The sequence below is a fragment of the Barbus barbus genome, assembly GCF_936440315.1.
Source record: "Barbus barbus genome assembly, chromosome: 7".
Lineage (NCBI taxonomy): Eukaryota > Metazoa > Chordata > Actinopteri > Cypriniformes > Cyprinidae > Barbus > Barbus barbus.
This window is the reverse complement of record NC_136735.1, coordinates 13,392,413-13,529,396: the sequence shown is the minus strand read 5'-3', so window position 1 is coordinate 13,529,396 and position 136,984 is coordinate 13,392,413. Positions and strand designations below refer to the sequence as shown.

Below are 136,984 nucleotides of genomic sequence, written 5' to 3'. Positions count from 1 at the left end.
GGTTTTTTGGAAAACAAAATTAAGAAAAATCCAGATTACTGAATTGAAAACAAAAATTGAACTATTATTTGCAGTACATCAGATACAGACGTGTATGCGTGAGAAAAGGGGATGGACATTGAATCAGAAAAAGAAACGAGTCCACGTTTTCTGTGATGTTGGGATGTTGTGAAGCATTGTAAATATTTAATGTGGTCACCCATCCATTAGAGTGCTGATAAACAGAAGATTGACTATCCATGAAGAGACAGAGAGAGAGAGAACACACAAGAGAGGAAGTATTTATACAGCTTTGCTCTCTTGCTTTTAATAATCCACAAGAATAATAGTACAATTGAGGGGCTAGAAGTTTATTTGCACACTGACTCTTTTGAATATGTTTACATGTTGGTGAGGAAAAGACAGGGATTAAAGCAAAAGAGTGTGACAAGACATGGGTATGTATATATGAATACATGACTCCACTGAGTAGGTGGTGTGTGTGTGTGTGCTTTTTGCAGGCAGCTCTGTGCTGGATACGTGACTTCCTGTGTGTAGTAACTGACATGTGTGTCAGTGTGTGTGTGTTAGGAGTGAGGGGGATCTCTGACTCATTCCCTTGGTATTCAAAAAAAGGATCCGATCTCTCAAGAAGAAGAATTAATGAGTGTTTTTAGGACAAGAGGTTGGAGGACAAAAGGAAAAGGCATGTACGCAGGGGAGAAAACTGCAGAGACGAATTACAAGAAGAAAGAGAGAAGAGAAGCCCTGGCAGGTGAGCTGGCAGTATGCAGTGTGCCGTGGATCAGTGGAAATGCTCCCAGTCACGCATCCAACATGCAGCCACTTAATGTACAGAGGGAGGTGTGTGGGTGTCCTAATTTCTGCACAGTCATGACTCCACACTGTCTGCTCCGCCTTGTGACGGCCTTAAATCATGACACTCCCCACAGGCCTTAAAATACTCAGAGACAATTGAGTGCATATTACATTTGCAAAGGCATTTGTTTCTATATATTGGCAGTTTTTTCTATATGTCTCTCAGCTTGGATTGTGACGCCCAGTGGTGTGGATGCAGCATCGTGCAAAAGCAAACAATTCATCTGTGGAAATGTGCTATCAGCAGTCAGCAATAATTAATGATTCTATGTGCAAAAGTATTTGGCTGGTCATGTGATCTGTTGGCTCTCATGGGGCAACCAATTTCATGTGAAAGAAAACTCAAATAAATAAAACTATTTATTTATTTGTTTGTTTGTACATAAACATGTCTTGTAACACCAATATTATATGCCAACCTGTTATTGTAAATCTGACATAAAATGCAAATAAACAAACAAATAAATAAATGCTGTTGCTTTTTTTTTTGTTTGTTTTTTTGTTTATCGATTTAAAGAAATATACAGTGCCTTGCAAAAGTATTCATACCCCTTAATTTTTTTCACGTTTTGTTTTGTTGCTGCCTTATATTAAACTGCTTTAAATTACCCTCCCCCCTCCCCACATCAATCTACACTGCATACACCATGATTGTAAAGCAAAAAAAAAAAAAAAAGTTTTTTAGCATCTTTGCAAATTTATTAAAAATAAAAAAAACTAAAATGATTTTATTGGGACAGTATTGGGACAGTTGAAATTTAGGCTATCTGGAGCATTCATATTGCTTGTATACGTTACTACACTTCAAGTGAAGTTAACCTGTGGCAAATTCAATTGAATGGGTATGATTTGGAAAGGCACACACATCTTAATAAAAGGTCTAACAGCTGATAATGCATATCAGAGCAAAAAACCAAGCCCCGAGGTCAAAAGAACTGCCTGTAGAGCTCAGAAACAGGTTTGTGTCAAGCCACACATCTGGGGAAGAGTTCAGAAAAATTCTGCTTCATTGAAGGTTTACAGAATCATGTAGTCTCTGTTACCCTTAATGGAAGAAGTTTGAAGTAACCAAGACTCTTCCTAGAGCTGGTCTCTTGGCCAAACTGAGCAACTGATGGAGAAGGGCTTTGGTTAGAGTGGTGACCAATAACCTGATGGTCACTCTAGTTGAGCTCCATGATCATATGTGGAGATAGGAGAAATCTACAAAAGGACAAACATCACTGCAACACTCCTCCGATTTGGGCTTTATGGCGATGTGGCCAAACTCAATCCTCTCTTCATTTAAGACACATGAAAACACACTTGGAAAAAGCACCTAAATGACCCTCAGACTCTGAGAAACAAGATTCTCTGGTCTGATGAACATCAATTCTAAACTTCATGTTTGAAGGAAACCAGCTCTGCTCATCATCTGCAGAGTGCTATCACAAAAGTATAGTATGGTGGTAGCAGCTTCATGCTGTGGGGCTGTTTTGCAGCAGCAGGGACTGAGGGACTCATCAGAGTAGAAGAAAAGCTCAATGACCAAACTTTTGAGATAGCCTTAATGAAAACCCAGTCCAGAGCATTCAGAACCTCTGAATGCCAGACTGGGCAGAAGGTTCACCTTCCAACAGCACAATGACCCTAAGCACACAGCAAGAGTGGCTTATACATAATTCTGTGAATATCCTTGAGTGGCCCAGCCACAGCCTAGGATTAAACCCAGTCAAATATTTCTGGAGAAACCTGAAAATGTGCATCTGGCCCCATCCAACCTGACAGAGCTTGAGACATGAAGAGGTGAGGTGAAGGATAATTGCCAAATGCTGATGAGCAAAGCTTGTCGTAGCATACCTAAAAAGAATTGAGGCTGTAAAGGTGCTTCAGCTAAGTAGTGAGTTAAGGGTATGAATACTTATGCAATGTACTTATTCCAGTTTTTTATTTTTAATAAATTTATGAAGTTGTGAAAATTCTGTTTTTGCTTTGTCAGTTTGGTGTATGGAGTGTAGATTGATGTGGGAAAAAAAGTAATTTAAAGCAGTTTAACATAAGGCAACAACATAATAAAATGTGGAAAAAAATGAAGGGGTATGAATACTTTCGCAAGGCACTGTACATCTAGTAACACTACTGTAATTATTTTCATATTTGTGAAAACAAACAAACTGTGCTGTGGCATTTATTCATTAATTCATATATACATACATGCATCTTGTACCCACTATAATTGTACCCCAAGCTGTAATTATAAATCTGCCATAAAGTGTAAGCAAATAAATAAGTAAATGCTGTGTATTTATTTATTTTTAGTACATAAATAGACATATTGTAACACCATGCCAAACTGTTATTGTAAATCTGCAAATAAACAAACAAATAAATAAATGATTTTGCTTTTTTATTTATTTGTTTGTATTAATTTAAATAAATATAAATTAGTGACACAACTGTTATTATTTCCAAAATTGTGAAAACAAACTGTGCAGTGTGCAGTTGCACTCAATCACTCACTCACGCATCTTGTAACCCCACTGTATTTGTACCCCAAACTGTAATTGTAAATCTGCCATAAAGTGCAAGCAAGTAAATTAATTAATTAATAAACAAACAAACAAAATAAATAAATAAATGCTGTGGCTTTATTCATTTATTCACACATCTTGTAACACCACTATAATTACATTAATAATTATTATTATATTGATCATATGTTATTGTAAATCTGCCTGTACTGCAAACAAACAAACAACAAGCTAAAGTTTTAAATCTATAAAGGGGCATTCAGGACTTTTAAGAAATAAATGGTTTAAATGCATTTTATGGTACACATCTGAATCCAAAATATGACAATTGTAAGTCTAAAATTAGAAAATCTTTTTTATGCATGCATGTCAACAATGAAAAGAAGTGCTATCAAAAAATCAGTTGTATTAAATGTATGTATTTTCCAGCAGCTGGTGCTCTAAATCGGTTGCTTTTGCTTCAGCCAAAGCATGTTTACAGTGAAGTAAAGACAACATGTGTTGCGCATACACTCTCTGACCTGTGTGGAAATGCACATCGCTCCAGGATCTTGGCTGAAGAATCAATGGCAGAACAGCAGACTGCAGCAGACAGCCGAGGCGAGCAAACGATTGGCCTGTGCTTTTAACCACACTCTTGTTTGCTGCCCTTTCCCTCTTTTTTTATTTTATAGGAAACCAAAAATACAAAAAGACATTTATTCCTCCAAAAAATGTGAAAAACCTTCTCAAATCCATTTCAAATGCTTAGGAAAAGTTGCATGGATATTGATTAAAAAGATCTTGAATATGAGGCCGCATACTAAATAAAGAGAATTTATCACATGACATTAAGCATCAAACAAAAAGGATTTGTATATTGTAAGTATATTGCATTTACTCTTATCACAACACCAAAGCACTACGCAAATGCAGTGCCTTCCAATCTGAAGCAGATATGGAACTGAAACTATATATATTGCTAACATCAGATTGACTTAGTTTGCAGTTCTCCTACAGTTGTCATCTTCTACAGCAGGAAAAAGGAGGTACAGCGTAAATGGCAACAACATAACAGACAGCTCACATGAGACTGAGCTCTGAGATCTGTCTAGGGTCTTTAACATGGTTTGATTACACTGGAAAGACAACCTTTTCCCCGGAACACTCAAACAAAGACATTCCTTTTCCCAAAAGAACAGATTTATGCATCTTTTGTCATCTTGACAAAAGAACTCAGGCGTGGTTGTGCTAATCATACTAATTAAAGAAAATGAGATGCATGGAACAGTTCCCAAGATTCAACTGTCCACATGCAAATTTAATTGGCATACAGTATGGTGCGAACTCCAGCATGCTTTAAATGTATGTTTAAAATTCTGTGATAGAATAGTCATAACAAGTTTCCTAGATTACCAAAAAACCAAATGCAGATCTGTGTCGAGTTGGCTACTTACTGTATACCAAGTAACTGTATAATTCATGATTTTCTTTCTTCCTTTGACTGTTTAGCATGCTTTAATGATACTTTTGTGTAATTTTTTCATGCTTGAAAGTTTTAGCCCTATTTAGAGTAATAGCGTGAAAAAGTATGACACATTATTTTCTGCAATATGTCTTCTCTATGTTTCGATGGATGACAAAATTTTCATTTTTTGGTGAACTGTTCATTTAATGGGGGTTAAAGAAACCCTCGTTTTGAAAACTAAATTTTGTTTTGACAACTTTGTTTTCACGTATATACCAAAATCATGGTTGCAGTTACAGTAATGACTGTCCAAACCACTAATAGCAGTTTGGTTTGCCAATTAGCATTGTTATGTTGCAACCAGGTGTTTTCTCACTGACATGTAACCGCTCTGTCTCTCTGTGTCGATGGCATTAGATGCAGACCTATGTGGGCAACATGTACCAAAGAGTGTAAATTAAGAACATTACCTCATTGTTTGTTTACTTGCTCAATCTTAGATTAGTGTTTTTCACATTTGTCTAGTCATGCTGAGACTTGGACTCTTGGACTGCCTTTGGGTGATTCAATGACTAAGCATATTTTAGTACATACAAGATAACGCCTGAATTTTTCATAAATGAATAAATGAGCACTGAAAGAAAGTGATTAACTTTCAGAAAATGTTGACTGTCAACCTCAAGAGATCAAGCTAATATGAGCTTTGTATACTTCTAGCAAAATATGTAAATTAAAGGAAGAGTTCGCCCCCAAAAAATAAAAATTGCTAAAAATGTTTGCCTCTCCCCTCATGACTTCCAATATGTAAAACAGTTTGTTTCCTTATCAGAACAGATTTGGAGAAATTTAGAATTACTTTCTCACCAATGGATACTTTTGCACTGAATGGGTGCCGTCAGAATGAGTCCAAACAGCTGATTAAAGCATTATAAATAATCCACACCACTTCAGTCCATCAGTAAATGTCTCATGAAACAAGCTGTGTGTTTGTAATAAATAAATTCAACATTAAGAAGGCCTCACTTGCCTCAGTTAAGGTTAATGTTCATGACTCCACCATAAGAAAGAGACTGGGCAAAAATGGCCTGCATGGCAGAGTTCCAAGACAAAAACCACTGCTGAGCAAAAAGAACATAAAGGCTCGTCTCAGTTTGGCCAGAAAACATCTTGATGATCCCCAAGACTTTTGGGAAAATACTCTGTGGACTGACAAGACAAAAGCTCTGTGCTCAAAAACCCTCCAATGTGGCTGAATTACAACAATTCGGCCAAGATGAGTGGGCCAAAATTCCTCCACAGCGCTGTAACAGACTCATTGCAAGTTATTTCAATGCTAAGGGTGGCCCAACCAGTTATTAGGTTTAGGGCAGTGGCGATTTCTTTAAGACTGCAAGGGAAGCTCAGCTTCCCCTATAATGTCAAAAAATAATGGTCAAACATGTACTATTGTGTTAACATTTTATTGATTAAAAATGCGTTAGAACACGTTCATCTCGAAGACGAGTTCGTTCAGAATCAGCTACATATAGCAGGTAACTCGATTTCCTTCTCATATATTCCCGTAGCATCAGTGTATTTGCCTGTTGAAGCCCAGCGTCCATTGACTTCTATGGAGCTGCTTTGAACAGTTTTTTTCAGTGCTTCAAAACTAGACGGTCATTGGATAAATGCTGCGATTATGTCCCGCCCCCAGACGCTCAGCGTCTCTGGGGGTGAATGGAGGAGTGGGCGGGGCTGGACTCCGGGCTTCTGCGTGATGATTGGAGGGTTTGTCGAAAGACTGCATCTCCTTTTGATTGACAGCGATTGTGTCCTATAAGAAGTCACTGATGCTGAAGCTATTCGAGCCAGTGTTGCCAATTTAGCGACTTTTCAGACCACCCTAGTGACTTTTCAGACCACCCTAGCGACCTTTTACCCCAAAAGTGACTAGCGACAAATCTAGCGACTTCTTTGACAAACCTTATAGCGAGTCTCAGTGATCGCTGGTACTGCCGCAACGGCGCGAGGTCAGTGCGCACGCACCTCTTTCTCTGTTCAGTGAGCGGCTGAGAGGAGCAGCGCGTTCAGTTCAAATAGATATTATGTTGCTTCTCTAATTTTACATGCAAATGTAGCCGAAATCACAGCACAGGAATTGTCTTGTCTTATCTTGTGTGTATTATTTGATTTCATCAGACGACGGCTCGATTATAAATTAGGATTTTTGTGCAGACTAACTTCTTGGGAGGGAGAGCTGGTTATGTATTCTTAATTTGGCTGCATTAAAATACAGTATGAGCACAGAGAGACAAACAAATGTAAAAGGCAATATGACGCGATGACGTAATTAATATGCTAATTAGCGCATGACGTCATCTGGCGACATTTAGCGACTTTTCAAACTGGCTTTAGCTACTTTCCATCGAAAGAAGTTGGCAACACTGTTTCGAGCTCAGTCCCATAGTGGACTTTGCAAGTGTAGTCAAAAGACAAACTGCTGCAACCTATTTCTTGATATTTGCTTGGCGAAATTGCTGGCCAATTTTCATTATACCTTTCACACAATTATACACCACATTCCTTGTTTCAGTTTAACCTAATTCCCACATTTCCTCCGTCGAGTTTAATGTTTTTTTTAGATCGTTTGTTCATTCATTCATTCATACATACAGTAGGCCAGGCGGTGAACTAGCCAGCTAGCAAACTGCACACGATGGCAGAATTTACGTATAAATAAATGGACAATTTTTATGATGTAGGCCGAAAATGAGCTTCCCCTCTTTGAAAGACCAGCAGCCGCCACTGGTTTAGGGGGCAAGCACTTTTTCACACAGGGCCATGTGGGTTTGGATTTTGTTTTCCCTTCATAATAAAAAACTTCATTCAAAAACAGCATGTTGTGTTATCTTTGATTAATATTTAAATTTGTTTGATCTGTTAACCTTTGCCAGAGCGATGGCGCACTGAACGCTCTTTGTTTGCACGTGTCATTGATTTCTAATCGAATAAATGAAACGGGACAAAGTTAATCTTGACAAACTATATATCATTCTGAAAGTCTAAGCCTCAAGCATCGACGACAGATCGCTGTTTTTCGATGGAAAGCTTATAAGGAATGTATTTGCTACATTTGTGTAAGCAGTACACATCAAAACATGCAGAATAAAAAAGCAGTACGTACCTTTATCATTGTAATAAGGAGTCACAAACGCGTCCACTGCTGAAATCCCAGATTAGTTAGAGAGGTAAGGGTCCACAGAACAACATCCCAGCGAGCACTTTTAGTCCAGCGAAACAATAACGTTGTAATAAGGATGAATATTCCTTTGTTTACGTTTCATTTCTTCAGAGAGTTATTGTTCGCGTCCATAATGGAAAAAATTACGCTCAAAAACAGCGTCTTGGTGGTAAAAAAAACAACAACACTGTGCTGTAGCATACAGTTTTACAAACCGAATGAGACCGTCCACGAAAAAAAAGTCTCAGAAAAGCGGAATATAGATTATTTGAATTTGGCGCTCTCTCCTGCCAGCGCGTGACGCACGCTGTGACGCAGCTGTCACCTGAGCGGGGCGTAACTTAGCGATTTTTTTTTTTCTTCAACATTTTTTATATGTGTGTGTGGGGAATGTGGCTGTATCTGCATGATTATCATATGTATGGACGCACATCAGCGTGTTTATTACCGACTCTATGACGGCTATCATTGTGATTCAATGATCAGCTATTATTGATTAGATGGCCCATCTGTATGATTATCATCTGAATGGAAGCACATCAGCGTGTGATTACTGGCTGTATGACCATGTCTGCCAATATCACTTCATGTCTGGCAATCAGAATACTTCAGTATACATACTATATACAAAGCATTTTTTATTTTTATTTTTTTTTTTCCTTTTTTATTACTCAAATAATTATTTTTGTATTTTCTAGTGCTCAAATAAATCACTTATATGATGTCTAAAATTCTGTCTATTATTTCATAATTGAAAAACTATGCAGGAATATGTATAATGACTAAAATAGTTTGTATAATTCTGCAATACATTTTTTGGTTATTTTTCCTCAAACAGGGGGGCTGGGGGGACTATAAATAGTTTCAGAAAAAATATTGCAGGAATCTCATTTTTCATGGTATCTTCTTCAAATTTGAAATATAAACTCATGAGACATGTAGCTTTCAATCCATTACTTTTCTGGATTGCTCCAGGACTTATTTCATGTATTTTTTTATATGAAATAAAAAAGATTCAGCGTAGAAAAATATTTTTCAAGGCACGTCAGTGTCTATAACTTTTTATCTTTTTGAGCATTATCAACTCTGGATGATGGATAGTAATAATTTCTAAAAGTAACCCATGTATTCTGTGATCACTCAAACTCAAGGAAGTCCACAGATCTAATCCATGATCAAAAAATGTAACTAAACCCACATGCATTATCACGCACATAATTAGACCAACTGAGATCTGTTAAATATTTTAAAGCCAATTCCATTAGTAAAATGAATTACACAGTAAGATAGACAGGTAAGAAAGACACACAAACACACCTATTCATGCACTCACAATATGTTCATGCATAATCTATGTGCACATCTATTTTTGTCCTGTTTAGAGACACAAAAGACTGATATTTATATGTAATTTTTATTATTATTATTTAAACTCACAGACACAAAAGAAAGCCTGTGTGGCAGTACTAAACAGTGGTAGACAGTGAAAACTCTGGTGATTAACTGATCATTTCAGGACATGTAAAGTTGCAGTCAGGACACTGACACACACACACACACACACACACAGAGAGAGTGTGTGTGTAATGTGGGTAATTTGTGTATTATGTCTGACCACAGTGTGTTCCCCGTCTACCACAGTTACCCTCAGCCTGTGTGTGTTTATATGTTAAACACTGTGGTATGAAATGTTCACAGAAGTTCTTATTTGTTACACTGTTTATTTAAGTTTATATTGTTATAATGGTTTTATTCTATTATTTTGATATTTTCATTGTTATTATATTTCTCTATCTATATTTCAAGCTTTGGCAATATTGTATTTTTTACAGTCATCCCAATAAAGCAATATTGAATTGAATTGAATTGAGAGAGAGAGAGAGAGAGAGAGAGCTCAGATTAAATTCTCCCACTTAAAGTAGACATGTTCTCATTTACTAAGAATCACTTACACTTATCTATTTTATACAGTGAATACAATTTTCACATCAAGTGTTGAATCGTCTTTGAACTCTGAATAATGTGCTCAGATGATTCAGTATACAAGGACAAATCAATTGAAGATAAAATAAAGGCCACTCATGACATAACATCATAAGAATAGTCTAGACCAACTTGGTTTGAAGCATATATCTGAGTATGTATACATGTTTTGTGTTCATTATGAAATTATTATGTAATGAAATCCACTCTTGAGTTAGGTTCTGTGAATGTTTTGGGAGATTTACAGCATCATTATGCTCTGTTTTTAGTACTTTGGTCAAAGTACTTTGGTCTGTGCTTGTATCCATGTTTTGGAGCAGGAGCACTATAATGTTCTACTGTAATTTAATTTAATTTATATTATGTCTTCTTTTAGTGGCTGCCAAAGAAGCTTTTGACTAACTGAGTCATGCTATCTATCTATCTATCTATCTACAAGAACGAAATGTGTACTACAATTTTAAATTAAAGGATGGAATGAGAGACCAAGTCAACTGGAGAAATCAGGACCTTAGACAGAAAGATGGAAGAACTTGAGTGAAGAGGTGAGAAGAATGAATTGGACTACAGTTATGAGTCGGCAGTGCGGAATAGCGAAACATGAAGAGAAATGAGTCAAGCTGAACTATAGAATGTGAAACTACAGGTTGCAGATTAAGGAAAGGTAAACTTCCAAGAAGGTCATTCAAAATGTTAAGTGACTTTGATTAAAGGGAGGGTTGATAAGATTGTGCTAAACTGTTCTCATATGTTGGTCCTCTTCGAAATTTAGTGAGAGAACATATAAGAGAGAATGGCAGTACTGGAATATCAGTCAGAATATTAAGAGCAGGAGGTTTTCAACCATCAACCTTATTAAACATTAGTAAGTAATTTTATTGTTAATTATTATAAAACGAATACATTTTGAAGTATATAGAATATTTATAAGCTAATCCTTCACAGACCACCAGGGGTCCGCAGAAAAAATTAAATAAAAATCAGAGTGAAAGCCAGGCTATAGAGCTGTGATGCTCAACCTTTTTGACTACAAGGCCCCCTATTGTCCATAGCAATATTCAAAGGCCCAATATTAACTTTATTTACTGGATAAGGATTAAAAATATATATTTTTACTCAATTTTTACCTGTTAAAAAATATTTTATATTTTAGAGCTAGAAAAAGGTATATTTTTTTTATGAAAAATGTAAAGATTTTATAAATGTACTTTAATTTTCCAGGTCTAGATGTCACATTTTAAAATTTAGTCATATTCATGTCCAGGCTTTTTGAGACAGTGGGAAGCCAATGTCTTTATTTTTTTAATGCCTGTTTCGTCTAATTTTAAGCCATCTTGAGGACCCCTATGAAGTTTGCTGAGGCCCCCTAGTGGGCCTGGCTCCCTGGCTGAGAACCACTGCTTTAGAGTGTTTTTGTTCATAAGTGCAGCCCAATATGTACCATAACAGAATAACCAAAACCAACATGGTGTCATGAATACATGCAATATAAATCAGATCAGATTCAGATTAAGACAAGGTTATTTAAATTTCATTACTACAACAAATGCATATCATCTACTATATCCAGCTAAACCAGATGGATGTCCAAGGGGTTTCGTGTTAGTGCTGATTATTGTTTTTCTATTATTAGCAAAATTTGCATTATAGTCTGTGATGGCTGATAATTTGAAATGAGTATTTGGAGGTGCAAACTACAGATAATTAGAAAGACCACGACTCCAATGGATCTTACAAAAGAGTTTGTTTTTTTGTTTCTGTCAGGCGAGGAAGATGACGTGATAATATCATGGAGACCATCTGCAGAGATGGCCCTGGCACTCCACCACGATGACAGCTTCTTCCCGTAGTGTCGCCGCAACAACGCCTCGCACTTCCCTTCCTGAAGCCTCTCCAGGGCCCGTCCTCCCAAATTCTCTCTGACACACTCATATACATATCATTACTCTCAGCATGAGCATCTAAACATGTTTAGACAACAAATCAATATACTGGAAATTAAGTGATGTGCTTTGTAATTAGCATTACAAACTATCTTCATTTTCAGTGTCACAAAAATACATATACAGGTGCTGGTCATAAAATTAGAATATCATGAAAAAGTTGATTTATTTCAGTAATACCATTCAAAAAGTGAAACTTGTATATTAGATTCATTCATTACACACAGACTGATATATTTCAAATGTTTATTTCCTTTAATTTTGATGATTATAACTGACAACTAATGAAAGTCCCAAATTCAGTATCTCAGAAAATTTCCGATTTACTACTTATCACCCGAAAAAAACATGAAAAACTGCATTATTGCCGTTTTACTGCAATACAACTGAAGCACTACTGAAATACAACTGCGGTAGAGCTGTAGTATTACAAACAAACAACTGCAATAGAACTGCAGTATTACTGCAATACAGTTGAAGTAGTACTACAGTTATACTGCAATAAAACTGCTGTAGTACTGCAATATATAATACAACTGAAGTACAATTCAATACTACCGAAGTGCAATACTAATAAAATGCTGTACAGTAACACTGAAATGCAACCAGAATATTCAGAATAACAAATTTTATTTGCACACATCTGCAATATAATGAATTAAGGTAAAAAAACAAGTGAATGTCTCAAACAGAAATGCAGCAATAAATGATTTTACTTGTCTTTTAACTTAAATTAACAGGCTGAGAGTTACACTAAATGTATTTAATGTTTATTTACACATCATGCAAATTTCTTCCCTCGTTATTGCAGGTTTAATTTTTTGAAGAGCTTGTCCTCATCGTTCCGCTTGGTTCTTATGCCTGCCTTTATCTCAGATGTGGAAACACTATTTTGGATGTAGTCTGGAAAAACAAACAAACAAAAACATCAGAAATTCTCAAGTTTCAGTTACACTTTTCACTACAGGCATATTTAGTATGCTTAAAATAAATCTTGAATTGTGATGTCACCACGTGTTTGTGAAAAGTATTCATACTACTCCCATTTTCCAATTTCTTATGACATATTGGTCAGCATTAACAATGTCTTTGAACACTCCAGATAAAAGAAGTTAAAAGGTTGGTTCACCCAGAAATGAACATTATGTCATCAATTACTCACCCTCGTGTCGTTCCAAACCCGCAAGTCTTTTGATCATCTTCAGAACACAAATTAAGATCTTTATAACGAAATCTCAGAGCTTTCTGTTCCTCCACTGATAGTCCATGCAACTACCCCTTGCACAATAACATGCATTTCTGGAAAAAGGCATAGACACAATCATGTTTAAATACTGTACCTACACAAGTCCTACACAATTATTTGCCCTCTTTATCATTTTGTTTTTTTGTTCAAAATTCTAACCTTAAATTGAAATAATTAAAAAAATATATATAATTTACAAATGTAAATATACTATTAGAATACAGTATATAGAATATATGTTTTCCACAGTTATTGTGCCCCCTTCATTTAATACTTTGTGTAACCTATAACCTTCTTCACACATAAGGGCTAATGCATGGCTACATGATTTTAATGCATGAGGTGGAGGCAAAGAACCACCCGACATGAAACGGGTTGCCTCCTTCATTGAAGTCAATTTAAATAGTGTAATACACACCTGTTAAAGCTAGGTTAAAAAGTTAAGTTAAAGCTGCCCTCAAAGAGACAGCTAACCCACAAATGAAAAAATCTATCATTAATTAGTCACCCTTGTGTGGTTTCACACCCATAAGACCTTCATTCCTTTTTGGAACACAAACAAGGATATTTTTAAAGAAATCAGAGAGCTTTCTGACCCTGCATAGACAGCAATGCAACTTACACATTCAACTTCCAGAATGGTAGGAAAGACATTGTTAAAGTAATTCATGTGACTCCAGTAACTCAATTTGATGAAGCGACACGAGTGTTTGTGTTAAAAAAACAAACAAACAAAAAAACGAATTTACTACTTATTTACAAAAATATTGATCTATAATGTGCATTCACGAGAGCATCACAACGCATGGGTGTTGTGTTCATGCCACAGAAGACAAAATTAAGGTTAAACCACTGGAGTCACATGGATTACTTTCACAATGTCTTACTGTTCTGGAACTTAAATGAGTAAGTTGCGTTGCTGCCTATAGAGGAGTCAGAAACTTCTCAGATTTCATCAAAAATATCTTAATTTGTGTTTTGAAGATGAACATAGGTCTTAAGGGTTTGGACCGACATGAGGGTGAGTAATTAATGACAGAATTTTCATTTTTGGGAGAACTATCCCTTTAATGGTTGTGAAGTACAGTTTGACTAGAAGGGTAAACCTAAGTTAATTTTCATTAGTTTGTTTGGTCATTAGATCTAGCGTTCTGACGGTATGTTTCAGATACAGTAAAAGCAGCGCATCGATTTAAAATGGTGATTGAACTGATTGTAATTATCTGCATTCATTGTTTTAATGCACACCTTCCAGTCAATCAGAGATAATCAAAATCCAGAAAAAAAACTGTTGAGAGCTGATGTTAAGCATTGAGAATAATTGCTGATATAACTAGAAATTCATTACCTTTCCACTCCCTCAGCTCTCTCTCTGTTTCCATACTGAATCGGCACTAATATTGTAAATCTTCTTTTCACTCCTTGATTTCATTTAACTCCTCAATCTCTTCATGTCTGAAGAGCTCTTCCATGGCTGAGGAGACAGAGGACTTGGTACACTTGATTTCTCCAGCACTCCCACAGGTCTTAGTTCATGAAATACAATAGCAGTTATTATGCATTCTAAACTATAAAGATAATACTTTATTAAAGATAAAATAAATAAAGTAGATTACCACTCACCATTATTTGAGTGCTTGTTTCACCACAGCCATCATCTTCTGTTGAATTATATTTTTGGTCTTCTCTTTTTAGTTGTTACCAGTGCATTTTCCTGAAAATAGCAATCACACACTAAAAAATGCCCATTTCCACACTTTAATGTCACACTACTGAATATACAGTAAATGCTGGTGTACAGTGCTGTGAAAAAAATAAATAAATCCTGATTTATTCTATTTTTGAGTATCCAGTACTAAATATTGTCCGATATTCCTAAGAAAATTAACATAAAACAAAGGCAATACAGATATCATTAATAAACTTTATTTTGTGTTCATTCAGGTTGCCTGTTTCATGCACTTTTTTTGAAGATCTGAACCAATTTAAGTCAAGTCACCATTATTTATATAGTGCTTTATACAAAACAGATTGTTTCAAAGCTGCTTTACACTGATAAAAAGTCAAACAATGATGCAAACAGAATTCACTTCTGCTGTGAAGCAGCTCTAAACAGTAAAAAGTGTCATTGTTCAGTTGAAATCAGTGTAGACTCAGTTAATTTCAATAACTGTATAAAAATCATCAAATATAATAATTTCAATGCAGCTGTGCAGAAAACAGTGGTGTCATCATCTAGCTCAGTTCAGTCCTCATCCAGTAGTGTCAGTGGAGTCAGATCAATAATATTGCTGAATATTGTGTGTCCCCACCAGCTCACTGGTTTGTTCACTTCCATCTTTAATGCTCCGTGGTTCCCACCTCATTCAAAAAATCCGTCATTATCCCTGTGCCAAAGAACAATAAACCCTCTTGCCTAAATGACTATCGCCCAGTTGCCCTCACATCAATAGTCATGAAGGTTTTTGAGAGACTTGTAGATCTACTGATGATGCCATCTCTCACGTCCTCCACTCTTCCCTCACACACTTGGACAGCAACTATGGGAATTATGTAAGGCTGCTATTCATTGACTATAGCTCAGCTTTCAACACTATAGTCCCCATCAAGCTGGCTTCTAAACTCACAGACCTCGGCCTAAACTCCTCACTCTGTGACTGGATTCAAGACTTCCTCACCGGCAGACCTAGAGTGGTGAAAGTTGGCCAGTTCACCTCAAACTCCATCACCCTGAACGTAGGAGCCCCACAGGGCTGTGTCCTGAGTCCCCTGCTGTACTCTCTCTACACGCATGACTGCGTGTCCTCTCACAGCTCCACATCTATTATCAAATTCGCTGATGATACTGTGGTTCTGGGCCTCATCTCCAACAACGATGAGACCGCATACTTGGATGAGGTAGAGAGACTCACATCATGGTGCCAGGACAACTGTCTCTCTCTGAATGTGAGCAAAACTAAAGAGCTGATCATGGACTTTAGGAAGAGACAGCAGCAGCCCTACACTCCTCTTATGATCAGTGGGACCCCTGTGGAGAGGGTGAGTAGCTTCAAGTACCTCGGTGTAAACATCTCTGAGAACCTGACTTGGACTACACACATCCAAACACTGGTTAAGAAAGCCAGGCAAAGACTGCACCATCTGCGACAGCTGAGGAAATTCAGGGTCTCACCAGCAATCCTGAAAACGTTCTATTCAGGGACCATAGAAAGTGCGTTGACTCAGTGCATCTCAGTGTGGTATGGAAACAGCTCCAATCAGGACTGCAAAGCTCTACAGAGAGTTGTGCGCTTAGCTGAGCGCATCCCAGGGTCTGCTCTCCCCTCTCTATGCAGGACATCTACCTCAAACGCTGCAAAAGTAGAGCTGTCAAAATCATCAAGGACTCTAATCACTCTGGTAACCATCTATTCACTTTGCTTCCATCTGGTAAGCGCTTCCGTAGCCTGATGGCAAAAACTGAGAGACTTAGGAGGAGCTTCTTCCCCCAGGCCATCAGGCTCCTAAACTCTAACTCTGTGTCATAACTTCACTTGACTCCATGTAAATATCACCATATCAATAAGCTATTCATAATTTTTTCTACCTCATATTGCTGCTATTTAAATACCCTGTACAACTTTTTTGCACATTCTTTTGTACATTCCTCTTTATTACTATTTAAGTCAACAACATACTGACCTGCACATTTATATTTATATTTTTTATCTTTTATTTTATTCTTTTATTTTTTCTACTTTTCTTTTTCTTAATATTTGTATTCTATATAATTGCACTGTCCTTGGAGCGGACCTGACTTACATTTCACTGCTGTTATACTCTGTATAATTGTGTATGTGACAAATATAAATCTTGAATCCCAAATAAGCAAGCCAAAAGTCGACAGTGGCAAGGAACCCAAACTCCACCAGATGACCGAATGGAGAAAAAACCCTTGGGAGAAATTATGTTTAGTTTAGGGATCAGTTCTCCTCTGGCCAACAAATGAACATGGTGTGATTATGATTCAGGCTGCATCACAATTTAGTGTGAAATATACAGAAGGCCTACAAGTAGCTGGAGTTCTTAATCTCATTTAAATACTATCTAAAATCAGGTTTACATTTGTGGCAGAATGTGAGTGACCTTTAATGCATTTCCAGAAATAAAGTCTCACCAACATCTGCCTTTTAACTTTCTCTCTTCTCCTCTTTCCTGATGCTTCCTCTGTTGCAAAGAGGGGTGCACTGTACGCTGAACACTTTTCAATTATTTCTTCCTCATGTCAATTAGGGGTTGACACTCTCCTAGAAACAAACACACAGTATTCAGTACAATTTTGTTAATTCCATTATTATAAATGATGTACTGATGCTATTGAGAACGAAACTGAGCTGGACAATGATTAATTTTGCTGCGGACCTTTTGCTGTGTACATCTTTCCACCAGTAGGTGGCAACAAGTAACATGCTTTTAAGAGTAAGTCATTGAATTAGTCACTCAACCTATTTTTATTGAACAACACTAACTGTTTAGAAATAAAACAAGTGGCTGGCTGCATCAGAAATGGCATGTTCTCTGAATATGTTTCTTTTGAATATGTACTTACATTGGAACCTTTAAAAAAGTATGTTCTATAGTTTGAATGTGTGTAGCATGAATGTAAGTTACTCGATATTACCTTCTTGTTTTTGGAACAGCTATATAAAAGCTCTTCTTTGTTCACAGCATTACATTTACATTATAGCTGTTCTGGCTGTACGGGGAGAGATCCTGTCGCAGCACATGTTTGGTAACACGCTTAATTACTGCTCTTGCACCAGTCAAAAAATAACATTAATTCTCATTGCTCTGCTGGTGTTCTTAAACCCAAAGCTGATTTTGGTCTGTACAGGATTGATTGTTGCTTGTGCTTATGCACAGTACAGATGGGTCAAGCCTTCTTTACAAGCATCAAGAGAGCCACTGCCAAGCGCGGGCATCTGTTAACTTTGCAGTCAGAAAGCAATGAGAGAGAGAACGAGAGACTGCCTATACATCTCCATTAGTGTTTATGCTTCAATCTGCCCCTCTGTCACTTACTGTGCCATTTTCTATCTGTCAAATTCTTATCTCCTGTCAATATATCATTTTGTTCCTTCCTTCCTTCCTTCCTTCCTTCCTTCCTTCCTTCCTTCCTTCCTTCCTTCCTTCCTTCCTTCCTTCCTTCCTTCCTTCCTTCCTTCCTTCCTTCCTTCCTTCCTTCTTTTCCTGACTTCATCATCCTCTCTTTATAATTTCCTTATTCCTTCCTTTTCATTCATTTACTTTTCTCAAATTAAATTTGTCGACTTGAGCTTAAACTATTTTGTTATTTTTATTATTATTATTATTTATTTATTTTTTACAAATTTTAAAGGAATAGTTCATCCAACAATGAAAATGTGCTGCAAATTTAATGAAGTTATCAAAGATTTAGATGAGTTTGTTTCTTCATGGGAACATATTTGGAGAAATTTTGAATTGCATCACTTGCTTAGCAATGGATCCTCTGCAGTGAATGGGTGCCGTCAGAATGAGTTCAAACAGCTGATCAAAACATCACAATAATCCACAAGATTTCCACAGGACTCCAGTCCATCAATTAACGTCTAGTGAAGTGAGAAGTTGATGTGTTTGTAAAAAACAAATCATTACATCATTTTAACTTTACATTGTTCTTTCTAATATGAATCCATAATAACATTTCGTTCAGTGAAAAAGTCCATTCCCTATTGTCTTTTTATTAGGCTTCTAAATCGTGCATTAACTGTTTCTCTGCCGTGCAATCACTGTCTTGTAAACGCTCAGGCTTCCACAGAAGTGTATAGCTGTCATATTAAACCCATAACCTCTATAAAAAGAACCGATTCATAGATCTTGGCAATAAAAAAAAAAGATTATTATATGAAATAGCAACATTTTAAGCTTGAATAAGCTTGGAACATTTGCAGGAAATGATGTGTTGTTCAATTATCTTGAATATAATCAAAGGTAGGCCTACAATTTAAATTAATCACATCAATTAGTCTTGTATTAATAAAAATTAAGGTGCTGTCACTATAAAGATGAATCTATGGGAGCCATATTGTTGCATAATTGGTGTTGCTAAGATTAACAACATAGCTTCACCAATTATGTAGTATTTTTGTAAAGCAAAGACGGTTTTTCCCTGACTATAGCTGTCATATTATTTATTACCAGGGCATTACACATTATGTTTATGCTTTAAAATTTTACATTTATTAATGGTAGGCCTACATTACATACATATTAAAATTAAAATATTAATATTTAATAAACAGAATTAAAATGCGCAAACAAACATTTAACCTAATTAACAGGCAGCTATGATGCATAAGTATGTTTATTTATTTTGACAAGAATTACATCTGTGTTTCATGAGCACAGCTAGAGAGCAACAGAGAAGATGAAAACACTGTCAATTCCTCATGTAATTTATGACAGGCTTTAGTTTAACCACTAGGAGGCACTTCACACATACTTGTCAGACAATTATCAAAGCTTTGTTGGCAACAGACAGACTTCACCAACTCGGAAGACAATGTGATTCAGTACAGATGACCCTTACCAAAAAATGTTAATATTATAGCATATAATATTTTTTTCCACACAAACTTTATTCCATGCAAGGCCATGCCCTATACATTTTATATAGATACACTCCCCTCCAAAAGTATTGGGACAGTGAGGCCAATTCCTTTATTTTTGCTGTAGACTGAAAACATTTGGGTTTGACATCAAAAGATGAATATCAGACAAGAGATTTACATGCCAGCTTTCATTTCCAGGTATTTACATCTGGATCTGACACACAACTTAGGAGATATCACCTTTTGTTTGAACCCACCCATTTTTCATGTGAGCAAAAGTATTGGAACAGATAGAATTAACATACTTGAAAAAGACTTTAAATATTTAGTTGCAAATCCTTTGCTTTCAATAAGTGCATCAAGCCTGTGACCCATTGACATCACCAAACTTTTGCATTCTTCTTTTGTGATATTTTTACAGGCTTTCAGCGCAGCCTCTTTCAGTTGTTGTTTGTTTTGGGGTGGTTATCCCCTTCAGTCTCCTCTTTAGCAGGTAAAAGGCATGCTCTATAGGGTTTAAGTGTGGAGATTCACTTGGCCAGTCTAAAACCTTCCACTTCTTGCCCCTGATGAACTCCTTTGTTGTTTTGGCAGTATGTTTTGGGTCATTATTTTGCTGCATGATGAAGGATCTCCCAATAAGTTTGGTTGCATCTTTCTTTAAATTGGCAGACAAAATGTTTCTGTAGACTTCCGAGTTCATTTTGCTGCTGCCATCATGTTACATCAATGAAGATTAATGAGCCCGTCCCAGAAGAAGCCATGCAAGCCCAAGCCATGACATTACCTCCACTGTGTTTCACAGATGAGCTTGTATGTTTGGGATCATGAGCAGATCCTTCTTTACCCTTTCCGTCACTTTGGTAAAGGTTCATCTTTGTCTCATCAGTCCATAAAACTTTTTCCCAGAATTTTTGAGGCTCATCTCTGTACTTTTTGGGAAATTCCAGCCTGGCCTTCATATTCTTCTTGCTAATGAATGGTTTGCATCTTCTGGTGTAGCCTCTGTACTTGTGATCATGAAGTCTTCTGCGAACAGTAGATTGTGATACCTTCACTCCTGCCCTCTGGAGGTTGTTGCTGATCTCACTTACAGTTGTTTTAGGGTCTTTCCTGACAGCTCTCACAATGTTTCTGTCATCAACTGAAGTTGTTTTCCTTGGTCTACCTGTTCGCTGTCTGTTACTTAGTACACCAGTGGCTTCTTTCTTTTTCAGGACATTCCAAATGGTTGAAATGGCTATGGCCAATGTGTGTGCAAAGGCTCTGATTGATTTTCCTTCTTCTCTTAGCTTCACAATTGCTTGTTTTTCACCCATAGACAGCTCTCTGGTTTTCATGTTGGTTACACCTCTTAACTATAAATGCATTTTGAACAGGCAAAACCCAAATCTGAAACTGAGTGTAGACATTCAGTGCTAGTTATTGTTTGAATAATCATTGTGATAGGACACACCTGGGCAACAAAATACACCTGTCAGTCACATGTTCCAATACTTTTGCTCACATGAAAAATGGGTGGGTTCAAACAAAAGGTGATATCTTCTAAAAACTCATAAATCCAAGGCACTCTCTCTGTAAACTTTTTATCCTATCTCCTCTTCTTATTGACTTCATTTGTGTATAGGTTGGAGTGTCCATGTGGTTGTTTTTATATAGGGATGACTAAAAGGAAATTAAAACTGAGATTAGCAGAACATAAGAATGCTATACGAATCTGTAATCCTCAATATCCCATGGCCTTACATTATAGAGATCAAATTCATGGTAACCCCAGTACATTGAATATAGTGGGTATAGAACATATTCCGAGGTCAATAAGAAGAGGAGATAGGATTGTTGCTTTGAAAGCAACACAATTTCCAGGTTTAAATGGAGAATTTGATTTTTCTCATTTTTTGTAACTGATTTCCTTGTTTCCTTTAAATAAGATTACTTTGAAATTTATATATAATGTTTTTTTTTCCCCCACTTCAATATTTGTTACAGTGTTTTGAATTGATTTGAATTTATTGATTATGATTACGATAAGTAATTCTCTTATTGTTGCTTCGATACCTTTTCCGATGACTACATCATGTGATGAACTGATTGCTTAAATGAACTCTGTGTGTGTTTATAAATTGACACCCTGATGAAGGCGAGTTAGCCGCAACGCGTCGGTGCACAAATGTGTTGTTTTTAAATTCTAAAGCCATGTGAATAAAGGCTTTTTCATTTTTTGACACTACACGAGTGCCTTGGATTTATGAGTTTTTTGATGATACGAAAGAATCCCGCATCCAAAGAGCACCCATTAATGGATTTTTTACACCCCAGCAGCACTTTTTTGCATAACTGTGATATCTTCTAAGTTGTGTGTCAGATCCAGATGTAAATACCTGGAAATGAAAGCTGACATGTAAATCTGATGTCAAACCCAAATATTTTCAGTCTACAGCAAAAATAAAGGAATTCGCCTCACTGTCCCAATACTTTTGGAGGAGAGTGTATATATTTAGATATAGATAGATGATAGATGTGAGTTTGGTTTTTAAGGCTTTAATCTCAATTATTCTCTGGTACATTTACAGAGTGCTGTCTTGGATGTGTGTTTAATCTTATCTGCTTTGTCTGTATAAGCACTATTAAAATTATTTACATTCTCACTAGAGCTTGTCAATTTCTCTCATTAAATGAACATTCTACCAAAAAATGAAAATTTGCTGAAAATCTACTCACCCTCAAGCCATCCAAGATATAGATGAGTTTGTTTCAGATCACATCAGATTACATCACTTGCTCACCAGTGGATCCTCTGCAGTGAATGGATGCCGTCAGAACGAGTCCAAAACAGATGATAAAAACATCACAATAATACACAAGTAATCACAATAATACACAAGGAGTACGAGTTTATAATCCAAAATTGATTCCTCCAGTGAAAAAGTATATCCCCTGTTGTCCTCTCATATCAAAATCAATTGACATATTTGTTTAGAAATATTCTGGTCTGTTTTCGCTTGTAAACGGTGCTTGATTTGAGCATATTTCTTTCCTGATTCAGACAAAATAACTTTATTGATAAAGGACCAGTATTTTAGTCAAAAGCAACCAATATTTTATTCACAATAGAGCATATATAGCATAACAAATGTTTGAGAAATGTTATAACTTTACGCACAAAATGAGCTCATTTCAAATTGTATGCCTGCTACAGGTCTCAAAATAGTTGGGACGGGGCATGTTTACCATGGTGTAGCATCTCCTCTTCTTTTCAAAACAGTTTGAAGTTGTCTGGGCATCGAGATTATGAGTTTCTGGAGTTTTAGTGTTGGAATGTGATCCCATTCTTGCTTGATATAGGTTTCCAGCTGCTGAAGAGTTCTTGGTCGTCTTTGACGTATTTTTCATTTAATAATGCGCCAAATATTCTCTATATGTGAAAGATCTGGACGGCAGGCAGACCAATTCAGCACACAGACTCTTCTACTACAAAGCCATGCTGTTGTAATAGCTGCAGTATGCGGTTTTGCATTGTCCTGCTGAAATACACAAGGCCTTCCCTGAAATAGACGTCGATGAGAGCATATGTTACTCTAAAACCTTTATATACCTTTCAGCATTCATAGTGCCTTCCAAAACATGCAAACTGCCCATACCTTATGCACTTATGCACCCCCATACCATCAGAAATGCTGGCTTTTGAACTGAACGCTGATAACAAGCTGGAAGGTCTCCCTCCTCTTTAGCCTGGAGGACACGGCATTCGTTATTTCCAACAAGAATGTCAAATTTGGACTCGTCTGACCATAGAACACTTTGTCACTTTGAAACAGTCCATTTTAAATTAGCCTTGGCCCACAGGACACAATGGCGCTTCTGGACCATGTTCACGTATGGCTTTTTGCATGATAGAGCTTTAGTTGGCATCTGCAGATGGCATGGTGGATTGTGTTTACCGACAGTGGTTTCTGGAAGTATGCCTGGGCCCATTTAATAATGTCAATAACAGAATCATGCCGATGAGTGATGCAGTGTCGTCTGAGGGCCTGAAGACCACGGGCATCCAACAAAGGTATTCAGCCTTGTCCCTTACACACAAAGATTTCTCCAGTTTCTCTGAATCTTTTGATGATGTTATGCACTGCAGATGATGAGATTTGCAAAGCTTTTGCAATTTGATGTTGAGGAATGTTGTTTTTAAAGGGGTCATTGGATGCAAAATTCACTTAACAAATTGGATAGGATGGATGTGTACACATCCATCCTATAATTAGCGTTGTCAAAAGACCCGGTACTTCGGTACCAAGTTGGTACTAAAAAAATTAAAACGTCACGGTACCAGGTTTTTTCAAGTACCGGTGGTACCGAGTACCCGGTCAACCCGGTTCTTGACGCATAAGGCCCTATGATTTCTGCGATGTAGAAAACGCAGATGGAATCTCAGAATCCAGTTATAAAAACGGAATTTACTGTTTAGCACGGAATGTCACGGAATTTGAAAAAGTTTGGATGAATTAATCAAAAGTAGGTCATTACACTTAAATCAAATCGTGACATGTACTAGTCTCTGTAAATATTAAGCCGCAAAAGTTGTTCTGTGTGTCTCATAATGAATGAATGGAGCAGACACGCGTTTTTTTTTACTAGGGGAGCGTGGGGCACAAAGTAACACGGGGTTAGTTGTAACACATGTTTTTTAAATATTTCCACACATGCTAGCATAACCAAATTTACAGTATTTACTAGTTACCATATCAACATTATATAGATAAAAAAAGTACGCCAAAATTAGAAAGTCTTTTGAAGATATGGCTGAACATTTATTTTACCATAGTAAAATTATATTTCTGGCTTAAGTAAATTTTTAATCTCAGTTTTTATTACTAATTTAAAACGAGACATCTGCTATTATTTTATTCTCCAATCTGTTATTTATTAGTTTAGATAGTTTTTTAATGCTTCCATAACTAGCAGAAGACACTAACCGGTTTTAAATTAAAGTTGTGCAGATGGGGTAAGTTACAGTGCGTTACAATCTGCAATGCCATGCTATTCTATAACATTAGCGATGTAATTCACACTATTTACTTTAATACATTTTAATGAGAAACAACGAGAAACAGGTGAATAAAGACTGACAATCGTTGTTTAATATTCAGAAATTATTATTTCAAGACATGGAAAGCATTTTGGCTCGTTTATATGGGCCGTCCCAGGCATGGTTGCAATATGTTCATTGTCAAACTCAAAAATCAGATTACTTTTAATTATTAAAAAACGCCATTATTTTATTTCAAATAAATAATAATTTTATTTTATTGACAAAATATTTTAGTTTATCTTGTATATTTTTTTCATAAGATCAGATAACATTTTAGGGTGTCATATGGTCATGTTACAACGTGCCCCTCAGCTGTTACAATGTACCCCACCTATGGGGTATGTTGTCACATTTCACTTCCAATTTTTGAAGGTAAATAAAGAAAAACGTATACACTGTATTTATGAAACAAAGCGACATATTTGTACTAGACAAGTGTGATATAACTGTGAATAATAAAATAATTATACTCTGAACACTAAGTGGATTTACACTATTTGAGAAAGTCAAAAAGTGTTACTTTGTGCTCCGCTCTCCCCTACATACACTGAAGCGCGCCTGACGCTCGCTGTGATTTCAGCATCTGCCATCTCATGTTGGATGTAATCAGGGATTGAAATGAACTTTTTCACTCACCAATTTCCTCACTACAGAACACAAGATCCAGGGTGTGCTCTAGATCCAACTCCTCCCACCTTACATAGACCTAAACCTACCCGTCTCCACCCCCTGATCCCAAAACCCACCCATCCCCACCTCTAAACCTACCCATCTCCACCCCTAAACCTACCATCTCCACCCCCTGGATGTGGATCCAACCCCGCCCCCTGGATCTTTGTTCTGCAGTGAGGGGCTACTGAATTTTTCTACTAATTTTTTAAGTTACCGACCATTCATAACTTCTACTAGCCAAAAAAAAAAAGGGAAATAAACTAACAGCTTGAGGCTCTCTACACTGGACGTGACAAAGCGACTGTTGCTAGGGGTGTGCGATATTGACAAATATCTTTATCGATAAAGATAATTAGACAATATTTTGCTGAGTGTGTTATTGTGCTGATATCTTATGGACTACTGTGGACAGCTGACTCCTAAAGCTTTTGATATTCTTGAGTCAAATTCTTATATTTAATTAGTCAATTATAATAATAATACATTTAGGCTGTTAGTAAACAAATGAAATCAGTATCAAGAAAATTAATCTTTACAGAAGATGCATCTGAAGTGGCATTTAGATGTACACATGCTAATGCAGCTTAGAGGGACATGGAATGTCTCATGAGTTCAGTATTTGTGCTAAACTTAATAAACCTGCGCAGACTTGGCTTGCATGAACTTCCCCAAGACGTTAATGAGTGAACATGACTTATGAAAAGTAATCGCCTAATTGGCTAGTGATTTGACAGCGTTACCTGCCACAGCTGATTTTTACCCGCATTTGGCGGGTTGGCGGGTGTTAATTTCAAACCCTGGATGTAATAATGAATATAGCAGTCATTAACTCCCGACATCTGAGCCACTGAAGACGCAGAGGATTAACTTTACTTTCCTTTTGAAGGGAATGCAGCGATGCCGATCTGCCTAAATGTGTCTATGTTCGTGCAAATCATTCGCGATCCAGCTTCATCTACACAAGAAGTGAGTATAAGGGTTTTTTATGAATTGTTGCAAATCGCCTTTCCTAATAATGTGCTAGTTAGCCAGTTTTGCATACAGTACTGCTCGTCACCCCACGGAAGAGAGGGGCGGGGTCAGCAGAGCTCATTAGCATTTAAAGCAACATGGACTAAAATGGCTTGCTAAAAACAGAGCTGATTTTAACATGGTACAAAAGGTGTTTTTTACACTACCGTTGAGAAATTTTAACCAAATTATGTTATAGACATTTCATTAAGACCCTAAAGAATCATATCAACTTGTGGAAAATGAGCATCCGATGACCCCTTTAAAGTATTCCACAATCGTTTTACGCACTCTTTGACAGATTGGAGAGCCTCTGCCCATCATTACTTCTGAGAGACTCTGCCTCTCTAAGACATCCCTTTTATAGGTAATCATGTTACAGACCTGATGTCAATTAACTTAATTAGTTGCTAGATGTTCTCCCAGCTGAATCTTTTCAAAATTTCTTGCTTTTTCAGCCCTTTGTTGCCCCCGTGACAACTTTTCTGAGACCTGTAGCAGGCATCAAATTTGAAATAAGCTCATTTAGTGGATAAAAGTGTAAAATTTCTCCTTTTAAACATTTATTATGTTTTCTATGTTCTATTGTGAATAAAATATTGGCTCATGGGATTTGAAAGTCTTTTAGTTTTCATTTTATTCAAATTTAAAAAGCGTCCCAACATTTCCGAAATTTGGGTTGTACGTTACTTGATGGATCAGAGTCATACGGATTGCTTTATGTTTTTATCAGACTCTCATTCTGAAGGCACCCATTCACTGCAGATGACCATTAGTGCAAGTGGTGTAATGCTACATTTCTCCACATCTATTCTGATGAAGTAACAAACTCATATATATCTTGAATGGTCTGCTGGTGAGTACATTTTCAGCAAATTTAAATTTTTGTCTGAACTATTCTTTAAAGACCACACAAAATTTGAAGTCCATGTCTGTTATCATTTCATGGAGATACACTGAACTGAGACAAATAAAGAATTGCCAACCTATGGTATTAAAAAATGCAGCCTTTGCATAAGAAGTATTTGTTGCAGGTGTTTGAGTTTAACTCTATTAGAATCAGAAACTATCCTGTCAACATTTCTTATGCCTGGAGCTTAAAATGAAACAAGCTAAACTAAATGAAAGCACCTAGAGTGCCAATCAATGCATCACAGGAAGTCGTTTCAGTAGCTTTTAGTAATACTTCAGGCTTTTTACAACACTGATCAAAGTGCAAACCAATCAAGTCGATGTAGTTAAGCACTGCCATGTGGTTTTGTTTGTGTGAGGCCATCAGACACTTCCTTTAGTTAATGTGTCACACTGTAGCACAGATGAAATGAGACAGATGGTGCGAGAAAGTTAAAGGTGTGCGCAGTTGGGTGAGAAGGTGGGGGGTTACTGTAATCTGAGAAAGTGAACGAGTGAACTTTGGATCTCTCAACAGGCGTCGCCTTAAAGTCTGCTTCAGCTTTGTCACCTGAGTTACCACACAGGTCTGGTTGGTAACTGTGGTGATAATGAATAATTGAGAGGGTAAGGCCGGACAAACTACACAGAGTTTCAGGAAGAGAGAGAGCTAGATAGAGAGAAAATAAACTTTTCAAAAGACATTTAGTTTAACTTATTTAACTGTTGTTTTGCTAATAAGCTACACTCACATTTGCGAACACTCTCAGTCATGGAGGGAGACGTGGATGAAGATGACGGGACTTTTACTAACATCTCCCTAGCTGATGATTCAGGTAAGACTTGCCTTGTCTTGTCTTAAAGCTGATCTGAAACGGGAAACAGTTCAGTGATAGAACTGGGAAATGTACATGAATAGAAGCACACAGGTGCACATTATGCACTCTCATTATGGTAGAGTATATTAACACCAAATCTTGCATTCAATCTTTTGGTCAACTTGTTTTCTTTCAGTTAGCACAGATTTTGTATTGCTTTTTTATAATTTTTGGTCATAGGCCTCACTGATCCGAGGTTATGCACCTCAGCTGTTGTGTGTGAAAAAAAAAAAAAACTGTATTTGTGGTCAAATTTTGGCAAGGCAATGTTCACTCAAAAACTGAGGTAAATAAGCTCAGATCAATAAAGCCTATGATCAATACATTCCAAAAAATAATATAAAACCTATGCTAATTGAAAAAAAAAACAAACAAAAAAAACAAGTTAATAAAAAGATTGAATTCAATATTTGGTAATAATATGGCATAACAAGAAGCTCATAAGAAATTTTTTTGTAGGCTGGTCATTTTTGATCAGGAACACCACAAAGGTGGGGGGGAAAAAAAGGTGGCGCAGTGGATAAGACACATGCCTTTGGTATGAGAGACCCGGGTTCGAATCCACTGTGAGACACCAATGTGTCCCTGAGCAAGACACTTAACCCCTAGTTGCTCCAGAGGCGTGCGACCTCTGACATATATAGCAATTGTAAGTCGCTTTGGATAAAAGCGTCAGCTAAATGAATAAATGTAAATGTTGTACCTTGTATGAAAGGGAAAGGAAAGAGAAGTGGTTTGTGGCCAAGTATGGTGACCCACACTCGGAATTTGTGCTCTGCATTTAACCCATCCAAGTGTACAGTAGTGAACATATACCCAGAGCAGAGCTTAACATGAGAAATGTCATTAAGTTTTATTCCAATGCAATAACATCAACAGTATTTCTGGAGAGAAAAAAAGAAAAACTGCTCTGGATACAAAAACTAAAGCAGTATCTCAGTGATACTGATGTATCACTGACCACTTCATATTGTCTTTAAAAATGATGTACTACTAACATTTATATTAATAATTTTATACAATGCCCTTACTGTGTACACACGTTTTTACACTGTAGTTATATTTAAAAATAATAAAACATGTAATAATATAGGTATACATTTCTGTAGTTGGATCAATAATTGCATGGTTGACCATAGCCAAACATTAAACCCATCCATACCACCAAACCTGCCCAAATCTTACCCTACCCCACCTCAACAGCCGCAAAAGTAACACAACATGAACTCAATAAGTACATACACCCTATTATTATTATTATTATTATTATCATGATCATCATCATCGTCGTCATCAACATTATCTTGTTTACATAAAGACAACTAATATTAAGTACCAGAATTATTTCACTTTCATTTTTTAAATGATGCATTAAGTATATTCTTTCAGCAGTAGGCAATAAGTGCAATAACATAAGGATCTAAATGCTTTAGTGCTGTGCAGCATGTGGTTTTCTTGTCCAAATACAGGAATGAATGGAGAGGCATTGTGTCAACACATGTCAGAAACCTGCAGAAGAGGCAGTAGGTGTGTGCTTGTGTACAGGGACTGTGCAGAGACGAGCTCACATACAGTATAAGCATGTGTGAATAGCTACCGCCAGAGCAGTCAGTAAGTAGAACAAAGGCTGCATATTTCAGATGACTCACATCTACTCTGAGCGGTCATTTTAAAGGGATAGTTCACCTGAAAATGAAAAAATTGGTCATCATTTACTCACCCTCATGTAGTTTGCAAACCTTTATGACCTTAGTTCTGTTGGTGAGTACAGACTGGAGCTGGTTGTCACACTTGCTACCTATTATAAACCACAAAATGTAAATATTAAAAACATATATGAAACAAAATAACATAAAAAACACAAATATTGTAAGTGATGCATTGCTAACACACATATCTTTCCTCATCCTAACATTTATGAGAAAAATATCCTTTTAAGAATACAATTCATCAAAATCTTTCATCATTATGTAGGTGGTTCCTAATATTTGAATGTTTAGCTGTTTGGTTTTATTGTGTTTTAGTTTAGGGGACAAATTTTACCAGAATTATTTATAATTAGTATTAGAATGATTCTATGAGGTTATGTGACAGCAAAGTAGCATACTATCATATGAATGTTTTAAATTCAATTGTAACAAAAATTATTCCAATAAGGAGAAATGTTTATTAAGTTGCATACTGCAATCTTTCTCATATACTATTCTTTAAAAAATAGAAGGCAGTATGCAGTAACCAGCATGATATTGCTTTGTGCATAGCTTCATATTTATAGAGAGCTTTGTCTCCCTCTGTCGGTGCTTTTGGGTAGTGAGTGCATGCGAGAGAGAAACAGAGAAGCGATGAGGATGGTCTGTATCCTTACCTTGACATCAGCTTTGGAGGCTTAATAATTTTTGAGCATCTTTAATAACGCGGATCGATTCAGTCTTGTATCAGGTAGGACAGTGTGACTGTATCAGTGCTCTGGTGTGTGTTTACTTAAGCTCTTCATTATCACATGCGATCATGTTTATTTTCTCACGGTGGTTTTTTCCCCCTAATTAATTGCCTCTTTACCAAGTTTATTAGATGCTGATTAACTAACTGAATTTTGATATCGGGGTAATTTAAAGCTGTTTCTAACAAGTCTTTTAGCACCCAGGCTGCTGTAGCGGCCTGTAACTTAATGCATTAACACCAATGGAGATGATGATTGAAACTTCATAAAACTAAGTTAAAATATCATGTTTCTAATACTAATAGCAATATAATTACGTTTTAAGCATGTATTGTAAATAACAGTGATCTTATCTTTCTGTGAACTGTATTTCTTTATGTCAGGCGATGGTTTGTTGTGTTAGCCAATAGCTAACAGTATCTTGATGAGCTGAGACCATGAAACGGCTTCGTTTACACTGTATTTGCGTGGTACTCCAACTAATACCACGAAATTACTATGGTACATGCCCAAAAACATATCTGCCTGTTTGTATTATAAGCATATTTTACATCACATTGATAATATCTCTCACAGCTGACGGAGAGCCGACAGTCCTGTGCTTCAGACCAGAGGACCAGTACAGCAGCATGAACTGTGAGATTGATGGTAAATATCACCAACAATTTGGTATAATATGTCATATCATGTTGTTAAAATGCGTGTTTCTTCAGTTTAAGTTGCTTTGGAAGAATTTCAGATGTGCATGTGTGTTTTCAGGAGATATGGAGAATCAAGTTGAGCAAGAGGAGAATACGAGACTCATAAACCAAGTGTTGGAGCTTCAGCACACACTTGAAGGTCTGAAAGTCATTGAGTGTACAATTTTATATAGAACTGTTGTGTTGGTGGTTAACTGTTGCTGTTTTGTAACTGAATATACTCCCGTCATGTTTCTGTTTTGCCTCTAACCATTCTCCTCTGATCCACTCAGGCTCTCTAAATGGCTGCCGGAAAAAGCTAAGTGATGCACTCTAATGTGTTTTGTCTGTTTCCATCAGATCTCTCTGCGCGTGTGGATGCGGTGAAAGAGGAGAACCTTAAGCTCAAATCGGAGAACCAGGTTCTCGGGCAGTACATCGAGAACCTCATGTCTGCCTCCAGCGTGTTTCAGACCACTGACACCAAAAGCAAACGGAAATAACGTGTGGATCACGTCTACTTTATCCATCATCTCTTCTTTCTGGGATTCAAACTACTAGCTCATACATATAAGCCGCTGTTTGTTTTGTATTTATTTTGTCGTACAATTTCCTGATGCATCTCTCAGCATGGTATGGGTAATACTTGAATGGACTGCGCTGCTGCCTTTCCCTGTCAGCTAACTGTGTTACAAGATATAACAGGATGCATGATGCAGTTTGTGATCAGATAAGTACAGAGCCGGTGTAATACCACTCCTGTATAATTCATTTAGCAGGTACATAATCAATCTCAGACCCTCTCATTGACTTCACAACCTTTTTAAATACTAGACAGCCAAAGTCAGGTTCTCTTAAAAATACAATTATGCTGAATTTCAGCTTTTTTGGCTTTCCACTACTAACATTTACAATTTACAGCAAGATTGAACACGGATATGTTCTCTTGAAAGTGCATGCCATCCCATAACTGCATGTGATTTTTCTGGTTTAAACCAGGGTTACTGGCAATTATCTTAATGACAGTTGCTCAGCTGGTGCAGAAAGTATGCAATTTCTGTAATTTCCTGACCCACTGGTTTAAACAATGTACTTCTCATAGGTTACATTATAAGAGGCCTTTGACTCACCAAATGACATTTAGTCACTTTCATACTATGGTCTGACTAGCGCACAAACCCGACGTCTTTTGAGCAGGATCAATTGATTGAAACCGGCTCACAGTGTAAACTGCAGCATTGTGTTGGAGAGTTTGCGCTTAGTGGTCGTGTCCTTTGGATTGAGGGACTTAAAATGGATGAAATAAGTGGATTTTAGCTTTTACTGCTTTCAAAGACTGAAGTGAGGTTGAGTCTGCTGAGTGATATTGATCTGATCGCTCCAGTGTCTGCTTGAGCGGCATTTATGAGGACAGATGCTCTGCTCTTTGTGAAATTTCACTTACTATGAATTATTGACATGACACTGAAGCATCTGCCACAATACTATACTCATCTGTTTAATATTATTTTTGTGAAAAAAAATTAATTTGTGTAATTTATGTTTGCAAGCACCCGATGTAAAGTACTGCCTGTTCTGAAAGTGTACGTTTTATTTTGTTACAATTATGCCTTTAATAAAATACTTTGCACAAACTAATGTTCCTGGTGAAGTCATGTCAAAGGTGCACATAAATTTCTAGTAAATATTTATTTCCAAGAGCAATGAACAGTTTGCAAAGATGTAAATAAAAGGCTGTCCTTGTAAGGCTGAACACAACCTAAAAACAAAGCAGAAAAACGAAACTGTTCAGCACTCGAAAAACAACCTGTCTGCTTCCAAAGCTCAGTGGTTTCATACATGGTGGTCAGTCTGTTTTCAGTGTGCTTGTGTCTGGGTCTGCTGTTAGAGAGTGTCAGTGATGACGCAGCACCGAGATCAGCTCTGACTGTGCGTAACGACTTTCTTCAATGCCAAAAAAGCAATACTGATTTGCATTCCTAGCACAAACAATAAATACGATCAGAGAGATTTGATCATGTTAAAAAGCTCATAACTTAACTCACAAGGAACTGAACCCTTTTTTAAATAACTTAAAAAGAAACGTTGAGGTGATCATAAACTAGTTCGTCTTTCTAAAATATCCATTGTACATCTCCCTTCACAGTATTCAGACTTACTAGTAGGGAAACACTGGCCCAGTACTACTTGAATTGTAATCTAAAAAGGAAAAAAATAGGAAAAACTTGGAGCTAAAACTCAGCAGGTCTGACTTTTGTATCTAAATCCCAACTGTAACCGATGAGAACTAAATGGAAGACTGAAAGAGGGAAGGCGAGGTTCAGTCGGATGAAGAATGGCCTCTTCAGGAGAGCGGCTAGGTTTGCCGTTTTTTTGCATGCTGAAGGGCATATTGCCAAAAGCATGCAGCAAAAAGAGGCAAAGGAACGAGAGAAGGGAGGAAGAAACGTGGGGAAAATTTGGATTTTCAGTCCTTCCGTACTCTTCTCTTTCTCACAGCTTTAGCTTCTTCTCCTGTGCTCTGAATTCCTTCATCGGCGTCCTTCATCTGCAAAGACCCAAAACTGTCAGTCTAGCAACAATCAGTGGATCCAGATAATCAGTGCAAACTGAAATCTCAGTCTAGCAAAACATGGCAAAATCACACAGTGTTTCTTTAAAATTAAATCAAACACTCTGTGACTTATTCATAATATTTCTAGCAGGTTATTTCTATGTTAGCACTGATTTCTATAGAAGCTGTTTCCACCACTGTATGAACATTAAAAAAAGGTAACTGCAAGTTTTTATCTCACAATTCTGCCACAAGATAAAAACTTTTCAGTATGAATACATGTACAGTTACAACCCTACTGGCTGTAGAGGACTAGTGGTGTGTTCACACCAAACGCAAAGCAAATATGCGCATCACATCACTCGCTCTAGATTACTGCTGCTTTGTACCTGTTGTGGAAGCCCATATACGCCAGAAAGCCAAACGCTGACGTGTCTGGGTTCACAGCACCATCCAGAGGCAGATGAGTATTAATCCTGCATTAATGTGCGTGTTACATTTTACTATTGTATATACACTGACATATGTTTTTTTTTATTGACAGCAGCCATGCTAATAAAATACAACTATCACTACAACTGATTTTATGCTCCAGATACCTATATCATAATTTTTGGGGTGCCTAGGTGGCTACAAAAATGCTCTCTTCCATTTTCTGATGCAACTAGATGTGTCAATAAGCTCTTCGCTGATTGGCTTGCGAGTTTTTATGCGTCATGCGAGTTTTCCGCTCAAGTTGAACTTTTTAAACTTGTGCAGAAGGCGCGATTAAGGCGAATATCACGTGTTTGTGGCAAACGCGTCGCGCATTTTGCGTCACCCGGCACAAATTCACCTCTATTTGCATCTTTGCATTGACTTTGTATGTAATCTACTCCTGCGAATAATTAAATTTGCGTTTGGTGTGAACACACCATAAGAGTCAATGCGAACTTGCTTACTTCATCCTCTGAGGGCGTGTCATTTGGCTTACTGGCCTCTTCCTCCTCCTCTGTATCTCCATGATCTTTTCCAGTGTCATTGTCCATCCCTTCCCCATTCACATTACCTGAAAAGGGAGTCAGAAAAGAATGAAATTATGTACAGTGGTGTGAAAAAGTGTTGGCCCCCTTCCTGTTTTTTTATTTTGTTGCATGTTTGTCACACTTTAATGTTTTAGATCATCAAACAAATTTAAATATTAATCAAAGATAACACAAGTAAACACAACATGCAGTTTTTAAATTAAAGGTTTTTTTTATGAAGGGAAAACAAAATCCAAACCCACATGGCCCTGTGTGAAAACATCTTGATGATCCCCAAGACTTTTGGGAAAATACTCTGTGGACTGACGAGACAAAAGTTGAACTTTTTGGAAGGTGCGTGTCCCATTACATCTGGCGTAAAAGTAACACAGCATTTAAGAAAAAGAACATCATACCAACAGTAAAATATGGTGGTGGTAGTGTGATGGTCTGGGGCTGTTTTGCTGCTTCAGGACCTGGAAGACTTGCTGTGATAAATGGAAACATGAATTCAGCTGTCTACCAAAAAATCCTGAAGGACAATGTCCGGCCATCTGTTCGTGACCTCAAGCTGAAGCGAACTTGGGTTCTGCAGCAGGACAATGATCCAAAACACACCAGCAAATCCACCTCTGAATGGCTGAAGAAAAACAAAATGAAGACTTTGGAGTGGCCTAGTCAAAGTCTTGACCTGAATCCTATTGAGTTGCTGTAGCATGACCTTAAAAAGGCGGTTCATGCTCGAAAACCCTCCAATGTGGCTGAATTACAACAATTCTGCCCATATGAGTGGGCCAAAATTCCTCCACAGCGCTGTAACAGACTCATTGCAAGTTATCGCAAACGCTTTATTGGAGTTGTTTCTGCTAAGGGTGGCCCAACCAGTTATTAGGTTTAGGGGGCAAGCACTTTTTCACACAGGGCCATGTGGGTTTGGATTTTGTTTTCCCTTCATAATTAAAAACTTCATTCAAAAACTGCATGTTGTGTTATCTTTGATTAATATTTAAATTTGTTTGATCTGAAACATTAAAGTGTGACAAACATGCAAAAAAATTAAAAAATCAGGAAGGGGACCAACACTTTTTCACACCACTGTATAACAACTATGCAAAAAATACTTAAACAGCAAACAAGGATGAATCATTTCACAAACCAGTAGCTTCAGTATCTTCCTCTGCTTTTGCTTCAACTTCATCTTTCCCTTTCTCCGCCTCGTCTTCTTCCTCCTCTTCTTCTGCTACCTCCTCTGGTTCAGCTTTGGGTTGATCGATTTTCTTGTATACATAGTCATCATCCGACTTCTGCAATACATATAAATGCGTGTGAGCTGAGAATGTTCTAGAAGCAGTTGGCCAAGAGGACAGAGATGTGCACCATCCTGTTCATATCTGGTGACAAACCGGTATAATGCTTCAGGGCAGGTCGCTGATTGCCTGTTGCTATGCTACCAATGATAAATACACATTAAGAGGATTTTGTACTTGCAAGCTAATCCTAAACACCCTAATCTTTAGCAATATATCAAATGGGGTTAGCATGGTAAACCAGATTTATCAACTGTGTTATGCTCAGAAAATAGCTGGCTAAAATGAAGTCTGTTTAAGTGGATCTCATCACACAGCAAACACACAACACAACAAATACTGCATTTGAGCCAGGATTCTCAGAGTGACCAACACTTGAGATTGAATATGACAGTCACGGCCATATGTAGGGTATTAGAAATAGAAAGGTCCAAAAACCCAGCTTGCTTGGTGAGTTCAGGGGTATATGGCCCCTTGAAAAAAAAATGTTGATTTCCCCTGGTCTACATATGTGCATTTTAAGATGTCTGGAGGACAAAAATCTGGATAACGATAGCTGTCTTTTTAATTTTTTTATCTGTGTCAGTGAAGGAAAAAATACACAAGGCCATGAAAATCAGCATTTGGGTTTGACAATATTTGAATATGTAAATAACAACAGAATTTTCATTTTTAGGTGAACTGTTTAAATTAAAAGAGCAGACCAGCCATAAACATATCAGTATACAAAGGCTGTAGACACTTTTTTCCAAATAGGCTAAATGCTAACCACATCCTATAAACACACTTTTCAAAGCCAGACGTTTTACCACATTCTAGTTTAGGTCTGAGGGCGATAAGTGAATTTACAGAAAGGCTATCAGGAAAATGTAACTAAGTTCATTAAATTCATGCACAATATGCACAAGAAGTTGTTGTTAATCTTATGCTTCATATGCTGATAGCTGTACTGGTTGTGTTGTTCCATCTCTGGATATTGCTGTTGGTCATTTAAAACTTCTAACATAACACAGGTGTCAAATATACAAATGTTTACTTATTTATATCTTAGGCAAACAGAGACTTGTTATAGCAATTGCATGTTGTTGCTTTTTTGTTGGTTTTGATTGCTTCTATTGTCCTTGGATAAAAGTGTCTGCTAAATGACTAAATGTAAAAGTAAATGTCACTTTTTGACCAAAGCATCATGTTAGAATTTACACTCGGTTTCAGTAAAAGAAACGGTAATGCCCGCCTTCAAGCACTGATATACCGCTCTGCGCTGTACAATATCTTTGCAGCACCAAAGTACAGCTATTATTAGGCAATTATTTCTGGACCTCTGGGACCTCAATAGTGGGTACAGCCATGAACACAGTACCTCTCTTCTAAAGACTTACTAAAAAATAATTATATTTCCATCTTGGATGCTGATTGGTTGATACAGCATTTCAGCCCTAAAATGCCTTGCTTTAAAAATTGGACTGAATTTCCAGCTCAGAATGTACCAGTTCTTGTCAGGCAGCAATGAAATGAAACAAAACAAAATCTAACCAAACAAATCAAAGATTTGGGAAAGCTACGGGTTTCTTTAAACATCTCGCACTAGCTTGTACTGTATGTGTTCTAGCACATTTTGGTGCAGAGTTACAGCAGTGCTCCTCAGGATGAATCATTTGTGTGGTCCTCATTTGTAAGTAACTTTGAATAAAAGAGTCTGTTAAACAAATACATGTAAAATGTAAATGCAAGGCAAATGTGTACAGTTAATTGTGCATGTGTAGGCAGAGTGTTTGTTTTATTCTGCTTCTCTTGTTATCTGCTTTGATTATGGTTATTCAGGACAGAATCTTTCTGTTGTGATGAAAACAGATTATGCAATGAATTATTACGCTGTACCCACACATCTATATGATTCACAGGAAAACACTGACAGCCTAAATATAGCTGTACACCATGCCTGCTATATCAAGTGTCTTATTCTGCATTCAGTAGGATCTCCTCTGTGGGGTCAGGACGTACCTTTGGCCAGCAGAAGAGCACAGCCAATCCAATAGGCAAACCAACGGTAAGGATGTAAACCACCCACAGCCAGGGCCTCTCTTCCGCAGCCAGTGCCAACTGACTCAACACTCCAGGCTAAGATAGAAAGAAACAGTCTGAGTATGTCAACCAAACTAAAGCCCAGTGAGCAATGACGCCCAGAGTAAAACGTGGGCGAGAGGCAGAGGCATACCTCATTGGCACTAGCCACCAGTTTTTTGAGTCCCCAGCTGTCTGCAGCCCAGCGGTCCGCCACTTCTTTTTCCGAGGTAATAATGAAATTGTCAAAGTAAATGTCAGAGGTCATAGACCACAGCTCCAGACCCACAGCACTGAATGACTCCATCCTAAACGGGTGAAGATCCTCAAAGTAGTCAGGGTTTGCAATCTTCCGTGGACTCCACACACCCTGTAAACAAAGACATTGAATATAAATATCTTTTTGTGATACTTAAAGATCTTTGGTCATTCTATCCAACTCATTAATTGAAATGTGGGCTAAAACAAGCTGGGTGTGACATTTGCTTGTACTGAATAAAATATGGGCACTTCAGCAGTATTTCCAGACTCCAGATGTTAATACCTGGTAGTTGAGGTTGTCTATGAGAGGAGCTTTCCATTTGCCCTTATACTGAGGATTGTTGATCATGGGCGGCTTCCATTCACCACAGCCAGGAGCAGCTGAACATGCTGGATTTGGCACCTGAGGAGCCTCCCATTCTCCATCCATTTCTTCATCCCTGAGAGAGAGGGGGGTGAAGAGAATATTACTGATGAGTTGCTATAAAAGGATGAAATAAAGCTGAAATGAAAGCATAGGGTATTACATAGTGTATTACAGATGATTGTCTACCAATACTATCAGATAAAAGGGGCTAGACTGAGGCGTATAATATAATTAATGGAATAACTGCATAATAATAATGTACTTGGCGTTGGACAAAATTTGCAGCACCAAAGATAACTGACTTTTTCATTTGAGCTGCCTCAGGGGATTTTTCTGTCCACAAAGGCTGAGCGTGAATTCCAGCACAATGCTTCTATTTTAACGGTAAAAATGTGTAGCTATATCATATTTGACAATTGTGTCACAATAGAAATGTTTAACGTCCAATAGTAATATCCAGGGATGAGAACTACTCAACATGTCAAATTTTGCCATTTTGAATTGCAAATATGATAAATGCAATGTAACTGAATGTGACAAGACCAAAATCATCACAGCAATTTTATGCATACAATTAGGAATGAACGTTTGCACATGGTAAATGTTCATACTGTTCATTTTGTGAAAATTCACTTCTAGAAAATTAAATTAGTAAAACTCAAAGTTTCCATCCACAGAGATACACTAGGACATGGTAAAACCTGGCTTTGACTCAAGTGTGTTTATAGGTTGTGGTTAGGACAGTTATTTAGCCTATTAGGTAGTTCAAATGCATTACTTTACAAATAATTTGACTTCTTGAATTAGACTTCTTGAACTTTCTTTATTTGTCTCTTTATTAATTCTCTCAATTTTCTCTTTTAAATAAGAAAGCCCCAAGTGTCTCAAATTTGTATTTTTTTATGTCTATGTCTGGTCTGTGTTCAAAAAGGGTTATTTCACATTAAATTTCTGATGACCATCTGTTTATTTTCTTCACTGATAAAAATACAAAAAGACTAATAAAATGCCCAGGAAATCAGTTGGAAAATGTTGCCCCTTAATGAAAAAGTTAATTTCTTTCACTGTTGTGAACTGACCACTGCACTGACTGAATATAAAAAAAGCAAAATCCCAAAGATTATATAGATAGATTATTGATAGACGATAGATTATTGATATATATATGTGACCCTGGACCACAAGACCAGTGTTAAGTCACTGGGGTATATTTGTAGCAATAGTCAAAAATACATTGTATGGGTCAAAATGATCAATTTTTCCATTAGGATGATATCCATTAGGATATTAAGGATATCCCAGGATATCCAAATGCTATCCATTAGGATATTAAGTAAAAATCATGTTCCATGAAGATATTTGGTAAATTTCCTACTGTAAATATATTAAAACTTAATTTTTGATTAGTAATATGCATTGCTAAGAACTTAATTTGGACAACTTTCTCAGTATTTTGATGTTTGTGCACCCTCAGATTCCAAATTTTCAAATAGTTGAATATCGGCCAAATATTGTCTGATCCTAACAAACCATACATCAATAAAAGCTTATTTATCCAACTTTCAGATGATGTATAAATCTCAATTTCAAAATATTGACACTTAATACTGGTTTTGTGGTCCAGGGTCACATGGATAGATAGATAGATAGATAGATAGATAGATAGATAGATAGATAGATAGATAGATAGATAGATAGATAGATAGATAGATATGCCACAAGCCTCTGGATTAAAAGAAAGACTTTCTCACCAGTCATCAGGCTTTTCTGCAGTGGGGTCAGACACAAACTCTGGCTCATCATCCAACCAACCATCAGGCTGCACTGCATCAGGATCAGGCACCTTAGCTGGGGCATCCTCATCCCTAGATAGATAAAGAAAAAATGGGTCTTGACATAGCACTGCTGCTATTTTTTAAAGATAATATGACTTCATAAATTCACATGGTTCCCTACTTATATGAATACCATGTCTGTCACTATGACTATGAAATTAAATACATAACCGTGAAAGTAAATAGTTACAACAAAGAACTGTTTTACGCAAGTAACTTTGGGGCAAGTAAACACAATTAAAAAGACACAAGCTATCAAAAAATGGCCAAGTACATTCTTTGCATTTTGACTTATTCATAGATCTCACCAGTCTTCAGGTTTGACTGCTTCTGGGTCAGGGATTTTGGCTCTCTCATCCCAGTCCTCTGGCTTAGAGTCTTTGGGATCGTCAATCTCTTTTGGAGCATTCACAGGTGGAACGACATCTGTCAACAGACTTCCCCTGCTAACACTGGACTGGTCTATAAACATCTCGTAGCTATTGTCTGGATTTAAAACTGAGAAAAGGAGAAGAGAGTACAAATATTTATTTAACAATTTACCATTGAATAATTATTATTGCAAGCAGGCAAGATTGCTTTCAGTTAAACAAAAAAATGGCTTTACATTAATGTCACATTTCTTATATAATATGGTTGGTGAAACACTTTTTAGATTTCACCACCAGTTATTGCAATTGATTAATTTGATTATTTATTATAACATTTATTATATCTATATAATAACAGTAATAATAACAATAGTGTAATGAGTTTCCACATGCTTTCCATTATATGAATATAAGTAAGTGTACACACCAAGTGTAAAGAGGTGAGTCTTTTTATCAATGTAGATCTTCTTCAGATCAATGTCTGGTCGTTTGGCATGTTTTTCTTCCACATCTCCATTAAGAGGGTTTTTATGTCTGAAGATGAAGTGCAGTTTATAGTCTTCTCCGCATTTGTCTGGCCCAAACATGATGCTGTATGGTGTCCGGTCATGAAACTGCTCCTGTGAGTCAAAAGACACACACATCTCCCCTAAAATATGCAAGATCACTTAATTCCTTTACAATAGCAATTTTATATCATATTGCTGTTCAAATCCAGTATTTTACCATTTTAATTTCTATCAAACCTATATACTTTGTATTTTATGTTATATTTTATTGTTCTGATCACATGAAGCAGTCAATGAACATACCAGGTCTAAATCTTCTGAGTCTGACAATAGCTTGATGTAAGCGCCGCCACAGTCAATTCCGTCTTGAAAGTTGACCTCATACCTGCATAGATTGGTTTTTGTTAGAATGCACAAGTTTTATTTTTCACATATCACAGAAATTGCATCTAAGAATCCCACTCACTGTACGATGAGGGGCTTGTCCTTAAATACGAAGGGTTTGTTAAGCAGAGCAGCAATGGCATGGTGCTTAGCACGAGATTTCAGAACCAAGCCCAAATCACCAGGCACCTTGTTTTCCTTCAGGGGCTCAACCTCCCATTTACCTACAGACATGAAAAACATATAGAAACATGTTTTTGATTTTTTTGTTTTTTAAAGGATAGCAGTAGTTAGAAGTGGGGTTCATGATAAAATATATTTTCAGTATTATTTAAAATCGCACAATCACAAAGCAACACTCAAAAATCACAAATGGAAATCATGCTGGAAAACTAACCGTCGTATTTTGCAATATCTTCATCAGCATCCTCTTTCATCGTTTTAGACACCTGCCAGCTGCAGAAAATAATAAAAGATGAAAAAGCTAACACATATTTAAGCAATAAGTGAGAAGAAACCATGCAGTGTGAATAGAATATACAGGCCTATTCAAAATACATAGTGATCATTAAATAATCACTGATTGGACAACAATCTGTGGAGTGCTATCAATAATCAGCATACAATGAGCTATCAATATTTTTGGTCAGTTTAACCACAGAAAGGCTGTATTTTTTAATGCGTTTATCAGCTAAATGTAACTGTTGTCAATAACAGTTTAGAAGTACAGTTCGAGAGTGATCTCAAAGCAAACATATATGGATTACAATTCCCTAATTTTTTGAATATTCAAATAATTTGTGCAATGAAAGTCTGATAAGATTCACGAACCTGCTCAAAGACTCATCATCAAATGTCGCAGTGAAGTACACTTCTCCTGTTGGAACTGGGGTCTTGTATGTTACCTATGCATGTCAAATAATGAATATTTACAATAGCTCATAACCCAAGCTATTTAGTTTGAACACTGATCACGGATAACTCTAATGATACATATTTTGCTTTTGGTTTTGAGTAAGATTTTACTCCCTCTCAAATATTTATTATTTGGAATGAGTGGTGACTTACCTCAAAAGACACATTGTCTACTTCAGTGCTTTCTCCGCTGTCTGTCTCCATGTCCACATCTCCATCTTCCACTTTTGCCTCCTCTTCATCATTATCCAGCTCTTCTTTCTGGGCCCATGTTACCATGGAGATGGAGAGCAACAAGACACACGTCCAGCCCCACCGCAACTTCATCTACAAAAAACAGAAAACATTTTAATAAAAACACGCACCATCAAAATGTCTTATCTTATGACACGGAACGTCTTATCTTATGACACGTTGACCCCAATATTGATCGATACATCTGCCATCAGAAGAGGCGCTTATTATTTACAATTTCTATATTTGACCGCAAAACTTAATGTTTTATTAAATATCGACAGTTGAACAGAACAGCAAATAGCAGACGTTATGCCAACAGAAAAACGAATAACAGGTAATCTACAAAAATATTTACGTTAATTGTAAATGCCATATTTTACAATGATCGTTCATCACAATCACCTCCAGCCCTTCGGTTTTGGGTTTCTTAAAATAGTCTTTTTTTAACAGTATTATTTACAGTATTTATAAAAATATATGACATTATAATAACGCCCTCTGGCTAGCTGCGGTACCGTTAGCTGGGTGATGACGATGATGATGAAGAAGATGATGATGATCTGCATGTTCAACGCTTATAGTATTTAGCAAAACAAAATAAATGTATTTGTTCACTCACCTCCTCCGGCTGAATGAATATTGGCAATATTTCGGTTAACTGTAGCTTAAGCGGATGGGCTTGTCTTCCGGTGTTTCGGCGCGAAGCGTCCGCTATGAATGAGAGCTATAGCCAGTGTTATCAGAAGCGCAGTATGCCTCTGACTACCGCCCCTCTGCTATAAAAACCACTTCCGCGATACCTGTCAAAATAAAAGTCGTTTATTTACACAAATATTTATTTGCCACTGCACTGCACGATAAAATCAACTTTCACATCTCACGCCAAAATAAAATTTAATTTATTACTTAATTTATTTAGTAATTTGCTGAATTCGGAACCGCATATTAGCCTGATACTGCTTGATATAGTTTAGAAATAGGAAGATCAGTGTGCCAGTACGGTGTGCCAAATCCAACAATTTTATAGATGCTGTCAACTGCTGTCAATAAAATCCACTTCCGCATCGCCTATCAAAATAAAGGTCCCATTAATTTATATAACCTTTTGTTTTTATATACCTTTTAAAAACTGACACTTGATCTTCTGACTACTGTAATTAAAAACAGTTTTATTATCTTAAATGTTATTCTGTATGTTTTCACAAAATAAACACCGCTTATGCATCTCTTGTTTAAAAAGGTCCGTCTTATTACACCCATTTTAATAAGCATTGTATTCAGCCTACTGCTTGTAATTAATATGTTAGCAAGACATTTATATATATGAATTAGTAATGATATATTAAATGATCAATATGCATTTTAAGTATTTCCAATTTGAAGTGTCTGAGTGATATTCCTAGACATTATTTTATTTAAATAACTAACACCAGAGAACACTATTTTTTTTACTTTATCAACATCAAAATAAAATGCTCTATCCTTTGATACATGTACTGGGCATGAATGTAGACTATTTCCGCGATATATATATATATATATATATATATATATATATATATATATATATGCATTACATATTATTGGGAAATTATCATACACATAACATGAAGATTTTTATATTTTATGAATAATTTTATACAAAACAGCATTGTTTTTATTAAATGTATTATTATATTATAAAACAGTGAAGGGCACATTTGTTTTATTTCATTATAATCTAGCACCTTGTTATTTTTTTCTTTTAATTATGTATTACGTACAATTTAAACAATTATACTTTGCATTTGTCATTATATAATGGAAATAGTCTTCTGTTGTTGTTTATGCTATTAGCGTTCAAAACTGTTTGACCTATAAATGGTGCGCCCCCTGCTGTCAGTGAGGAGCAGCAGAGCAGCTTGACCCGGAGGAGAAGCGCCGCATCGGCCATTTTGGGCTCAAAGGGGGCTTTTCTGTCACCACGTGAGGGCTGGGTTAGTTAGTCCGACACGGGCACTAAATCGAGCCGAGCGAGAACTCCGAGAACAAGGGGGTAAAAACCGGGGAAGACGCTGCCTCACACAGCCGCACTCATTTCACATGTGCTGATAGAGAGAGAGAGTAAAGGATGCCGACAGTCACTCTGCCTCCCAAAGAAAACGCTCTGTTCAAGAGGATCCTGGTGAGTGCTAATACTTCAGTGCAACAACATCCATCCACCAAATAAAGGCTCCGTCATGAGTTTGAATGAGGGCTGTTAATGCTCGCTTAATGCAGCACTTTTTAGCGCGTGCAAAACTGACCTATCAAGAGTCACTTTCTGTCAAATGGAGGTTAGCTTTTAGCCTGTTAGCTGTCAGTGTGTTGATGTAGCTTACTTGCAGACACAAAGCTGTTGGAAAGAGACTGTCAGTGGTTGGATGAAAGCACGCAAGACTTGTAGCCTTTGTTTATTTTATTTTTATAAGGCATTAGCACTAACAGGCATGTTTATTCGGTCAAGCTGCTATGTTTTGAGGATGAATGTTGCTTGTGAGTAGCTGAAAGTAGTCTCTGGCCTGTTCATCCAGCAAATCACTTTTAAAGATCCTCTTAATATTTCTGTAAAAATGACATTTTTAGTCGATTTTTGATTTGGTGAGCTTTCCGGAGTTGTTTGAGGAGAGGGAGAGATGAACGTGTTTCTATAGTGTTTCTGCCGAAGGAAACCAGGCAAGTTTAAGTGATGCTCAATTTAAAAACTACAAACACTCGACGAGTTTATTCATAGCTAATGCACTGTCAAGTCGTGCGCTCGTTTCACTGTATGTAATCATTTAGACTTCATAAAGGATTTTGATAGCTAGTGCTCTTAAAACAAATGACTGTGATTTGTGTTTGCTGCATTTGCCTACTTTATCCATGTTTATAAGACTAGTTTGAACGGCTTTGCATGGCTTTTCTTACTGCAGACCATTGACTATATTAGATTTGGATGTGGGCGCTGATTTGAGATGGGCATAAGTTGCTAGACTGCCTGAGAGTTGACACTGACAGCATGATGGGCCTTCAAACCACAAACTCAGCCAAAACGTTTAGCGCTTACATTTTAGCGTCTGTTTAAAAGAAGAAAAAAAGCATCACTTTTTTTTTTTTTTTTGCACAAGGATGCATATAGCTGAGTGTTTTGTTTTTGTCTTTTTTGTAGCCAAAACCAGTGACTTTCTTTTGCTAAATTGGTGGATCTGATAATTACTTATTTTAGCTGAAACAAAATCTATTAAGCGGTTTAGGGTTTGTCATGCATTAGTAAAGATTGTACTTTTTGTGTTGTGGTTTTGATATAATAAGCTTTGCATATGCAGTCTATTTCATGCATATGCAATGTTGAACTGTGCTTATAACAAGGCAAAGCTACAAAAACATTGATAACTGTCTGTTGATATGATGCACAAATGTTTTAAAGAGCATTTTATGATTATCATTCTTAGTTCATTTGTCTAAAATGCAAAATACAAAACTGCAAAATTTTCACACAAGTAGTAATTTTTTATCATGTAAAAATCTGTATGCTATATATGAGCCTTTATGCACATTTAATACATCTGATCTGTATTTGATTGATCACAGTGTCATCATGAATCCACTGAATGATTTAGCTGAACTTTAAAGTTGTGGTCAACCGTAATGGATTTTTTTTTTTTTCAAGGCCAATGCTGATATAGGCCTATATATCACACTATTTAACTCGCACTCCACATGCATTACAGTTTATGCAATTTAATTAATATTAATTTGACATTTTATGAAATTAGTCAATTTGAGAAAAAAACGAAAAAAACTTGGATCGCTACATGAGTTGTATTTTGATGACATTAGTCAACTTTAATAGATTGTTGTACATTGTTATATGTTAAACTAGGACAGGCACCTGGTTTGTTTTGTTATATACACATGACTTTACTCTTCAAACTCATGCATGTCCAGCTTTTATCCTGGCAGCTACTTGGCAGTTGTACTTGTAGTGATATGTATATCTTGAATGCACTGTAAAGGATCAGCAAAAAACAAATGCTGACCAGCAGCAACCCAATGAACATGTCTGTTGCTGTTTTCTGCATCTGTTGGTGCAATGTTAATTGGCCAGAAGTTTCTTTGGATAAAAGCCTTTGCCAAATGCATAAATGTAACTCTAAATGTAAATGTTTGGTTCTCTTACCATAGTTAGTGTATAAAGATTTCTGTTGATGGTAAAGCTGAAGCACTGACCCCCTGGAACTCATTACGTTCATGATCAATGTAAAAAAGATGCTCTTTGATGTTAAAGTGTATAGTTATGTTATTACTAGTGCTGTCAATCGATTAAAAAATGTAATCACACATTCCTGGACTGTGATTAATCTCCTGGACTGGACTGGAGACTGGACTGGACTGTGATTAATCTCCTGGACTGGACTGGAGACTGGACTGGACTGTGATTAATCTCCTGGACTGGACTGGAGACTGGACTGGACTGTGATTAATCTCCTGGACTGGAGACTGGACTGGACTGTGATTAATCTCCTGGACTGGACTGTGATTAATCTCCTGGACTGGACTGGAGACTGGACTGGACTGTGATTAATCTCCTGGACTGGACTGTGATTAATCTCCTGGACTGGACTGGAGACTGGACTGGACTGTGATTAATCTCCTGGACTGGACTGGACTGTGATTAATCACGATTAATTGCAAATTTAGAATACTAGGATTTACCTGTAAATGTGTTGAAATAAAGAAATGCGTGACAAACTAGTTTAAGGAAACAGAACCTTTCACATCTCCGTCAGGTATGAGACATTATCCTTATTATTCTTTTGTTTTAATTCAGCCATTATCAGCCTTTATACTGACAATAAAACGTTTATCAAGCCACAGCGCTTCAATCCCAGTACACATTTACCCAACTATTATCAAAAGTATTTCTAAATAAATACAACAAAACATTTTCTTGCGACCTTACATGAAGTATTATGATAAAATGCATGACCTTTTCTGCAGGTGCATTAGAGCTAACATTAGCATCATGCTACATAAGACAATTTAAGAGATTAATGGTGCACTTTTACTCAGAACTCACTTTAAACCACCATCGAGTGTTTGTAATAACTTCCTTTTGCGATCACATGTTTATACACTTTGGGCGGCTGCAGTACATTATAAAAGTAGCCCAAAAAAGCGCCTCATAATCACACAATCCCTGCGTCCCAATATGCATACTATCTGCCCTACATAGTACTGAAAATTACTAATATTACATAGAATTTAGGATGAATAGTGTGCATATTGGGACACAGGCAAAGTTGGGGTCAAACCTTATCACATGATTAATTTGCATTAAAAAAATATTAATGCGTTAATTTTTTGATTAATCAAATGCGTTAACGTTGACAGCCCTAGTTATTACTAACTGGTAGGTGCTAATGGCGCTATGCTAACCAACAAAACCTTGACCTTTTGGTCAGGATTGTCTGAGTGACTCAAGATCATCGCCCGCACGTGGACCCACAGAGCTGCTTTTTAATGCCAGAGAATTAAAAGGACAGTCACACTAGATTTTGAGTTCAGTTCTCTTACATTTTGACCTGGCTTTACAGTTCTGGCTTTATGAAATGTATCTTGAGTTTTGCCAGCCACATAAGAGTCAGTGTTGTTATTCTTAACTAAAATGGTTTAATTAAAGTTGTTAATTGAAATGAACCTAAAGCGAAACAGAAACATTAGATTAAAAAAAACAATTTCCTGAAGCTGTAAATATAAGAGATCCACAATATTGATTTTTCTCCACCAAGATTACAGTGCTTTCATTGCTGTCCGATAAATTTTAAAAGTCATTTATTTTGTGTAATGTGTATTTTGCCCTTGCGTTTACACATGACTTATTTGTCTGGTATTTGAACGGTATCGAAATCACTCACGAAGTATGTCCACAGAGCCGACATACAATTAAGGAAAAATGTAGGGCTGCCCGGCCTCGACTAAAGATTTTTCTGGTTGACTAGTAGTCATTCATTTTAAGCATTAGTCGACTAATCGCACATTTATTAATAAACCAATTAAATCGTTATAATGAGCCTTTAATTGACTACTCAGCCTATAAGTGCTCAAGCGCACGCATAAAGCTTGCCACAGCGCACAGCAGAAGTAATGATTATCCTAAGTATTTATTATCCTAAGAGTATTTGCACGTCCTGGCCGATGTACGGTATTACCATAGACCAGCCTTTAACGATCTGTCCGTCACAGACTGTGTGACTTCGCCTGTGGATTAATAAAAATTTGGTCGACTAAAGATTAGTCGACTATTAGGAAGCAGCCCTATAAAAATGCGTAAATATCTGGAAAAATATTGGTAAGACCGATTATAAGTTAGTCACAAACAAACAAACAAACAAGCAACGAAACAAAGAAATAATAAATACAATTGAAACTAAAATTAAAATGGGAACCGAAAATATACACCAAACCAATAAAAGCTAATTCAAAATATAAATGCTGTATTATTACTTCAGTATTACTAAAATAACACTGATAGGATTACAGTATATTAAAGTCATGAAGTTAGATTGAAGTTAGAAGCTAGATTGTTTCATGGGAAGCTGGAGTAGGTGGTGTACCTTTAACATTTTGAATTCATTGTTCTATTGTACTAAGCCAATAACACAAAGTTGTTAGCATCTGAAATCATACCATATTGTTAATATCTGCTCGGGCTGCTGTCCTAATACTTTCCAAAGCCTCCGTTTTTAAAGTAGTGGTATATAAGATGGCCTGAATTGATCTGAACTCACTGATTCAGTAGTGCTGTACTGAATGTGGAAGAGCAGATTCCAGATTTGCTGACAGAATGAGGTGATGTTAGCGATCTCACCACCTGCTGGCTGAGCTGAGGCCTGTGTAATAAAGAGGAAACAGCTGCTCCAAATAGAACTGCTCTGAGTAAATTACCATCATTTACAGAGTTTGAAGGGGACAGTGTGAGCTTGTGTGTGTGTGTGTGTGTGTGTGTGTAGGCAACACTCACACAAGGTTAGCCTGCCATGGATTGTCTTTAGAAAGCACTAACCATAAGAAAAGATGGTACTGCCAAGGGTCTACATGTGCAGTTTTATTTAGGAGAACCTTGTTAAAATAATACATTTAATATAAAATCATGAGTACCAGCTAAAAACAAAATAGCATTTTCTTCTGTAGAAGATTGCATCCATTGCTTTTCTTTTTATCAGGGCATTTAATTGTGAAACTGAATATGCCTAGAAAAGTGTTATCAGCTGTTTCTTTTTAGTAACACTTCTAGCCTTAGGTTGCACCTATCCAAACTTTTTTTGAGACGTGTTGAGGCCATCATGTTCAAAATGATCTTATTTTTTCCTTTAAATTGTACATGTCCTTAGTTTAAACACTTTGTTTTTCTTTTCTTTTGATATGTTCTATTGTGAATATAATATGGGTTTATGAGATTTGCAAATCATTGCATTCAGTTTTTACATTTTACACCGCGTCCCACAGTAACAACGCTGGCCGAGATCACTTTTTTCTCTCCCTCTATCTCTTTATTTTAATTTTGTTTTGTATTAATGTTTTTTTTCTCTCGTATGTCCTCAGAGATGTTATGAACACAAGCAGTACAGAAATGGACTGAAATTCTGCAAACAGATTCTCTCCAATCCCAAGTTCTCTGAACATGGAGGTAAGAACCCTGCTTTGAAGTGTTCATGACGTACAACTACACTCCTATTTCATTTGAATGTGAATAACATGGACCCACATCTAAACGAATTCACACATTCTAAGCAATATTCACTCAAACATGTTCATATTTATTTCGTGACGTATTGTCAAGTATGGTGACCCATACTCGAAATTGGTGCTCTGCGTTTAACCCATCCAAGTGCACACACACAGCAGTGAGTAGTGAACAAATGCACACACACACACACACCGTGAACACACACCCGGAGCAGTGGGCAGCCATGCTGCAGCGCCCGGGGAGCAGTTGGGGGTTCGGTGCCCTCAGTCGTGGTATTGAGGGTGGAGAGAGCGCTGGACATTCACTCCCCCCACCTACAATTCCTGCCGGCCGGGGACTCGAACCCGCAACCTTTCGATTACGAGTCCGACTCTCTAACCATTAGGCCACGACTTCCCCCGTCTTCAATATCCATTGACAAGACTGTTAGGAAAATTAGTGACTGGGCAGAATGACCAGTTAGGCAGTTATAAAAATAGCCAAATATCGGTTTGGCATGTTAACACTACATAAAGATATGCATATTCATATAGTTTTAGACTGCAGTGATATAATCAAGGTTACTAGCTGAAATAGTTTTGTCTTTAACATAAAACGTTCCTGTGCGAAATGTGCAGGTGTTTTTTTTACTTAGCGCATGACTGTTTACAAAGGGTTAATGGGTGAAAAGTTAAAGGTTATGATCTTTGCAGAGACGCTGGCGATGAAAGGCTTGACCCTGAACTGCCTGGGGAAGAAAGAAGAAGCCTATGAACTTGTCCGCAGAGGTCTCCGAAATGACCTGAAGAGCCACGTCTGTATCCTTGGATCTAGAGACTGACACACACGTTTGAAAGCTTTCAGTTTGAAATTTATACACGGTAGTATTATACTGTGTTGGAGCATTTGGAATGACTTTATTTCCTCATGTTCACAGCAGCAGAATTAACACTTGAGTATTTGTCTCGATTTGAAGCCTGTCACTGCCGGTGGGGGAGATGGACCCTGGCCAAGATTCCTGCCCTGTGTCTGACTATGATGTGCAGTGACACCATGAACTGTTTAGAGAGCCAAACACACAGTGCAGTGTTTCCTCGCTGCCAGACAAATGCTTCACATGCTAGAGGTTCGGGTTTCACAGAGAGAAATACCATGTAATAAATTGCTTCATTCTTTTATCGGTTGTTTCTTCTTGAAGAAACCATTACCACAGTTTTTGAAATGCTTAAGTTTATTTGAATTTAATTGAAAATGTTTCTTTTTGCGTTTATGGGTAGGTAGACTGAAGTCAGCTTAATACTAAATATTTTCTTGATATTTTATTAAAGTGGATAGCCTTGATGAAAATAAGCAGTATACTCCAATCATTTAACTTTGCAACACATTGTCCATATAACAACTTTACTTAGTATTTTTTGCTTACAATCACTCTTGTCTTCCTTCATAGTATAAATGAAACCATATAGGTGTTTAATATATCTATATTTATTTCATAGGGGATCTTTACATTTGGGGGGTCCTTGACTCATTGAGTCCAGTGGACCATCTATAAAAAAATAGTCTCTGGCCTTGTAAATTTTAGTGATTATTCTGGGCACAGTATTGTACTGTCATCAGCTCTATAGTGTCTCTGCGAAGTTCCCCTGCTCTCCTTAACGTGACATTTTCAGGCTGGCACGTGTACGGTTTGCTCCAGAGGTCTGACAAGAAGTATGACGAGGCTATTAAGTGCTACAGAAACGCACTGAAATGGGACAAAGACAACTTGCAGATCCTTCGAGATCTCTCGCTCCTGCAGATCCAGATGAGAGACCTGGAGGGTTACAGGGTGAGTATGTGTATGAGTATGAGTTTAATTTTATTTGCTGAATTACAATACTGTTCAGAATTGTACAAAATAGTTCTTTTTTGTGTTCAAAATTATTTTTTGAAAGACATTAATGCTGTTAATCCGCAAGGATGAAGTGACAGTAAAGCCATTTATCAGGACTTGAATTTCAGCATGGGTTTGTGGGTATTGTGCATAATTTGACTAATTCCTACAGGTTCCACGTTTATGCAGGAAATTCCTGCAAACATTTATCCACAAAAAAGCGTGTAAATTGAATAAGTAAATGAATCCCCACAGATTATCAGATCAAATCAGTATTTTGAAAAGTTTCTGCGAGACTGTAATTTCACAAACAGCATGAGTGATTCAGCACTACCGCGTCTTCCTTTTTCAAGAGATGCCAATTTCGTACTTGCATGCTGTTTTCTAAGCTCTCACTCCCAAAACGCGCACACACAGAGCCTCCTCTCAGACAGCTCACAAATACTGGATTGAGTTATTTTTTTTTTGTGGTTTGTGGTGGTTAAATGGTCAGATACACAAAAATTATGGGAGTATTCACATAAACTCAGTCTATTATGTCTTAAGTGAACATATCGGATTTGTGTGTGTTAATCAAACAAGACAAAGAGAAAATCACTCACTTCTCTTGTCTGAATAACTTTTATACATTTTAAATGTTAGGATAAATCTGTATTTGAGTCGTGTTATTTTACATTTGATTACTTTATTCAATTTCTGTAGTATTTCTGTATCTGAATACTAGACCCATCTGAAAATCTTAAATTGGTGTTATATTTATATATTTATTCTGATGTGTTTTTTGTGCTATTTCTCATCATTTCTTTGCTCTTTTATTACTGAATGCTTGTCTTTTTAGTTAAAACAAATTCAATTCAAAGTTTGAAACAAAAATTATTGCGTTGTGTAAATCAACACATTTATAGAAATTGTAAAAACGAGTGCTTTTGAGTGAGGAAATGGGTCTAAAAATGTTTCTTGAGCACTAAATCATATTACAATTATTTCTGAAGGATCATGTGGCACTGAAAACTGAAATAAAGGCTTCTAAAAATTCAGATTTGCCATTACAGGAATAAAATACATTTCAAAATAAATAAAATAGAAACCCGTTATCTTAAATTGTAATTATGTTTCACTGTTTTTCTGACCTCAAACCAGTGTTAATTTTGGCAGGAATTTTTTATTTAGTCTTTATCTTTAGACGAAACTGCTTAATAGTCTTAGTCACATTTTAGTAATTTGAGTCTTTCATAGTTTTAGTCGACGAAAAGATATTTACTGACCTCAAACAGTTGAACTGTAGTGTAAATTTTATTTATTGTAGAATATGCTCTTATATATGTAAAATATATCATTTAAAATAAGTTCATATTAATTGCATTAATGTAATTAATAGACCCATATTATTGCACAATGTTCAGGTGAAACTCTTAGGATGCATGTGTATGTTGAGCCAAATACAGCAGCCGTGACTCAGCCATGTCCATTTCCTGTCTCTTGAGCTTGCTTCTCTCTCCTCCTCTCTTGTGTATTTATTTCTTTGTCTTCTGCAGTATGATAAAGAGGGTGTTTAATGTTTCATACCCTCAGGCTACTCTGATACCTACTTTTACCACTGAAATGAAAGCCTTTCATATGTGGGCTTTGTGCAATATGGCTCCATGGTTGTTTTCTGTAGTTTTAGATGGTACTTTGTTACATTGATTTGAAAGGGAGCTTATTTCACCTCTGCATTTAGCAAGAACTTAAACCTTTTAAAAGCTTTTAAAGCTTGAATCTTTTGAAAACCCAACACCAGAGAAATCCCTCGTTCTGACTGTATTGACTCTCTTATAGGAGACCCGGTATCAGCTGCTGCAGTTGCGGCCAGCGCAGCGAGCGTCATGGATTGGCTATGCCATTGCATATCACCTCTTAGAGGACTATGAGATGGCTGCCAAAATCATTGAGGAGTTTAGAAAAACACAACAGGTAAATGCAGACATGAGAAGATACAAATTCTTAATCTTGTAGGGTTGTCACAATACACACAATGTTAGTAGTTTATGCCAGTATCAGTGAAAACAAGATTTTAAAACCCCAAGTAAAAACAAGTATCACAACATGGTTGTACCAGTCAGAATAAGTATTATTTATACACATTTATATATTTATAATAATATTTTAGATTTTTCTTTCCATTTTAATTAGTTTTATTTTGATGTGCATTTGTTTAGTAGTTTTAAATTTTTATTACATAGTAATAATTAACATTTCTATCTAGTTTTTTGTTTTAGTAATTTTAGTATTTAATTTTGTATGCATTTCATTTAGTAACCAAGGCAACATTTCTAATTAAAATTTTTCACCTAATTTCTACTATTTTATTAGATTTTTTTCAATTGTTCAGAAATTTTGAATTCTTTTAGTTAACAAGTAAAAGAATGTTTAACTGAAATGCTTATGCAAGTTAAAAAAAAAAGATTTTTTTTTTCATAATACTGTTGTTTGACTAATATTAAGGACAGACTTTTATCTTATTGTGTTTTGTGTTTATTACCTGGGAAAGTGGAGATTTGATAGGAAAGTGGAGGGGAATTGTACACTCACATCTACATTGTATTGATCCACGAGCGCTGTTCTTAGAGCATGAAAAATATCCAACTTAGCATTAAAGTACCTGTACTTTTTACATCCCTATTAGCTTGGAATAGATTTGAAAGAACAGGGGCAGGGGTAACAGAAGTGGCTAATGAGGTATTGTGAAGACGTCAACCTGCCACTCCAGGTCAACAGGCAACACAATGGCACGCGATTGTTGTGGCGTCCAAGATAAGACGCTTACTTCCTCTCATTGGTTTCTAGCACAAAGGGAAACTACAAGTTGGCAGGCTAAATAAATATTCCTAACTCTTATATAGTGGAATTAGTTCACTCAACAAATCCTTACAGCATTTGTTTTTTATGATGTTTATGAATGTTTGGTTTTTCAGACGTCCCCTGACAAGGTGGATTATGAGTACAGTGAGCTGCTGCTGTATCAGAATCAGGTCCTAAGGGAGGCGGGACTCTTCAGAGAAGCTCTCGAGCATCTCACCACCTACGAGAAACAGATCTGTGATAAACTGGCCGTGGAGGAAACCAAAGGTACATCAGTGCACCTCTTTCTTCCACGTTTTCCTTTTTTTTTTCTTTTTTTTTTTTTTTATATTATTTTGTCCATTATGCAGTTTTGCTATTCAATTTTGCTTGTCTAGCAGATGGACTTCCTTTTTGTGGTGCCCTATGGAAAATTCTCTCTCTTTATTTTCTCTCCTCGTGTTGTGGATGTGTAGGGGAGCTGCTGTTGAGTCTGGAACGGTTTGAGGAGGCAGCAGATGTGTACAGACGACTACAGGAGAGAAATCCTGAAAACTGGTCTTATTACCATGGCCTGGAAAAAGCCCTTAAGCCTGGTACACATGAAAAATTATTTGTCTGCATATTTTAATGTCTCATTTAATACACATCTTATTATAAGAGTTTAACAAAACACAGCATTTCTGGTGTTTTTTAGCAAGTACAGAAGAGAAGCTGAAGATCTATGAGGAGGCCTGGGAGAAATACCCTAAAGGCCTCGTACCTCGCAGATTACCACTCAGCTTCCTGTCTGGTAGGCTGTTCTTCCTCTGGTCTAATACATCAGCTTCTTCTGAAAGTTGTATGATTATTGAATGAAATTGTTTCTGTGTTGTTCAGGAGACAAGTTTCGGGAATGTCTGGATAGATATTTAAGGATGAACTTCAGTAAGGGCTGTCCTCCAGTCTTCACCACACTCAGATCTCTCTATCAGGACAAAGAGAAGGTGAGGATAGAATCTAATCACACAGAACATGCTAACTGGGGTTTATATCCAAATGTGTTTTTCACATCTTGTTTTAATTGCAGGTGTCAATAATTGAAGAATTAGTTGTTGGTTTTGAAACGTCATTACGGAGCTGTCGAATGTTCAGCCCAAATGGTATGTTTTTTTTTTTTTTTTTTAAACAATTTAAAGTATTGGGTCATATTATGACCAATCAAATTTGTTTTGAAAATAAAATGTCAATCTGCACTATAACTTGCAGAACATAAAACTACCATATAGAAATATTGTCGGAGCAGTTGTAACTATGTAAACACCCACATTTATGCGAAAAAGAGTTAAAGGGTTAGTTCACCCAAAAATGAAATTTCTGTCATTAATTACTCACCCTCATGTCATTCCAAACTTGTAAGACCTTCGTTCATCTTCGAACACAAATTACAATATTTGTGATGAAATCCGAGAGCTTTCTGACCCTGTATAGACAGCAACACAACTGACACATTCAAGAACCAGAATGGTAGTAAAAACATCATAAAAATAGTCCATCTGACATCGGTGCTTCAACTGTAATTTTCTGAAGCTAGGAGAATACTTCCAAAGAAAACAAAAATAACTTCATTCAGCAATTTCTTCCCTGTCATGTCAGAATTCCATGCTCATTCAAGACCGTACCATGATGCCAGAATGCAGATTTCTGCATCAGCAGCACAACATGCATGTGTCATGGTACTCTTGTGAATGCACTGTGGAGACGGAAGAGAAGAAATTGTTTATTAAACTCATTATTTTTGTTTTCTTTGCGTACAAAAATATGTAACATGTAGAAATAAATATGTAGACATTTTGCCAGACCATTTGTTGTTCCTGGCAGTGTGTAGCACCCTCTGCTCTGTATATCCTTCAGAAGGATCCCAAAATGAGAATTTAGCTGCTAACATTTGTATTATCAAGCTCCCTGATAATATCCATCTTGTTTTTACAGTTTAAATCAACATAATGCAGACTTTGCCAAGATGATATTGAAGAACTTTTCAAAACTGTTCTTATCTACAAAGTATAGTTTTTTTTAAATAATACACATATATCTATCTATTTATCTATCTCCTATTATTATTAATAATTAAAAAAATATATAATTTAATTATAATTATTAATCAAAGAAAGATGTAAGGTTTAAAGGCACAGTACTGAAAAAACAGGCTATTTAAATCTAAGAGGCAGAAGGTGGAAAATGCTTGTATAAAACTACATTAGTGCAAAGAAGTAAACATTATAAGTGAACATAATGGAGAAATTAATATGATACTTTTAATGCTGTGGTGAGCTGCCTAATGTGTATCAGTGGATTAGCATTACCTGATTGGTTCTTTTGATGTTTACATATAGATGATGGCAAAGAGGAGCCGCCCACTACGTTACTCTGGGTGCAGTATTTCCTGGCTCAGCACTATGATCAGATCGGCCAGCACACCATGGCTCTCGAAAACATCAACGCTGCCATTGAGAGCACACCTACTCTGATAGAGCTCTTCCTCATTAAAGCCAAGATATACAAGGTACAAAACCATTACCATTTTGTAGATTTATTCAAATTGCACCCAAATATGCTAATTAAAGCAACGACTGAACAGTATGGGTAATTAAAAGAAAATAATAAAAAATTAAAAGAATAATTAGCTGGGTTCAGTGATTTGATTGTCATATCCTGGCTCCATTGGGTCCCTTCTGTATTTCCTCACTCAGCATGCTGGGAATATCCAGGAAGCAGCTCGCTGGATGGATGAAGCTCAGGCCCTGGACACAGCAGACCGTTTTATTAACTCCAAATGCGCCAAGTACCTGCTTAAAGCAGGTCTGATTAAGGAGGCTGAGGAAATGTGCGCCAAATTCACAAGGGTAAGGGAAGCGTGTGCGTACATTTGAGTACATGATCTTCTCATAGGTGTTTTGTGTGTAACAGCTTTGTTCCTCTCTCTCAGGAGGGAGCATCTGCGGTTGAAAATCTGAATGAGATGCAGTGCATGTGGTTCCAGACTGAATGTGCTCTGGCCTATAAATCCATGAAGAAATATGGAGAAGCACTCAAAAAATGCCACGAGATTGAAAGGGTCAGTCGTCTTTGCTTTATCAATATATTATGGTATTTGTGTGTTGCTTTTACCTCCTTCTCATACTACTTCCTTCTCACATCTGTTCATTACAGCACTTTGTAGAGATAACAGATGACCAGTTTGACTTCCATACGTATTGCATGCGGAAGATGACGCTGCGTTCCTATGTGGACCTGCTTAAACTGGAGGACGTGTTACGTATGCACCCATTCTACTTTAAAGCCTCACAAACCGCCATCCAAATCTACCTCAACCTGCATGACAACCCGCTAACGGATGACAGCAAGGAACTACAGGCTGATACTGGTAATGTGACAAATCTTTAGAGACCAGTTTCTTTCAGAATTGTGAGAAGTAAGAATAGTGAGATAAAAAGACTCATTTAACTTTATTTTTGTTCCAAACTGAATTGGAAGATGAGATGTAGACTCCGTAAGTCAGATTTTGAGATGCAAAGAGTTTTTGCAATTGTTTTATTTTTATAAAAACAAATTTTCATGCCAGAAATGGGCTTCCATACACTGAAGCAAGCCTGTATATGTTTAAAGTGTGCTTAATGTTGCTTCTGGTTTCCAAACAGGGAACCTGACTGACAAAGAACTGAAGAAGTTAAGGAATAAGCAACGGAGAGCACAGAAGAAAGCACAGCTGGAGGAAGAAAAAAAGAATGCAGAGAAAGAAAAACAGTTAAAGAACCAGAAAAAGAAAAAAGAGGATGATGACGAAGAGATCGGTGGACCTAAAGAGGAACTTATACCAGAGAAACTCGCCAGGGTGTGTGTTTGTTTTAAGAGTAATGTTTGTGAAAGTGGGGAATTCTGTATCTAAAAGGCTTCTAAACAATTTGTCTCTTTAGTAGGAATCCAAGGGGAAATTCGAAGAAACTCAAAGACTTTTATTGTGCTCGGACAAAAATGTTTCTCTTTCTCTTTCATTTTTAAGGTTGAGAACCCATTAGATGAAGCTGTAAAGTTTTTGACACCCTTGAAAAACCTGGTGAAGAATAAGATAGACACACACCTTCTGGCCTTTGAGATCTACTTTAGGAAAGGTATACACTTTACATTTCCATTTGTAAAGTCTAATAATAGTTTTTTGATAATGTTTCTCTTGGATGTATGAAAAATTATCCGTTGCTACTTCTGTTACATCGCAACTTGAATAGATGCATAATTTGAATGTTCTTTGTCCTCACTTTCTTCACAGAAAAGTTCCTGTTAATGCTGCAGTCAGTGAAGCGGGTCTATGCAATAGACCCGGACCACCCTTGGCTTCACCAGTGTTTAGTGCGCTTCTTTAAAGGTGGTGAGTGGACCCAAGTTGCCTCTTGCTCTTAGTTTAGTTGTTTTGTTTTGTTGTTGTTTTTTTTATCAATTGGTTACGATGTCTTATTCGTTGTTTTATGAGACCATTTTCACCTTAGTGTGTTGTGATTGGTTGGTAATATGTTGCTATTGATTGGCTGACAGTGTCTGAAAGTAAAGACCTAGCAGAATCGGTCAGCATGGTTCTCAAGCAGGAAATCTCCAGGCTGTTTGGGGAAAGTAATGCTAAGAGCTTCAACCAGGCCTTCCTCACCAAGCACTCCGATTCCATCCCTCATCGAGTAGCAGGTGTGCATACTCAACACGTTATATGCACTCAGCTTTTTTTAAAACTGCTAATTTTTCATGTTTAAATTTCAATTTCACCTGTTTTCTTCCTTTACAGCTGCCAAAATGATGTTCTACTTGGACCCTTCAACACCGAAGAAAGCGGTGGAACTGGCTGTAGCACTTGATGAATCACTGAACAACAGAAACATTCAGGTACGTAATGGGCTACATGACTTTAAAGGATTAGTTCACTAAAAATTTCCTGATAATTCACTCAGCCCCACGTCATCCAAGATGTTCATGTCTGTCTGTCTTCAGTCGGAAAGAAATTAAGGATTTTGAGGAAAACATTCCAGGATTTTCCTCCATATAGTGGACTTCAGTGGCAGCCAGTGAGTTGAAGATCCAAATTGCAGTTTCAATGTAGCTTCAAATGGCTCTACACGATCCCAGCCGAGGAATAAGGGTCTTATCTAGTGAAACAATCGGTCATTTTCTTAAAAGAATAAAAATGATATACTTTCTAAGTACAAAAGCTCCTCTTGCACTAGCTCTGCAGTGCGCATGCGTGACTTCACGCATCATGTTAGAAAGGTCAAGTGTGGTTAGTTTGTCGTCTGTGTACTTCAAAAAGGTAGGGTAGGGTGAAAAAGTCCATCTCGTTTTCTACTTCAACTTCAAAATGGTCTGACATCATTGTTTTAACTTTTCTGTAAAGGGCGTTTGACTTCGACCTACGTGTGACCTTTCCAACATGATTACATAATGCGTGAATTCAAGCTAGTGCAAAATGAGCATTTGTGGTTAAAAATTACACAAGTTTTTATTATTTATTTATTTTAAATGGACAATCGTTTCGCTTAAGACCCATATTCCTCAGCTGGGATCGTGTGGGCCCCTTTGAAGCTGCATTGAATGTGCAATTAGGACCTTCAACCTGTTAGCTCCCATTGAAGTCCACTATATGGAGAACAATCTTGGAATATTTTCCCCAAAAACCTTAATTTCTTTTCGACTGAAGAAAGACAGACATGAATATCTTGGATGAAATGGGGGTGAGTGAATCACCAGGAAGCAGAGGCATTTCTTTATTTTAATTATACATTGTTTAATTAATTATTAGCTTTTCATCAACTTATGAACCCCTGCAATTATGCAACTTATTAACCTCCAATTGGGAAACCCTGGTGTATTACATGCTTATAATACAGTACTACTTTATTTTTGCAGATCTGTACGGAGGTTTTGGAAAGCCTGCGTGATGGCAGCCTTGGAGAGGCTAAGGAAACCGCTGAGTTATACCGAGCGGAGTGTCATAAGATCTACCCCTATACGCTGGCCTTCATGCCCCCAGGCTATGAGGAAAACATGAAGATTGCTGTCAATGGAGATGTCTCCACAGAAACTGAGGAGCTGGCCAATGATATGTGAACATTCGAAGAGGGTGAAGGACTGATGGAGGAGGTGGAATGGGAAACGGTGCGACACCGCCACTGTCAAACACCCGAGATGGTTGCCACTAACTATTGCGATTCTGTGAGGAGCTTCCTACGATCTTCTACTCCCCCAGAAATTGCAGTTAGGACTGACAGACAATGACTGTGTTTTGGAGTGGAGGAAGAAGAGGAGGGGTATGGGGGGGGAGAAGAGAATGAAATGCCCATTTTACTTTTTTAACCTTGCTGATGACTACTCTCTAACTGAAAACTAGTCACACATGCATCCCATTTTGAAATACAGTATGTCTGAATGCAAACTTTGTGCAATGGCGAGAGCAAATCCCGTAGTCAACAAACCAAGCAAGAGAAGCGCAGTCAAACCCATCTTTCCCCTGTTTTAAAGAGTAATTTATATGAAAAATAAAAGCTTAAAAGGATGTGTGGCTTGTTGTGCAAAAGATCTATTTTGAGTTGGTGTGAAAAGGCAGCTGAATCATTGGACTCGGTTTAGGGGAGAGACTGGATGTAGACAGGAAGTCATGTCATAATGGGGAAGCAGCATGTGTCCTAAACTTGGAGATGGAAGAGGCTGTATCCAACAAACGACAGTAAACTGTGATCAAGAGCCTGTGAAGTTGACAAAACAAAACCTTTTTCCTCCTTTCTCCTTCATTTTACCTCATTCTATCACTCTGTTTGATCCAAATGGGTTACAGTGTTCAAAGAAGAGTTTGTTGTATGATAGATTTTTTTGTAATAAAAAAATCAAACAGTGAGAGCACACATTTGCCACCAGTCAATGCACATCACTGTTTTTTTTCTCAATGGTATTTGTAGTAAAACTGTATATAAAAATATATATATATATATATATATATATATATATATATATATATATATATATATATATATATATATATATATATATATATATATTTTTTTTTTTATAAAGTCGTTAAAACTCTTCAAAGTATTTCATCAGCATTTCAAAGCATACTTTGCCTCACTTTTTCCCCAATTTTACACGAGAAACCATTTTAGCTACCGAAGAGGGATATGAAATAACTGGGCTGTTTTGGTTTCTGTCCAAGGTGGATTTCAGACTTCCCTTTTTAAACATGGTTCGGTTCTTACTTTTATTGTATGCATGAATTAATGCATTATATATATGTGTATATATATATATATATATATAATTATTATTTGCAAAAAAAAAAAAAAGCAAACGTGTACTTTACCTCCTTTGACATGTTATGACGGGTTGCTTTGAAAACGAGTCCTGGTTTCTCTGATGGAAGAGGAAGTTCTTGTAACCAGTAGCCCTCAGTCATGGGCATGTGAGGAGTGCTCTGAACTTTTAGCCTCATTTTACCATCCATTTCACACATTTGTTTCACCACTGGAACGGTAGATGGATTCGTCTTTACAGAGCTCCACTTCATCGATCGGTAACCCGGCGCGTTGCCGTCGCACCTGTAAGATCATTGTGATCGGAGATGCCGGTGTCGGTAAGACATGTCTGACTCACCGCTTCTGCACCGGACAGTTTCCCACCAGAACAGAGGCTACAATCGGGGTGGATTTTCGTGAGAAACTTCTTGATTTAGAAGGCGAGAAAATCAAAGTATGTCTACATCAAGATATTCTTGTTTATTGAGAAAGATGTTTATTTTGAGCATGTTAGAAAATGTTGCTTGGATGCATAAAACTAATTTAGTCAGTGCAAATATTTTTTGCAAAAACGCGATTTGTCATTTATCTTGAATCGGTTCTTTCGAACAGCTCATTTAAAGGGAAAAAGACGATTCAGCGTTTATATATATATATATATATATATATATATATATATATATATATAGGCTATATATATCATGCAGTAATTGCGTAATCTCAACATACTGGAAAGTTTTCTACATTATACATGTTGATTAACTTTTCACCACATACATAAACCGAATATAAGTACACAAATTCTCTCATCATCGGTTTACTCGTCGTTCAAATTAATGAATTAATCTACATGAAATGCTTCCTTGAACTGATATGTTGGATTTGCCGGATCTGTTGTCTATTCAATAACCGATGTAATTTTTTCTTTACTTCTGCTTTAATTTTTAAGTGGTAGGTAGATTCATTGCTTGTGAATTCCATTGAGGAACAAGAGCAAAACGTGGGATTTCACCGTGTTGTAAACATATATTGTTTGAGCTTCAAAATGAGGAATTAGACTTTACTAGTCCTAAGCACAAACAACAACTGCTTAACCATTCATGCTCATTTTAAGAATATGTTTAGACATGACCAGGAGTCGGACATTGTCATTTTCTGCTTCTGCAAAGTCAGTGCAGAACCGTGTTGTTGGTCTGTCTTGTGTGAACATCTTACTGTCATGTTTGTATTCATATGTTCCTCTTGTGACATGAATTAATCACATTTGTCCAGAACTGAATTTGCCTTGCAGTATATATGTGACCATGGACCACAAAACCAGTCATAAGGGTCAGTTTTTGAAATTGAATACATTTCAATTTCTGAATAAATAAGCTTTCCATAGGACAATATTTGGTTGAAATATTTGAAAATCTGGAATCTGAGGGTGCAAAAACATCAAAATATTGAGAAAATCACCTTTAAAGCTGTACAAATGAAGTTATTACCAATGCATATTACTAATCAAAAATTAAGTTTTGATATTTACATTATGAAGTTTACAAAATATCTTCATTGACATGATCTTTAGGCTACTTAATATCCTAATGATTTTTGGCATAAAACAAAAATCGATCATTTGGACCCATACAATGTATTGTTGGCTATTGCTATAAATATACATGCGCTATTTATGACTGGTTTTGTGGTCCAGGGTCAAATATATTTAAAACCCTACTAAATTTAATTTAAATACCCGCAGGTCAGGTAGATGGAGACTCAGTTTCTGTTTTCAGTGTTTCTGTAGCTCAAATGGTACATTATGGCAAGGTCATGAGTTACATTTTCAGTATTTGTGCACAAAAAAAAATATATACATTTCTTCATTTTTTTTTCTCACCTCAGGTACAACTTTGGGACACGGCTGGTCAGGAGCGTTTTCGTAAAAGCATGGTGCAACACTACTATCGCAATGTGCATGGAATAGTCTTCGTCTTCGATGTCACTAACCCCACTAGTTTCTGCAATCTTCCCATGTGGATGGACGAGTGCTGTCAGCACTCTCTTGGTCTGGATATACCTCGTGCTCTCGTTTGCAACAAGGCCGATCTGGTCACTTCGACAACTGCTTCTGTGTTAATCGATCAGGCTCGACATTTGGCTGAAGTCCATGGAATGTCTTTTTATATTACTTCAGCCAAAGGTCGCAAAGGGGACCTGGTGGACAGCATCTTTTTGGCACTGGCACTGAGGTTGAAGAGCCAGAGAAGGGAGAGTGTGAATGAAGTAGTGTTACAGTGCAGATCTGAGAGCTTCAATATCCCAGCAAAAGTCATAAGAGCACAGGAGACCAAGAAGAAATGGACCTGCATCTGCTGACAGATGAATGAACTTAAGAGTTATGTGCTTATTTCAGTATGTCCACGTAAAGACGCACAGTAAATAACAGTATGAACTTTGGATTTTTATAGTCATCTGACTCTCTTGGTTTGGTAGACAAGGTCAGACTGCATTGGATGATTCCAATTCAGACTGCATATTTTGTATGAAGTAATGCCTTATAATGAAACAAACAGCAAGAAGGTGAGATTTGATTTAATTTCCAGTTTCTTTGGGGGCTTTAAAACAGTTCCTGTTGATTTTGATCCTTAAACTTTTTTGCAGTCAACAGCCTTCTTGTCAAGAATAATGTTGGTCATTAAATGAGGTTGATAGTTATCAGTTTGCTCTAAAATAACTTGTGTAGATGTCCAATTTTCAACCACTTAGAACCCCTTTGCTTTATCCTGGAGGTATGAGACTCATTTTTTTTTTCCTGATAGCTGAATCTTCACTTGTACTTGCTGCTCTTTGTGCTGGGTTAAAGCTATAGTGACTAACCACATCCTCATCCATGTAACACAATTTAAATATACTGTATATACAGGTAGCCAAGTGTCTGTGTGATTCAATAAAATAAAAATGTTGTTCTATTTTGGCTTTTTTTTTGCTCTTCTTCTGCTTTCTACTTAAATTATTGGATGGTTGGGAATCAGTGTTTTTATAATGCTTTATTTTCTTAACCCTTGTGCTGTGTTGAAAATGCTTTACCTAATTCGGTTTTGCTGGTCAAAAAAAAAAAAAAAAAAGACTGGCCTTTTAAAAATTGCTTGTAAATCTCTCATTATGCTATATTATCACCAAATCCTGGATTCAGACTAATAGTATTGCAATAATTGTATTACATTTAGTAATATAAAATAACACAGTAATAATATATAGCACAACAGATGGTGACCTCTGATAACAAATTACTCTTAACTGTAATATATTAACATCCATTAGTCTAGCACAAGATGTAGGATTGCAAGGCGCTTTAGAGTAAAATAGGCTGATAGGGATCCAGTAGATGTTTTACATTACCTTGTAGATACCCAATCATGACGTGTTCAAATCAGTTAATCACTATTGATGTTAATGCTTCTGGTCTAAAGTTCCTGCACCAAGAGTCCTTAAAAACACAAATGCCCCCTCCCTTTATCTTTCATGTTGAGTTGTTGTTTCTGTCCATGCAAACATCAACCTTGTACATGGGTCCGGGTAATCTCCTTAAAGCCATCTCTTTGTGTACATCATGAGACATAACACGATATTCGTTGAAAACCTTTGCACTTGGGAGCAACTTGTCCATCTTGTTCCTCAGGGAGATGGCTGGAACTAGCAGGATGGAGCAGACAAGGAGCTGGAGTGAAGACGAAGAAGCCATGAAGCCAAATGGGAACTTTGGAGGGGGTGGAGCTAAGAGGCAACGCTAATTCTATCTGAGACTGGTGGAAGAGGAAGGATTTCAGAGCTGGGAGAGTGAGAATTAAGTCCTGGTCTTTAAAATCCATTAATTCCATCTCCTGGATGGACCTGGCGCTTAGTTTGGGCTCTGGGATGAACATGGAATCAGGCTCTGGATCTGTGGTGGGCACAGGGTCTGGGACCATAAGGAAGTCTTCCACAAAATCTTCCAGTGGCTAACCCCCCTGCAAAGGGACAAAAGTTGTCCTCTGGATGGAGGGATACTGCTGATAAATGATGCTTTATGAACAGATTTCAGGAGGAGCACGTTCAGATAATCAACTTAATTAGCATGATAGTTAATATATATACAGCCAACTTACCTGACGGTTTTTCTGGTATCTCTCCTCCACCCCAACTCCTCACTGCTAACTATTCTTATCTTAGCTCGAGGATATGGGGAGCTCTCTGGGTTTGGGCTATATTCTGAGCTCGGAGCCCTCCCCTCGGACAGCACGCCAAATATGCTTACTATCTGCTCATCTGATTATATGTAATTGCAAACTCGTGGAATCCATAACTATAACTGTAGTTTCTGTCACAGAATAGAGGATAGCATACCAAAACAGAAAACCAAACGCACAGAAACACTAGAGCACCACAAAGCAGCAAACCAACAGTCAATAAGCACTAATTTCTATATTTTATTTGATTGATTGATTGATTGATTGAAAACAGAAATGAGTATCTAATCATGAAATTCAATTCAGATATGGAAAAAGGAAAATCTTTAAAATATGGTCCCAATTAATAACATGGAGGAGCCAAACTTTCAGCAGCCAACCCAGTTGGTGAATATGTTAAAAGCCTTGGTCACTGTGATCATGCAAAGCTGATTCAGCATTGTATCATTATTTAGCTACACCCATATCAGTTTACTTTTCTGCATAGCTACACAACAGTTGAAGTCAGAGAGTCATAATAAATAAAAAATATAGTTTGTTTTAAAAATAAGTTGTTACATCGACGTGCCTCAAGATGGTGTTCTCTCACCATTATCTTGTATGGCAACTCATAAAATGTTGATGGTGCTGGATACAGATTAGGTGTTTTTTTTTTTTACAGCTTTTTTTCTGAGAGTGCACATACAAAGAAGATACCTGATCTACTTGGCTCTATTGCCATAAGTGATTTATCAGAATTTCTGTTTGTGTCTCTATAATTTAATGTTGCTATCTCACACCTTTTGGACAGTGCTGATCCAGATTCACCAGCCATGCAGGAAATATATACTTTTTTGTCTTTCACTTTCTGGAACAAATTCTAATCAGTTGTTCCAAACACAAATGTAAATGACTTTCAGGCAGCATGTTCATGTTTTGATAATATATATTTTGGTTGTTAATGTTTATTTATATAAAATCTATTTATGTTGATACAGATTATGCTAGCACTGAGGTATGTCAAGCATTTGAGATGAAAGACATCAGAAATTCTTTATTTAGGCACAAGCTTTGGAAACTCAAAAAAAAAAAAAAATCTGTTGAATAAAGAAAAACATCCACAGTCATCACACATTATCGGTGATGTGGAGATAAGATACTTGTGCTATTATACTCATGATATTTAGGGTATCAGTTTGTCAAACAATTTAATTACAGATTATAGCTATGTAAATTATGGCTAATGTTGAGTTTTGTTATATTTATTTAAAGGGATTAAAAAATTACAAAACATATAAATGGATTTAGGGGTATAAAAAATAAGAAAAATTAGTAAGCCACAAAGTACTAGAATTTATTGTAAAGTAAGTCATTTAAACTATTTGCAGATAGGCTAATCTATTATTTACAGGCTTAAAGGAAACCACATTCATTAACTTAATTCACAACATGAACACATTTGTTCTTAGTCTTATGCCTATATACTGAAAATGGCTCTGTTAATGTTTATTGTCCTGTCATTATGAATTAGCTTACAATATCCTTTTTCCATTTTTACTTTTAGCTGGCACTTCCACTCCACATGACTGAAACAAATCATTATGAATAATCAGTTTGAAATATTATCTGTCAGTTTGACTGAGTGAGCAACACATTTATTTGTCATGCTCTTTTTTTATCCAAATCATCCAGAATTTACAAATAGGCATGGGGAAATGTTGCCGGCAGCCAGTGACTTCCATAGTTTTTCCATTTTTTTCCCATACTATTGAAGTCAATGGCTACTGGCAATTCTTCAAAATATCTTCTTTTTATGTTTAAAAGAGGAAAGGTACAGGGGTGCGTTTCCCAAAAACATCTATGGTCGCAAGTTCCATCAATGACAACAGAGTTCAATGGAACTAACAACCATAGCTTACAATGCTTTTTGGACACCTCAGATTAGGAACAACTTGAAGGTAAATAAATGACAATTTTCATTTCTGGGTGAACTATCCCTTTAACATACCTGGAATATTGCTGCAGAAAGACTCCTTTGAGCTTTTGGGGTTATTCAGAGTCTGCTAAAAGTAATTTGTTAATTGCTGCAAAGTGTGACATATTTTGTAGAATTACAAACAGGATTGTGCCAGTGATAAGATCAATTAATTTAATAACTACACTGCAAAAAAAAAAAATAAATCTGTAAAATTTACGGTAAAAAACTGGACTGTAATGTCCAATACAGTTTTTCACCATATATAGTAGGGGAATTTACCGTTAATCATTTAACAGGTTTTTACTTTACAGTCTTTTACTGTTAAGTTCACGGCCATTTTTTACAGTGTAGAAACAAAGATATGTAGTAAATGTGAAGTATATGAAAAATGTAAACGATTTCCAGTAAGTAATGATATCTTTGGTATCATGTCTTGATAACACAGATGTTTATTGGTTAATGGTTTAATTAGTTTATATTGGATGAAATGAGTTGATGTCTATCATGCTCCATGTCTTATATGACCCTTCACATTTAGTGCAGTCATGTAGGAAAGGCAAGAGACATAGATAGGTTATAATGCAAAACAAGAACACTCTCAGGAAAAAGGTACAAAAGCTGCCACTGGGGCAGTAGTAATATTTACACTCTGGGCACTAAATGTACCTTTAAGTATTAAGTACTAATATGCAGCCTTTCAGGGTATAAGGTACAAAAGTGTATCTTTTGAAAAAGTACCATGCAGTGACAGCTTTTTTCTGAGAGTACACATATGAAGATGATACCCCATTAGGCAAGTAAATACCCAGACTTTCTGTGTCTGTGTCTTTATGCTGCAATCTCACATCTTTTGGACAGTGCTGATCCAGATTCACCAGCCAAATCAATTCAATCAAATGTGAATGAATTCCAGTCAGCATGTATGGTATCATGTATTGATAATGTATAGTTATTGGTTGTTAATCTTTAATTGAGTTTTTATTGCATATCATGGTCCATGTATAGCCCTTTAAATTTAGTATAGCCACGCAAACTGAATAAAAGGTCAGACAGGTTCTATCAATGAAGGCAAAAGACAAACTGTTAGTAGCAAAAATATGTTTATATTTTTATTATAAATGCAAAACAAATGACATGTTCAAAACAACTTGCATTGTGAATATTATTGCATAGAAGTTTTATTCTGCTCCAAATCTGTCCTATAAGGCTTTCATGACTTACTAAAATATTGCAGATAAATTCTGTAGCAGTTCTGGATTACTTGATGTCCTAAGTGACATTATCAATCAATAAATAAACAAACAAAAAAGCAAATAATTGTTGTTTAGGCTTAGACTTCAGATTTTCTTCTTGTTATGCATTTTATTATGAGGATTCTGTCCATTCAGTTAACATTACAAACATGCAACTATGATAATATAGTTCTTGAAGAGAACATCTCAAGCTTTTTAGTGTTAAAGTGTTTATACATCACCTATGCTTATTCTTGCATAAATGTTCTGTTCAAAGATGTTCACTTTTAATGGAAAATATTGCATATATTATTTATTTAATTTTTATTTATGCATAGCTAAAACACCCTTCGACTTATCAGTGACTTGTGTAAAGATTATCATCACTGACACTCCCATAGATGAAGTGTCTCCACATCCTTCCACTGAAGAAATGTGAAGTTGATCTTGAGCTTTTATTATGTTTTATTATATTGCAGTTGAAATCAGTTAAAAACATTAAGACACTCAGACTGTGTATTATATTCACAAAATCATTTAGCTATATTTTACAGTACTTGGCTTTACTCAGACACAGATTTGGGTACTACTGTAATCTAATTACTTTTCCTGGTAACGCAGTAAAGTAATGAGTTACATTTTAAATTTATGTGTTTGATTACAGTTACTTATGTCATTACTTAAGTTACAGATGCAGTGAAGTATATGAAGAATATATATGAAAAACATGAAGTAAAAATCATGTTTTGCGCGTCAGTATGCCAGTATAAATCACTGGAGAATGCGAGCTAAAAAGCATTAGAGCTACAACATTTAGACGAAAGTGACATGACATGAGGCCAAGTATGATAACCCATACTTGGAATTTGTGCTCTGCATTTATCCCATCCAAAGTGCACACACAGCAGTGAACACACACTGTGGGCAGCCATTTATGCTGCAGCGCCCGGGGAGCAGTTGGGGGTTCGGTGCCTTGCTCAAGGGCACCTCAGTCGTGGTATCGAGGGTGGAGAGAGCGCTGGACATTCACTCCCCCCACCTACAATTCCTGCCGGACCGACTCGAACCTGCGACCTTTGGGTTACAAGTCCAACGCTCTAACCAGTGCCCCGAAAGGCTGCAATGAAAGGTTGCCATATTTAAGCATTAATTCATATTAATATATATATTTCATATATATCATATTTAAAAATGTTGCACTCTACATATTTTAGTCATATGGCATTATAGTTTGGGAAAAGTTCAACAAGTGAATGTGTACAAGTTTATATCACAGTAACACAAATAAAGTAAAAAATGAAATGACTCATCAGAATGAGATCAACCGCGTCGGCATCACAATTAAAGTCTTATTCCTCACAGCGCGACTTCTTCCAAAACCGAAAAGTAGTCAAGATGAACTTGAATCTTTCTACAGAGGTGACATGAGCGTTTATGTTTATATGTGCGTGGGCATGATCACATTTTATAGGTGAGCTCAGACAGGAAAGACTGTACCTCACGTTGGTTTCATACGGATTATTTTATCAGAGAATATTTGTTTTCGACATGACTTAGGCTACTTCATTTTATAATAAACACTTCAAGCTTTCTTTAGATATACTGTATTTCTCATGTCATTTTCGTTCATTTTAGTGACTCGTTTTAGGAAGATACTCACGGAGACTGAGAATGCAGAAAGCACACACTATTTATTTGGTTTCTTTATTTTACAAAAAAAAAAAAAAGTTTTATTGATATTGGGATATTGATATATACTTTTTTTAGTAACTTTTTTAGTAACCCAACACTGCTCAGACTAAGGTTACACTGTAATAAGGTTACGCTGTAAAAATGAGTGTAATTTTAACTTTTAACTGTAAAATCTAAAAAAATGCTATGGGGGAAAAAAGTTCCCGTAATATATAAAAAGAAAAACTGTAAAAGATCTAACCACACATTTGATGTAATTTTACAGTAAAATGCTGTTAATTGTACATTTTTTAGAAGTAAAAAAGCACAAATCAACATCAAAACTGTAAGCTGATATTCCCAGAATCTCCTGTGTGACACTCCACATTTGACTCTGTGCACCTAAATATAAATGTATTAAAATTAAAATTAAAATTAAAGTTATTGAATGAACTTAAGTGTTCAAAAGCAATGGGTCTAGATGAAATTCCTGCCAGATTTTTAAAAGATGCTGCAGAATATATTTCTCCATATCTCACTCATATTTTTAATCTTTCGATTATGTCGGGTAGAGTTCCGAAAGATTTGAAGCTTGTTCCGTTATATAAAAAAGGGAGCAAATTAGAAGAGGGTAATTATAGACCAGTTTCGATTTTGGGGGTTGTATCAAAAGTTTTGGAGAGAATTGTACAAGAGCAAATAAATAATTATATTAGTAATTCTAATTTGTTTTATGAATTGCAATCTGGTTTTAGAACATCTTATTCTACGGATACGTGTTTATTATATTTGACAGATTATTTAAGAAGTGAGATCGACTTGGGTAAACTTTGTGGCATGGTTTTGTTAGACCTCCAGAAAGCATTTGATACCGTTGACCATCAGATCTTGCTGATTAAACTAAAAGCTCTAGGTTTTAACAGTATGGCATGTGAATGGATTCGATCATACTTGACTGAGAGGTATCAAAGAGTTGATATTAACAGCATTCTGTCTGAGGCTAGAGAAATAACGTGTGGGGTGCCTCACGGTAGTGTCCTGGGCCCATTGTTGTTTCTCTTGTATATAAATGATATGAAATCTGTTTGCAATTGTAATCTTTTTCTCTATGCGGATGATTCAGCCTTGGTGTACTCCCATAAGGATAAAGAAGTTATTGAGAACCATTTAAGTGAGGAGTTAAAGAACATAAGTGAATGGCTGATAGAGAACAAATTGTCTTTGCATCTGGGGAAAACCGAATCTATTCTATTTGGTTCAAAAATAAAGTTGAGTAGGACTCCTGAGCTCAAAATTTGTGTGGGTGGCACCCAGATTGAAGCTAAAAATTGTGTAAAATATTTAGGCTGTGATTTGGATAGTTCTGTGAGTGGAGAAAGTATGGGTCAAAGGGTTATTATAAAAGTGAACCAAAGAATTAAATTCCTGGCACGTAAGGCTCAGTTTCTAAATAAAGAAATTTTAAAAATGTTAGCAAATGCTTTAATTCAGCCACACTTCGATTATGCCTGTACTACATGGTACAGCAGCACCCCAAAGAGGATAAAAGTTCAACTCCAAACGGCACAGAATAAATTAGTTAGGTTGATTTTAAATCTTAACAATAGGAACCATGTTGGCTCTCCTGAACGTAAGAAATTAAAATGGTTGACAATTGAAAACAGGGTGAGACAGTTGAAACTGAGATTGACACGAAAGATTTTGTATAGGAATGAGCCAAAGTATTTTAAAGATTATTTTAAGCTTATTAGGAACTCTCATAGCTATTTAACTAGAGGTAGTGCCACAGACATAGTTCCTTGTAGATTTAAGAGCTGTTCTGGGCAAAACACCTTCTTGTACACGGCAGCAATGGAATGGAATAAACTCCCAGTTGAGATTAAGTTAAGCCAGTCAGATCATTGTTTTAATAGAGCATGTGGTGAATGGTTGCTAAATGCTAATAAATGCTAATAATCTTAAGGAATATTTATTATTGAAGTGTATGTATTTTGTATATATATGTATGTATTGGATGTGGTTGAATGTACAGGGTACCTTAGTCATCTATAGCTTGCCTGACCATCTTTATCTAGACTACAACGAGGTCCACAATGGAAATAAGTTTTTAACTTTCTTGTGTTATCCTCGACAGTTCTGATTAATGTATAATGTCATTGTGATGACTTCATGTTATGCATTTATTTATTTTTTACTGTCTAATAAATCAAATCAAATAAAAAAAAAAAACCTTCTGTATATAGTTTAACTTGTGGAAAAGCTACTTGTGATAAGCTTTTAATTTTAATGTGGCTTTATCTTTTACCTGCATTATTATGGTGATTGTTGTTGCAAAACAGATTATTAGTAGCAGTGAGCATTGTTGAATTTATTGGTTTACATAATCTTTTTGTGTTACAGTTTTATACTGTAAAATTTACAGATTTTCTGTACAGCTGCCAACAGTATTTTGTAAAAACTGTGGATTTTTTATTTTTTTTCTCACAGTGTATGTTAGGATTCTGTACATTTAAAATAGACTATGTTTTCACTTAATTTGGTTTATTCTCAGGAAATATTGGACGAAAAATGTGTTGTTTCATACACAAATTTATTGCATACAGTAAACTGTTGATTGCAGTAGTATTTATGTTCCAAGGATCAAGGTTCAAAATATTCACTGACTGCCCTAAAGAGCCCGATTAATTGCAGTAAGAGTTTAATTATTGTATTGTTTCAAATAATTCTCATAGAGTACAATGGTCACACCCATGAACTGTTTTTGTTGTTTTCATCCCTCATGTGTTCAGTGTGACCTAGTTTCTGTCTCCCGTTGATTGTGTCATTTGGTTCAGGTGTGTCTTGTTTATCATTCTCATTTGCTTTATTATTTAAGTTGTTGTCAGTTCACTGTTCTCGGTCTGGTCAACTAAGTCCCTATGAAAAACTATTATATTTAAAAAATGTATAACAGCAATTAAATGAAAAACTATAAGAGTGGAGTGCAATGTAAAAAGAGTCAAGTATAAAACATTGACATCATTTTTTTTATTTTTAGCCACACTAATAAAACATGAATGTGGTGGTGGTGGTAGTAGACTAAGGATAATAACAACAAACATACATAAAAGGACAGTGGTTGCTGCGTTAAAACTAACAATACAGCAATAAAAGAGTCAAACTTCTAACCCAATCAAATTCCTAGTGAATTAAAGTGATAAGGATTGTCTGTACATCTTTAATCAGATAATTAAATGAATAAATAAAGTGTACATATATTTAAAAAAACAAAAATCAACGATTAATAAAAACATGAACGGTTAGAATATAACATTGATTTCATGTTCCTCTTCTGACTTGTGCATTTTGTATGCCCCATTTGTACATTTTATGAGATGCGAACATCACATACTCAAGTATACTACAGTATGCTGCAAGATGACTTATTCATTCCTTCACGAAATGCTATTATTTTATTTCTTCTAGTCCGTTTCTTCTGCACTAAAGCTCTATCTGAGTTCTGAGTTCTGACTTCTGATTTTAGGTCAGCATCTTTTTTATTCATGGTTCTCTTAGCACTGTGGAGTTCATTTGCCATTGTAAACATGTGGGGGCTGTAGTAGCTGTTATGATTCTGCTTTATTATGGCTTCAATCTTCCTCATGAGCTCATCAACTTGTGTACGGTCTGACTTCTCTCTATTGTTGAATATATGGTATTTCCCTTCGCATGCATTTATCACTTGTTTTAGCTCTGGCGCCTCTGAAATGGAATCTTCAATTCTCCTTCCTTCAAGATCATCTGCCCTGGTGAACAAGACCATCATGTGTCTGAGCACTTCTCGGCCAAAGGCTGTTTGAATCAATTCAACAATGTTTCTTTCTTCTTTAGTTAAGCGCCCAATGGCAAGTACAAGAAGAAAGACATGAGGACCTGGAGCTGCAAGTTTGATGCAATTTACCGTATCATTTAAGACTTCTTCATTGGACAGTTGTGTGTTGTATAGACCAGGAGTGTCCACAACACAAATCTGCCTTCTGTTTATCATCCGGGATGCAAATGAACTCTGTTTAGTGATTGATGCAGCTCTTGCTTCTGACACAAATATCCTCTCACCAAGAATGGTATTTCCTGTAGCACTCTTGCCAACTCCTGTTTTACCAACCAAAACTATGCATATGTCCTGACCTGTTGACATTTTAAGAAGAATTTGTTAACAAATGTTTGCTAATTTGAAGTAATATGAACTAGAATTAAATACAGTTGTTAGCAGTCATAAGAAGGTGGATTGATAAAGAACTTACTCATTGTACTGCTGTTAATGATTTTCTGCTGGTTGAGCTGCTCCTTCAAGGATTTCTGAAGATCAGGTGGCAGTGGGTTTGTTCAAGGAATGAATACGACTTCTGTTTTGAATGATTACCTAAGCCCAACCTCTTTTGCACACGTGTTTTATGATTGGATAGGCTTTTACATGAAATATTCAGGATGGGAGATGAGAGGAAGTGATTCAAATGAGATCTGTTTTCAGAAAGCAAGAGTTTATGCCAATCATTTACAAAAAGAAATCAGCTAGTTGACTATTATGTATTTGAGTAATTATTGCAGTACACGTTATGTATCTATTATACAAAATATTTCATATTATAGTATTTTGAATACCATGACTGTCATTTAACATAAAATATCTAATTGAGGTCAGCACCATAGCGTGCCGACATACAGCGCACCTGCACTCATGGTGACCCGAGTGCGAATCCATCCTCGATGTCCTTTGCTGGTCCCGCTCCCCTTTCTTCACCCAGCGCTTTCCATCTGCTCTGTACTATGCTGTTTAAATAAAGGCATAAAGAAGCCCATAAATGTAACTTTAAAAAAATCAAACTAAGCCACTTTTTTTGGAATCAGAGCTATAAGGGGTATATAGACAGTCACTCTGCTTGTAAAAAGGAACAAAACATTTATAGTACAATCAGTAGAAACTTTTATTTAAGTTAGATTATGCATTAATTAAAGATGTAATTTACAGTTTACGTTTACTTTTGGATTACAGTATGGATTAGAACCTCATGAGCACATCACACATTTATTGATTGATTGATTGATTTATGCAACATATAAATCCCAATTATTTAATTGGAGATTACAGTGTAGTTCACACAAAAAATTAAAATACTATTGATGCCCATGGGGACCATTAACTGTTTGGTTACCCACAAAAAATATCTTCTTTTGTGAGAAAGAAACTCATTCAACTAGAGGGTATATGCAATTCATCAGTGACTGATGTAGGAGCTCAACATGCACTACTAGGGCAGTCGTTTGGAACAGCACGCATTTTCATAATCTGAAGATCCAAAGTTAATAGTTACACAACATTTATATCTCAGTTGATTGGCTCAGATAAGTCCAGAGTATCGATACATACACATATACATGCTGATTGAGTGAACTTTAACAGTTTTGGCTTTTTGCCAAATATTGGTCAGGCTCACAGTAAACTGTGACTTGCACAAACTATTTCATTCTTAACCCTCATTAATTGGTTGAATTAATGCTTAAAAATAATAATTCAGACTGTACTACCTAAATGTACTACACTCCATTCACAGCTGGGTAGTAGCTGTAGCAGTTGTAGTAATCTGGATTACATAATCAGATTCCAAAAATTAAATACTTGTAATCAATTAAATTGTTTAAACTCATAGTTTATACGTAGGTATTAATACGTTACATTTACAAGCACAAAACGTACATTTTTGTGCATTTTTAATGATGCTAAAATGTACAATTTAGACGTATTTTAACGTTTAAATGTACAAATCGCTATGTATTTTTAGCTAAAAAACAAAATATTTATGTATCTTTTATATCATTGTGAAGTCTTGTTTAACATTATGTAAGGCTATTCTTGGAAACGAGCTGGCAGCAGAAATCACACAGAACAGAACGAAATGTTATCATTTCATATTAAGTAAACCAGTAAATAATTAAATAAGGCAATTGAAAACAAGATCATTGATAGGACAACTAAAAACAACAATAATAATAAAATGAATGCCGCGATTTCAATATTCATAAGAATTTATTTTTAGGTGTCGTCAATACGTCAGTTTTGTACGTTTTAGTGCCTGTAAAAATGTAAGTAAATTTACGTTTTATAGAACCACATTTTACGTAAAATACCTATGAATTATCATGAGATCATGTTGCACTAACCCCACTAGTTTCTGCAATCTTCCCATGTGGATGGACGAGTGCCGTCAGCACTCTCTTGGTCTGGATGTATCCCGTGCTCTCGTTTGCAACAAGGCCGATCTGGTCACTTTGACTGCTTCTGCTTCTGAGGGTGAAGAGAAGGGAGAGTATGAAAGAATTAGTGTTACAGTACAGATCTGAGAGCTTCAATATTCCAGCAAGAGTCATAAAACCACAGGACAGTAAGAAGAAATGGGTCTGCATCTGCTGACAGATGAATGAACATAAGAGTTACAGGTGCATCTAAAATTATAAAAAAAAAATAGAATATGGTGAAAAAACTTTTTTAACTTATTTCAAAAAGTGAATCTTTCATATATTCTAGTTCTAGATTCATTACATGTAAAGTAACATTTGTTTTAAGTTTGATGATTACAGGTTACAGCTCATGAAAGTCAAAAATCCAGTATTTCCAAATATTAGAATATTTACATTTGAGTTTCATTAAATAACCATCCCTACAGTATAAATTCCGGGTATCTCTTGTTCTGTGAAGCCACAGTAGTGGGGAAGACTTCTGACTTGGCAATGGTCCAGAAGACAATCATTGACACGGAAGGTCATGAAGGTCAATACTGAAATGGGTGGCTGTTCACAGAGTGCTGTATCAAAGCATATTATATGCAAAGTTGACTGGAAGGAAGAAATTTGGTAGGAAAAGGTGTAAAAGCAACAGGGATGACTGCAAGCTTGAGAATACTGTCAAGCATTCAGACACTTGGGAGAGCTTCACAAGGAGTGGACTCCCTATACACAGAATACGCAAGCTGCATAGGGCCCCCTTGCTCTCAAAGATGTTTTAATTTTAATTTCTTTTTTGATTTCGGCCAGTGGTTATGAAAACATGAATGATCATTCATAAGTGGTTTGCTGCATATGATATTACGGTGCTTGATTGGCCATCCTGCATGCCTGACCTGAACCCAATATGGAATCTATGGGATATTTTCAAGAGAAAGATGAGAAACAGCCAATCCAAAAATCCAGACGAGCTGAAGGCTCAATAGTGCTTCAGCAGAGCCACAGGCTGATCACTTCCATGCCATTCCTCACTGATGCAGGAATTTGTGCTAAAGGAGCCCCGACCAAGTATTGAGTGCATAAATGAACATCCTTTAAAGAACTTGAACTTTTCTGTTTTGCAAATACTTTTTTTTTTTTAAATTTATTGATTGATCTTGGGAAATATTCTAATATTTTGAGATACTGGATTTTTGAATTTCATGAGCTGTAAGCTCTAGTAATCGAAATTAAAACAACAACAACTTTTGAAATGTACTTATTGAAATGTGCTTATTTCAGTTTGTACACTAAAAGAGGCACATAGAGTACATACTGTTATCTATGTACACTAAAAGAGGCACATAGATAACAGTATGTACTTTGAGAATAACAGGTCAATGGTCAGTGTGTGATGGTATGAAGGCCATCCAATTGCCGTTTGGATTTTTATAGTCATCTGACTCTCTTGGTTTGGTGGACAAGGTCAAGGTTACTTCAGACTACATAATCTGTATGAAGTAATGTCTTATTATGAAACAAACAGCAAGACAGTGAGATTTGATTCACTTTCTAGTTTCTTTAGAGTTTTATAATGGCTGCTGTTGATCTAGTTGAAATCGGCAAGTCTAAAAGATGTCAAATTTTAAACCACTTTCATACTGTTTGCTTTATCCTGTAGCAATGAGACTAACATAAACATTTTTTTTTTTAATGTTACTTTTTTCCTGATGTAACGGCCACTAGAGCATTTATGGTCATTTGGTGGCAGATTGACAACTGCGCCTGTGCATAGCTTGTGTCTGTACAAGATGGAAAGGTGAAGAGATAACTCGCTCTGTTTATCTTTATTTTATTTTATTCCTTTTTGTTTGTGACCTGAGTTGGATGCTTACTTAAATTTTTTCCCTCCCTCGTTCCTCATGTATGTGGACGAGTGTGTCGATGCGTGAGGTGTTTTATTAAACTTGGGGAAAATACGCCATCTTCGTCTCCCATGTATTATTAGCACCACACTGTTTTCCTATCTGGGCTGTTGAACATTTCAACACGGTGTTACACTGACAGATGAATTTCAATTTCCAACTGTAGCCTACTTGCTGCCCTTTGTGTTACAATATACTGACTTATAGTAACTATAACCACATCAACATTCATAGCACAATTTAAATATAGGCTACTGTATACAGGTAGCAAAGTGTTTGTATGATTCAATAAACAAAATAAAATGGTATTTTTGTTCTGTTTTGGCTCTTTGTTCTTTTTCAGTTTCTACCCAAATTACTGGATGATTGGGAATCAGTGTTTTTATAATACTTTACTTTCTTAACCCTAGTGCTGTGTTGAAAATTCTCTAATTTGGTGTTCCTGGTCAAAAAATGACTGCAATTTTAAAAATATATTTTAAATCTCATGCTATATTATCACCAAATCATGCAAAAATCATGCAAAAATATTATTATATTTAGTATTATAATATAATACTAATATAATATAGTTTCTCAGGCTCCTATGTTTATGTTCAGTTATTTCTCTGTAATGGCAATGAAAATAACCTATTCAATGCCATTAAAGTGAAATTACTAAACCTACACATTTTCTTCTCATTTTAAAATAAAATTTAAAATGTAACTTATAGGTTTTTGGATCTGAACTGCGCATATATATATATATATATATATATATATATATATATATATATATATATATATATATATATGCATATATAAATATTGACAGAGTAAGGCCATGTCAAAATATTGAAATTATAGTGAAATTAATGATTGAAATCAAACTTTGATACTTGTTATCTCATAATTAGATTTTGACTTTAGCCTGGATTTCACAGAAGGGGTCACATATATAAGATACCTGTAAAAAATGTAAATGATTTACAGTAAGTTATGATGGTATCATATTTTTATAACAGATGTTTATTGGTTAATGGCTTTATTAGTTTTTATTGGACAATGTATTTGATATATATATCATGCTCCATAACTTATATGACTCCGCACATTTCGTATAGTCACGTAGGATTAACCAGATTACAGGTAAAATATACAAATATACAATATAAAATATGCACCCTTTAAGGGTAAATAAGGTACAAATATGTACAAAAAAATGTGACATCTTTTTATCATATGAAGACATCATATGAAGATGATACCCAAATCTTAGCTGTATTGCCAAATGACTACCAGATTTTCTATTTCTGTGTCTCTACAATTTAATGCTGCAATCTCACACCTTTTGAACAAAGCAGATGCAGATTCACCAGCCATGCATGAAATATATCCTTATTTATTAATAACTATAGTTATTAGTTATGTTGTATTATATTGCAATTGATTAGCCCTGAAAAGCATTAGGCCACTCAAGACTGCATTATATAAAAAAAAAAAAAAAATAGTTTAGCTATATTTCACAGTGTGTGTCATTCTGGCTATGACAGTACTAATACTGATAAAACTAATAAATAAAAAAAAATAAAAAAAGAGAAACTAAAAGTGGTACTTGAGGCCCACTCAGTGAAAACATTCACTCTTCATTGCACACAAATTTTTATACGTTAAAAAATAAATTCGAGCTCACATTGTATCACGGACGTTTACACATTGCCTCCGAAACTTTCATCCATCATAAAAAGAAATTTGGATCAGGTTTGATATTCTGCGTTTTCACATCCGTAGGAAGCATTTTTATAGCAAAGGATGACGAATACAAACAAACAAATAAAACGCATACAAAAAGTGTGCAAGGACCTTAAGTCTGCAAAACTACAAGCACATCGCATGCTTTAAACTCATTTTGCTATGAACTTTTTCAAAGCAAAACTCTAAACACAGTTCTCTACATTATATACATCATTCAAAACCAACAGCTCTTTTGTTTAATTTGGGAAACACTTCAACAATTTAAATGCCACACTCACTTACTGATGGCCTACAGCCAGTGATCATGTGTGAAAACACTTTTACATAATTTGTTCACTTACAAATCAAAAGTGTTTTGAGAAAGAAATTATTTTTACCCCCTTGTATTTCTTGGACATTCCATAGGCGCAATGTTTTTTTTTTTTTACTGTACAACATTTATTTTCGATTGCCCTTCACCAACCCATAGGCAACTTTGTGCATTTTTAGATTTTCAAAAAACTTAATTTTGTACACTTTCATGAGATTGGGTAGGATTTATAAACTTGTGTCCTCATGGTGACCATAAATACAAATTTTTGAATACTGCCATCTTTGTGCGGACACTTAGGGGTGGGGGTTACCAGGGCTTACATAGGGTTTACCAGGACACACACACACACACATATACAAGCAAAGTCAGAAAGTCTTTATTTCTAAAGTGCTTTATAGATTGTTTCACAGTAGCTTTACAATAGCATCAAATTCAAATTATGCTGTAAAGCAGCTTTAACAAGTCAATAGTGTCATTATAAATCAATTCAATGTTGATTCAGTTCAGTTGCATAACTGTGTAAAATTCATTGGTTGTACATACATACATTCTGTGTGTACTGTATATATGGTGTATATGTGCATATGCATGTATGTGCAGGTGCAGTTAAAGGAAAAACCTAAGGTGGAGTGTAATGAAAAGCTGCAAAAAGAGTCACAAAATAGTCAACTATAAAACATTAACTTTAATGTTTTTTTTTTATGCATAAATTTCTATACATAAAAATACATGAATGTAGTAGTGGTGGTGGTGGTAGTAGTAGACTAGCAATAAAAATAATAATAATAACGAATAGAAATCTAAAATAAAAATCTAAAATCTAATAAAATATAGTTGAAGATAATAGAATTAAAAACGGCAAAACAAACTTATATAAAATGTGGTTAATGTGTTAAATACTAACAATACAGCAAGAACACAGAGCCTGAAAATCTCTAACCCCAATCAAATTCCCAGGAAATTAAGCAGATTATCTGTTCATTTTCGATCAGGTAATTAAAAGATTAAATAAAGTGTACATATATGTTTAAAACATGAATTGTTAGAAATTTAACATTTAAGAATTATCTTTTTACTTGTGCATTTTGTAGTGCCCCAATTATACATTTTGTGAGATGCTAACTTCACATACTTAAGTATGCTATAGTATGCTGCAAGATGGCTTATTTATATCTTTTTGTAATGCTGTTATTTCCTTTTTTAGCTCAGCGATAATTTGATCCTTTTCATTTATGTTTTTCTTAGCACTGTTGAGTTCATTTGCCATTGTAAACATGTGGTGGCTGTAGAAGGTGTTTTGATTCTGTCTCATCATGGTTAAAATCTTACTCATGAACTCATCAACTTGTGCACGGTTTGAGATCTGTCTATTGTTGAATATATGGTATTTCCCATTGCATGCATTTATCACTTGTTTTATCTCTGGTGCCTCCTTAATGTAATCTTCAATTGTCCTTTCTTCAAGATCATCTGCCCTGGTGAACAAGACCATCATGTGTCTGAGCACGCCTTGGCCAAAGGCTGAGTGAATCAATTCAACGGTGTTTCTCTCTTCTTCAGTGAAGCGCCCAATGGCAAGTACAAGAAGAAAGACATGAGGACCTGGAGCTGCAAGTTTGAAGCAATGCACAGCCTCATTTAAGACTTCTTCATTGGACAGTTGTGTGTCATATAGACCAGGAGTGTCCACAACACAAATCTGCCTTCTGTTTATCATCCGGGATGCAAATGCACACTGTTTAGTGATTGATGTAGCTCTTGCTTCTGACACAAATATCCTCTCACCAAGAATGGTATTTCCTGTAGCACTCTTGCCAACTCCTGTTTTACCAACCAAAACTATACGTATATCATTACCTGTTGACAATTTAAGAAGTATTTGTTAACAAATATTTGATAAGTTGAACTAATATGAACTAGAATTAAATACTGTTGTTAGTAGACATGACGGTGGATCGATAAAGAACTTACTCATTGTAGTCCTGTTAACGATTCTCTCCTTGCGTTGCTCCTTCAAGGATTTCAGAAGATCAGGTGGCAGTGGGTTCGTTGGAACCATCAATAAACAGTTCAGTTTTTTGTTTTCTGTTTTAAATGTTTATCTAAGCCCAACCTCTTTTGCTGGTTCTTAAGTTTTATGATTGGATAGGCTTTTACTTGAACTATTTAGGAAGGGAGATGAGAGGAAGTTATTCAAAAGGAGATCAGTTTTCTGAAGGTAAGTCTTTATGGCAATCACTTACAAGAAAAAATCAGCTAATATGACTAATATGGATTTTAGTAGATATCGCAATGCATGATTTTAAGATTTTAGATCTAAGATTTTAGACATTAGAATGTTTTTAATATAGCATTAGACACAATGTTATAGTATTTTAAACATCATGACAGTCATTTACCATAGTATATGTAATTACATTTTTATATATATAGATAGTTAGAAGATACATCAATTAAACCTGTAGATTGCAGTTAACATTTACAGTTGGATTACGATTCCAACCTCATAACACATTAATTTAATTAATGCATTGTATAAATCCATAAAAAAGTGTTTAATTGCAGATTACAGTAAATGCTTTACTAGTAGAAAGGTTGGGTGGTATTTAAAGTGTTAAAGGCATAATTCACAAAAATTAAAATACTATTGAATGTCCATGGGGACCATTGATTGTTTGGTTACCCACATTCTTCAAAATATCTTTGTTTGTGTGTGTGTGTGTGTGTGTTCATCAGAAGAAAGAAACTTATACATGTTTGGAACAACTACAACTAGAGGGTTTATGTATAACTGCATGCACATCCTTAATCTTCAGGTCCAGAGTTTTTGATTACACAACATTTATATCTCAGGTGATTGGCTCAAACAAATGTCGATAAGAGTATCGGTAAGCCATATACATGATGAATGAGTGAACTTTAACAGACATTTATCAGCCTTACTGATAAATGGTGAACTGTGACATGTACACCCTGTGACCCTCCTTTATTGGTTGGTTTGATGAGTAAAAATAGTAATCCAAACGTACTTCACTAGGCGTCCTATTATTTGTGTAGCTTTAATGCCATTCAATACAATTTAAAGTACTTCATTGGTATGTTGTGCTTACATTGCAAAAGCGTTATACATCAAACAAGACTGACATAAAAAATATAAATAAATATACATAAAAAATACACACAAAAAACTGCTGCGATAAATGTATGGTTCTGACATTCTGACTTCAGAATTGTGACTTTATTTCTCAGGATTTAGTTTATACAGTATTTCACAATTCTGACTTCTTTCCTCAAATGTTGGAGTTTAATTCCCGCAATACTGACTTTATTTCTTTGTGCCTTGCGCCTTATAGAAAAATGAAAGGGTAGTGTCAATTAGGGGTTGAACGAAGTCGACTAGTCGCTGATGACGTCATTAATGAACAAATAGCTCCTATAACAGATAATTTTTTAATCAGTTCTTTCGTCTTTGGTTCGTTAGATTTCTCACAGATTTCTGCTCGTTCTAAATCAGATACAGATAAGTAGCACAGTAAAGATTACACTCATATGAATGAAGTCGGAACGATTGCGTTTGTGAATTAATTCTACCTGGCAGCGTCTTTCTACTAGTAGTGAAGCTGTGGGATATATTTATTAAGAAATATATGCTTGAACTTTTCAGTTTCTAAGCAATTTTATTGAGAAATCACAGAACAGTGTTGACAATACATTTCCGCGCTGAATGATTCTGTGCGCGCGATCTGTCTGTAGCCTATGTGTGTGTTTTACAGTGCACTAGATTAAAACTGCAATTAACAATAAACTGTTTAAAATGTGCATTCTCCCATTCAATTTCGAGCATCCAGTAATATGATCACACTTCTTGGAGCGCTTTCAGAAAATGGTAATTTTAAAATGTTTGGAAATGGAGTGTAAATGTGGATTTCTTATCCTGTTGAAGCCCTCTATAGGACATCAAGCTAAAAGCGTCATGGCAGAGCACTGAAGTCGAGTAGTCGATTAGTCGGTGCAACCCTTAATGTCAGTTGGATTCGCACTTCAGAATTTAACCGGAAGTATGGTAATCCAGGTAACCTTTGGCCTACTTTTTATGAATACTGTTATTTATACACTATTCTTTTCACATAGTTTTTTTTGCCTGATATAGAGTAAACACATGAATGGATGCGGTCAGTCATTTGTTTAGTTTCTGAATGAACCTGCCTTTATGAAATAAATGTTAAAGCTTATTTTTGAGACTTTGGAGCCCACTATGGTTAAGTGAGTGGCATTCACCATTGTACTAAATCTAGAATAACTTGATGTAATTTCTAGCAAGAAATTTTTGTAGTACAGGTATTTGCTTAGTTATCACCAAAGTTCTCTCTATTTTGTTGTAGAACATTAAATTATTAATTATTCGGACGCATTTATTGCTTCATAAACCAATCCACCCTTTCGAATATCAAACCTGCTCACCAAATGTACATTGGATTGCTCCTAGAACAAACGTTTGTAGAGGAGTGTGGGAAAGAAGCCTTCTTAGAAGTCATTGGTGTTGAAAGTCATATTTCATACATTAGTTTTAAATCAATGGCTCATATAGTCACTTATTGTCACCTCCTTTATGATGTAAAGCAGATAAAAATAGGTGAAAATGCTGAAAATCTGAGTCTGACTGGAACATGTAAATAACAACAAGCGGAGTGACAGTACGTCTACAATCATGTTCACCGGAACAAACAATTATATAGATTCTAATTGCAAATAAATATACTGTTGCAAATACTTTTTATTCCACATAATTAATAGGACACTAATCTGTATTACTCTTTCTTTCTATAGGACATATATTTGCTTACTGGGCATTGTGACAGACTACCTTGATTATGGAAGCCCAAGATAAATTGCAGGTTGTCCTGCTTGGTACGACAGGGTCTGGTAAAAGTGCTTCAGGAAACACCATACTTGGTAAAAAGGTTTTTAAATCTTATGCATCCACTCAGTCAGTCACAGTATCAAACCAAACTGAAACAGCGAGAATTAATGGAATGGAAGTCACAATTGTGGACACTCCTGGATGGCACTGTACTAAAATCTCTGAGGATGAGGTCGCGTCACAAATAAAGGCAGCCACTGCATCGCTTAATGGGCATTACGCTTTTCTCCTGGTCATCCCCATTGGTTCCTATACAGCAAAAGAGATGCATATGATTTCACAATTGCGTAAAGTTCTAGGAGAAGGATTTTTTAATCATACTACAATTCTGTTCTCATACAATGATAACCTTGAGTCAAAATCCTTTGATCGGTTTATTATGGAAGAAGAGGGAGCATTGAAGAGCATTATTAAGTGCTGTGGAAATCGAGTGCACACCTGGAACAACAAAGAGAGCTTATCTGTGAAGAAACTGAACAAGTTGTTAAAGGATCTAAAAGAAACACAGAGAATGAATGAAAATTCTATGGAGAGCTCCCAGAGTGAAAAGCAAGACGAAAAAATGAAGGGAAAACCAGAACAAGATCAAATCACATCTGATGAAACGAAAGCACATTCAGGTGCACATAAGAAGAGGCACGAGAAAGACACTACAGAACCACTGGACAAGCCAAATGAAGTCAGAGTTGTTGTCCTGGGAATGGCTGGGGCAGGAAGGACCTCAACCATTAAGACACTTTTAGGAAATGATAACGAAACTGAAAGCAGCAACGTTTATACAACCAAAAGGTCTGGGATTCATTTAAAGTTGATTGATTCTCCTGGAATTAAGGAAGATACAGAAGTGAAGGATTCAATCGCTCAGTCTTTGTCATGTGCTGCTCCAAGGCCACATGTCATTATGATTGTAATCAAAGTGGGACAAGTTACCACAGAAACCTTCAAAATGATAGATGGCATAGACGCATATCTTAACAAATCAAGACAACGCACAATGATTATTTTCTCTGGAAAGGATCGTCTAGAAAACAAAGGTATTGAAGAATACATTAAGGAGAGTCCAGAACTTGAACGTATTGTAAATCTATATGGAAACAGATTTCATGCACTGAATAACAAAGACATCAATGATCAGACTCAAGCAAACCAACTGCTGGAGAAGATTACTGAAATATACCGTGAAAACAAAGAAAAGAGGAAATGTCCAGATCACATAGGAGAAAAACGTATGTAACCTACTTTATAGGGGTGTGATGAGATTTCTCATTGAGGTGAAAAGTTGTATCGTCATGATGGTGTGCGAGGGTGAAATTAGCACATAATGTGTGGCACAATACCTTTATATTACATTATGTTGCCCATCACCTCCACTGAAATAAAAAGTTCTGAATTCAGTTGGATAACGGTCACTTCAATTTTAAACTGAAAGCATCAGCTCTGCTCATCCAGCACTAGCTGCAGTGCAGCAGGAATCAGAAGGCTCCTTTGAGATGCGCCTAGCCTCACCTAAAATTTATTCATGGGTATCTAAGACATCACTTCCGCTATGCTTGTCGACATATTTGTGTCCGGTATGACAACAGACACAGCACTTTTAAATGAGATTAAAATATATTGAAATAATAAATTACCTTTACTACCATTTCCAAAACTGAGCCTTGGACTTGATTGTATTTTTAGGACAGAAAGTGTAACAGTTAGGCCATGCAAAGTCCTACATGTCAATTTAAAGTACCCCTATTATGGGTAATGAAAGGTTCATATTTTGGTTTTGGGAGTCCCCAACAACAGGTTGACATGCACGCAAGGTCAAAAAAACACATTCAGTGTCTTATAATATGCATTTATTTTTGCCTTTTTTTTAATATATATTTATTTTTATTTTTACCAAAGAAAGAATTAGCATTTTCATTCAGACCAACGAGAAGACCAACAAGTGGGTGGGAAATATGCTAATATTCGAAGAAAGAGTCGACTCTTTCTTTTGAGAGACAATAACTTTACACATGGTGCGCTTTCAGATTTTTAATTTTGCAGGATGGTTTCATTCACTTAGAGCTGTGTTACACACTGCATGAAAGGTAATTTTCAAACATCCATAATAGGGGCACTTTAAAACTGACATCAGCTCAAAGCACTTTTGAGTCAATGATAGTGTAACAAGATAACATTAGCTATAGCTTACTACACAATCTGAGTTTAATGTTAATTTAGCTAACTTTAGCATGCTTGATAATTAATCAATCGTTTTGGAAAATTTATTGTTTGAATTGCAAACACAGTTGCTCGATGAAGGCTTTAAAGTGGTCATCGGATGCCCATTTTCCACAATTTGATATGATTCTTTAGGGTCTTAATGAAAAATCTGTAACATACTTTGGTTAAAATTTCTGAATGGTGGTGTACAACACCCAGTTTTACCCTGACAAAAACCAGCTCAGTTCACAGTGAGCCGTTTCAGTGCATGTCACTTTAAATGCTGACCCAGCCCCTCTCTCCCATGGGGTGACACTAGACTGTAAACTTTAGCCGCTAGGAATTTGCTAGCATATTATTAGGGAAGGCAATATGAAAAAATAAAAAAAACCTTTTACTCACTTCTTCTGAAGATGAATCGTGGGAGCGGCCTGGGTCTGTGTGATGTCACACAGCCAAGAATCTGAGTACGGCTTGATTTGAGAAAGGAGTAATGATTTATGGGGATTTAAAAAAAACAAACAAAAAAACACCCTATAATGATTTTTATCATTAAAGGGTGGCTGTGTACACACACTGCCAACACACATTTCAGTCCAACAAAATATACTGTAATAGTGAATTTTGACCTTGAAGAATCCTCTGCCGGCTGCCTAGCTAACAATTTTTGGTTCCCAGAACATTCCCAGAATGTTTGGCTCCCAGAATATAATTTTTTTATGGTTTGTTTTGGGTTAGCCAGGAAAGTTTTCTTAACGCTTCCAGAACGTTGGAACGTTTGGTTTTGTAGAACATTCCCATCATGTTATACTAACGTTCCCAGAAGGTTTTGGTTCACAGAACATTATGGACACAAAAATGGTGGCGATAAAGCACTGTGACATCACATGGCCCGTTCGAGTCCCCGGCCGGCAGGGATTGTAGGTGGGGGGAGTGAATGTACAGCGCTCTCTCCACCCTCAATACCACGACTGAGGTGCCCTTGAGCAAGGCACCGAACCCCCAATTGCTCCCCGGGCGCCGCAGCATGGCTGCCCACTGCTCCGGGTGTGTGCATTTGTTCACTACTCACTGCTGTGTGTGTGCACTTGGATGGGTTAAACGCAGAGCACCGATTTCGAGTATGGGTCACCATACTTGACAATACGTCACGACTTTTTTTTTTTTTTAATATGAATAGGCGAGAGTTAAGGCTACAGTGAGCGGAGGAGTGAAATAAGTGCATTCAAGACGGACAATTCTGACCTCTCGATCTCAAAGTAGAACAGATACCTATGAGATTAAAGGCAGATATCGCGTATTTCAAACTCATGCACTGTGTTGCTGATAAATATTATTTCAGTCCTGTTGCTTTTATATGAAAATAAATATGATAAATAAGACATTCAAAGTGCTTGCTATTTAATTCCATTCGACAAACTTGTCATCCATTTTTACAATGTGTTTTAGAATTTTCTAGAAATATAACAATCACATATCCCAGACATATGTCATAGTGTTTGGAATAGTCATGCATAATTTAAACACATAATTACCTGATATCTGATAAAAAAATAAATAAAAAAAAATGGTTGTTTGAAGCAATGATGGAAAGTTCACCCAAAAATGAAAATTCTGTCATTACACCCTTATATTTTTCTAAACCCGTAAGACCTTCATTGATCTTCGGAACACAAATTAAGGTCTGAAGAGACTCATGTGAAATAGGCTACAGAAGCCAGTCAGTTGAGTTTGAACCTCTACAGTGCTTGGATATCGTTGTCTTTTACTGCATATCTGAAATGACATTACAGTACATGACATTGATTAGCCTGTAAGATGATTAGTTAAAAGATTTCAAAATGCACCTGCAGACTATGTATTTGGTCACTGAGGATTTCTTAAAAATAGGCTACTGTAAAAATCTTGTCTTGTCTCGTTTTCATGAACCCAATGTCATGCCTCGTCTCGTGAGCTATGTGTCTCATCACACCGTGCCCTAGTACCTAATATATATATATATATATATATATATATATATATATATATATATATATATATATAAAATGAGCCTACCCTAAATGAAACATTAATAATTACATATTAATTCCAAAATTGCATGAGGTTGTAACTGTGTTTCTTTTCATTTTAACAGAAAAGCCACAAAAACTGAAAGATGAAGACATTTCTGAGGACTCACGCTTATGAAACAGGTATTATGTATTTATATATTCACGCACAGACATAATTCTGAATATTTTGTTGAAAAGCGTTAAAGGGATAGTTCACCAAAAATGACATTTTCGTCATCATTTACCTATCCTCATGTTGTCTCAAACCTGCATGAATTAATATTACTATTGAACACCACACGTGGATGTCAATGGCTGTTTGGCTATGAACATTTTTAAAAATGTCCTCTTTTGTGTTAAAAGAAACCCGTCTCATTCAGGTTATAACAAATTGAGAATGAGTAAATGATGACAGAATTTTCATTTTTGGGCTGAGCCTTTAATAGCATTTTCTGATTGGCCGTCATTGCCTGCTTGATTCTGACCAAAAACCAATCTGCCATTTTCTTCTTTTTAAGGCCCTCATGCAGTACAACATCAGAAAAGAGATGTGTATGAAAATGTTTTGTTTTGGCTGTTTTTTCATCTGTAGACATCAGTCACACCAATATTTGTATAAAAACATCTCCTTTATATTTGTGATTGTTTTATATTCTCTTCATGATCAGCATTAAATGTTATTTCTGTCATGACAACTCTCGGAGAGATTGGCATGTTAATGTACATGACAATGTTAATGTATTTGGTCTTGGCGGAATAAATCTGCTACGCTGCTGCTGCTGCGGCAGAGCAAGTACCGAGACTTGCTATAGTGCCAATACATCCACAACATGCTGCTGCGAGCATGTAAGAAATACTGCTGCTGCAAATATAACATACGTGAAAAAAAAACACATAACATACATGAATCACCTCATATCAGATCTATACAGGTGGAGCTGGGGAAGGTGGAGGCTGCGAACTGCTACAACAAGCACTAGTCATATATTTGAATGTTGAGCAGAGAGCTCATTGGCTACTGATACAGGAGAGAACCAATCAGCTGTGCCATGTGATAATGATGTCATTAGGTCAGATTGAGTTAGCCCTATCGGACTGCGCCATCTAGAGTTTCATGCCAGAACACTTTTTATATCTCAGTTAAGTATATGTTGCTTGCTTGTTTGCATAAGTATAGAAAAAAAATAGTGTCATTAATGGGACACTATAAAAATACTGATTTGTGTTGCATAATTTGTCAAAAATGTCAGTTGCAATGGAAAAAACACACAAAAACTGAAGGGGTGACACCACAGAACATCCACAATGGAGGAAAAAACACACACGACCCCACCACCCATGGTCCCCAAACCCACAAAACCACTCAAAAGAAATGAAAAATTGGCATGACATAATTTGCTCTCTCTTACATAATTTGTCAAATAAAAATCAGCTACAATGCAGAACACATACAGAAATGATGGAGTGACACCAGAGCACATCCACACATATAACACCATATTCAGGTTTGACTGTAATTCTTGCATTCAATTGCAAAACAATTATACTTCATTACTAAAAATAGATAAACCTTGACAAAGAATCATTTTCTATTGTAATAATAATGATTTTATAATGTCTTAACATAAATCTAAATATAAAAATTGTGAAAAGATCCATACCTACGTGGAAATGACAAATGAGACAAATAAGTGTTTGTTTTCAAGTAGATGGAAACAATTTCCCATGAAACCATGGCACATTGGCTATGTTATCTCCATGAATGAAAATTAGAAATGTGGGTCTTCTTTAAAGTGAATTTTCCATTAAAAATAGTTTTTTATATATATATATAAATGTCTATTTATATAAATACCATAAATCTTCCCAAAACTGCACAACTGTAGAGTAAAAACATTAATATGCTCAGTAAAATTGCTTTTTTTCATTCTTTTGTTACAATCACATTTGTTCCTTTGGGGTCTGGAGACCCCAACAGCTGGAGTGTGAACATCTTAGAAGGGCTAACATAGCATTACAATTAAAGATTACAGTGAGTTAGATGTACCAGGTTTAGTGGATTAGGTTGGGAATAAACAAATATACTCATCAATAAGCTATTTATTTTGCACATTGTATAACATGTTTCTGACCAGAATCACAGTGCCATTATGAGCATCCATGCTTTCAAAATAAATTTGAGATAAACCTTTCATTCACTTATATATCATGTATAATCATTCAAATCAAATTTACTAAACAGGGTAAAAAGGTAAGGTGCGATTATAAATTAGTTAAATATAAGGCAATTTTTTTCTCTGTAAAATAATATTTCCATCTTCTTTTTGCACATAGCACTCTTAGTGCAGTTTTTGTTTTATCATGTCTATTTGTGAGACAGTGTGCTTATCCAGGTTTTCAATGTAACTTCTTTGTTTATTATTTGACCTAATGACTAAATCTTGTCTGTTTAACTTAGTATTTGTACAATTCAGTAAACAAGAGAATTAAACTGATTTATTGTTCATCTTTCTACTTTTCCTTCAGTCAACATCTGAGGTGAATTCAGATGAGTCAATTGTCTTACTGAAGCTTGTCATGATATTTTTACCTCCTAACCACACAGAAATCTTTACTCATTTTATTAAGACATTATGAAAAGAAAAAAAGTACCCTACTGCCAAACAGATGATTTGTTTCTCTAATTATGACTTTATAAAGAAGTATCACACCAGCGCCATCTTCTGGTATAAATACAGTGCAATTCTGGGTTCTCCATAACAACCCTAGTGAAAAATAAATATACTGAAATGCAAAACTTGAAATACATTTAGCTAATGCTAAGTATACTACAAATACATAGTTATGTAAAAAAACCTGCCATTGTACATTTTGTATACTAAACTCGTATAGGCTAGACTACTTAAAGTCTGCTAAATTGGAATAGCTAATTTTGTACTTAATGCACTTTAATTGTGCCAAAGTGGAGTTAAAGCCCAACTAAATATATACTGATGGGATTGTGCTAAAGTGGAACTATATACCTCTACTCTTCAAATATTTTGCATTTAAGACCGATATTTTTCAAAGATCTTACAATCCTCATCAACAGTGCCATTAAAACACATTTTAGGTTTAATATTAAGAAATGTGCATTGTGTACAAATAGTATTCCAAATAAAGTTTATTTAAAATGTTTATATGAGTAAGTCTTGAGCAATATGTCAGTAAATAGCTGGGCATTAACTAGGTCATATGACGCAAAAAAACACCCTTGTGTATTATGCAAGAATAATCATTATGTTTTGTGTAGGGCTTTTCATCTCCATACAAAATAATATACTGTAGTTTGTCCTTTATTTACCAGGTATTTATTTGAAATCTAATTATCAGTACCAAGTCATATGCAGTGCAACGTTCGCCTCTGGGTGGGGGAATTTCTCCTTTTTGTGTCCCTTTGTAAGCTATTTTACCTTTGATTTGTGCTGCCTTGTCTGATATTATAAAGGGTTGATTCAGTAGATCAGTAGCAATTTTACAACATGGGCTGCAATATAGTCCATGATATATAACATATGATTGTGTGTATTGTTACATATGGAAACAAAGCATGCAAGCCTTTTCACATACACGGGTTGGACAAAACAATATGAACATCTTTATTAAGGTACATTACCACATTTTGCCTGCCTTTAATACAGCTTCTGAATAGTCTCCAGTCGTAGGCCTATGTCATCTGTCAAAACATTGGCCAGTTGCTTCAGAGATGTTGATGAAGGGATTCTACTTCCCACTCTTCTCCCCACAGTAGTTTGATAATATTTAAGTCAGTTAATTTGTTCATCTTAGTGCTCCGACTGTCCACGTTTATAATCATAACACCATCTTTGCTGAATTTTAGCATGGGCATCTGTGGTTAAAGATTAAAGCAATTGCATCTCTTTCATGGATGTTGGCTTTATGAGGCTGAGTGGCTGGAATTTGTGGAAACAGGGTTTTAATACAGGTGAATACTTTGCTCACTGTTCTTGGTTTAGCCTATTAAGTCTTGTTATGCTTTGACTACAGTCATAATCATAAAGACTATTGCACTAAAAAACACCAAACGTTTAGAACAGACAACTGCAGAACACAGCTGAAAACAACTTATTCTACACTGACATACAACCTGGAGAGTAGCTATAGACAGTGTAAAGATGAGTAATAATAATAATTAGTTTGATTTATATAGCGCCTTTCCCAAGCTCAAGGGCACTTCACAATGACAAAACAGTATAAGAAATCAGTACAAACACAGATGGACAGTAGACATTTGCCACGTCCAGGACATGCGGTTGCAGTTGCAAACCATAGTAATAATACACATAGTCAAATACAGCAAACAATCAGATACAGCATTAAACCATAACAGTTTAAGAGGAAACAGGTAATGACCAATAATATTGGTTGAACAGATATGTTTTGAGTTTGGACTTAAATTCATGTAGTGTGGTTATTGACCGGAGACACAAGGGCAATGAGTTCCAAAATTTAGGAGCCATAACAGAGAAAGATTTCCCTCCCATAGATGAAAGGTGAGATCTAGGAGCCCAAAGAAGTTCCCCTCCAGATGATTGAAGTAAACTAGAAGGATATGGAGAAAGTAGGTCAGAGAGAGAAGTAGGTGCAAGACCGTGAAGTGACTTAAAGATAAATATAAGATAAACTTTGTCCAACCCCTGCAGTAGGAGCTCACGCCAAAATAAAAATATTCAGGCTACTTAACGTGTATTATTTAAATGACACATCCATTTCATGAAATTTACATCTGCAAATAGTGTTCTGATCTGATGTGCTTTATTTGTAATAGATTGTAGAGACTGGGTGTTGTGCTCCTCTCTCACACCTCGCACTTTGTGAGTGTAAATAGCCTTCATACGTACTAGTGGAGTGGAGGGAACGAGTGCGCGTCATCTGAGTGCGAGAATAAGGGAATGATTATCCTATGTTTAAAATAAATGATATAGCATAAAGAGCACAAGGAAGAGCATCCGAGACCGAAGTTTTAACCTCAGGAATTTTAATATCAAACGCATACACGTCATTAGCCTACAGCGCGTGATGCTCTCTATGGAACAATCTGACAGAGAATTACAGTCGTAGCTCATTGAACAAACTAGACAACTAAACTATACTCGGATACAGACGGAATGCAGGTAATTCTGTTTGCAGCTACAGTGCTCTTTACGCACGACCTTGCCGTGGCTGAGCCGAAGACGAAATGTCCATCCAAGTGTGATGTGAGGAAATGTCCGAGCCCCAGCTGTCCGAGCGGGTATGTGCCCGACCACTGCAACTGCTGTCTGGTGTGCAGCCTGGGCGAGGGCGCGCCGTGCGGGCGGAAGGATGATGCTCAGTGTGGCGACGGGCTAGAATGTAAATTTCCAGCCGGTAAGCGACTTTCCAAAGGAGTTTGTCAGTGTAAGACAACTCACAGAGTGTGTGGCAGCGACGGAAAGACCTATGGGAATGTGTGCAAGATGAGGGCAGCCGCGCGTAAAGCGCAACAGCGAGGGCTCCCCGAAATAACCCAAACGCACAAGGGTCCATGTGCACCATCAAGCTCAGGTCAGTCACTGATCACTCGAACTACTTGTTTTATGCATATGCAATAGACTTTTGACATGTATGTCATGTACATGTCCATGCTAAAACCGGTAGGCTAAGTAAAGATGGAAATATATTTAAAACATTTATTTTAAAAACCTAAATAAACATACAGTTTTTTGTATATATGTTGTTTTAATAAGGTTAAATATATAAATAAAATATAGGCATATATGGTTGTTACAAATACCATATTAAAATCATCATATAGAGGCCTACATTATTAACTTGTGTACACATTTTACTATGGAGATTTCACATGTTATCAATGGCTTTATCTGCCCAGAATGTGGGTCATTCCGCGAAATTGGAGCCTTTTGCATCCCTAAGAAATAATCAAACATAGATTTAATATAACAACAAATAAATGTGCAATTTAAAAACATAACAATACTATGTATGCTTTTTTCAATATTACATAAAAAAGTCAATTAAATATTATTTTAAATAATTTAAATAGCATCTATGCTGGTAAGGGTAAGGTTTTTGCCCTCACTGTGACTTTTCTTTTTCATCAGGACACTTAATTTGCAAAATAAAGGCAAAATTAAATAAAAAATTACATTTGCATATTGCTCTAAATATAATCTCATTGTTAAGCAAAGTTTTTGGCAAAAGTATGCATTTTTCTATAAAATATAAATAATTTTATTGGTGTTCCCTGATTTCATGTCAGCCCTGTTACCTTCAAAAAACCCTTGTAAAATAATGTTAAGTGACATCACTTCTAGGAGGTCACATCATCTCTCAACCAGGATTCCAACACTTAAAACATGAGCATGTTTCTCTCACTCCTCTATAATGTTCTATTTTTGTTGATTTATGAAGCTTAACTGAGGAGGGGCCACCATGCAATGTCAATTCTGTTACCATTTTTAAAATGTAAATTACAATTATTTCTTACAATCAATATCTACAAGTAATATCCTTCCACAGTATGTGCTTTTGTCAACTTTACTGTTAACTAGCAATTAGCAAATTGGTTTGAAATCGTCAAACCTGTTACTGTCAACCTGTTACTTATTAGCGTAACAGCTTTTGATATGTGGGTAACAGGGATGACATAGATTAGGTGTCACCCTGTTTTTAAAGATTGTTTGTGTAAAATTCAAACACTTTAAAGGTCACCCTTGGTATATTATTGAGCTAATGCCTATATCATTCATATATGAGTTCTAATTAAACTATAGTAACGCTGTGTCGGTAATAGGATTGACAAAAATACTAAAACATGAGGTAGAAAAATAGTCATAAAATAATAAATTACATAGCCTGAGATGGCACAATACAATTTCTTGTCGTTTTAAGGATTTAAGTCTTAATTTCATGGATATTTCAAAAATATTAATTAACCTAATTTCATTTTTCACTTTTTCCAAGTGTAAAAGGCACCGATTTCGTGGAATGACCCATCTATGTGAAAATCATATATCACCTATAGTAACATAAATGGCATAAGTATTTAATATATTACATTTCCTTATGGGTAGAGTTGGTGCCGCATTGTGGATTTGGACTAATAACTGAAAGTAGTAACCAATCCTATGTTCATTATTAGAAACTTTCCCAAATGACAGTATTTAACAGTATTTCCTGTCATAAAGTTGCAGTAGTTTGCTAAAGGCAAATATGTTTAAGACTCCAATCAAACTGTTGGCATGCATAAGGGTTTTTCTCTTGGTGGTTGCCATGTTGAGATTAAATTACAAAAGTCATGTCTGATTTTGTCTGATTGAGACTTCTTGGATTTTCACAGTCGCCACTAATTAACTAAGTGCTAAGATTTTCATACAAGACAGAAACATCAGTGTGATTTTGGATGTTTAGTGAGATGTAGACTCTTATTCCAGTGCCAACTGCAGTTGGAGTCAGAGTCAGAGAACATAAACACCATCTAAATGCAGCTGTTAGCCCTTTTGTTTTAAAACTTTGGAAAAGAGGAAACAACCTATCCAGAATACCATCTGTGTCCAGCCCACAGAATCTGAGGGAAGTTATAAATGTGACACACCTAGTCACAGATGAGCAGAGATCCAAATTATTACAATGGATTTCTTATATTTGTTCTTTGTTATTTGCTCAATGGGAGTGTCACTAGCTCATGAACCTAACAGAACATTTAGTTCTGCGCACTGTGGAGGCCACTGATAGTTACAGTTAAAGAAAAGTGTTCTATTTCAATATCAAACTATTATAAAAATCAAACTCTGGATAATTAATTAAGACCGCATTTATTTGACCATATCTGGCATATTATGTACTGTCATTGACGTGAATGGTTCTTTCTGCTGGTATAGGTCCTGCACATCTAAACAGCCCAAGATACAAGTTTAACTTCATTGCTGATGTGGTGGAGAAGATTGCCCCTGCTGTGGTACATGTTGAGCTCTTCCTCAAGTAAATATACCATTCTGCTCTTCATGATGTTGATTTGGTAATGTTTGTACTGGCGATAGCTAGAGGTGAATATATTTGTCATTTGAAGACTCACAAGAATAGGTGTTTTTATATAATGTAATAAATAATGTAGCAATCGACGTTATTATATTCTGGCAACAGTTGATTTTTTACATTCATGCACTACTAGAAAAAAAATGTTCCCCTAATCATGCAATAACCACTGATTTCAATGTTTGTGTCCAGCCATCCGCTGTTTGGCCGTGATGTACCTCTTTCAAGCGGTTCTGGATTTATAATCACACAGTCCGGTCTGATTGTGACCAATGCTCATGTGGTTGCTAGCAGCGCACCAGTTACAGGCCGTCAGCATCTACGAGTGCAGCTACACGATGGCCAGACATTCGAGGCCTCCATCAGAGACATTGACAAGAAGTCTGATATTGCCACTATCAAAATTAACCCAAAGGTAAGAATTATATCTCAAGCATTAATGACTTTGTGTTTAAAACTGTTCAAAACAACAGGACCATTATTTCTTTTTAACATTTTATTGTATTTCCCTGGTGTCCTTTATTTTATTGCTCTGCAAATGTGGATAAAGCCTTAAGGCTGAAAAGTTTTAATCTTTCAACCTTTCTTGGTGTCACCATATTTCACTAACCAGAGTAAACTTCCAGAGAATAAAACCTCAGCACAAATCATCTAAAAATGGCTACACCTTTGACTCCTAAATCCCATGTTTATGACTCCAGAGGCAGATGGTTTATATCACACAATCTGCCTCGTCTAGACACATTTGGACATGTTAATGGTAGCCTGCTGCACATGTTGACCTACATTTGTGTGAGGAAATTCGTTGTGTTGTAAGAGCTGTTTTGTTTCCTGATGCAGATGGATTTGATTATGGAGATGTGTAAATGGTCTAGTGCAATATTTCCATTACCCATTTTTGATTTAGAGTATCAAAGAAAAAATATTCAGAGTAGGGACTGCTGTGAAACAAAAATTGAGGAATGTTCCCACGTCAGAGTCTGGATTGCTTGCAGATATTTTGTTTCTGTTTATAGCAGCTCATGTCATTTCCTCATCTTTTGCTCTCTAGCCTTAGACTTTTCCACACTGCACCCAATTCTGATTTGTTTTTCATATCTGTTCTTTTGGACAGACTGCCCATATGTTTTTGCAAGAAATAAAATCAGTTCAGTTTGCTCTGGCCATGTCATGTTGGCCAATTCAGTGACGGAGTGGTGTAAGATCTTATGCAAGCAGTTTATTAGAATGAAACAAAGACACAAGAAAACCAGGAATCCAAGAAACAAGGGCTGCACCTGAAAAGTGCATACACAGAAGAGGACTTATGAATGGGAGTGAACAGATGTAACTGACGCTAGAAGGTCTTGTGATAATGACAACATAGTGAATGTAGTATGTCCAGATTACATTCCTACTACACACACTCGTACTATATCCTCCTGAGACCCCCCCCCCCCCCCAAAAAAAAGCTTTGTGAATTTAGTATTTTTTCACGTAATTACATTGTTTAGAGCATAAGAAAAAACAATGGAAAAATAAAATTTTTGAAAAATTATATTTTAGTCATATTTTATTCGATGTCCTCTGTAGAGGACACTAAGACTCTAAAAATTCTAAAAATAAAATGGCATAAAATGTCAAAAAGGAAAAAACAATGGGATTTTTTTTTTTTAAATCACCAATCAGGATTTTTTATACTAAAATTTGTTTAAGGATGATTCTCAACTATTTTATAAAATATATAACAAAATGATTTGATATACCATTTTGTTTTATGCAATATGTGTGTAAAAATGTCCATAAACTGGTTTTCCCTTTAAACACAGTGTATCTATACACTGTATCTAATTTGCATATTAATGTGTTGCTGTTGGGACAGCATATTAAAAAAAATATTGTCATAATGGCAGTAATAATTGTCCAGACTTTCATAATAATATCTAATATTTCATAAGCCAATTGATATATAATTTATTTTCTTATTCAATTGTTATGTCTCCCAAAATGCGTAATAAACTTGCTTTTAGTCCTGGTGTCCTCTACAGTGGATATGCATGAAATGAAGTCATATTTGAATTTGAAATCCCATAACATTTTCCTGAAATGTTGCTTTATGACAATTTTTTAAAAAATGATTCAAATGGCAATTACCAAATATAATCATATTTCCATAAGGATGTAAATGTTTTCACTAAATTAAATTTAGCCATCTTTAAAGACCTAGGAGAGGGTGTGGTCCTGGTGAAACGTCCAGTCATTTAGTATCTCTAAAAAGCCCTGAATGTGCTCTGTACAGGACATCCAGACTTAAAGCTGTGAGGTCTCAGAGAAATTCACTAAAATATAATGTCCACTACAGAGGCAAAAAGAACATACTTTTTTTTAGCGATTGCAAAACAATTACTTATGCAAAGTAAGTACCTACTCAAGAGAATATGCTATTTCAGACCTAGCCAAGGGCTAATATACTCAGAAGTAAACTAGATTAACTAGACACAGCTGGAAAACAATGAGACTAATGACAAGAGGAAAGGAACAAGGGCCAAGAAAAAAAAAACTATGGACAGGAAGAACATGACAGTGTTATTAATTAAGCAATATTCCATGAGCAAAAGTTGTTCATATCCCTATCCCAGTTTGGATTTCGATGTTTATTCTCTAGTGAATAAACGTCATGGAATCACTGTTAAATTTTGATTAGATTTTTCAAATCAAATTAACGTTGATATTTTGATGCTGTTTCAACATCTTATTTTTCAAAAGATCTTGTTGCAATTTAGTTAATGTGAAAACATTCAACATTACACATTGAGTGTCAGTCACATGCTGGCTGGGATTTTTGGTTTTTGAACAAATAATAGGTTGCTGGCTCTGCACTCCTTTACCTAAATTCAGTACTTCAGACTTATGTGCCCTCTAGAAGAATGAAAATATTAAATGTAAATGTAGTGAATGATTCAAAGTCTCACTCATTAAGACAGTGACTTAATTCAGAAAAGCACCATAAATACTCTTACTATTTCTGCTGTATAAAAGCATAAAGATATGACATATAAATATATGTTACTCCAAATATAGCCAGTTGCTTGTTTTGTTCACTGCTCAATGAATCTTTTGAATGACTTACAAAATGTATTTGGCTTATCGCCACCTATTGGTGTAAACTGCAACCTGTCGGGTGTCAAGGAAGAAAAGATCTATTAGTGGTGCACAGATCGACTGAATCATATTTCAGTTGATTTAATCTGCAGCAATTGTTTGTGTTATTTTTCTTGCAGAAAAAGCTACCAGTGTTATCACTGGGTCAGTCTGCTGACCTGAGGCCTGGTGAGTTTGTGGTTGCCATTGGCAGTCCATTTGCGCTTCAGAACACAGTCACAACAGGCATCGTCAGCACAACACAGAGAGATGGAAAAGAGCTCGGCATCCGTGACTCTGACATGGACTACATCCAAACTGACACTATCATCAATGTAAGACAAAATAGAATGCTGTTTGCAGACTACAGCAAGTGTTTAAAAGATTGTTTGACTGAATTTGACTCTCTTTCCCTTTTTATTCATCAACAATGGGAAGTATGGAAACTCAGGAGGTCCACTTGTTAATCTGGTGAGAGCGAATTAAGTTTTAAATCTGGTTAGACACTGGTTAGATATATTTAATAGAGCTAACGTTTTACATGATATTTCTGTCATTTTAGGATGGTGAGGTGATTGGTATAAACACACTAAAAGTCACTGCAGGGATCTCTTTTGCAATTCCATCAGACCGAATCAATAAATTCCTTGATGAATCTAATGATAAAGAGCAGAAAGGTAAGCATCAAGAACAGAGGTAATGCACTAATCTCAAAAGTTTACATTTTTGTTAGCAATTCCAAAATTAATGCATCAATACAAATATTATCCTGCAAAACGTGCCACCTCTTACTGCCAATTAAAACAAAATGACTACAAAACAAAAATACATTATGTGTGAAACAGCCCTGTCTATTATATCCTTGGTGTCCTTTACTTTGATTTCAGTCAAACAAAGGGTAGTCAGGACAAACTTCACACAGTCTCAAGCTATGAAGACTGCCTCAGGTGAGGTAATTGCTAGCAAATTTCACTTTGCTAGCTAGCAGACAGTAATCTTGCCAGCCTGATGACATCAAACATGCAAGCTACAACTGAATCAATATTTAACTGGTCCATCATGCAGTTAAATTACTGTGACAGGAACTAAAGAAGTTTAGGCCAGAAAGCTAAACTGGGTTGTTAACTTTTTATCAAACCTAATATAAAATTGCTTTGCATGAATTTGTCCCAGTAATCTGCTGTTAGCTAACCGCAAATCAATATAACTCTTTGCTTTAGTGTTTAACAGATAAAAAAGCACTTATTTGTTCAGTGCAAATGTTTGTGCTAAGCTATTGTTTGTGAATAACACTCAGCCCAGGGTTGTACAGTTAACTAATGGTGTGTTCAAGTCCTCCTGGGAAGTTTGTATTTATGAGTTGGGAAGTCATGATTATGCCGTCAGATGCATTCAAATCACTTGAGTTGAAGTAAGATGCTGATGTACCTACAGTATATACTACAAAAAAAAAAAAAGAGCAAGATTTTGTTTTAACTCTACTATAAAAGGTGACTAAAAATGCACATAAGGTGTGTTTTTCCTCGTCTTTATTTATTGTTTTGTAATTGTACAGTGTTATTTTATACATGCAGCTTTAAAATGATAATTTTATTAATTTCAACAAATTTACCATCAATACAGATGCTCCATCCATTACGTTCACAATGTTTTCTTACTGAGATGCCCCAAACCTGGAATCTCGAGGCTTAAACAAGTCATATTGGCTATAGTGTTTATGCATTCAACTCGTAAATACGATTTTTCTGATACAACTTGAATGCACCATGAAATTGTACATTTTTTTTTAAAACGAATCATTTCTCTTCCAGATGTAAAAGCCCCAAAGAAAAGATTTATTGGAATCAAAATGGTCACTTTAACAGAGAAGTATGTTATGTCAATCAATCATCAGTGCTTCGTCATCAATGCTTTTTTCTCATTTAATAGTGTCAAATTAAAAAAATAAAGCCACCATAAGCTAAATTCATTGCTTAAATATCAAGGTTCAATCAGTAAGCTTTCTTAAAAGGAGTCATCTGTGTCTGCTTTCTTTTCCTTTCCTTTCTTTTCTATTTTTCTTCTTTTCCTCAGCCTAGTCCAGGGGTTAAAATGGCATAATCCAGACTTTCCAGATATCGGCAGTGGAATTCTTGTCCATGAAGTTGTCCCAGACTCCCCAGCTCAGAAGTATGTCTCAGCCAAAAAATAACTTCTGTCCATCTCAGATTCTTTTTAAAATGCATTTTTAAGATTTAATTTTAATCATGCATCATGCACTGATTTACCCAAAACAAATGTCACTCTCCTTTCACTGGTTCATTTTCACAGAGGTGGGCTCGAAACAGGTGATATAATAGTGAAGCTAAACGGCCATCCTTTGGTCAACACTGGAGAATTACAGGAGGCAATTCAGGAAGACATGCCCCTCCTTCTGGAAGTGCGGCGTGGTAATGATGACCTACTATTTAACATTGAGCCTAATATCCTCATGCAGTGACAATGACCAGAGGAGTGATCAGAAGGACAAGCACAAGTGAAGCAGATTGCTAGAGACTTAAGTGTGCTTGAGTTTCTACAGATGAATGAAGTAAGAGGAGCACATGTCATTGCATCTGGGTTTCAAAGGACAAATGGAGGAAAAAAGAACAATTGCCTACCAAACTACTTCTGACCTTTTTTTTTAAATTGTCTCGTAAATTGAATATTCCTTCAATACTGTGTATAGGACTGACTGAAAGATCAGTAATCATTCAGAAAAATAAAACAGGCAATTTGTCGATACACTTTATACATAGGCTACTGAATGTTTTTGGCACATGAAGTGTATTATTTTAAATTTATATGATACTGTTGCTTACAGGAAATACACCAGTTACAGTGTTATTTGCACACAGCTTTTGACAAGGCAATGGTTGATATTGTTTATTAGTTATATTGAAAACATAATATTTGTAAAATAAATATTTTGATAAGTGACTCAGATATTATTTTTCAAAGTGTCTGACACTGTGTTACAAGGACTTTAATGATTGTAATCAAATGTTTAGGATTATCACAATTATTTTAATTATTATTTGTATCACACAGTGAATTCTGGAGCAGGAACAGGCTGAAGAAATCCAGACTTCCTGACATTAGTTCAGTCCTGTAACATCCTACACATAGTGGAATAAATAAAAACAGCAAAATTAATTATTTTTATGTTTATATTTATTTATTCATTCATATTCCAGAGTGATGACAGTTGTAACGAGGAGTCAGTGACGTTAGGATCCATGTGCAGCTTTATTAAAACAGAATGCAAATCAAACAGGCAGAATTCAATCACGAGCTTCAAACACAACCTAGACAGGGCAGAATCAAAGTCAGAGGTCGGGCTGAGGATCAGGGCACCCAGGATAATCAAATAACAATGCAGGTTGAATCAGAGCAGGCAGGCGGCAGAGAATCACAGTAAATGGTCCAGGTCATACACGGGAGCAGGGGCGCAGATTACGCGGGGGACGTGTCCCCCCACTTTTTTTAAAGAGTAAATTCGTCCCCCGCACTTTTTCATTGGACAGTTGTGTTCTCGACATGTTGAGGTTTGATCGTAAGTTGTTATGTGGGATCCGAATAGTGTTGCACAATGTTGAGTGACTCTGCCTATTGCTCATGTTGAATAATTAGCAAGTTTTGATGTTCATTATATGGAGAAAAAAACGCTGCCTGGACAAACATGCACTTATTTTCAGTGTATTTTTCCGTAACTCTTCTGTAACGTCTTTTATTTTAACACGTATGTATGTTATCAGAACCCTTCAGATAAGAATAAAGATAATGTTGAACTGAGATTTTACAGCGTTTGCAGCATTGTGACATGTTTAACTCTGCCAATTCTACATGATGTATTTCAATCAAGTATGCAAGCACTGACGATCTGATATAGGACCGATCTTAATTTAGGGGTGCTCTGTCATTATTGCACTATTTTTACGTTTTTATGTGTTGTCAAGAATGAACAAGAAACAGTGAGCCTAGGTTTGCTAGCAGAATCAGGACGACACACAAGAAAAACAAACTTCACAGGTGAGAAGAACTGATAGAGTGGCTTTTAACACCTGGCTGTTTTTACATTGTATAAAATCTATTAATACACAAGCGTTTGTAGGATTATATATACCAATCATAAAAAACACATAATTAGTCAAATATAGAAAAATAAAAAATATTAGTATGATGAACAACTTCTCAGCTATCATTTTTAACTACAGTAGGTAATTATTAGCTTGCATATTGGTTGTTTATTAGTACTTAAACACATATTAATTCTGTATTCTTCATGACCATATTCTGCATCCCATAATCATAAACTTAACAACTACAACGACTACCTTACAAGCTGTTAATAAGCAGTAAATGAAGAGTTTATTGAGGCAAAAGTCATAGTTAATATTATTGGTTATTGTCCAGCAGTGTACTTAATTAGTTATTTTCTTCTCTATGTCACTATTCCCTGTATGTACATGTTTCAAACACTACTTTATTTGCTGTAGACAGAGGCAGAAGTGAATTCACAGTTGAGAGTGAATGAGGCAGAAAGTTTCAGTGAGGCTTCAGAGGTAAAGATTATTTACAGCATTGTCTATGATAAGATATTTCTTATACCTTTTAACATAGACTAATCAGACTAATGTATAATAGAACAGAACAGAATAAAGGAGTATGTGAATGTGCAAGTATCCATTACTGTGTGCCATGTACTGTACATACAACACACACAAAATACAATCTGAAATATGTAAACAATATACCTTTATAAAGACATCTTTGTAACTTATACTCAAAAAGGTGCACATTAGTACCTTAGAGTACCAATATGTACCGTAATGTACAACTATGAAACTATTTGGGGTAAATAAGGTACAAAGATGTCCTTTTAAGGGTACTGTCCCAGTGACAAGCTGTTGTATTTCTTTCTTTCTATTCTTTCTTTTTCTTTTTTCTCTCTTTCTTTCCTTCTGTTTTATAATCATATATAATAATATAATCATGAAGCATATTAAGCAAAAAGGTATGATTAAAAATAAAATCTGTCAATTAGACAAGGGTTAACTGAAAAAAACAAAAAAACAAACAGGTATAACACTAGACATTCCGTCCCCCCACTTTTGAAATGATGGCTACGGCTCTGCACGGGAGAAACGCTAGGAAATGTTTGCATGGCAAGACTAGACTTCGCATTGAGGTGACTGGGAGAACAGCCTAAATGGACCAGAGTCAATATGAAACACTTGTGAAGTTAATCAGCCACAGGTACGGGGTATTATGGGAATTGGAGTTAATGACTGTTAATACTCAGGTGACGGTTCCTTCTGGTGACGATCAGAGGGAGCCACAGAGGCTGAATTTGTGACAACAGATAAATGGTTCATTGTATCATTTACTTAACCGTTTTGATCAAGAACACTGAATCGTTCAGGAACAGAACACCACTGTATGTTGCTTGTGTGACAACGGTGGCTTTGGTTGGAACTATTTTTGGTTTGGTAACAGACAAAGCAATATTTGGTCAATTTTTTCCAGTACTCTCAATGGCAAAGTTGAATCAGTAGCGTAAGAAAAAGAGTTGCAGCCATATGAGGTTCTGTCAACATAGAACTTGTGCATTACACCATACTTTTCCGCTTATTATTGTTGTGTAAACATGCATTAGATGGACATCTTTGTTTTGCTTGAATTTCATGAAACTTAGACCTAGGTTTTTACCCATTCCACACCTCGCCTCTTGACTTGTGAACTGTGGTGAGTTTTCAGCATTAAAACGATGCATTTAGAGTGTTTAGCATGGTTGGCCATATGAAAAGAAAAAAGAGGAATTAGTTCTCTTTGAGGTGGGACTGGTTGAGCAGGAGTTTATACTTCAATTCCTGGAACTGTTTTCTCTCTCGTCACCATCCTAAATCCTTACAGACAGATGTTATGAAATAGCTTGCTGCAATCCAGGACTTCCTCTGTTTCCAATAATTCACAGTTTATAGTTTCTTAAAATATATTTTGAAGAATGTTGCTGGATAAGATGTTCTCAACAAACGTTGTAACCTACTTTCCTTTTAAGGTGATCTCAGACATTCAAGAGCAGTTCTGCAGTGTTATTTCTCCAAGGCATAATCCACAACATCTAGCAAAGCCTGCAGTGACTCCACCGCTGTCCTGAAGACAGGTAGGTGTGATTGGCCCACTGGTGGAATGTGACACTTATCTGTGCAAACAAACACATCTCATCTACACAGACAGCACAAACAAATTATAGCACACTTGATTTTGTTTCTTCAAACATATTAGCAGTGGTTGCAATATGTGCAAAATACAATAATGTTAGGCGCGAGTTTCACATGGTCACTCTAGACACTATTTCACACACAGTTAAGTCTGAAATATTAAGTAAATATTTAAAAAATAAAAACAATTTGGCTTAACCCTCAAAAGACGAAAAATGTCAAAAACTGTGTGTTAATAAACTGTATTATTTGGAAGGATACGCAATACCTGATGCATCCTGTCTTGAGTGTATGATTCATATAATTCAAGTTCGCAGGCAACCATTTTCTGGAAGTAGGTCACTTCTGAACACATGTCCACTGTCTGACTCACACGCCAGTTCCTCTCTACTCTGTTCTGAGGTCATTTAGAAGTAAAGTGTTTGTGTATCTTCAGCAGTTTGTTATTTACTAGTAAGAGAATTAAAAACAAATATTTATACACTGAGAATCTTTAAGGTTATGTTTATAGAGTCATTTTGACATATTTGTGCTTTTTGACATGGGCTGTGAGACTGTGTGCATATAATAATTTAGTATAGCATTAAGCAAGATGATGTAACTGGCTCATCTAAGGACAAGAAGAAGACATAACTAAGTGTCTGATTTTTATTTCAAGAGTTGGCAAGGCTGAACATTCACAAACATTCTAGCTTTGCTAACATTATTGTGTTTATTCTAGAATATTTGTTGTTCTCAGCTTGTTTGTGAGCTGTTCTTCCAGCCGAGGTTTGCTTCAGTCTCACACTGCAAAAAGTAATTTTCTTATTATAATTTTTTTCCAGTTAAAATATTGAACAAGATAAAATATACTTGACAAATCACCTCACCTGAAAAATGTTGTTAGATTCATGCCAATTTCAAAAAGTCAATTCAAGATAAATTATTTGATCCCCTGCTGATTTTGTACGTTTGCCCACTGACAAAGAAGTGATCAGTATATAATTTTAATGGTAGGCTTATTTGAACAGTGAACAGGTCCCTCTCCTCAAGAAAGCACATTTACAGGCCCGTCTGAAGTTTGCCAATGATTCAGAGGAGAACTGGGTGAAAGTGTTGTGGTCAGATGAGACCAAAATCGAGCTCTTTGGCATCAACTCAACTCGCCGTGTTTGGAGGAGGAGGAATGCTGCCTATGACCCCAAGAACACCATCCCCACCATCAAACATGGAGGTGGAAACATTATGCTTTGGGAGTGTTTTTCTGCTAAGGGGACAGGACAACTGCACCGCATCAAAGGGACAATGGACTGAGCAGGTGGGTATTGCAGCATGATAATGACCCAAAACACACAGCCAAGGCAACAAAGGAGTGGCACAAGAAGAAGCACATTAAGGTCCTGGAGTGGCCTAGCCAGTCTACAACCCTTCATCCCATAGAAAATCTGTGGAGGGAGCTGAAGGTTCGAGTTGCCAAAAGTCAGCCTCGAAACCTTAATGACTCGGAGAGGATCTGCAAAGAGGAGTGGGACAAAATCGCTCCTGAGATGTGTGCAAACCTGGTGGCCAACTACAAGAAATGTCTGACCTCTGTGATTGCCAACAAGGGTTTTGCTATCAAGTACTAAGTCATGTTTTGCGAAGGGGTCAAATACTTATTTCATTCATTAAAATGCATATCAATTTATAACTTTTTTGAAATGCATTTTTTAATTTAGCTTTCACATTTTTCCTATTCCACATACTGAATGAATGAATGAATGATGCATTTATATAGCGCATTTATTGTGTATTGCCGTACACCCAAAGCGCTTTACAATCATGTGGGGGGTCTCTCCTCAACCACCACCAGTGTGCAGCATCCACTTGGAATTAACATACTATGTTAGTGAGTAAGATCCTGAATAACGTTGAGAGTTATAAGGATGATGCAGTATTCTTTTTGGCAGCCAACACACTTTCTCATGTACGTGTCCTAGTTTATTTTGGAGCAAGTAAAGCCAAAGCTGTGACAAAGCGGTCTGAAAACTCAAGACCTTTACTGTGGACTTGATCTGCACTTCAGAAACCTTTTGTCTGGTTGTTTTGGTTCATGTTGTGGTAGAGCTGTAGGATTATGCCATTATTGTGGATTTTGGGGCAGACTTCAGTTATAGTATTTTAGATTTTTTTAAACAGTGTTTAATGGTATAAATTCCTAAAATATACTGGACTGATTTTGACCTAACAGGTTAATACCAGAGCCATAGCACAGCAGAAGCACACATGCTTATGGCACATCAGGTTTTTACTGCTCCTGTGAGGAAACAAGTCTGAGGCCAAACAGCGTCATTTCACAACCCCACATACTCCTCCTCCCTCGTGCTATTTCCTGTCATCTTTCTTTAATAAAAGACCAAACCTTTTCTTGGCAAAAGTTAAAATAGGGTTCTTTGACGTCTCCATTTCCTACAATCTTGGATAAAGCTTGGATAAAGTGGTGAAGGCAGACAGATATACTTTCTGTCTAGAACAGTTTGTTAGGCTATATTACAATTAGAGATGTAGTGAGCACCCTCTGGAGGAACAAACCAATCAAGCTCATGCCACATGCACCTATAAAAAAGAATATTGCAGATTGTTTGACCCTTATTAACTATTGTTTTAAGTGCTGTTTCATTCATTTATTTACATATCTTTTGTAACAGCAATGTGTACTTGTTCGATGTTACTGCATGTTTTGACAAGAAATTCTTTGAAAGATGTTTAACTTTTTTCACTTTACTGTAAACACTGCTTGGTTCCAGCTATGACTGACTTACTCAAGCTGTCCATAACTATAAATATCTTCTCTTGTTTTTGAAGACAGTACTTTTGACCGACCACTAGGTGATGCTGTTTGTTTAGACATAAGTTAAGTCCTGCTCTGTGAGAGACGTGGCACAGTGCTGCATCTACTTTCTTGTGTTTATTCTAGTATAATAGCCTTTCTCAGGATGGTTATTAGTACCAGAATTGTTTTTCCTCCACATTTTTGCTTAATTCTCATCTTCAAATGTCAGCGAACATCAGCAAAAATGTTCTTAATTAACATTTTTCGTTTTGTAGCTGAAACATCTAGTAACAAGTAACAATCCATATTCCCAGTATTGCAAATATTAGTCCATCTGAAAAGTCCTTCTCTCCGTGTTTAGTTGTTTAATGATTTAACATCACTGTACATTCCTAAATTTCTTAGCTTTAAAATTAATTAAATATGTATAGTGTTTATTCTCTGAAAAGGAGTCTTATCATATGCAATTTACCTCCTATTTGAACTTGTTTAGAAATTTCTACTGAAAAACAACACTTAATTAATGATTAAGGGGAAAAAAGATGCACAAATATGCATGGTGATATATTTTAATACTGACAGTGCATGCCAGATCTCCTTCATATGTATAACACACTCTCTCTCTTTCACACTAATTGTGTAACAGAGCATTATAATAGGACGGCAAGCCAGAAGTCATCTATATGCTCCTTTCAAATGCTATTCCCAAAGTAAAAACAAATATATATATACAAATAATAGAAAATAGAGTAATATTACAAATATAAGAGCATGGACAGGCAGTCATGTAAACAGTGGTTTGTGTTGTTTCAGTGTCAGGAGGGTTTAGGGATGTCAAACAGTGATTTAGGTCTCTTTTTTTCTTTCTCTTCCTGTTACTTTTGCACCATTGAGCATCACTCACAGAAACATACAATTACAGAATGAGCTGATCCAGAGGAGCCCTCCCACAGAGTCTCCTTAGCTAGAGTGACCATCCAACTTCTTTTTTTCTGGTCGTGTCCTGGCCAGGATTTCTAAGTTGCCTAAAATGTCTGGGATTTGGCTATGTTTTCCTATTGTTTTCACACTGAAAAGTAGTTTGACCAATAGCATGCAGGCATTGTACATAATCAGTCATGGTGTGCGAGAAAGTGGGATCTACAGAGAACTGTCAAAGCAATGCAGATAAACACACAATATATGAGGACTGTAGAGAGCAAGTCAAACAATGGCAAATCCCGATCAGCACATGTCCAGGAAAAAATAGGATGTATGATCACCCTACCCTAGCATGGAGGTTTTTCTTCAAGCGGTAAAAAATCATTGGAGATTCATACCTCTGGAACACATAGTAGACAAAAGCGGTTAAACACCAGTCACAGACACACTGGCATCTGCTCCACTGTCACTTGGCCAGTACAGATTATCTGTTTCCTGCACACGCTGTGCTAATACTCACGTTATGACATCTGGTTTATGGATAAAAAGATAAGATGATTTTTAGATGATAATTAAAGTTGTTAAACTCATTGCATGTTAAATGCATGCACAAAACCAATCTTAAGTCGCTGGGGTATATTTGTAGAAATAGCCAAAAATACATTGTATGGGTCAAAATTATTGATTTTTCTTTTATGCCAAAAATCATTAGGATATTAAGTAAAGATCATGTTCCATGAACATATTTTGTAAATTTACTACTGTAAATATATCAAAACCTCATTTTTGTAGGCGATTTTCTCAATATTTAGATTTCTTTTGCACCCTCAGATTCCAGATTTTCAAATTGTTATATCTCAGCCAAATATTGCCTGATCCTAACAAACAATACATCAATGGAACAATACATCTTATTTATTCAGCTGATGTATAAATCTCAGTTAATCTTTAAATCTCAGACACTTATGACTGGTTTTGCAGGGTTGCATGTTGTATACACTCAAAACCCCCAACCTCAAATGCACAGATACATGCATAAATTTATGGGATGTCCTTTTAGAGAGCCAGCATGCAAATTTGATCATATCTAGCTCATCTGTGGCCATACTGCAGCATTTGGAGATTCTCTGTGTCATTTCACTTGATGACTTGCCAGAATTTGTAATGGCAGTCACTCTCTTTGAAAGCTTTTGTCTCGATGTCAAACAAAGAAGATTTGCTTTTATTGGTTTGTTTGCAAGCTATATAGTTATATTACCTTTAATGCTCTTCATAACACCAGTTAAAACCATCAGTATAAACCACTGAGTATAAACACTGAATCTTTTGGTCGATCTGCCGGGTTCATGGCTGTGATATGTAAATGACCCATCTGTCAGAGAAAGTCATCCACATGCCAACTACATCTCAATGAGTCCTGAGTCGACCCCAAAAAGCCCACAGGCTATCGATGACATTTTGTTGTCTCACAGTATATGCTTGATAGATGTGAAACTTGCTATCTGTAATGCATGTCAGTCAGACAGTGATTATGTGGTAAAGGTCACATGAGGAGACAATACAGGGTCGAACCCAGACACAAGAAACTGTGCAATCACAGAAAATCTACAAATCAGGAACAGATAATCATTCTAATCTCTGGCACTGGCAGTTGAGAGATTAGTTACAGCTGTTACTAAGCAGCATTAAAATGAGGAGACTAACTATAAAGTAATTTCATGATTTTATTAGCTAAAAGTGTATCTCGATTAAAACTATATATGGGCTGAGTTGTATGTGGATGAGTTTGTTTTTGTGTCTGTAAGCTACATCTCAGAGAAGAGCCTGATTCATGTACTGAATGTATGTTGGACTGCTGACCAATGCTTCCTTTAGGCATAGACTGTAATTTGTAGTTGTAGTAGTGATGACACTTACAAAAGACAACTAATTTATGAGTTTGAGTTAGCTCACATTAGTTTTTAGATTTAATGTAACCCATGTGGCAATGTAATATATGACATAAATTGCCCTATATAAAGTGATAATGCCATGTTACCTAGAAGGCGATATATAGTTCTTTACAGATTCTTTCTGATCTTAAAAGAGACATTTGTATGACATACAATTTAGGGCACCCACATGCAAACGGGTTTTGACTGATGAAAGCATCTTTTTTGTTGGCTTTATGTAGGCTGCAGGTTTATGTTTGTAGTTTAAGTCTGTAATAAACCATTTGGAAAATTATATATTAGGCTATGTTTAACATTAAACAACATTAAAGGCCAAGCCAAAATCCAGGAAGTGAAAACTGATTTAAGACCGGATTTAAGTATAAACTAAACACTTGAGGGATGTACAGTACAACTATCTCAGACATCAAATGTAGTTCAAGGGCCAGTAGTTTGAGACACCAGATCTGTTTTTTTTTTTCTCTCTCTCTCTTTTGTACTATTTCCAGATGTTATTTATTTTCAACAATTGAGGCCACTCTGTGGTGTTCTGATGAAATTCTAGACAATGGGCCTGGGCTGATAATTTTGTATGAAAACACAGCAGTTGTGTACACTACACACATATCTACACAAATACTGTAATTGTTATGTTCCTTGTAATGTTGATGATTCTGATTTCTTGTAAAAGAGAATGTACTGTATGTCCACACCTAGTAATTTGCATAAAACACTCCAACTGTGTCTGTAAGTGCTTTCTGCTCTCTCTCCCTCTCCCTCTCTCTCTCTCTCTCTCTCTCTCTCTCTCTCCTGTGTGCTCATGCACTCTCTCATGTATTACTCATGCTTGAGCTTCAGCTGCTACATTTTGTCATTTCATTTTTATTTATTGTTATTCAAAAAAAGCAATACTTTGCTTAGTTATTCTATTTATGATAATATACACTTACAACTCAAAAGTTGGTGGGGGGTAATGGGTCCTTAAGATTTTTTAAATGCTTTCGAAAGAATTCTCTTAAGATCACCAAGGCAGCATATTTCATCAACAGTAGAGTAAAAACAGTAATAATTTGAAATATTATTATTACAATTTAAAATAAATATTTCAATTTAATGCATCCTAGATCAACTTAATGCATCCTTGCTCAATAAAAATATTACTTTCTTTCAGACAAACAGATCTTACTTAATCTGAACTTTTGAATGGTTGCAAATTACTTTTTTTTTCACTCAAAAATAATGTTTCATCGGTATGTTCACACTAAAATTTATACTAAAAACTACATTTATGCGAAGATGTGGTTTCAGCTGGTTTTGCATTTTATTGTAATTTAGTATACATTTTAGTGTGAACGTATTGATGAAACATTATTTTTGTGTGAAAAAATTAAAAATATGCTAGTAATTGAGACCCAGCGTCTATGCATATGTTGTTGTCCACTGTTGAATTTTCCTCATAACCTCAGAGGAACAGACTTTTAATCACTCACTCCTTCAGAGTTCTATTTTGGGAGGCTGACGTAAGCACATGTGGCCATTTATGCAGCCCGCCTCGCTAGAGAGTTTGCACACAGAGTGATAGGGGAGAGGGAACTGCATGCTTTTGCACAATTGTACTCTGGCAATTACTGACTGAATCCCAGCTCCACAGAGACACACACTAACACTATTACAAATGGAGCACTATTATAATCTGGACACATATTATGTAAAACTATTATGAAAAATGAAATAGCAAAGGTGATGGAGATGATGAAACCAAGCAAATAGGCTGTGTTTTATTCTCCTGGCTGAAAACTGGCAGTGTTTGAAGATTTCAAATAGCAGACACATTTTCTAGCACTCACCAAGATGAAAGGCCTTCCAGAAAGCATGTTATGTGTTTTCTCACATACTCTCTAATGCTTTTTATGAAGATATTTCTGTCTGTCTTTCAACGTTTGTCATTCTGCATGATCTCCTTTTGTCCTTGTCCAGGAACGTCTTTCCAACTGCATTCTTCACATTTGTTCAATTAATTCTACTCTACAGATCTGCCAGCAGATGGAAAGAGGAAGAGAGCACTTGCTTTGTTTTTTATTTATGTCACAGCAGTAGCAGACCCACCGTCTCTCAGAGCAGCAGGTGCTTGTGGGTGATAAGAACTCTCTGTCAACTGGTTCACTCTCACCTGTCACACTCAGACCGCTGTAGAGTGCTAGACACAGTCAGACTGCTGCAATGTGTGTGTGTGGGTGTGCACATCGAATGAGCAATACATGAATTAAATAAAATGAAAGCAAATAATAAAATCATTACTTTAATTAATACCTCAATTCAGCTTCATTTGATTTATTTTCATTAGTTATTTCCATTAAATTTTAGTTTCTTTCAATAATTAAAGAGAAACAAATCTAACGTTTTTAGTTTCACGGAGTTACAATAAAACAATTAGTTAATGCATTAGTCAATATGATCATTATTTTACAGCTTATATTAACCTTTGTTAACTTATTTTAGTTCACAGTGCGCTATCTAATGTTAACAGATAAACTTTTTAATGTATTAGTGAATGTAGAAATTAATATTGATTATTTATATTTAATGCATATTGTTTATTTGTGGTTCATGTTCACCACACTCTTAAAAATAAAGGTTCCAAAAGAGTATTTGGCTGTGATACCATAGAAAAGCCATTTTCGGTTCTAAAAGAACCTTTAAGTGAACAGTTAAAAAAAGAACCATATTTTCAAAGTGTGAAGAACATTTGAATAATCCATAGAGACACTTTTATTAAAGAACTTTTATTTTTAAGAGTGTAATGTAGTTAACTAATGCTAAAAAATGAAACCTTAGAAGTGTTACCAAATTCTCTAATAATTATTTTACAGACTAGCTTATAAAAGTGGTCCATATAACATGCACATTCAATGCTTTCTCAAAATATACCATAACTTTTTGTGAATCATTCAGACATCCACTGTCTGAATGATTCATTTCAAATTGGACTGGTGTGGTTCTAGTTCTCAGTGACTCAGTGATGACCCAGTGATGGTGTGGAAGATTATTTGTTGATAGCGACTTTGGTCTATCGAGTTTGCTCATTTTGTTTTACTAAAATCTGAAACTTTTATGGTGGGTGTTTCTTTTCTGAAGCTTAAAAGCTGCAGTACCTATTAAAGGGATAGTCCGGCCAGAAAAGTAAAACTCTGTCTTCATTTACCCTCATGTTGTTCTAAACCTATAGAAGATATTTTGAAGATTGTTGGTAACCGAACAGTTTCAGCATATGAACAAAAAAATATATAATGCAAGTCAATGGGAACCAAAAGTATTTGGTTCCAACAATCTTAAAAAGAATAGTCTTTATAGATTATTTATTCAAAATATTTTTTATAGTGCATTATTGTATGTGGACTGTAAGTATTGGAGACTATGGAAGGAGCCAGCACTGATTACAGCGGTATTGCTGTTTGCAATAAATACATTACTGGGGGGCTTACACAATTCCATTATAAACAAGGCAAAATGAAGCTAAGTGGCTTGTAAAAACAAGGAGAGGTGGTTTAAGGCAGGGTAAGAATGGCTTAGTCACATGGATTAAATTAAGAGCCCAAGTAAATAAAAATGAACCGCAACTTGCTGTTATGAATACATATAGTTAAAGTTACTGCAAGCGTGGGGAAGTTATGCTGAAATTATGCTAATAAAACATACCTTTCTGCTGTAAAAAAAGGAATAAATATTATGTGCTTTAATTTCGACAGATAATTAAGTGTTGATAAAATCTTACTGTATGATGTCAATAAATATTACGATAGGAAACTTTTGACTTTGGGATGTGTTATATAATGTACTCATAAGTCATAATAAGATGGATTTTGAAAGAAAATGTCCCCATCCATTTGAACACACACACACACACACACATACAAGTGGAAAGCCCATTAAATCAAAAGGGAAAACAAGTTCATTGCAAAACTGAAATTTTCGTGTAATAAGTTGCTAACAAAGGAATTAAACAGGAACTATCACCCACAGCAGTGAACTCCTTAAAACCCCAGAGTGCTTGAGAAGCTGGAAAAGTAATGGAATTTTTGTGTAGGAGCAGCGTATTTCACAACAGGCTTTGGGTTCACTCCAGGCTAGCCTGGTTCGGGGTCCACTTTCACTCAGTGTGATTAAATCTTATTTTGTGTTATTTCATCAACATTATTCTTGTGAACTTACCCTCTGAGATGATACCAATCAGCCACAACTTTCAGGCATAAACCATCTGGAGGGGTTTTCAGCCAGCATAGTCACACAAGATGTTAATCAGCACACCACAACATTATGTAGCAAACAAGATAAGAAATGCAAACAAAGCAGTTTTCCTGAGAAAAACATGTAGTACAACATATAGATGCTTACACTATCAGTTAGTGACAGAATACATCCTATAGTTGTCTAATATTGCACTTGAATAATTTATGGAATGTTTTTACTGCCTCTTTCTTTACATTTTATGACCTGGTATTTTTACCTGCATGTTAGATATCGGATCTGTTAAGGTAATTTAGAGCTGTCATCTGTGGGTATAGATGCTGTTTAGAGCCTCTAATAAATATAACACGAGATGAACAATACAGGTGAAACCCTTTTATAAACAGTAACAGAGGAAACTGTTTCCCATCCTTCCCTTGAACTTCTCCAAACTGGACGGGGGGACATTATGGAGTTAAAGCATTTTAAACTAATACTTACCATTAATATTTAATCTTTAAAACACAATTACACATTGAGAAAACATGCCTACACACGACATCACACAGAAGAACAACAAGAACTGCATGCAATGAGCCCAGTTCTAGACTCAGCTGAACTTTCAGCGACAGCAGTTTTAGTGAATAATTCACAAAAGCCTGCAGTGCAGAGGAAAAAGCATGTTGTTTTTAAGTGGTTTGTGTACCTAAATGTTCAGATTTTAGTATTTGATAAGGAAAATGCAGTCCATATAAAATATGTCGGTCCAAAACCAATAAGACCTTCATTCATCTTCAGAACACAAATTAAAATATTTTTGATGAAATCCAAGAGCTGTCTGACCCTGCATAGACAGCAATGAAACTACCACGTTCCAGGCCCAGAAAGGTAGTAAGGACGTCGTTAAAATAGTCCATGTGACATCAGTGGTTCAATCATAATTTTATGAAGCAACGAGAATACTTTTTTTGATGTGCGATAGACAGGAAAGAGAAGAAATTGTTGAACAAAGTCATTATGTTTTGTTCTCTTTGCGTGCAAAAATAGTCTTGTAGCTTTTACAGTTTGCTGTTGAACTACTGATGTCACATGGATTATTTTATCGATGTCCTTACTACCTTTCAATTCAATTTCAATTTAATTTGTGTTCTGAAGATGAATGAAGGTCTTATGGGTTTTGGAACAACATAAGAGTGAGTAATTAATGACAGAATTTTAATTTTTGAGTGAACTAATACTTAAATGTTCTTTGAGGGAACCCAAAATGGATTTTCTATGGCATCACTGTGAAAACCTCCTTTTGAAATCTTTATTTTTAAGAGTGTACAGTAGAGTAATTCCACAGAGATTCAGTTTATGTATTTGCAAATTCACATTACAATGTCCATTTCATTTATTTATATATATTAGAGCCATTTACAACCTTACTAAATCAACTAGTCCTCCACTTTCCCCAATAACATTAAAACATCTTTTAATGTTATTGGGGAAAAAAACAAAAAAACATTATGGCTATTGATCTTAAGTGAAAGCACATTATTTTACATCTATACATGGATGAAAAGAGTTTGATCTTTTGCTAATGCTAGCCAGCCTGCTGTGCGTGCGCCTGTGGTTCATGGAAGCTGGAGGGGGTGGATGGTCAACCTGTCTTATCATATTAACATAACTGAAGCAATAGCAGAACCACCAGTCTTCTCTTCCTCTCGTTCTTATATGTGTTTTCATGTATATTTACATTACTAGTTTTAATACACAAAGAACATAACAGTTTGTTTACAGTAAATTCAAACACAATTATAATGTCCTTATCGTACCTTTGATAAATATGGGGTGTAATACTGGAAGTCATGGTTTGGTTAGATACAGCAAACAGTCTGTTGATTCTATGACATTTTATTAGGCCACTTAATTTGATAAAGACATAAATATAGCAGCAGATGTGATCCTGGATCAGACCAAATGTAGGTTTATTACTGTTGTTGATGCAATAAATGACAATATGGTGTGTGTGTGTCACGGTTTCCTATTATTCCCACAAGGATGATAAAAGCTGGAATCGCCCTTGTGGGAACCAACCAATGATTTGTCATGGAAAAAATGGCTGATTAATCATATTTTTTTCTTAATGCAAATGCAGAAAGGACAGGGATTAGAAAGTTTCATTATCTTGGTATAAAATGGAAATGGACATTCCTCACGATGACAGAAAAACAAATTTCTTTTTTTTTTTTGGAGAAACTTGTTTATAGCCTACTTTGTTTATGTGGGGGAAAATGTCTAGAGGTGTCCATGTAGATGTGATTCAGTTTTCTGGCTCACAGTGTACTGTACAGTACACCTCCATATGCAAAATAAACAACCTCATCCTGCCTTAGATATCCTGTTATATAATCTCTCTCTTTTTATATATGAAAATAGAGAGAGGGAAAGAAAGAACAAGGTATACCCTGACTGTTGACATCTTAAGTGGCTCTGCCATCAGCACTTTATTGCATAACGTCCTCCCAGGGATGAAAATGTGAAAACAAAAAGGTTTCCTTCTTTACCACAGGACACTTCCAATGCACATTTTGAAGAGGTTTTCCATCAACATACCTTAAAATAACTATGATCAGAGCTAATAAGTAAACATGATGAGAGCATTACACATATTAGCCTATGTCAGTGTGTGGAAGAGCCTCTGAACATATAGTGTTGTAATCTGTTTTTTTTTTTTTTTTTCCAACAGCTTAATCACAACAGAGACATTTTTCAGCTGTATTCTGTGCCAGAGCATAATATAATATACAGTATGATTACACCATGTTGTGTTACCAAAGCATAAATGAAGTGATAAACTTTTTGGTATCACTTTTCCATCAAATAAGATTACACAGTCACCTGGCTCTAAATACAGAGGACTCTTATTTGAAATCATCTTAAAACATAATGGAAGTTTTCTCTCATTATTTAATGAATAATTTTCCAATTGCCATTTTGTGAGATAAAGAAAATCCTTAAATCCTTAAGAGGAATCTTTAGTCTCACTGTACACGATAGTACACACACCAGCAGCCGCAAAATACCACAGCGGCAGATGTGTTTCAAAAATTATCCTCAGTGATTAAAGAAGAAGAAAATAAACTCAAAAATGGAAAAATAAAGAGTCTAAAATAACTTTACAAGTTGCCATGGTAATGAAGAAAAAAATAGCTCTGGCTTTACCTGCTGAGGGCAGTCGTGTGTGTGTGTTTGAATGTGCTTGTAAAATAAATACGTGTTTCGCATTTGTTCTTCCAAGAAAAAAAGAAATGCAGAAGAAAATGGAAAATGTTATGTCAAAAAAGTCTTTACTGTACTATTCACTACTATAGCCAGTCAGGAGAGGCTATGCAATATAAAAATTACAGTAGCCTATCTCTCATTTTTTTAGCTGTTTATTTCCACGCTGTTAATTCTTTACTTACAATTTCCAGTTCCACAAAAGTAGTTAAATAAGGCGAGTTTATTTCTTCATCGGAACAGATTTAGACATTTTGCATTACATCACTTGCTCACCAGTGCATCCTCTGCAGTGAATGGGTGCCGTCAGAATGAGAGTCCAATCAGTTGATAAAAACATCACAATAATAGCCTACACAAGTAATCCACACGACTCCAATCCATTAAGTATGTCTTGTGAAGTGAAAAGCTGGATGTTTTTAATAAACAAACCCATTGTAAGATGTTTTTAATTTAAGACCGTTGCTTCCATCTGAATCAGGAGAGAAATGTGCACATATCAAGCACCGTGTACAAGGGAACACAGTCTAAAACAGTTCTAAACAAATAAGCAAAAGGTACTGTGTAATATGAATTCTTTTACTTTTTGCACTTCTTTGGGCTTAAAAGAATTCATATCTTCCATCGACAGTCTCTCCCACTGGCCAAACTGCAATTTGTCAATCAAACGTCACATGTAATAAACTGGCTGCACGTGAGCCGGGAGCGCTCAGAGAAGAAGAATTCAACGCGCATGAGCACGCGCTCCGACTGCGCGCTCTCAATTCACCTTATACTGTCGAACGCTTTGTATCACGGTGCCTAATTTAAAATCATACAAATATTAACTCCGTAGATTTGGACGACAGGATTCAGTTGGTTTCAAGGTGATGATGCGACGATAATCAAATCAGTCAAAGATCTCTTCAGCACACTGGACAGCACTCATCGACAATGACCGACACTTAACGGCTGTCATTTTCACCAAAGCAGAATGGAAAGCAGCAAAGATGAGCCATCGAGGACCCAAAGGGAGATCACGGACAAAAACTCGCAACAAATCAGCTGCTATTGACTTTGGACAGAGTCATGAACTTATTGGATATATTTCTAGAACTATTCATCGTTGTAATTGCAGTGGTGTCACTCGTGGCGAACTTGCTGGTGTTACTATGCTTCACCTGCAGCGCACAAGTTCGTGCACAGGTGCCAGGGATCTTCATCACGAACCTCTCATTCTGCAACATCCTCATCGCTGTTTTCAACATGCCTTCTACCCTGCTTGGGGTCGTAAAACACCAGAAGCCTTTCGGCGACCACTTTTGTTATACAGTGAGCTTTATGGATACTTTTCTGACTACCAACACGATGTTGAGCATGGCAGCTCTCAGCATAGACCGCTGGATAGCCGTGGTATTTCCTTTGACTTATCCCAGCAAAATGAAACTCAAGAATGCCGCGCTAATGGTCAGCTATGCCTGGCTTCACTCGCTCGCATTCTCGCTCACTGCTCTCCTGCTGTCATGGGTCGGTTACAGTCCCGCATACGCGTCTTGCACCGTGCATCTGAGAAAAGATGCTGAGAACCGCGGTCACTTCATGGTGTTCACCGCGGTCTTCCACGCGTGTACGTTCGCCCTCTCGCTTTTCATCCTATGCTTTGCCTACCTGAAAGTGCTACAAGTGGCGCGTTTCCATTGTAAGAGGATAGATGTCATAACGGTGCAGACACTTTTACTACTTGTCGACATTCATCCGAGGTACATTTAAAACATTATATAGCAACGATTACAATATTGTAGTACATATTATAAGCATGTGTATTCGTGACGTGTTCTTTGAAACTTTTTAGTGTAAAACAACGGTGCTTACTGGAGCAGAAGAAAAGGAGCCAGAGGGCCACTAAGAAAATCTGCATTTTCATCGGGTCATTCGTCCTGTGCTTCGCCCCCTATGTCATAACACGGTATTGCATTATGACAATACATATTTTAGTAGAATGGACGGAGAGCATAAAATAATACAAACAATTGTAAACATTTTGCAAATACTTTTAGCATGATACGGTGAGAAGTTATTATGATTTATGAGAACAGATATTATTTAAATAATAATAGTATGTTTTTATATGCATAGGCCTAATAGTACAGGGAAGACTGGGGCTAGTTGTCACATTTTTTTACTAGAGGGAATATTTCTCAGAGTAATGATAATATATACTAATTTACACATACTCTCTGATGTAAACAGATATTACAGTACTTCAATCGCAATAGTAAGTGCACTGTATAATAGTACAAAAGAGACTGGGGCTAGTTGTCACATTTTTTAGTGGGTTTATTATTGAAGACCAATATATGTGTATTTACATACCTTAAAGCACTGGATACAACAAAGCTATTGAACATTGTTAATAAAAATACTTTGTTGCAAGAAGGCCCTATTATATAATATGATTATTAAATAAACTTCTTTATTAATCTGTCTACTACTGGGTGCTGGAAAACACCAATTTATTGTAATTTGTTTACAACAGGGGTGGGGAATGTTGATCCTGGAGAGCCACTCTCCTGCAGAGTTTAGCTCCAACCCTGGGGGGGGGGGGGAACAAACAAACAAAACCTAACTGCATCCTGAAGACCTTGATTAACTGGTTCGGGTGTGTTTGATTAGGGTTGGAGCTAAACTCTGCAGGGACACTGGCCTTGCAAGATCAATGTTCCCCACCCCTGGTTTACAACATGGTCATTAATGTTCAATTCGTCCAATACAATGCCATATTAAATGTTTCTTTAATAATATAGATGATTCTTTTGTCCTAGACTGACTGAACTGGCTCCTTCAGTAAAAATCGACCGTTATTGGGGGATCATGAGCAAGTGCTTGGTGTACAGCAAAGCTGCGTCTGACCCTTTCGTCTATTCCCTCTTACGGCAACAATATAAGAAGGCCCTTGTTGGAATTTGCAACAGGATTTTGGGACGGAGCTTATACACACTTTCTGGTCACAGCAGTCCCTCAGACATGGAAAATGAATACTATTCACAAAGGGTTAACAAGCTGATGGAGGATAACTGTCACTAGAGCAGGTGAAAAAGGCTGACAGCTGACACCCTCAGAAATATGTGCTCAGCATTGGGCTGGTTAGTCAGTGGCTAAATACCACACCAAACTGCCTATAATTTCTGAAATAATGGCATACACTGTATCATTTTTCTGTCTGTTAAAACCATGGTATCTCAAAACGTTTGCCAATCACTGGATTTTCTTTTAGTGAATTCAGACCATGAAGTTTTGCGCACTCAACTGTTATAAATGTATGACTCTGTATTCACAACATAGTACTGTAATGTGTAATATAATGTACATTCTGAAATAAAATTATAGTAGAAGAGTAAGAATTGTATAGGTATTTATCATTGTAAGAAGCGATGACCTGCACTTACTTTAAAGAGCTAATTCTACCTGATTAATCCCTTAACATTTAGGTTTGTTGTGAATTAATGTATTTAGGTTGATTCAGTGCTGACGTGCCCGTTCAGTCCAGAACATGATTTTTTTTTTTTTGAGGGGGACACTTCCACTAACTCTACCCCAAAACCTACCCCTCACAGAAATCTTTCTGCATTTTTAGATTTTCAAAAAATGTAATTCTGTTTTTCTCATAGAGACCAAAAAAAACAACAACAATTGATATTTACTATATTTGTGGGGACACTTGGTCCCTGTAGCATGAGGAATAGCAGGACCACACACACACACACACACACACACACACACACAAACCATAAAAGTACATTAGCATGAAGACAAACCTACATCTCTCATGTAATTAAAAAAAATTACATATTCACAACTTTATTCTGGCAAGTGCAGCCATTTACTTGACACGAAAGGTCATTAAAACTCGTCCTAAAGCCACTCCAGTGTTGTCTTGGCAAGAAGTTGTAATGCTGAAATGTGAGCCCTAGTTTAAAAATTCTGTTTCTGTTTGATTCTGTATTCTTTTCATCTGTTGACCTCATCGAACTGCCCTTTTGGCAAACTCTGGTTGCAACAGTCATTTATCTTGTAGAAGTTATATGTCTTTTAGAATTAAATTACAGCTGATGGTCACATGATGTGAAAAAATATTATGAAACATCAATCATACCAAGCCATACTGAAGTGCATGGCTTTTTATCATTAAAAGTTGGTGTAACCAAATGCCAAGTTCTTTCATGAAACTCTAGATGGCACAGGCTGATGTTTTTTTTTAAACGTAACTGATGATATTCACAGCGTTAAACGACTTGGCACAAGCTGATTGGTTCATGTTGCTTATACAGCCAATGAGCTTACTGCTTTATATTTAAATGACTGCTTTGCAGGCCCGGATTAACACAGTGTAGTGCCCTAGGGTGACCACATTTGAAGTCCACCCCCCCCATAAAAAATTTAAGAGCACTATCAAAAATTCAGGAGCACATTCTGGTCAATAACAAAAATGTGCCTTCTTCTTCTGATTTACATGGGCATTTTTTGGTATTTTTTGTAATGGCATTTTTTTAATAATTTTATTAAAAGTGTCACTATGGCAAATTCAAAAATCTATATTTATAAACTTTTCCACAATTTCTAATTAAAAAAAAATAGAATAAGAACAGGTAGAATAAGAATAATTATTTAGCAATCAAAAGAAATCAATATGAACAAAATCAGTTTCCACTACAAAGGTGGCACAGAAGAACACAAAAGTGGCATGTAGGTAAATTTACAGAGATTTACAGAGGCTCAGAGATGGGATGGATGTTTTAAATTCAGAACAATGTTGTGAGATTAATGTTTTAATAAGATTAAGATTAAGATTATTAATACAGAATATTGTTTGATTGAAATGATTTAAATAACTGAAATGACATAAATAAAAATAAAACTGCCAGCAGGTGGCGGCTATTCACTGATTTTATCACTGAATCATTAATTAAATTGATTCGTTTGAACGGCTGATTCATTCAGGAACGAAGCAAGTAACTGTATTTATGAATGGGTAATTGAATCATTGACTCACTAGATTCATTTAAAAACGCAGGTTCACGCTGTGTTTGAATGGAGATGTGCTGCGGCTCAGCTGTGACTGTGTGAAATAGAGCAAAATCAGGCAATAGTGTTAAAGTCATACAATGTATGTCACTTAATTTATTGTTTATTGAACTGATGTATTAATTTAATATCACATTTGCAAACTCCCTTAATAATCTTTAGAAGCTGTCACTCCAGTTTATCGCGATCTCACAAAGTTCCATTATAATCAATTAAGCTCTCTACACTTTGTTTGTTATAACGAGAGGATTTGTGAGCTTGCATAACTCATCAATGAACAAAACTCCAGTATTTTGAGCAGTGAGTGGATTCTGAATAACATTGCATTCAAGGAAACATATCTGCCATACCTTACTCAACGCTGCAAAAACACACAAGTCGCACAGGTGCTCCTAAATAGGCTACTTTTTGATAATCGCGCACGCAGTACTTTCAGTCGCAAATGCGACTAAAATGGTCGGCTGTATGTCCGAGATGGTCCTCACTGCAGAACACAAGATCCAGGGGGTGTGGCTGGATCTAGATCCAACTCCTCCCACCTTACATAGACCTAAACCTACCCGTCTCCACCCCCTGATCCCTAAACCCACCCATCCCCACCCCTAAACCTACCCGTCTCCACCCCCTGATCCTAAACCCACCCATCTCTACTGGATCCAACCCCGCCCCCTGGATCTTTGTTCTGCAGTGAGGGACTACTGGTGTGTCCTGATATTTTCTCTTTTTTAATTCACGTTTCGCCCAACCCCTAAACTGCGGGCTAGACTCTGATTGAGGGAGGGGTCACATAAACTGTGACTTGACCCAATCGCAATTCTTTATGTTATTGTATCATTAATTGTTCATAATATATACACAATATGAAAAATATTTAAAAGGTCTAGTCATTATCTTAATCGCTTGGTGCCCCCTATTGGTTGGTGCCCCAGGACACTCGCCAAATCCCGTCTATGGATAATCCGGGCCTGCTGTTTAGCATCCACTTGAGCATTTTGCAGCATGCTTTCAGAGTTCCTCTGAAACCCTCCACCTTCCCAGCTCCACCTGCATAACTGCTACGGGTTCTTTATATGCTATTTGTGTAGCAGCAGTATGTAAGAAGTGCCAAATACATTAACATTGTTATATCCATTACCATGCTAAAATCTTCAGAGAGTTGTGACGATAGAAATACAGTCAGCTTGAATCAGTTATTCATACAGTTTAGGTTAGTAGTTTTTATGTTTGGAATTTTATAAAGATGAAGTCATAAAGAAATGTGTAGGAGTGTAGTAGACACATTCCCAGACATACTACATTCACAATGTAAGCATTGCCCTTTGACCACTGTGTTCTTTACCTATGACATACCAACAACAAACAAGAAAATCTGTTCACCTGAAAACAAAAGGAACTATTTGTCCTTAATTTAAACTGAAAAGAGCCAATTCTGCTCCGTTTATCAGCTTTATAATAGCTCCAGTGAATAATGAGTAGATTATTATTAAAATAATTTACTGCTTTTTGCATATTGTGTTATGTTCCTACATGTCTCATGTAGGCTGCTACATGTCTTAGATTGTGGTCTGAAACAGTGAAGAGTGGAGCTTTATATAGCCAGGTGGACACAGGCCTTTCTGAAAACCATCCAGGCAAGTGAATTTACCTCACACTTGAGAGACTGGGAGTTCTTGAAGATGACAAGAAACTCACAAAAAACAAACAAACAAACAAACAAAAACTCTGTGGTTGTGAAGTAAGTCTATGCCACAAAGGGGGTAAATGTGAAGTCAGGCTTTCCTAAAGGACTGTAATTACAGTGGATCCCAGACACAGCAGAAGAGCGGCCGCCTACAGCGGAGAAACTTTTTGCTGTAATTTGATCATTTGGCAGCGCTGCTCGTGCAGGCTCTCCTTCAAGCGATGGGGGTAGCGGGACTTTTCGGAAGATGATCAACTTTGTACGTCGTAGCGACTGCCACATCACTCAGTTTATGGACAGCAAAATGCTCAAGGTTTTAATACTTTTAAGCTCACTGGCGACATGCCGGTGCGTCCCAAGATGTACTCCGGAGGAAGCAGCAATAGGTAATATTATACATTCATTCAGTGTTGCACCAACTTTAGCAGGCTCATGCTCAGAGGTTTGCAATATAGCTTCACTGCTTAGTCAATGTCTTGAATGCGCTTTTGAATTCTCCTGATCTTAAATACTTTTTTTTTTTTTTTATCTGTGTCTGATGTTTAAATGCTTAAAAATTAAATGCCCAAAATATCGAAGAATATTATTACTGTTGTTGCTATTAATATTAGCTTATTATTATTAATAATTATTAGGCTATTATTATTGCTACATGCTGCTACAATATTATTAATATATAATTTGGTTACACTTTATTTCGATAGTCCACTTTAGACATTCTACGAACTATAAGTAACTTTATAACTACATGTCAACCAATTCTCATTAATTTGCAACTACATGTCTACTAACTCTCAGTAGGGTAGGTTTAGGGTTAGTAGAATAAGTTGACAAATACTTGCAAAGTTTCTAATAGTCAGTATGTTGTATGTTGTGGACCCATCAAAATAAAGTGTTAGAAGATATTAAGCAGGCATTCTACTAATACTCTAATAACTGCTAGTTGACATGTAGTTGCAAAGTTACTTACTGTTAGTAGAATGTCTAAAGTGGACTATCGAAATAAAGTGTTACCTATAATTTTACTCCCTGTTTTAAAATGGTTTGTTTTATGAAGTTAAAAAAAAAATAAAAAATTAAATACTGTTTAGAAAGCATCCCAAGATGCACCTTATGAAGCTGGTTGGTTGAATGCCCAGAAATGTAATCTTGGCAACGGGTCTTTGCTTTAGGCGACTAAAAAGCAAAAATATTTGTTTTAAATATTAATATTGGCAAAAAAAAAAAGTAAAACACCATTCATGTAAAATATGGAAAAAGTTTAATAAAGAATGAGTGTGTGTGTTTGTGTGTGTGTACAAACGTTTGATTGGCAATATAAATGCTCAGAGGTCAAATCATGTTTTGCTTGTTTACAAATGCATGCACCAAGTTTGTGATGATTTGAAACTGTCATGCAATTTTTGAGCAGAAAGATGGCTTTCTTTCTACTGTACTCTACTGCCATCTAGCCTTCAGATGCCAGAATTTACAACGGTTTCAGAACATCCTCTGTGAACAGTTTATTTTATTTTATTTTATTAGGAAGATGCAGAGCACCTGCAGAAGAGAGGCGTAAGTATTTCTTTTTATTCTGTTGTGCATACCGGTCCAGATTACGGACTACCAAAATATGCAATTGTTAAATCTTGTCGCTTGGTTTTCTCAAATTTAGAGTGCAAAAACATCTAGTGTTGCACAGCTCTATAGCCTGTAAGGTATGGGGGAGAAAGGAACTCTGAATACCAAACATCACTACAAGATGGGACTTGTCTATACATCACTGTAGAAAGGGAACGACATGATATATTCTCAAAGACCTTAGGCTAAATTAATGAAAGCTTTGAGTTAGCATATACAAAGGTATAGAGTCTATAATTTCTTTATAGGGGGCCAAATTATTAATGTGATATATTAAACAAATAGTTCACTCCAATATGACAATTTACTACCGTTAGGCCAAGATGTAGATGAGTTTGTTTCTTTATTGGAACAGATTTGGAGAAATGTATCATTACATGCTCATCATTGGATCCTCTGCAGTGAATGGGTGCCGTCAGAATGAGAGTCCAAACAGTTGATAAAAACATTACAATAATCCTCAAGTAATCCACATTACTCAGTCCACCAATCTTGTGAAGTAAAAAGCTGTGTGTTTGTAACAAACAAATACGTACATGATTAAAGCATTTTTATCTGTTACTTCTGGACAAAATATGCGTCCATAATCCATAATAATGCTTCCTCCAGTGAAAAAGTCCATCCCTTGTAGTCCTCTAACATCAAAATCCACCAATATATTTGTTTAGAACCATTTTGGACTGTTTTCACTTGTAAACAGTGCTTGATATGTGCACATTCCTCTCCGCATTCAGATGAAATGACTTTTTACTGAAGAAAGCAATTTTATAGATAGAGGACTCATATTTTAGCTGAAAGCAATCTTTCTTACAAACACACAGCTATTCACTTTAGAAGACGATAATTGATGGACTGGAGTCATGTGGATTAGTTATAGACTATTTTTATCAGCTGTTTGGACTCTCATTCTGACGGCACCCATTCACTGCAGATTTAATTAAATCTGTTCTTACGAAGCAACAAACATTTTGAAGCAAGCAATACTCATGAGTGTCACATACTGTTATTATAAGGAGGTACTGTATTTATTACAAAACTCTTACAAACAGGCTGAATAGGTGAAGCATTTGTGCATTTCTTTCTTGAAACTTTAATATATTTCATATATTTGATACTTGAAAAATGTAGTATTAAAACATTCCACTGCAGATGGCATTCCACAAAATGTTCCAGTCCAAGAACAGAGCATATATAATAAACTTTGACTATTACAGTTTCCATATTAAATTAAAGTACTGCTAGACCACACTGTCTGTGATTAAATTAATTTCTTTCTGTCCCGTCCCTATAGCGCAGTGTATGGAGATGGTGCTTGGTTACTGTCAGGATATGCCCTACAGCCTCACCATATTCCCCAACATTGTGGGCCATCGTTCACGGCAGGATTTAGAGATGGGTGCAGAGTACCTGCTCTTGAGTGTGATCCACGGCCTGCTCAATGGAGAGTGTTCTCCAGACATCCGTCTGTTGGGCTGCTCGGTGTTGGCTCCCCGTTGTCAAGACAACAAGCTAAAGAAGCCATGCCGCAGCTCGTGTGAAATGGTGAAAAAGAGCTGTATTCATGCCTTTGAGGCCATCCAAATGGCATGGCCTTACTTTCTGGACTGTGACCGATTCTTTGTTGGTGATGAGGAGGGCTGTTATGACCCATTGTCAGAGTTAAGAGGTAAGAGTTTAAAGAAATTAAAGTAAAATTAGAGTTAATATAAATTAACTAATCGGCTTAAATGCTTAATTATACTTAAAAACTATTATTTAATGCTTAATTATTACATATTTATTTAATGAAAGTCACATAAAAATCACCTAAATGCAGATCATTCTAACAGTTGTGAAGATGCATAGGTTGACTTTCGGTTGACTTAAGGGATATGGTTTATATGACATATTTAAAATCTATGTTTTCCTGTCATTTTCTCCCCTCAGAAAAGCAGGAAGTGACCTTTGCCAACATATCTGATGGTGGTATTTTCACTGTCATTCAATTCACTTACCACACCAACTCTCAGATGTTCAGCGTCCTGAAGAAGACAGCATCAAAATGCTCTCATATCTCACAAACATATAGCATTGGGCGCAGTGTGGAAGGAAAAGACTTACTGGCTATTGAATTCTCCGATAACCCTGGACAACATGACCTATGTGAGTATGAGGAACATTATTGTTAGAAAAAGTTTGGGGTTAGTAAGATTTTTTAAGTAACAAAATTAATACGTTTATTTAGCAAGGATGCATTAAATTGATGAAAAGTGAAAGTAAAGGCATTTATAATGTTACAAATTATTCATATTTCAAAGTAATGCCTTTTGAACTTTCTGTTCATCAAAGAATACTGAAAAGAAATGATCATGTTTACACAAAAATATTAAGCATCACAACCGTTTTCAACATTCATAATGATAGGAAATGTTTCTTGAGAAGCAAATCAGAATATTAGAATAATTTCTTGAAGGATCACATGAAGAGAAAATTCATTGCCATCACAGGAATAAATTTGATTTTGGAATATATTAACATAGTAAACAGACTGTAATAATATTCAGCAATATTACTGTTTTACAGTTTTTTTGATCAGATATATGCAGTCTTGGTAAGAAAACCCTTTAAAATAATGACTGACAACAAACCTTTGAATGGCAGTGTTTATTTTAATACTAGTTTTTTAACAAAAGAACTGTGAAAAACATCTATTCGACCTCCTTGGTTTGAATTTGTAATGTCATGCTAGCATACTTTTCTTGTTATTTCTGCCATAGTCTATTTCTAAATTCAGCATTTGTCTCTTCACTGCCCTATAGTGGAGCCAGAGATAAAATTAATTGGGAACATGCATGGAAATGAGGTTCTCGGCCGGCAGATGCTGATTTACCTGGCTCAGTATCTGTGTTCTGAGTATCTGCTGGGCAATGAGCGAATTCAGACCATCATCAACACCACACGCATCCATATCCTACCTTCCATGAATCCTGACGGCTATGAGATTGCCGCTTCTGAGGTAGCTGATAGGAACGACCCCGAAAACATCAACCAGGAAGTAAATATTTTGTTGTCTGAGTCTGTCTGCCTGTCTGTTTGTCGGCTGACTGACCATACCAAGCTCCCTGCACCAGAAAGTGTCCTCCGGAACAGGTCAGACCTCGGAGGAAGTCCATATCAGGCAAACCACAGCCCTTGCTACTGTGGAACAATTGTTTCATTGTTGGCACAGTTTCTTTTTATTGCTTATGATATCAAAACCATAACAAAACAAGCATAAAAAGGTATAATTGGTCCAGTGATTCAGCTATGAACTGAAAAAGACAACTGGTAGAGGGAGGCCTTGACTAACCACTCTAATAGACATTTGTCCGCATTTTCTTTGTCATATAACACAGCAGTAACATTACCTTGCAAAACTAATAGTAGATTCATCTAAATCCTCAAAAACTTATAGTGATCACCACGGGTGATGTTCACGAATATAATGGGTTGTGTTGAAAACAGTTGTAAGAAATTTAAATAATCTTTTATATTTTTATAATTAGAAACAATTGTTTGTTTATTTATCAAATATGAAAATAATTCCTCCAAATTATGTTAGATTAGATACCATAAAAATGAATCAAATCTTAAATAAGAGGATAAAACCGTGTTGGTCCATTTATTTACCACTAACAGACATAACTTTGCCTGGTTCTGATGTTTTCTGTCTTTTTATTGATTTATTTTCATTTACAATCTGTAGTCTTTTAACACTTGCCCTCTTTTTGACATCCTTTCATAATGTCTGACTTCAGTTTAACTTTCTGATCCATCCAATGTGTTAAAATGTATGTGTAGCAAATGTTTTACATGTGACTTAGAAAAGAGTCATTTGTATGAACTTTTGAAAGTTCTGTCATCATTTAGTCACCTGCATGTTGTTCCAAACCTGTATGCATTTCTCTCTTCATTTTGCCCTTTGGTGAGTAAATGATGGCAGAATTTTCATGTTTGGGTGAGCTATACCTTTAAATATTTAGTGACTCTTTTTGAAACACTGTTAAAATTTGTCCATGGTTTTTGACTGATGAGATTTGTAACATTTAGGGTCATGAGTACAACGGGTGGACCAGCGGTCGGGCCAACGCACAGAATCTCGATCTTAACCGCAACTTCCCTGACCTCACCTCCATCTTCTACAATCGCCGTCGCTTCAGACATTTCCGTAGTGACCACATCCCAATCCCTGAATCCTACTGGTTAAATAAGGTAGAAATATGAATGCACGGCCATTTCTGTCAAACATACAGCTGTACGACAAAATACACTGGATTCATGTTTTGTGTGAATATCTGAATAACCTTTGGAAAACTGAAAAACCCACATTACTCTGGAATGAAACAAATTCAATAGAATATGATAACATAGAGAATCTTCAACATTTTGTATATCTTTTGTACATTTATTATACATAGCATCTATTTATTTATTTTATTCATAAGTCACACATTTTTTTTCCAGGTAGTTGCACCAGAGACCTATGCTGTAATGAAGTGGATAAGATCCCATCCTTTCGTTATATCTGCCAGTCTTCATGGTGGAGAACTGGTCATCTCGTACCCTTTTGACTTCTCTAGACACCCCCAAGAAGAAAGGATGTTCTCACCCACACCAGATGAACAAGTGAGTAAATGAATGTTCCTCCACCTGCACTTAATTCTTTTGCACTTACTTCATTTTGCGAGTCATTTGGTGTGTGTGTAGATTTTTAGGCAGTTGGCTAGGACGTATGCAGATGCCCATGCCACTATGTCCAACAATGACACAGAGAGATGTGGAGCCTCATTTGCCAATAAAGGAGGGATAACCAATGGAGCACAGTGGTATAGCTTTGCTGGAGGTAAACACTTTTGTTAAAGAAAGAAGACCACGCTTATCATGGTGCATTTGAAGCCTAATTAAGTTAAATGTAACCTAAATTAAAATTGAGCAAGCCTTTTATGGCATGTATAATTTCCATTTGGCTGTCCAGTTTGAGACACATTACTAAAAAACACATTACTATTTTGTCATCTTTTGTTGTTGTGTTGTCCATACATGTCACTCACATCTTTCCCCATGTGTGTTGTTTCAGGGATGTCAGACTTTAACTACCTGCACAGTAACTGTTATGAGATCACTGTGGAGTTGGGCTGTGATAAATTCCCCTCTGAGGAGGAGCTCTACCCTGAGTGGCTCAGGAATAAGGAGGCATTGCTCAGCTTTATGGAGTTTGTGAGTTCATATTTCTAAGCATAAATTGCAACAGGCTGGACTTTTGTTATTTATTTCCTCACATGCTGGATAGATTTAATTTACTGTTACCGAGCTACGCACTCTGGCTCTTATAAGCATAATTAAAACAAATGAAGAACAGTAGTTAATGCTTTGCTTTGCAATTATTTAACTTTAGACAAGACACTATAGGCAGAAACATTGTTTTTTGATGCACTGTTCAATTTTGTGCTATTTGGCTTTTCATAATATGTTGATTCAGACTAGTGTGTGTGTGTGTGTGTGTGTGTGTGGTCCAAAATACAATTTTAAGTGTTTGCAATGCAGTTGAATTACAATCTCAAAATGTTTTCCCCTTGCATTTAGTAAGAAATCTCCATTCCATTTTATATTTATAATCTTTTTTTTTTTTACAAGGGGGTTTGTTGATATATTACTCACTTGATTTTATACAACATTTTATACCTATAAACATGCTGAAAATGTATTTTTCCCCCTGGGTGTTGGCAGTATTTTCTGATTTATGGAGGGAAAAAAAGAGATATCCAAAATCCAAAATCTTTAAAAAACTTGACTCTAATTTGTCAAGAAAAAGCAACAATAATTTGAAACCTGGCTTTGATCCAATATTTATATTTCTGCAAAGTTTCTGCAAATTGGTGCATATTTAGTTAGATAATGCCTAATTAGCACTTTTAACATAACATTTCGGAAAACTTGTAATACAAAATATGTTTGCAATCCCTTATGTAACCAATCGACTAGGGAGGTATGATGATATCTATTAGTTACATTTTTACCCTATTTACTCAGGGTGACTTGGCTTGGTTAAATGTTATTATGCCTGGAATTGACCTTATTTTTTCACATTCATATCACATTCCTCATCACTCTGATTGTCAAATTACTTGCAGGTCCACCGAGGTATAAAGGGCATTGTGAAGGATGAACATGGAAATGGCATAAAAGGAGCCACGATATCTGTCAGAGGGATGAGACATGGCATCACTACAGGTAACTATTTATAATAAAGTCATAACACACTTTTATAAACCTCTGGAGACCTGAAAAGAGTAATGCAAGTGTAAATGAGTGTTGCTGTAGCCTCTGTCTCTCTCTGTAGCTGAGGATGGTGATTACTGGAGACTGTTGAATCCAGGTATCCACATTGTGACTGCTGCTGCCTCCGGCTACTCTAAAGTATCTAAGCGCATTCATCTGCCAAGGAACATACAGGTGGGCCGGGTGAACTTTGTGCTGAAGAAGGTCCCACGAGAACCCTCTCTTGACTACTATAACATCCCTGAGCTGGACAACTATGAGCGTTTTGACCCATTTAATCAGTTTGAGCAGTCCAGTCAGAGGG

The 136,984-nt window shown here is 36.2% G+C and overlaps 8 protein-coding genes across 15 annotated transcripts in view; 6 read left to right on the top strand and 2 right to left on the bottom strand.

Annotated features, from left to right (window-relative positions):
* The first annotated feature begins 28,051 nt into the window (after nucleotides 1-28,051).
* scoca (short coiled-coil protein a) lies at nucleotides 28,052-33,112 on the top strand. 5 transcript variants are annotated; one of them, XM_079421079.1, is made up of 5 exons: nucleotides 30,643-30,795; nucleotides 31,180-31,297; nucleotides 31,373-31,444; nucleotides 31,556-31,636; nucleotides 31,837-33,112. In XM_079421079.1, exons 2-5 carry the CDS (start codon nucleotides 31,234-31,236, stop codon nucleotides 31,977-31,979), a joined length of 360 nt encoding a protein of 119 aa, XP_079277205.1. In that variant the 5' UTR covers nucleotides 30,643-30,795; nucleotides 31,180-31,233; the 3' UTR covers nucleotides 31,980-33,112. The 5 variants fall into 5 exon arrangements, with proteins under 5 accessions (XP_079277206.1, XP_079277205.1, XP_079277208.1 ...); XM_079421081.1 differs by having other exon boundaries at nucleotides 30,669-30,795; nucleotides 31,559-31,636; nucleotides 31,837-33,108; XM_079421080.1 differs by lacking the exons at nucleotides 30,643-30,795; nucleotides 31,180-31,297 and adding an exon at nucleotides 28,052-28,314 and having other exon boundaries at nucleotides 31,837-33,108.
* LOC306872497 (calnexin-like) lies at nucleotides 33,045-44,351 on the bottom strand. 2 transcript variants are annotated; one of them, XM_079421077.1, is made up of 15 exons: nucleotides 43,901-44,351; nucleotides 43,198-43,371; nucleotides 42,961-43,034; nucleotides 42,527-42,585; nucleotides 42,212-42,353; nucleotides 42,049-42,130; nucleotides 41,664-41,856; nucleotides 41,174-41,363; nucleotides 40,782-40,895; nucleotides 38,947-39,103; nucleotides 38,557-38,772; nucleotides 38,343-38,459; nucleotides 36,191-36,338; nucleotides 34,972-35,078; nucleotides 33,045-34,024 (listed from the first exon to the last, which is right to left on the bottom strand). In XM_079421077.1, exons 2-15 carry the CDS (start codon nucleotides 43,369-43,371, stop codon nucleotides 33,944-33,946), a joined length of 1,854 nt encoding a protein of 617 aa, XP_079277203.1. In that variant the 5' UTR covers nucleotides 43,901-44,351; the 3' UTR covers nucleotides 33,045-33,943. The 2 variants fall into 2 exon arrangements, with proteins under 2 accessions (XP_079277203.1, XP_079277204.1); XM_079421078.1 differs by lacking the exons at nucleotides 33,045-34,024; nucleotides 34,972-35,078 and adding an exon at nucleotides 35,573-35,674 and having other exon boundaries at nucleotides 43,901-44,058.
* An 813-nt stretch (nucleotides 44,352-45,164) lies between these two features.
* On the top strand, nucleotides 45,165-62,274 carry LOC306872795 (N-alpha-acetyltransferase 15, NatA auxiliary subunit). The gene is made up of 20 exons (XM_079421636.1): nucleotides 45,165-45,445; nucleotides 50,887-50,971; nucleotides 51,724-51,828; nucleotides 52,681-52,838; nucleotides 54,702-54,836; nucleotides 55,838-55,991; nucleotides 56,180-56,299; nucleotides 56,401-56,496; nucleotides 56,583-56,689; nucleotides 56,773-56,845; nucleotides 58,079-58,248; nucleotides 58,436-58,588; nucleotides 58,672-58,800; nucleotides 58,896-59,109; nucleotides 59,384-59,577; nucleotides 59,746-59,854; nucleotides 60,010-60,108; nucleotides 60,273-60,416; nucleotides 60,514-60,611; nucleotides 61,629-62,274. The coding sequence occupies exons 1-20, from the start codon at nucleotides 45,392-45,394 to the stop codon at nucleotides 61,827-61,829; spliced, it is 2,598 nt and encodes an 865-aa protein (XP_079277762.1). The 5' UTR covers nucleotides 45,165-45,391; the 3' UTR covers nucleotides 61,830-62,274.
* An 801-nt stretch (nucleotides 62,275-63,075) lies between these two features.
* Nucleotides 63,076-65,957, top strand: LOC306872794 (ras-related protein Rab-33B-like). The gene is made up of 2 exons (XM_079421635.1): nucleotides 63,076-63,461; nucleotides 64,892-65,957. Exons 1-2 carry the CDS (start codon nucleotides 63,249-63,251, stop codon nucleotides 65,363-65,365), a joined length of 687 nt encoding a protein of 228 aa, XP_079277761.1. The 5' UTR covers nucleotides 63,076-63,248; the 3' UTR covers nucleotides 65,366-65,957.
* Nucleotides 65,958-66,509: 552 nt separating this feature from the next.
* On the bottom strand, nucleotides 66,510-78,860 carry LOC306872703 (GTPase IMAP family member 7-like; the record flags this gene model as incomplete). The annotated part of the gene is made up of 5 exons (XM_079421461.1): nucleotides 66,510-66,707; nucleotides 75,587-76,242; nucleotides 76,359-76,413; nucleotides 78,274-78,397; nucleotides 78,835-78,860. 5 exons carry the CDS (start codon nucleotides 78,858-78,860, stop codon nucleotides 66,510-66,512), a joined length of 1,059 nt encoding a protein of 352 aa, XP_079277587.1.
* A 17,201-nt stretch (nucleotides 78,861-96,061) lies between these two features.
* On the top strand, nucleotides 96,062-106,462 carry LOC306872443 (serine protease HTRA3-like). Of its 2 annotated transcripts, XM_079421000.1 has the most exons (10): nucleotides 96,062-97,038; nucleotides 99,375-99,474; nucleotides 99,721-99,943; nucleotides 102,789-102,983; nucleotides 103,087-103,119; nucleotides 103,211-103,325; nucleotides 103,536-103,595; nucleotides 104,460-104,517; nucleotides 104,722-104,817; nucleotides 104,959-106,462. In XM_079421000.1, the coding sequence occupies exons 1-10, from the start codon at nucleotides 96,621-96,623 to the stop codon at nucleotides 105,125-105,127; spliced, it is 1,467 nt and encodes a 488-aa protein (XP_079277126.1). In that variant the 5' UTR covers nucleotides 96,062-96,620; the 3' UTR covers nucleotides 105,128-106,462. The 2 variants fall into 2 exon arrangements, with proteins under 2 accessions (XP_079277126.1, XP_079277127.1); XM_079421001.1 differs by lacking the exon at nucleotides 103,536-103,595 and having other exon boundaries at nucleotides 96,223-97,038; nucleotides 104,959-106,459.
* A 16,270-nt stretch (nucleotides 106,463-122,732) lies between these two features.
* On the top strand, nucleotides 122,733-125,396 carry LOC306873201 (G-protein coupled receptor 26-like). Its single transcript, XM_079422311.1, has 3 exons — nucleotides 122,733-123,760; nucleotides 123,853-123,966; nucleotides 124,823-125,396. The coding sequence occupies exons 1-3, from the start codon at nucleotides 123,090-123,092 to the stop codon at nucleotides 125,082-125,084; spliced, it is 1,047 nt and encodes a 348-aa protein (XP_079278437.1). The 5' UTR covers nucleotides 122,733-123,089; the 3' UTR covers nucleotides 125,085-125,396.
* Nucleotides 125,397-128,969: 3,573 nt separating this feature from the next.
* LOC306872214 (carboxypeptidase Z-like) overlaps nucleotides 128,970-136,984 on the top strand; it is an 8,526-nt gene continuing 511 nt past the window's right edge. The window contains exons 1-11 of one of the 2 annotated variants that reach the window (XM_079420702.1): nucleotides 128,970-129,149; nucleotides 130,288-130,317; nucleotides 131,675-132,049; nucleotides 132,310-132,525; nucleotides 133,182-133,378; nucleotides 134,452-134,613; nucleotides 134,866-135,027; nucleotides 135,109-135,244; nucleotides 135,479-135,618; nucleotides 136,533-136,632; nucleotides 136,742-136,984. The exon at nucleotides 136,742-136,984 is cut by the window's right edge and continues 511 nt beyond it. In XM_079420702.1, the coding sequence (XP_079276828.1) occupies nucleotides 129,011-129,149; nucleotides 130,288-130,317; nucleotides 131,675-132,049; nucleotides 132,310-132,525; nucleotides 133,182-133,378; nucleotides 134,452-134,613; nucleotides 134,866-135,027; nucleotides 135,109-135,244; nucleotides 135,479-135,618; nucleotides 136,533-136,632; nucleotides 136,742-136,984 (1,900 nt within the window). In that variant the 5' untranslated portion in view covers nucleotides 128,970-129,010. Of the gene's footprint in view, nucleotides 129,150-130,287; nucleotides 130,318-131,674; nucleotides 132,050-132,309; nucleotides 132,526-133,181; nucleotides 133,418-134,451; nucleotides 134,614-134,865; nucleotides 135,028-135,108; nucleotides 135,245-135,478; nucleotides 135,619-136,532; nucleotides 136,633-136,741 lie in introns of both variants that reach the window. The other variant, XM_079420701.1, reaches the window with a different exon arrangement.

Coding starts and splice junctions, on each gene's coding strand:
- scoca (XM_079421079.1), top strand. CDS start 31,234: ATGAAACGGCTTCGTTTACACTGTATTTGCGTGGTACTCCAACTAATA. Junction 31,298..31,372: donor AATACCACGAAATTACTATG/GTACATGCCCAA, acceptor TATCTCTCACAG/CTGACGGAGAGCCGACAGTC. Junction 31,637..31,836: donor GCTTCAGCACACACTTGAAG/GTCTGAAAGTCA, acceptor TGTTTCCATCAG/ATCTCTCTGCGCGTGTGGAT.
- LOC306872497 (XM_079421077.1), bottom strand. CDS start 43,371: ATGAAGTTGCGGTGGGGCTGGACGTGTGTCTTGTTGCTCTCCATCTCC. Junction 43,035..43,197: donor TAGACAATGTGTCTTTTGAG/GTAAGTCACCAC, acceptor TGACATGCATAG/GTAACATACAAGACCCCAGT. Junction 36,339..38,342: donor TGCTCTTCTGCTGGCCAAAG/GTACGTCCTGAC, acceptor TATGTATTGCAG/AAGTCGGATGATGACTATGT.
- LOC306872795 (XM_079421636.1), top strand. CDS start 45,392: ATGCCGACAGTCACTCTGCCTCCCAAAGAAAACGCTCTGTTCAAGAGG. Junction 51,829..52,680: donor TGACCTGAAGAGCCACGTCT/GTATCCTTGGAT, acceptor TGACATTTTCAG/GCTGGCACGTGTACGGTTTG. Junction 56,846..58,078: donor TCGAATGTTCAGCCCAAATG/GTATGTTTTTTT, acceptor GTTTACATATAG/ATGATGGCAAAGAGGAGCCG.
- LOC306872794 (XM_079421635.1), top strand. CDS start 63,249: ATGGATTCGTCTTTACAGAGCTCCACTTCATCGATCGGTAACCCGGCG. Junction 63,462..64,891: donor TAGAAGGCGAGAAAATCAAA/GTATGTCTACAT, acceptor TTCTCACCTCAG/GTACAACTTTGGGACACGGC.
- LOC306872443 (XM_079421000.1), top strand. CDS start 96,621: ATGCAGGTAATTCTGTTTGCAGCTACAGTGCTCTTTACGCACGACCTT. Junction 102,984..103,086: donor AAACTGACACTATCATCAAT/GTAAGACAAAAT, acceptor AACAATGGGAAG/TATGGAAACTCAGGAGGTCC. Junction 103,596..104,459: donor AGCTATGAAGACTGCCTCAG/GTGAGGTAATTG, acceptor TTTCTCTTCCAG/ATGTAAAAGCCCCAAAGAAA.
- LOC306873201 (XM_079422311.1), top strand. CDS start 123,090: ATGAACTTATTGGATATATTTCTAGAACTATTCATCGTTGTAATTGCA. Junction 123,761..123,852: donor CTTGTCGACATTCATCCGAG/GTACATTTAAAA, acceptor GAAACTTTTTAG/TGTAAAACAACGGTGCTTAC. Junction 123,967..124,822: donor GCCCCCTATGTCATAACACG/GTATTGCATTAT, acceptor CTTTTGTCCTAG/ACTGACTGAACTGGCTCCTT.